This window comes from Mobula hypostoma, chromosome X1 (assembly GCF_963921235.1).
Source record: "Mobula hypostoma chromosome X1, sMobHyp1.1, whole genome shotgun sequence".
Lineage (NCBI taxonomy): Eukaryota > Metazoa > Chordata > Chondrichthyes > Myliobatiformes > Myliobatidae > Mobula > Mobula hypostoma.
The window spans coordinates 39289245-39405475 of record NC_086128.1 but is presented as its reverse complement, the minus strand read 5'-3'; the positions used below and the strand labels follow the sequence as shown (position 1 = coordinate 39405475).

The window sequence follows — 116231 nt, the reverse complement described above, 5'->3', positions numbered from 1 at the left end:
TAATCTGTTTTCCTACTTTTGCCACCAAAGTGGATAACTTCACATTTATCCACATTAAATTGCATCTGCCATGAATTTGCCTACTCACCCAACCTATCCAAGTCACCCTGCATCCTCTTAGCATCCTCCTCACAGCTAACACTGCCACCCAGCTTTGTGTCATCCACAAACTTGGAGATGCTGCATTTAATTCCCTCATCCAAATCATTAATATATATTGTAAACAACTGGGGTCCCAGCACTGAGCCTTGCGGTACCCCACTAGTCACCGCCTGCCATTCTGAAAAGGTCCCGTTTATTCCCACTCTTTGCTTCCTGTCTGCTAACCAATTCTCCACCCACACCAATACCTTACCCCCAATACCGTGTGCTTTTAGTTTGCACACTAATCTCCTGTGTGGGACCTTGTCAAAAGCCTTTTGAAAATCCAAATATACCACATCCACTGGTTCTCCCCTATCCACTCTACTAGTTACATCCTCAAAAAATTCTATGAGATTCGTCAGACATGATTTTCCTTTCACAAATCCATGCTGACTTTGTCCGATCATTTCACCGCTTTCCAAATATGCTGTTATCACATCCTTGATAACTGACTCCAGCAGTTTCCCCACCACCGACGTTAGGCTAACCGGTCTATAATTCCCCGGTTTCTCTCTCCCTCCTTTTTTAAAAAGTGGAGTTACATTAGCCACCCTCCAATCCTCAGGAACTAGTCCAGAATCTAACGAGTTTTGAAAAATTATCACTAATGCATCCGCTATTTCTTGGGCTACTTCCTTAAGCACTCTAGGATGCAGACCATCTGGCCCTGGGAATTTATCTGCCTTCAATCCCTTCAATTTACCTAACACCACTTCCCTACTAACATGTATTTCGCCCAGTTCCTCCATCTCACTGGACCCTCTGTCCCTTACTATTTCCAGAAGATTATTTATGTCCTCCTTAGTGAAGACAGAACCAAAGTAATTATTCAATTGGTCTGCCATGTCCTTGCTCCCCATAATCAATTCACCTGTTTCTGTCTGCAGGGGACCTACATTTGTCTTTACCAGTCTTTTCCTTTTTACATATCTATAAAAGCTTTTACAGTCCGTTTTTATGTTCCCTGCTAGTTTTCTCTCATAATCTTTTTTCCCCTTCCTAATTAAGCCCTTTGTCCTCCTCTGCTGAACTCTGAATTTCTCCCAGTCCTCAGGTGAGCCACTTTCTCTGGCTAATTTGTATGCTTCTTCTTTGGAATTGATACTATCCCTAATTTCTCTTGTCAGCCACGGGTGCACTACCTTCCTTGATTTATTCTTTTGCCAAACTGGAATGAACAATTGTTGTCGTTCATCCATGCAACCTTTAAATGCTTGCCATTGCATATCCACCGTCAATCCTTTAAGTGTCATTTGCCAGTCTATCTTAGCTAATTCACGTCTCATACCTTCAAAGTTACCCCTCTTTAAGTTCAGAACCTTTGTTTCTGAATTAACTATGTCACTCTCCATCCTAATGAAGAATTCCATCATATTATGGTCACTCTTACCCAAGGGGCCTCTCACAACAAGATTGCTAATTAACCCTTCCTCATTGCTCAAAACCCAGTCCAGAATAGCCTGCTCTCTAGTTGGTTCCTCGACATGTTGGTTCAAAAAACCATCCCGCATACATTCCAAGAAATCCTCTTCCTCAGCACCTTTACCAATTTGGTTCACCCAATCTAAGAATAAGGATCGATGAACCGGAATGCGGATTTCATGGACCAGACCATGACAGTATCCCCACCCCCCCCCCCACCCCATGGGAGCCTCCTGGCGACTGAACAGGCGCTCCAGGACTAAGGACGACCCGGGCAGGTGGGGGGGGGGGTATTTAACAGGAGGGAACTCAGGATGGCGAGAGTTAAACAACAGTGTCTGTGTTGCTTGGTCCATGTATGACTGGGCTGTTCTGTCATAAGGGGGCATTGGGAGCGGACCCAAATGCAAGACACAGACACTGAAGTACGAGGAACAGGACAAGGTTTATCAAGAAAGCAAGGGGAGTCAGGAAGAAACGACGCTGGACATGGATACAGGCCCTGGATGAGACAAGGACACCAGGCCTGGGCTAGGACTAAGACTAGGAAAGCAGGACCAGGACAAGGAACTTGGAACTAGGAGCCTGGGCTAGGACTCTGAGCCAGAGACTGGACAGTGATCCGGAGCCCAGGTCTTGACTCGGGCTCAGACCCCGGAGCTAGGTGAGGACAAGATGTGGCTACAGGACTGGACGTAGCTAGGTGACAGGACTGGACGTGGAGCTCCTGCACAGGATGAGGCACATGGACAGGACGAGGACACAAAGCCGTGGCTTGGACTAGACGAGGTTCCTGGACGTGGCTTGGACTAGGGACTCTAGCACAGAACGAGGAAACTCCAGCACAGGACGAGGGAACTCCAGCACAGGGCTGGGCTCTTGGACTAGGCTAGGCTCGGTTCTTGGACTCAGCTCAGTTAGTCCCTTGGATACGGAGCTGGGACTCCTTCTTGCAGCGCAGGGCCGGGACCCTTTCTTGGACGCGGGGCCAGGATGCCTGCCAAGGTAAACTGTCAGGGATTCAAATGGGGAGGGGAAGGGAACAGTTCAGCAGGGAATCCTTGATTTGCAGAGGTATTTATGTGACAGCTCACAACGAAAATCAGGTGCCTCAATTAAGGCACCCAATGGAACAAGGGAAAACAGGAAAACCCGGAATAAGGATTGATGATCTGTAATGCGGATTTCACGGACTGGACCATGACACCCAGCTTGGGAATCCTTGCTCTAATGTTACGTGCCTGTGATGTGCACAGGCACATAGCATTAGAGTCACTAACAAAGTTTTTCATTGCACCTTTGCATACATATACACAAGAGATACTGCAGATTTCAAGATTCAACATTCAAGATTGATTCATGTCATTTCCAATACACAAGTGTAAAAGAGAATGAAGTAATTGTTATTCCAGATCCACTACAGCACAAAAAAAACTCAATAGGATAAAGAACACAATAATAAATAAATAAATAAATATATAAGATAGCTTATATACATAGTTTGTATGTCCATAAAGTGAGACTAGGCACAGGAATATCTGTACATAAGGTGACCAGACATCCCACCTCTCCCGGAAGTTCCAGGAGTCTCCCGCATATTAATAGTGGCTCCCTGATGCCCGCAAATTCTATACAATATCATGGAAATCAATTTTTTTGAGAGCGAGTGAGAGAGAGAGAGAGCAAGAGAGAGCACGAGAGCGACCACGAGAGAGAGCGCGCGAGAGAGAGAGAGCGAGAGAGAAAGCAAGCGAGAGCGCGCGAGCGAGTGAGAGGGAGAGAGAGCGAGTGAGAGGGAGAGAGAGCGAGTGCGAGCGCTTGAGAGCGCGCGAGCGACCACAAGAGAGAGAGAGAGCGAGAACGAGCGAGAGCGCGCCATGGCAGAGTGTTCCAAAAAAAGAAAATATAAAACGTACGTCACCCCAGACTACACTAAAGTGTAGTGTACCGCTGCCTAATAGGGGTCAAAATAATGACAGTGTCGCTCGCTGCACTGTTTGCAACAGTGACTTTTCTATAGCCCATGGTGGGTTAAGACTATAAAAGACATGTTGAGGTGAGTTTAACAGGTGTCATTCATTTATTAGCATAGCTAACGTTATTTAAACTAACTGGCTAGCTGCTAAGGAGCTACTCTATTTCAGACATCTCACCTCTCCCGGAAGTCTCCCGCAAATTGATGGTGCTACCTCCCTGAAATGAGTTTTTGCAGGATGGGATGTCTGGGTGACTCTAACAGGAAATGATAAAATAGTGGTGGTGGTGGGTGGAGGCATTAATCAGCCTTAAGGATTGGCGAAAGTAACTGTTTTTGAGTCTGGTGGTCCTGGTATGAATGCTATGTAGCCTACTCTGTGATGGAAGTGGGGCAAACAGTCCATGAGCAAGGTGTGTGGGATCCTTCATGATGTTGCTGGCCTTTTTCTGGCACCTTTCTGTATACATGTCCTTGATGGTGGGGAGGCTAGTGCCCATGATGCATTGGGCAGTTTTGACTACCCATTCTAGAGCCTTCCTGTCCACTGCAGAGCAGTTTCCATACCATGCAGTGATGCAGTATGTTAGGATGCTCTCGACTGTGCATCTGTAGAATGACACTGATCCAGAGATCAGCTTAATCAACTAGATGCTGGAAATCTAGAATCATCATCATCATCATCATCATCAGGAGCCGTGCCCAGTTTGAGCTTTGACTGCCATGGCCCACACACTCCTGTTTCAGGTCAAGTGGATCAATTCATTGGTATTCATTTCCAGTTCTCTGGCTGCTGTCTCCATCATCATTTGTCTTTGTCTTCCTCTTGCTTTCTTCCCTTCAATCTTTCCCATAGTTACTGTGCATTCTAGCTCCTCTTTCCTAATCACATGTCCAGTGAAGTTACGTTGCCTTTTCATGATCTCATACATTATTTCCCTTTTTGTGTTTACTCTGTTCATGATATTTGTTTTGTCCATGATATTCTTTGCATCCTCCTCAAAAACCACATCTCTGCTGCATCAATTTGTTTCCTCATGTTACTAGATATTGTCCAACATTCTGAGCCATAAAACATAATTGGATAAACGTAACATTTCAGTTCTCTGAGGCAGGTTGTCATGCCTAGTTTAGTATTGGTCAGTATACTCTTCATTCTCATAAAGGTGTCTTTTGCCATCCCTATTCTTCTTTTGATGTCCAAGTTGCACCTGCCATCTGATGTCACCCAGCTTCCTAAGTAGCAAATATTCTGTACTTGTTTTATGTCTTTCCCATTTATTTTCAGCCTACAGATAGGTTTCTCCTTCTTTTTGGATAACACCATACATTCTGTTTTTCTGCGGTTGATAGATAGACCCATTTTTGCACTTTCTTCAACAATTATATCGATTAATTTTTGTAGTTCTTCCTCCGTACTTGAATAGCAGACACATAATGCTGGAGAACCTCAGCTGGTCAGGCAACATCTATGGAGAGAAATGAATTGAATTGACTTTATTACTTACATCCTTCATATACATGAGGAGTAAAAATCTTTACGTTACATCTCCATCTATATGTGCAATGTACAATTTATAGTAATTTATAATAAATAGTACGTATAACAGGACTGTCAATATAACATAGAAATACAGTTGTGTCAGCATGAATTAATCAGTCTGATGGCCTGGTGGAAGAAGCTGTCCCGGAGCCTGTTGGTCCTGGCGCTTATGCTACGGTACTGTTTCCTGGATGGCAGCAGCTGGAGCAATTTGTGGTTGGGGCGACTTGGGTCCCCAATGACCCTTGGGGCCTTTTTACACACCTGTCGCTGTAAATGTCCTGAATAGTGGGATGCACTGGGCTGTCCACACCACTCTCTGCAGAGTCCTGCAGTTGAGGGAAGTACAACTCCCATATGAGGAAGTGATGCAGCCAGTCAGGATGCTCTCAATTGTGCACCTGTAGAAAGTTTTTAGGTCTTGCAGGCCCATACCAAACTTCTTCAACCATCTAAGGTGAAAGAGGTACTGTTGTTTCTTTTTCATCACACAGCCGGTATGTACAGACATACTGGCTGTGTGTATGCTGAGATCCTCGGTGATGTGTATGCCAAGGAACTTAAAGCTGTTCACCCTCTCAACCCCAAATTCAATGATGTCAGTAGGGGTTAGCATACCTCCATCTCTCCTGTAGTCCACAACCAGCTCCTTTGTTTTTGCGACATTGAGGGAGAGGTTGTTTTCTTGACACCACTGTGTCAGGGTATTGACTTCTTCTCTGTAGGCTGCCTTGTTATTTTTTGAGATTAGGTCAATCAATGTTTGAGTCCTGATAAAGAGTCTTGACCTGAAACATTCTCTCCATATATGCTGGCTGAACTGCTGAGCTCCTCCAGTATTTCAAGTGTGTTACTTTGCATTCATATACTTGTGCATATGGCAATTAACTCAACTTTGACTATGCATTTGACTTTGAAAAAGAATGACAGAACAATAGTTAGGGATTCAGTAGTGAGGTAAACAGGTGCTTCTACAGTCAGTGATGTGACCCCTGAATGATATTACCTCTCTGTTACTGAGTCAAGGATTTCATTGAAAGGCCAGGAAACATGCAAAATCAGAAACTGAGATCTATATTGGTACCTCAAGTAAAGCTAAAAGGATGTGTGCAAAACTGATTTTAGTATGCCAGGAAAGCAGTTAAAAGCATCAGGACTGGTGCAAGGTTTCGACGTGAAACTCGACAATCCTTTGACAGATGCTGCTCGCCCCTCTGAGTTCTTCCTGCAGATTATTTGTTGACAGCAAATGAACATAGAGCTGGACAGATGGTGCAGGAGGGAGAGCTTTAGATTTTTGACATTCTTGAATCATTTCTGAAGCAGCTGGGACCTGTACGTGCCAGATATTTTACACTTTGACACGGCTGAAACAGACGTCTTCACTGGAGCATTCACTAGTTCTTTTGAGGAGCGCTTGGCTCAGCTTGGCAGAAACAGAAGAACATGAGAGGATATCAAGACAGAGAGAAACAAAGCTGAAATATATAATAGTCAAAATAAGTAGTGGATAGAAAAGAAAACTGAAAGTGTGATTAGAATACAGAAAAAATGTTAAAAGACCAAATTTAAAGACTTTATCTCTAAATGCAAAGCGCAGCACAAATAGGCGGGATAGTCAAATTCCCATAATAGACCTATGCTCAGGGTTACCAAAGCCAGCGACTAAATATTCTGAAGTATTCAACACTTAAAACATAGGCAGCGCTGCTGGTAAGGGAAGAGCTTTGATTCAGAAAGTCACTCAGTTTTAGATGGATCTAAGAAGGAAAAAACATTGGTGCAGTTTGCCTATATAAATCACCCAACATAAAAGTGATACAGGGCACAGTTTAAATGTGGAAAGCAGAGGTGCATCTAGAATAATCATGAGGAATTCAATCTGCAATTAGATTGGGAAATTCGAAAGGATAAACTCCTGGAACAGATCAAGGATGGGTATCTAGATCAGTAAGTTAACAAACCAACAAGGTCCCTGATGGAGTAGATGGGTGTGTAGTTTTTTAGATGGTGCACTCTTACTGCCATTACATGGGTTTTTGTGTGGAGCTGATATTCAACATTGTGTGGGTGTCCAAAATCCTCATTCTTCATTAATGTTGTGTTATTTTCATCAAAAAGGCTAAAGAAAAATATTAACTGGAGTAAATATTAACTCTTTCCCTTAGAGGTAGAGATGGAAATATATATAATAAAGAATATGGAAATAGCAGCAGAATTAACCAATCAAATTTCATGGAAGGTTATATTTGTTTAGTCATTAATGTGACCCCTGAATTGTTTGTTACTTCCCCCTTACCAAGTCAGGTCACCTCTCAGAAATACAGGGAGGTCCAGTGCACATAGGGAAGTAAAATAAATTAATAATATAATCATAGGGCGATAAAATGAATACTTTATTCAATAGAATCTCTGCTGCCTAAGTGCCATCACAAAGAAGGCATGACAGCACCTTTACTTCCTTAGAAGTTTGTGTAGGTTTGGCATGTCATTTAAATTTTGACAAACCTCTGTAGATGCACAGTGGAGAGTATCCTAATTGGTTGTATCATGGCCTGGCATGTAATCAGCAATGCCCAGGAACAGAAAAGCCTTCAGAGTGTAGTGGATACAGACCAGACCATTACCCTCCCAACCATTGAGCATATTTACATGGAGCACTGTGACAAGAAAGCAGCATTCAATCATCAAGGACCCTGTTAAGTTCTGTAACTCCAAAACATTAAACACATTAAAAGAAAGACACGGGACAGGGGATGCAAGTCTAACTTAATTTTTTTACCTTAAGCGAGGTGCACATGTATCACATGGAGGTGTGAGGATGTATGCAATTCACGTATTTTTACAGTGCCCACAAAAATATGTAACCAAAAACAAAATACATATATTACTCAAATATTACCGAAATATTAAACTATAGAAGCATCTCAACTAGAAACATGGTGTATGATATAATACACTTCTATACAGACATCCACAGCAGAGTAAATTTTAAGTTCTCCTATGTAGATCTAGATTTAATTGCTCAGGAGGCTTTCTTATTCTTGTGGGACAACATTGGTCCTGACAAGTGGGATCACTCTGCTTGTATTATAGGACTTGTGGCTGTGAAACAATCTCAGGTTCTGGACCTCCTCTGTGGTGGTTGTAGAAGTTGAGCAAGACTGCAGAAAGTGGTTCTGACAGATCTGGATAGCTTTCTTCTGGACGTGTTGGCATCCTGAACAGTGCATGGCAAGCTCCATTAGACGATATAGATCAGAATATGTGAATACAGTGTCTGATGTCACTATTTCCTTTACCTTCTGGAAAGCCACATCACACTGCTTTGTCCATTGCCACTTCTTCCCGATCTATACTAACGAGTTTCAAGGGGTAGAATACAGTAGCCGGCTTTGGCAGGAACCTGTCATAGTAAATGACAAATCCTAAAAAAGATCGCAACTGTGACACATCTTTGACCTTTGGCCACCACTGCTTGGATTTTCTTAGCACCCTTGTGTGATATTTGTGCATCAATCATGTGACCCCAGTAAGTGATACTTGGTTTATAGAATTCACAGTTCTTGCATTCTATTCTGAGCACATAATCTTCTAATCTATTTAACACTGTCTTGAGATTTTAGAGATGTTCCTTGTCATCCTTACCAGTAACAATGACGTCATCCAGGTAACACTGAGTGCCTGAGCAGCCTTGCAGCACCTGGTCCATATGTTTCTGCCAGAGTCCAGGTGCAGATACTACTCCAAAAGTAAGCCTCTTAATAGCAATAAACCCCTTTGTGAGTATTTATGGTGAGAACACTTTGGACTCCTCTTCCATTACCATCTGTAGGTAGGCCTCAGCTAAGTCCAATTTGCTGGAAGTGTTTCCCTCCAAAAGGGTTTGCGCAGATGTCCCCTATCTTGGGCAGAGGATATTGATCAACTGTCACTGCTGGGTTAATGGTGACCGTAAAATCACCATGGATCCTGACAGACCCATTCCTCTTGGCTAGTGGGACCACTGGCATTGCCCAGGGGCTTCACTAAATTCCTTCAGCCTCCATGCGATCTAACTCACTGGCTACTTTATCACAGATGGTATAAGGAATCAGACATGCTTTGCAATACTTGGGTGCAACATTTTCATTTAACACTATTTTACCCTTGATATGTTTGAAATTTCCAATGCCATCCTTGAACCCTACTGTGGCATCATCCAGTACCTTTCTTAATTTGTTTTGTTGGCATTATTGCCGGGGATCTGACATGCAAATGGTGGATGGACCTCCAATCAAGTTGTAGTTGCCTCAATAAATCACGTCCTCACAATGCTGGCTGTCCTGTTTTAAGCACGCACCAGCACAATGTGGTTTTTTGATTGATGTATTTCACTAGTGTGGTTGTGTAGTAGGTAGCACTTGTCGCTCTCACTTTCAGCTTCCACCACTGGCTAGCAGCTCTGCAAAAAGGAGAGCTGAATGTGCAAGTCTCTCCCTGCCGGTACATAGCCTCTCCAACAGCAAACCTCATGTAGTGCCTCCTCGCTGGCGACACACAGAAACTGAACTCTTTTTGTACGCAGGCTGAACTACAGAGGACAGAGAGGAGGTCTGGCCCCTGCACACATAGCACACAGGCCCACCGGTATGTGGATGCCCTGGTGCTCGTCAACCAAATCCCCAGCTATGGGTCAATAGCCTCACTGCCTTGTGGGCAGCCTCGGGAGAGACAAAGGCTATGGGAGTAAACCCAGACAGCAAATCCGGAGTAGAGTCCCTAAGGCGGCTGGAAGACATCAAACATCCTTCTGGCAGCTCCTGCAGCGAAGCTGGTGCCAAACATATTGCTTAATAAGCTTTCCTTTTGACCACACTGGTGAGGCCGAGAGGGAGATCTTGATGACAGGGTATCTCAGGATCTCCATACCTTCTGCCCAGGCTTGCGATGATGATCACTCATTGTCCTGCGAGACAGACGGATGCTAACCTCGATTTCACTGTTACAAATGTCATTCCCACAGGAGTTACCTTTTTTCCAGTACAAGTTCTTAGTTGGATATCTGCAGGCTTCAGTTCAGTGCCATAAGACCATAAGATATAGGAGCAGAATTAGGTCATTTGACCCAATGAGTCTACTCTGCCATTTCATCGTGGCTGATCCATTTTCCCTCTGCCTTTAATATACATAAAGATTTAGCCTCCACAGCTACCTGTGGCAATGAATTCCACAGATTCACCACTCCCTGGCTAAAGAAATTCCTCCTTATCTCCATTCTAAAGGACGCCTCTCGATTCTGAGGATTTGTCTTCCGGTCTTGGACTCTGCCACCATAGGAAATATCCTCTCCACATCCACTCAATCAAGGCCTTTCACCATTTGATAGGTTTCAATGAGGTCACCCTTCATTCTTCTGAATTCCAGTGAATGCAGGCCCAGAGCCATCAAACACTCTTCATATGACAAGCTGTTCAATCCTGGAATCATTTTTATACATACATAATATATCTCTAATATTTCTGAATTATTAAATACATAACAGACCCTGCCATTCAGGTCATGCTGTCTTCACACTACGGCCATTGGGCAGAAAGTACAGGTGCTTTATGTTCCACACCACTAGGTTCAGGAACAATTATTAGCATGTAACCATAAGGCTCCCGAACTGGTGTGAATGACGTCAGTCACCTCAATGCTGAACTGATTCCACAACCTATGGACTCACTTTGAAGGACTCTACAGCTCGTATAACAGTATTATTTATTTTATTTGCACAATTTGTCTTTTGTACATTGGTTGTTTGTCAGTCTTTGTTTATGTATAATTTTTTATACATACTATTGTATTTCTTATTTTCCTGTGAATGCCTGCAAAAAATGAATCTCATGTCAGTATATGGTGACATATACATACTTTAACTTTTGATTTTGTCCATTAATCCCCCATTTTACTCTAATCCCACCACACTCCATTTTATACTCACCATATCCCCATCAATTTCTCTCAATATTCTACTACTCACCTACACACTAGGGTCTATTTACAGTGACCAAGTAACCTAGCAAACAAGGATTTTTCTGGGTGGCGTGATAGTGTTGTAGTTAGAGTAACACATGACAGTCCTATTCATCAGAAGTTGCTGCTCCTCTCCACACCTTGTAGTGCAACCTTGCCATTTCTTTCTCATTTGTCTGTTTTTTAGAGGCTGAGTTGCTAGCTTGACGCTCAACCCAGTACGGATGGAACGCGTGCAAGGAGCCAGCCAGATTCAATACCAGGACCACTCACCTTGAAGTCTGGTGCGGATGACACTACACCAGTGGCCGGCACATTGATTGGAAGATCAGAGTTCAATTCCTGCTGTTGTCTGTAAGGAGTTTGTACACAAGACCATAAAACATGGAACAGAATTAGGCCATTCAGCCTATCGACTGTCATTCCATTGCGGCTGATTTATTATCCCTCTCAACTCCATTCTCACTCCTTGTCCTAATAACCTTTGACCCCATGACTAATCAAGAACCTATCAACCTCCGCTTTAAATATATCCAATGACTTGGCCTCACAGCCATCTGTGGCAATGAATTCCACAGGTTCACCACCCTCTGGTTAAAGAAATTCCTTCTCATTTCTGTTCTAAAGAATGTCCTTATATTGAAGCGGTGCACTCTGGTCCTAGATTCCCCAATGATATGAAATATCCACTCCACAACCACCATCGCAGCCTTTCAATATTCAATAGGTTTCAATGAGATCCCCTTCATTCTTTTAAACTCCAGTGTGTATAGGCCCAGAGCCATCAAATGCTCTTCATACATTAATCTTTTCATTCCCAGAATCATACTCATGAACCTCCTCTGGAGCCTCTCCAATGCCAGCACATTTTTTCTTCTATGGGGCCCAAAAGTGCTCACTGTACTCCAAGTGCAGTCTGACCAATGCCTCAGCATTGTATCCTTGCATTTATATTTTTGTACGAGGACTCCCAAGTCCCTTTGTACCTCCGAGTTTTGATTTTTTTCTGTTTAGAAAATAGTCTACACATTTACTCCTTCTACAAAGTGCATGATCATACACTTCCCTATTCTATGTTCCATCTGCAACTTCTTTGCCCATTCTCCAAATCTGTCCAAGTCCTTTTGTAGACTCCCTGCTTCCTCAACACTACCTGCTCCTCCACCCATCTTCATATCGTCCGCAAACTTGGCCACAAAGCCATCAATTCCATCAAATAAATTATTGATGTAGAACATGAAAAATAGTCCCAACACTGACCCCTGCAGAACACCATAAGTCACTGGCAGCCAAACAGAAAAGACCCCATTTATTCTCATTCTTTGCCTCTTAACAGTCAGTCAATCTTCTGTCCATGCTAATATCTTTCCTGTCATTCTATGGGCTCTTATCTTGTTAAGCAGCCTCATGTATGGCACCTTGTGAATGGCCTTCTGAAAGTCCAAATATACAACATCCACTGACTCTCCTTTGTCTGTCCTGCTTCTTATTTCCTCAAAAAATTCCAAAAGATTTGTCAGGCAACATTTCCCCTTAAGCTAACTACAACCTATTTCATCATGTGCCTCCAAGTACTGTACACCGAAACCTCATCCTTAACAGTGGACTCAATTATCTTCCCAACCACTGGAGTCAGACTGTCTGGCCTACAATTTTCTTTATTCTGCCTTCCTCCCTTCTTAGAGTACAGTAACAGCAAGTCTGTAGTCCTCCAGAACCATTCCAGAATCTAGTGATTCTTGAATGATCATGACCAATTCCTGTATGATCTCTTCAGCCACCTCTTTCAGAACCCCTGGGTGCAATGCATCTGGTGCAGGTGACTTCTTTACCTTCAGATCTTTCAGCTTCCTGAGCACCTTCTCCTTAGCAGTAGCAACTACACTCACTAATGCCCCCTGCCACTCAAATTTCTGGCATACTGTTACAGTATGTCTTCCATAGTGAAGACTGTAGAATACCCAAGTTCATCTGTTATTTCTTTGTCCCCCATTACTACCACTCCAGTGGTATTTTCCAGCAGTCCAATATCCACTTTTGCCTTTCTTACTTTACATATGAAAAAAACTTGGTATCCTCTTATACTATTGGCTAACTTACCTTCATATTTCATCTTTTTTCTCCTTATAGCTTTTTTAATTGCCTTCTGTTGGTTTTGAAATGATTCCCACTAATCTTATCATATATTATATGCCCTCTCTTTGGCTTTTCTGCTGTCTTTGACTTCCATTATCAGCCACGGTTACGTAGTCCTCCCTTTAAAATACTTCTATATCTTTGGAATGCATCTATCCTGCACCTTCCAAATTGCTCCCAGAAACTCCAGTCATTGCTGTTCTGTTGTCATCTCTCCTCATGTCTCTTTCTGATCAACTTTGGCCATCTCCTCTCTCATGAGCTCAGGGCATAGATCAACACCTGGAATTATGATATTGTAGCCATTAGTGAGACATGATTGCAGAAGGAGCAGGTCTGGGAGCTCAATATTCTGGTGTTCCATTGTTTTAGACATGACAGAATGGGAGGGATTAGAGGAGTGGTGGTGTTACTAGTCAGGGAAAATATCACAGCAGTGCTCTATCAGGACAGACTGAAGAATTCGTCCAGCGAGGCTTTATGGGTAGAACTGAGAAATAAGATAGATATGACCATGTTAATGGAGCTATATCACAGACCACCCAACAGTCCTAGGGATTTAGGAGAACAAATTTGTAAAAAGATACCAGACTGTTGTAAGAAACATTAGGTGGCTTTAACTTTGCACATATTGACTGGGACTCTCATACTGTAAAAAGACTAGATGGGATAGAGATTATCAAATGCGTTCAGGGAAGTTTCCTTCATCAATACATAGATATCCAAATGAGAGAGCATGCGATTCTGGATCTGCTATAGGGAATGATGAATGAGACAGGGCGGGTGACAGAAGCTTGTGTGGAGGAATACTTTGAAACTAATGGCATTGTGGTCACTAGATTCAAAGTAAATAAGCAAAAAAGATAGGTCTGGTCCTCGGGTTGAGATTCTAAATTGGAAAAAAGGCCAATTTTGCTGGTGTCAGAAAGGATCTGGCAAGTGTAGATTGGGACAGGCTGTTTTCTGGCAAAAGTATAAGTGCCTTCAAAAGTGAAATTTTGAGAGTGCAAAGCTTGTATGTGCCTGTCAGAATAAAAGGTAAAGAATGAAAGTGTAGGGAATCTTGGTTTTCAAGAGATATTGAGGCCCTGGTTAAGAGAAAAAAGGAAATGCATTGCAGGTATCAGCAGGTAGGAACAAACGAGATGCTTATGGAGTACGAGAAATGTAAGAGAACTCTTAAAAAAGAAATCAGGAGGGCTAAAAGAAGGCATGAAGTTGCTCTAGCGGACAATGTGAAAGAGAATCCCAATGGATTTTACAGATATGATAAGAGCAAAAGGATTGCAAGGGTCAAGATTGGTCCTCTGGAAGACCAGAATGCTAATCCATACATGGAGCCAAAACAGATGGGGCAGATCTTAAGTTTTTTTTTGCATCTGTATTTACTTGGGAGATGGACACAGAGTCTATAGAAGTGTGGCAAAGCAGCACCAAATCCTGTACAGATTACAAAGGTGGTGTTTGCTGCCCTAATGCCAATCAGGGTGGATAAATCACCAGGGCCTAACAAGGTGTTATCTCGGACCCTATGGGACGCAGGTACAGAAATTGCCGGGGCCATAACAGAGACATTTAAATCATCCTTAATGACAGCAGAGGTACCAGAGGATTGGAGGCTAGCCAATGTTGTTCCACTGTTTCAGAAAGGCTCTAAACACAAACCAGGTCGGTGAGATTGACATCAGTAGTGAGAAATTTTATTAGAAGGTATTCTAAGGGACCAGATATAAAAGTACTGAATAGACATAGACTGACTAAGGATAGTTAGCATGGCTTTGTGTGTGGTAGGACATATCCAACTAATCATATAGAATTTTGAGGAAGTTACCAGGAAAGTGGATGAAGGCAAGGCAGTGAATGTTGTCTACATGGACTTTAGTAAGGCATTTGACAAAGTCCTGCTTGGGAGGTTGGCCAAGAAGTTTTAGTGGTTCAACATTGAAGATGTGGTACTCAATTTATTAGACATTGGCTTTGTCGGAGAAGCCAGAGGGTGGTAGTGGATGGTTGTCTCCCTGACTGGTGTCCTGTGACTAGTAGTGTGCCGTAGGGATCGATGCTGGGTCCTTTGTTGTTTATCATCTATATCAATGACCTGGATGATAATGTGGTCAACTGGATCAGCAAATTTGTGGATGACACCAAGATTGGGGATGTAGTGGATAGCAAGGAAGGCCATCATCACTTGCAGAGGGATCTGCATCAAAATGGGCTGAAAAATGACAGATGGAATTTAATGCAGACAAGTGCGAGGTTTTGCACTTTGGTAGGACCAACTAGGGTAGGTCTTACACAGTGCATGGTAGGGCACTGAGGGGTGTGGTAGAACAAAGGAATTTTAGAATACAGGTCCAAAATTTATTGAAAATGCCATCACACATTGACAGGGCCATAAAGAAAACTTTTGGCACATTGAATTTCATAAATCAATATCTTGAGTTCAGGAGACCAAGTATTACTTCCGGTAATACCTCCCCCCCCCGACCCCCTTAACCATTACCCATCCCCTTTTCCCCCTTCTCACCTTATTCCCTTGTCCGCCCGTCACTTCCCTATGGTGCTCCTCCCCCCTTTTCTTTCTTCCATGGCCTTCTGTTCTCTTCTATCAGACTCCCTCTTCTCCAGCCCTGCATCTCTTTCACCAATCAACTTCCCAGCTCTTTACTTTATCCCTCCCCTTCAGGTTTCACCTATCACCTTGTGTTTCTCTCACCACTTCCCCCACCACCTTTTAAATCTACTCCTCAGCTTTTTTTCTCCAGTCCTGCCAAAGGATCTCAGCCCGAAACATCGATTGTACTCTTTTCCACAGATGTTGCCTGGCCTGCTGAACTCCTCCATCATTTTGTGTATGTTGATTTATTGAGTTCAGGAGATGGGATGTTACGTTGAAGTTGTACAAGACATTGGCGAGGCCTAGTTGGAGTATTGTGTGGCATGTTGGTCACCTACCTACAGGAAAGATGTAAACAAGGTTGAAAGAATACAGAGAAAATTTACAAGGGTGTTGCCAGCTTTGGAGAACGCAAGTTATAAGGAAGATTGAATAGATTATCGCTGTATTCCTTAGAATGTAGAAGATTGAGATGAGATTTGATAGAGGCATACAAAATTATGAAGGGTATAGATAAGGTAAATGCAAGCAGGCTTTTTCCACTGAGGTTGGGTGGGATGAAAACCAGAGGTCATGGGTTAAGGGTGGAAGGTGAAAAGTTTCAGGGGAAATTTCTCCAATCAGAGGGTTGTGAGAGTGTGCAATGAGCTGCATGTGAGCCTGATTTCAACGTTTAAAAGAAGTTTGAATAAGTACATGTATGGTAGGGGTATGGAGAGCCATGGTCCCAGTGCAGGATGATGGAAGTAGGCAGTTTAAATGGAATCAGCATGGACTAGATGGGCTGAAGGGCCTGTTTCTGTGTTGTACTTCTCTACACCTCTGGAATTCTGTTTACTCCCTTGTAATACTGATACATCTGATTTTAGCTTCTCTCTCTCAAACTGCAGGATGAATGCGATCATATTATGATCACTGCCTCACTAAGATCCCTAATCAAATATGGTTCATTACCCAATGTGGAATTTTCCCAAGTGGGCTCAACCACAAGCCGCTCTAAAAAGCCATCTTGTAGGCATTCCACAAATTCCCTCTTGGGATCCAGCGCCAACCTAGTTTTCCCATTCTACGTGCATATTGAAATTTTTAGATGCCTTTTCTATCTCCAATTGTAATTTGTAGCCCACATCCTGACTACTGTTTGGAGACCTGTATAAAACTCCTATCAGGGTCTTTTTACCTTTGAGGTTTCTTAATCCTACACACAAGGACTCTACATCTTCTGATTTTATGACACCCCTTTCTAAGATTTGATTTCATTTTACCATCAGAGACACCCTGCCCCCTCAGCGTACCTGCCTGTCCTTTTGATACAGTGTGTGTTCTTGGATGTTAAGCTCCCAACTATGACCTTCTTTCAGCTACAACTCAGTGATGCCCACAATGTCACACCTTCCAATCTCTGTTATACAAAATAATCTGTCTAATTCCATATACTGTGTGCATTCAAATATTACACCTTCAGTCCTGTATTCATCCCTTTTCAATTTTGCTCCCATGTAACATTTCAACTAATACCATTGACTGCAATTTTGCCCTATCATCTGCCTGTCTCAGTCTCACTGCATCAGCTTGTATACCAACTGTCCCATCCTGAGCCCCATCACTCTGGTTCCCATCTCTGCCAAATTAGTTTAAACTATCCCCAGTAGCTCCAGGGAGCCTGCCCACAAGGATACTGGTCCCCATCAAGATCAGGTGTAACTTGTCCATATCACACCTTCCCCAGAATAGATCCCAATGATCCAGAAATCTGAACCCCTATCCCCCGCAACAATTGCTCAGCCACACATTCATCTGTCAAATCATCCCATTCCTACCTCACTGGCATGTGGCACAAAACTGCCATTCAGAGATTATTACCCTGGAGGTTTAGCTTTTCAGCTTTCTTCCAAACTCCTCTTTAGGACCTCCTCACTTTTTCTACCTATGCCATTGGTACCAATATGTACCACAACTATCAGTTGCTCACTCTCCCCCTTTAGAATGCTGTGGACCTGATCCAAGATATCTCTGACCCTGTCACCTGGGAGGAGACACACCATCCATGTGTCTCTTTCACATCCACAGAATCTCCCGTCTGCTCCTCTAACTATGGAGTCCCCTATCACTACTGCACTCTTTTCCCCACTTCCCTTCTGAGCCACAGCGCCAAACTCAGTGCCAGAGACTTGACTGCTATGGCTTTCCTCTGCTAAGTCATACACACCACCCCCACCCCCTCCCCCACCCCCCCAGCAGTATCCAAAGTAGTATACCACTTTCAGGGGAATGTCCATACTTGTTTCAAGGTTGTTCAAAATATTTTTCAGATCTGTAAGGAGTTCAGGATTTACATTAAGACTTTTGTTAGTCTAATCACAAACAAGAGAAAATCTTCAGATGCTCGAAATCAAAGCAACACACACAAAATGCTGGAGGAACTCAGCAGCATCTATGAAAAAGAGTTCAGTCGATATTTTAGGCTAAGATCCTTCGGCAGGATTGGGAGTTCCTCCAACATTTTGTGCGTGTTGCCAACATTTTTGGTAGAACAGGCTATTGAATTAACAAAGCATAATTATGTAGAAAAATGCATTTTGGGGTTAAAATAAGTTGCTTTATGACTCTACTTACTCCAGCCATATTAGTTGCTTCTCCATACAGGAAGATTAATGTTGAGGAAAAGGTGTAAAGAATTGCTGCAGAACAGCTTGTTCCAATGGCTAACAGCAGAAAAAAAATGGCATGAACTCTCATCTGTGGATTCAGAAAGTTAACATGTCTGTTAGAGGTCAGCTATATTTCTGGGAATTGGACCCACATCTGAGCCAAATCAGGCAAGAATGGTAGGTTTCCATTTCTAAAGCAATCCAGAATTCTAGACGATTTGTTTCAAATCTTGGATTTAATTTAAATTTCAGGGTTTATTTAATTAGCTGATTTAATCTTCTGATTCTTTCAGGATTGACTTGCTAGTCCACTCATTTAATTAGTTTGTTGCCATATCTATCATTAAAAGGTAAAATTTAAAGGTAATTTCCTGAAAATTTTCCTGTAATCAAATTATATACATGTTGAGTACTTAATATCTGAGTAATATTGTAAATGTATTGTTTGATTAAGCATTCCTTGTTGTTTACACAATTCGTTATGGATTATATGTAAAAGTATGTGAATGGTATATGTCATCACACACCATGTCATAAGTGTGCACCTCACTAAAGTAAAAAAAAGAAGACACATTCTCCTGGGCTCCCATGTTTTTCTTTCAATTAGTTATATGTATTAGAGTTACAAAACATCAGTGGTGATGAGGAAATTTTAAACTAATCCAAGTTGACCTCCTACCTGAAGAGCAGCAAGAAAATTGAGTGGGGTAGGGGGACAGCATTCAAAAACAGATCCTAAATGAAGCACAATTTAGATTTAAAAGATCAGTTGAAATTGCTGTATCAATGGAAACAACAGCCAGAGACTCAATTGAGCTGCAGTCAGGGATGAAAGTGAGTGTTAAAAAATGCAGCATTTAGACTAGGGGTTCCAACCTGGGGTCCACAGAACCCTCAGTTAATGTTAGGGGTCCATGGCATAAATATGGCTGGGAACCCCTGGTCTAGATGGAGGCCTGCTTGGCCAAACAAATTGTGTTACCTCTGTGACAGGGGCTCCAATACACCATATAAATGCAGATTTACAGGTGAAACTTGCAGAAAATGCAACAAAGTAGGGTACTTATAAAGAGCATATCCAGCAGACAAAACTGAATGGACTACACAGGAAAGAGAAAAATATAAAATGTTAAGATGCAATATTAAAAAGAGCACTATTCTGCATTGTGTTAATGAAAAATCTGATAATGATGAGAGTGATACAGGACTTGGCAGCCTTGAGATTTACAATGTGAAGACTATCAAGAGACAAGCAATATGGCTTACACCAGAAGTGAACAGTAAATCAATTAAAATGGAGTTGGACACGGGCTCAGCTGTTTCAGTCATTTCACAAAATGAGTTTGAATGACATTTCAAAGATACTGAACTGAAGCCTGCAGATACCCAACTAAGAACTTACACTGGAGAAAAGATTACTCCTGTGGGAATGACATCCATAACAGTGAAATACAAAACCAACAAGCCACATTAGGCTTATATATGGTAAAAACAGGAGCACCAGCATTGTGGGCCATGAGTCGTTGAGACAACTACAACTTGATTGGAGATCCATCCACCACTGGCATGCCACATCCCCTGCAATAGAGTCAACTGAAAGCAAATTAGGAAAGGTACTGGATGATGCCACAGCAGTGTTCAAGGATGGCATTGGAAAAGTCAAACATATCTTGAGGAAATTAGTGTAAATTGAAAATGCCTCAAAGTTTTACAAAGCCCATTCAGTTCCTTATACTATTCATGATCAAGTAGACAGTGAGCTAGATCACATGGACACTGAAGGAATTCTTTCAGATCAATACCCTCTGCCCAGGCTAGAGGATATGTTTTCAGGCATTTATGGAGGAAAACACCTCACCTCACCTGAGACCTACCTGCAGATGAAAATGGAAGAGCTGTTGTGTTCACTCACCTATACCTACTGATGAGACCCAAAGCTAGACAACAGAACAATGTGGAATTTGAAACACTTCAACTAGTACCTGTATGGGAAAGAGTTTACCCTCATTACTGATCATCAACCATAGTGTCCATTTTCAGTGCACTAAAGGGTGTTTCACTAACAGCAGCAGCACAAATGCAGAGATGGGCTCTGTTTCTTGGTGGACACAATTACAACATCGAATTCAAGAGGACAACTAACCATAGACGTGCTGAAGGATTGTCCCATTTACCCTTGGAAGAGGAAATACCTGACAAATTTATAAAAGAGGACACTCCTCTTGACATACTCTTCCTAATGCAATTCAAAACTCTCCCTATTACGGCAGAGATGATCCAAAGGGAAACTAGAAAAAACCCCACACCGTCTCAGGTCTACATGGCAACACAAAATAGCTGGAATGTGCCACAGAAGCTCCAGTTTCCCCACTTTTACCAGCACCAAGATGAACTTGCTCTTAACAGGGGTTACGTATGTGGAGATTGAGAGTTGTACCATTCAAACTGAGAGCTATAGTGTTGGAGGAGCTAACTGCTGGTCATCTAGGAGTGGTCAAAATAAAAGTCTTGGCTTGAAGCTTTATCTGGTGGTCTGGGATAGATCAGCAGATTGAGCAGCTTGCCATGCACTGTTCAGGATGCCAACATGTTCAGACGATGCCAAGAGCAAGTCAAATCAAGTTTAATTATCATTTAAACCATACATATACACAGCTGAATGAGACAGAGTTCCTCTGGGGCCAAGGTACAAAACATTCAAAATAGCGAGTAATGTTCAAAATAGCAAGTAACATAATTCAAAAGAGTGAGCAAGGAAGCACATACACTCAAAAAAACATATATGTAGTTCAAGACCGTGAGCGACAATGTCTGGCAATCGATGATACAGTATCCCGGCGGTGTGCAGATGCAGCCTATTATTCCACTGCTTCAACACGGGAGGGCAGCCGATGGGAAAAGCCAGGCCCCATCCGAGCACGGAGACCACGCTGTAAAACTTCCCTGTCTCCTAACTTGGTCTATAGCAGCAGGCAAGCCCGAGACCTGAGGCCTAGACCTTGTTACAACAGAGGCTGCACAGCTGCCATATCATCTGTCCCTCTACCAGACAAGGGTAAAAGCAACTTACACTATCACTGTCCAACATCGCCTTGTGATTGCAAATGAAATGTCAACGACAATCTCCCATGGTTATACTGCAGTGCCTCTCCATCCCTGGGAGTGGCATGCATTGCCCTGGCAGAGGATTCATGTAGATTTTGCCAGATCATTCCTGGGTACAAATTTCTTGGTAGCAGTGGATGCAGCTACAAAGTGACCAGAAGTGCTCCCAATAGCCTCCACCACAAGCCTCGCACACTGTTGATGTGTTGAGAAGCCTTTTCTCAAGGACTGTTTTACAAGAACACTAAGTGACAATGGACCAGTTTCAGTCATTCCTGAAAATAAATGGAATAAGACTATTACACCTGCACCATACCACCTAGCTACAAATGGCTTGGCGGAAAGATTTGTTCAGAGTCTAAAGAATGCACTGCAAGCAATGTTAGGAGAACACAGTACAGTGACATTGAATCAGAAGCTTGCTAATTTCCTCCTGACATATCACAATGCAGCACACTCCACGACCAACAATTCACCAGCTGTGCCGTTCTTGGGTCGTCCCTTGCGTTCATGCTTGGTCTCCTCAAACCCAATCTCAGATGGAGTATGCAGGACAAACAGCTGAGGCAAATTGAGGGCTCCTCAAACAAGGAGGTTCAGATACATTCCAAATTCAGTTGGAGTTTATGGCTAAGAAGGAAGGAGTGTTGGTTATTTAATATTTCAGTATTTTAGGTCCGGGGATACCAGTCGCTACACGATCCAGGCGTGAACTCTGGAAAGCCATTAAGGGTGCCAAGAGGCAATATCGAGCCAAGTTGGAAGCCCAGGCTAACCAGAGGGATGCCAGACGACTATGGCAGGGTCTAAATGAGATCATTGGGCGCAAAGAAAAGGCTGGGAATATCAATAACTGTGGCGCTTCTGTTCCTGACGAACTTAACGTGTTCTACACAAGATTCGAACAGAAGAGGAGCATCCCTCTCCTTCCAGATGAACCGGACCTGGTGGTATCGAGATTCATCGTCACCGAGGAGGACGTTAGAAGGGCCTTCCTGAAGATAAATCCAAGGAAGGCGACGGGCCCAGATGGCATCCTGAGAGGGGTTCTCCGGTCCTGTGCAAGCGAGCTAGCTGGAGTGTTTGCTGACATCTTCAGCTGCTCCTTGCTTCAGTCTAAGATCCCCTTGTGTTTTAAGAAGGCAACGATAATCCCAGTGCCGAAGAAGAGCAAGGAGGCATGCCTGAATGACTATCGACCTGTGGCTCTGACATCAATTGCTATGAAGTGCTTCGAGAGATTGGTTATGGCAGACATCAACCACAGCCTACCGGTCAACCTCGACGCTTTGCAATTCGCCGACAGGAGCAACAGGTCAACAGCAGATGCCATCTCTCTGGCCCTACATTCCTCCTTAGAATACCTGGAAAATAAAGACGCATACGTAAGGCTCCTTTTCAATATCGCTATGATGATTGTACGTTCTAGTATCAATTGTTTGGCGACAATAAAGTATAAAGTAAAGTAAAGTAAAATACTTCTCAGCACAACTTATTTGCCCTAATGATCAAAAGATCAATGCACTGCCTGAGATGCTGCTGAATGCATTAGATTATGCAGAACCCGGATTCAATAATTCCTGCCTTCTGCTCTAAAATTTCTGAATAAAGATGAAATTGACCTTGATTATGATGCTTTCTTGTGGTCAAGAAGCCTCTGATTCTAACCATCTGAAGCAGCAGATGAGGAGTAGCATATTAAAGCAAAAATAAATTCAATGGCCACTTTATTAGGCACACCTGTACACCTGCTAATTCATGAAAATATGTCATCAGCCAATCATGTGGCAGCAACTCAACGCATAAAAGCATGTAAACATGATCAAGAGGTTCAGACGTTGTTCAGACTAAACATCAGAATGCGGAAGAAATCTGTCCTACTTATGATGCTATTGGGTTTGCTGACCACGAAGTTCTAAAGTCAAATGAAGATCTTAAGCCCCATCGGATACAAATAGCCAAGAGTACTCTCACTGAAGGGAGATTATACTGTAACTACCCAATCTTCAAAGACTAGTTTGCTTCCCTGTTTATTCTCCATGGCAAATTTAGCTGCCAATATCCACTATTTGAGCAGTGGGTACCCTCTTCCTGCCAAGGGGAAGATATTACCAGCTAACAAAGTGATTTAAAACATATTTCACTTATTTTCAGTGATACACATTTAAACCTATACAACACTGTTAAAATACATTTAAAACTCACAGAGGATTTCTACCTTAAACATATCCAAATTACAAACCATTTCTAAACACAAACAACAAAACATTACCAAAACACAAGTACGATTCCCCTAAACTAAAAAGACATACTAATGATGATGATGAACAAGTCATCTGTCTCAGAAACCGCAGCCAGAGGGATGGATTCTAATTCACCCTGTGTTTCTTCCACGTTTCTTGACTTCACACACCTGTGATATTTCCGCAGATATCCTTTCTACACAAATGTTCTAAAAACCTTTTGGAGACACAGTTGCTAGCTAGTTATAATTAATGCCATAAAGCTAACTTTCTTGATTACATAAACCTTCCAACTATAAACAAAATGGTTATTTGATATGCAACGTGATATTATCCATTTGGTCTGCAAGCTTCTTTGAACTAAGCAACTAAGTCAGCTTGTTTGTTTTGAAGCAAGCCAAATTAAGTAACCCATTGTCTTAAACAGCACCTCTTTGAGCCACATGGTATAAGCCAGCCAGTCTGAGCTATAAGCAGAACTTGTTTGAAAAGCTGTGTTTTAAGATCAAGCTGATTACTGCTTTCCATTTACATTTTAAGAATTGAAGACGGATTCCCTTTTAAGATCAGAAGTTAAAAAGGCATACTTAAGGCATCCGTTAGTCTTGCGAGACCATGGGTCTGCGCCTGGAAAGTCTTCACTCTCCAGGGCGCAGGCCTGGGCAAGGTTGTATGGAAGACCAGCAGTTGCCCATGCTGCAAGTCTCCCCTCTCCATGACACCAGTGTTGTCCAAGGGAAGTGCATTAGGACCCATACAGCTTGGCACCAGTGTCGTCGCAGAGCAATGTGTGATTAAGTGCTTTGCTCAAGGACACAACACGTTCCCTCGGCTGGGGCTCGAACTCACGACCTTCAGGTCGCTAGTCCAATGCCTTAAACACTTGGCCACGTGCCCACGAAAAAAAAACATATTGGCTGGAAGCTTACTTACAACTGTGATCTTACAAGTGGCAGCTGCTGTGTTTGGAAAGCGAGTTTAGCAAACATGACGAGAGGCCTAGGAAGCGAATTTCAATCACATACTGTGGGATGATTATTGGTGCCAGACTGAGACACTTTCTGAAGTTTGAGTATCTCAGAAACTGCTGATCTCCTGGGATTTTCATGCACATCAGTTTCTAGAGTTTACGGAGAATGGGGCGTAAAGCAAAATAAAGCATCCAGTGAGTAGCAGTTCTGTGTGCAAAAGTGCCCTATTAATGAGAGAGGTCAGAGGAGAATGGCCAGACTGGTTCCAGCTGACAGAAAGGAGAGAGTAACTCAAATACAGTGGTGGTGTGCAGAAGAGCAACTCTCAATGCATAACACGTTGAACTTTCAAGTGGATGTGCGACACCAGCAGAAGACCACAAACGTACACTCAGTAGCCACTTTATTAGATACAGGAGGTACCTGATAAAGTTGCCACTGAGTGTTTGTTTGATGTTTGCACAAGCCCATGGACCTAAGCTTATTTCCATTTCTATATTTTTATGTGAAGTGACAGGGCGAAACAGACTAGAAGTCTGTAAACAGAATGCTTATGCTCCTTATGTAGAGATTAACATAGCTAAGTACTTAAATTTTATCAGAAAAACATTTGGAGACATACATTATCCAGGAAAACATTCCCACCTCAATCCTAGAAATACTCGTACACACATACACAGGTGTTCATTCACAGCACCTTAAACTCTAAAAGCAGATGGGCTTAACACAAATTTCCCCATGGGTGAAAGAGACTAATCAGTAATGCTTATCAAGTCAAAGTATATATTAGTAGGTGAAAAAACAAAGTAACTGTAGTCTCATTTCTTTGAAGTACATCACACTGGGACTCAGTCTAATCAACAGGTACAGTACATCTACACTCCACACTATTATTCTGTGCCTCTTATAGGGTTACTGTACATCTGCTTTCAAATGTAGAAATGCTGATATTGCTAATGTAGTATTTGTAAACCGTTCAAATTCGGTTTTGTAAATAACAATTAATTGCATACATTATTTTATTGAAAGGTAACAATAACATTTGAGTAAGCATTAGCTGTAATTATCACCTTTGTCAATTTTACTGTAAAATAAATTATGGTTGTTATCTATTTTTACAGCTCCACTGTCTGTAAAAGCACAGTGGAATGAGGTAACTCAAGGGGGTCACTTTTCACTGGTATGCTCTAGAGTATTTGAAGCCACTTGTCTAAAGAACAAAGCTGTGACAGACAATTTGGTGTGCATTTCCTTTGTGCAGTTTGTAAGTTAAAAATCGTTATCTCCTGACGATGCCTATCATTGTTCTTAACACTACCAGAAAACAGAATCATGACTACCCATGATAGTTAAATTGGAAGATGAACTTTGAAAAATTGTGGCTGAATTGCGGCCACAATGGACAAAATTGCAAAATCATTGCCCTGCTGTTTATATCAATAACTTGCAAATGTCAGTGGAAATATTTACTTTTGGGAGGGAAAGCAATTCAATTTACATGATACTTGTTAACAACCCTTTATTGGAGATTGAGGTTGTCCCTGATGGGCTAGGATGGGAGGGTGTAGGGTTGGTAATTTTAAACAAGGATGCCTGAATCTTTTTGAATATCAATGTCACACAATCTCTCACTATTTAAAAAAAACACTTTGCTTTTCCATTATTGTGCGTTAAAGTCAAAAGCTTCACAATATATTCTACCTGTCATTATTTATTTATTTATTTATTTCTTGAGGTACAGTGTGTAGTAATCCCTTCCAGCCCTTCGACCACCCCCGATTTAACCCTAGCCTTGCCTCAGGACAATTTACAATGACCATTTAACCTGTCAACTGACTTGGGCTGTGGGGTGAACCCCACGTGGTAATGGGAGGAACGTACAAACTCCTTACAGATATGCCTACCCACTCAGCTTATTCATATTTCCCTGAAGTCACCATAGAATCACTCCCCTATCCAAAATGTTTTGCACCCTTGGCGAATTTGTAAATATGACTATTGCTTCCTCTCAATCAAACAACTGATGTGAATTGTGAACAGAAAGGACCCAAGAACAAATACCTGTGCTGCCCCACACGTCAGAACCTGCCAGGCTCTGTCTCTGGAGTCAGCATATCTCACTGATATCTACTATAAACCTACGGACACTCACAGTTACCTGGACTACACCTCTTCCCACCCTGTTACTTGTAAAAACGCCATTCCCTTCCCTCAATTCTTCTGTCTCCACCACATCTGCTCTCAGGATGAGGCTTTTCATTCCAGAATGAAGATGTCCTCCTTTTTCAAAGTAAGGGACTTCCCTTCCTCCACCATCAACTCTGCCCTCAACCGCAGCTCTTCCATTTCATGCATGTCCTTCCTCACCTCACCTTCCCACCACTCTACCAGGGATAGGGTTCCTCTCGTCGTCACCTACCACCCCACCAGCCTCCGCGTCCAGCACATGATTCTTTGTAACTTCTGCCATCTCCAACAGGATCCCACCATCAAGTACATCTTTCCCTACCCCACCCCCCACAACTTTCTGCTTTCCACAGGGATCTCTACTTATGTGACTCCCTTGTCCATTCTCCCTCCCCACTGATCTTCCTCCTGATACTTACCCTTGCAAGCGAAACAAGTGCTACACTTGCCCCTACACCTCTTCCATCACTACTATTCAGGGCCCCAAACAGTTCTTCCAGGCGAGGCAACACTTCACCTGTGAATATGTTAGGGTCATATATTGTGTTCGATGCTCCCGGTGTGGCCTCCTGTATATTGGTAAGACCTGACATAGATTGGGAAAATGCTTCAACGGGCACCTACACTCCATCCACCAGAAGAAGCAGGATTTCCCAGTGGCCACTCATTTTAATTCCACTTCCCATTCCCATTCCAACATGTCAATCCATGGCCTCCTCTACAGTTGCGATGAGGCCACACTCAGGTTGGAGGAACAACACCTTATATTCCATCTGGGTAGCCTCCAACCTGATGGCATGAACACCGATTTCTCAAACTACTGGTTATGCACCCCCCTCCACCTCCTTCAGCATTCCCCATCCCCTTTTCCTTCTCTCACCTTATCTCCTTGCCTGCCCATTGCCTTCCTCTGGTGCTCCTCCCCCTTTTCTTTCTTCCATGGTCTTCTGTCCTCTTCTATTAGATTCCCCCTTCTCCAGCCATGTATCTCTTTCACTAATCAACTTCCCAACTCTTTACTTCATCCCTCCCCCTCCCGGTTTCACCTATCACCTTGTGTTTCTCCCTCCGCTCTCCCACCTTTTAAATCTACTCCTCATCGTTTTTTTTCTCCAGTCCTGCTGAAGGGTTTGGGCCCAAAATGTACTCTTTTCCATAGATGCTGCCTGGCCTAATGAGTTCCTCCAGCATTTTGTGTGTGTTGCTTCGATTTCCAGCATCTAGAGATTTTCTCTTGTTTGAAGCTGAGAAAATTATTCTCCCTCTTTGGTTTATGCCTAATAACCAATTCTCACTCAAAGTCAGTATACTTCCACCAATTCCACGTGCTCTAATCTTGACCAACCTTCTTTGTCGGATCTTACTGAAATCCTTGCTGAAAATTCAAATATATCACATCCACTGGTTTCTTCCTAACTACTCTACTGGTAAAATCCTCAGAAGAACTCCAGTCATTTACTCAACCAAATTTTTCCTTTCACAAGTTCATGCTGACGTCTGCCCTCTCTGTCCACTTACCCTTACCCTGGCTGGTCTTTTTCTTTTACATACCCATAGATGTGCCTACATTCTGCTTTAAGTTTTTTGCCAGAGAAACAAGTGAAGAAAAAGAAATCAACACTTGGATCAAGTTCAGCTTTCTTGCTCACTTAGAACACAGTTGTAAATTAAATATTTAAAAAAAGTCTTTAAGTTGAAACCAAATAGGGGAAAGAGCTGTTCCTTTCCAGCAGTTGGGTTACTCATAAAAGGTTTCATTGTCTCTACCTGGAAAATAATCCAAAAGGATCTCTCAATAAGAGAATCTGGAAGAATTCAGCATGTCAAGCAGTATCTGTGGAGGCAAAAGGTATAAATTGGTGTTTCAGGCCAGGACCCTGCATTAAGACAGAGAGAGAAGAAGAAAATTGCCAACCTTCAGGAAGATCTCTCATCCATCTTTTGTCAAACAAAGTCAGTTTTAAGTCCAGTGGAATAAAATTTGGAAAGGACCTTAAATAAATCTTATTTCTGAAAGGAGTTTAGAAATAGTTCTGAAAAGCTTATACCGATTTGAAATTTAAATCTTTTCATAACCTGGAATACAGAATTTTAAATGTAGATCATATTGGGTTTCGTATTTGCCTTCGGACAGTTTTAGTTTTGAGACATCTAAATGAATGCCATTGTTACACGGAGTTTGTAATACGGGCATGAAAAGTTAAGATGAGAAAATAAGGTAAATCAAGAAGCAGTGGATGAAGAGATAGAAAGTCAGGTTTATAAAACATACAGGAGTTATTAAAGAAATATTCAGAATTTCATTACAGAATAAAATGAATTCAGGAATAGTTGCATAAGCTATAATCATAAAATTATGGTAATGACAAAGGATGAATTAAATTAATTCCTGCTTTACATGATGTTAGTATTTGATGGATGAATACCAAGAGAGTGCTACTTTAGACAGATTAGTAGCAAGAGGATTTTGTAGAGTCGTTTGAAATGTCACTGATAGATGTATCATTTCACAAAAATAAATGAGATTTGAGGTTGTTACATTACTTTATACATTATAATGAACCCAATCAAGGAACATCATGAAAAAGTTATTTTGTTAATATTCATGATTCTATGTCTAATTAAGCTGCAAGTAAGATATAAATAACTGTTAATGTTCAGCAGGTCAAGCAGCATCTGTGGTGAGAGTAACAGGGCTAATGTTACAGTTCAGAGTGAAAGGCCATTAGATCATGCTAAACCTGGTCCCCCAGTTGAACACACTGCCAAACTGCCAAGTCCAGATACAAAGGTCTGGTGAGACTGAGATTCTGAGGCATATCACAGAGCAGAGCCAGCTCTGCACTGTAAACAGATCTCATGTGCAGATACTGACATCTTTCCTCTGCAATGCCATAATATCCATTGAAAGATCATCACTGCCAATGCATTTTGAACTATTTTAACTGTCTCTAAAATATGTTCAAATTTACTACAATTCTTAATATAAAAGAAAATAAAAGATATTGCATTTATTGAATCACCTGAAAGTGACAATAAATATTTAAAACATCTAATAAAGTAAAATTCAGTACATAAACTACTTTCAGGTGTAAAGGGCCACTGTCATTATGTAAACCCTCCTTGATATGTAGCTGACATAAAGTGCATTAGTATGTTAGTGCTCAACTGCTAGAGTCGGAGGTGGTCCAGCAGAGAGCACCGTGGGAAGAGCGCTGGTCAGACATGTAGGAATTTAAGCTTCATCTTGTCTCAGACTTCTGAATTTAGCCAAGACATGCCGGTATGAGGCCAGCAGATTGTTGACAATTGTCTATAGATCCACATGTGAAGGGTTAGCCTGATTTGAGCCATTAACTCTGCTTTTCTCTCTCCACAGATATTTTTTGATCTGCTGAATGTTTCCAGCATTTTCTATTCAGATTTACAACATTTTGGGTTATTTTGTTTTGTTAATTAAACTTTCACTTGAAATTTTAAACATATACACTCTATTAATTTTTATTAATTTTCCAATTCCCCTTGAATCCAAAATTAAGACCATGGAATTTCATGTGATGCTGATTGTGATTGGCTGCTTTCTACAAGGGAGTCAGGGACTTAAGATTGCTGCATTTAATATCCAGAGATTTGGTCAGTCAAAACTTGATGATCCCGTATCTCATGACATTCTTATCCAGGTAAGCACAATTCAAAAACACATTTTGTGGCAGAAGCATATTGAGTAAGCACTTAATTTAGTTCTTTATTAGATTTTACAAAGGTATGATCTCATCACCATTGAAGAAATCATGCATTCTGATAACAACGCAATTACAAGTCTAGTGGAAGACTTGAATCGGTAAGTAACAAGAAACTTTAATTACAGTTTCAACGCAGTAGCGGAATATGCAGGATGAGGTTTAGGTGAATAATAAGCTGTCCTGATATTAACTGTGTGAAATCTGAAGATTTCAACTGCTAGGCTACATCACCATAATACATCATGAGTCTCCTACTTAAAGCTAGTGGGAGAGATGACTGACAGGTGGGGCTGCATTTCTGGGAATCAATCCTGAGAACTGAAAACTAGGACATTGAAATGTTGGTAGACTTTCTGAAAAATGTATGTGAGTGATGCCATTTTCTTATGTATTATACAACCAAAAATTCATCTTTTCTGGAGTGAACAACCACTTCCAGGCCGCATGGTGCCTCACTGGAAATCCGACCCAGAGCTTTCAGGTATGAGTTACCTTGTGCTCTTGACATAATCTTCTTATCAAGGGTATACAGGACGCTACTGTTTTCTGTGCAGTGCTCCATTTAAAGTATTGCAGACAAATTTAGATCATTCTGACACACATATTCTTCCAAAAGGACCGATAGACTAGAATACCTGTCAACAGAGTCAATTGATCCTTTCTCACTCCCCTCCTGCCATAAGATTGTGCTAAACTCACTATCGCTGCTCAGTCTCCATGCTGACATGAAACTATGATGCCTTGCTTTGCAGACATCAATCTCCTGAACTGCTAGTCTCACTGATTATCATCACAAGACACCAATCTCCCGACTTGCCAACCCATCCCAACCATTCATAACAGCCAGGACCCCATGCACTCCCCCACTGCACTGGCGAGAGCTCAGGCCAAATTGGCCGGTGCCATCAGCCACTCTGATCCTCCAGTCCCGCCTTAGACTGCTGTGGTGGTTGGCATATTTGGGAATTAACTCAGAACTGTATTATGAAGCCAATCAGTTGTGTTGCTTCAGCTGTGCTTGAGATCCAAAGTTCACTGTTGCATTCCACTGTATTGCCCACCTAGAAGGACGTTTTAGGTGCAGGAGAATCTGAAGGCCATTATGGAAAGAACTTGCAGTGGTGCCAAAGTGAGAACACTATTAATCAATAAGTGATTGATGAATGTAGAGCAGTAGATGTTGTCTACATGAACTTTTGTAAGACATTTGACAAGTTCCCTCACGGTAAAAGATTAAGATGCATGGAATCTACAGTGACTTGGTTGTTTGAATTCAGAATTGGCTTGCCCATAAACGAGAGAGAATAATGGCCGACAGATCTTACTCTGATCAAAGATCCTTGGCTAGCATTGTTCTGCAGGGATCCATACAGTAACTCCTATTGTTTGTAATTTCTTTGGCACAGCAGAGGCTGAGGGGAAATCTACAGAGGTTTATAAGATCAAGAGACATAGTCAGAGCAGATAGCAATATCCAAGTCCAGAGCACCCTGAAAGTCGCTACGTGGGTGGAGAAGGTGATAAAGAAGGCGTATGCTATGCTTAACCTTATTATTTAAAGAAACTGAATTCAAGAGCTGGGATATTATGTTGGAGCTTTATAAAACTCTAGTTAGACTGCATTTAGAGTATTGCATTCAGTTCTGGTCATCTCAATGGATTTAAAGAAGGCCTTTTAAGGACAATAAAGTTAGATATCTATTTCATCATAGGCCAAAAATGACAAATAGTATCAACAGTTCCAGAATGTGCTTGGATTAAAGGGTAGGTGCTATTAGGAGAGGTTGGACAAACTAGGGTTGTTTTTTTCTGGAACAGCAGAGGCTGAGAGGACACCTGATGGAAGATTGTAAAATTATGAGAAGAGAGGCATAGATAAACAAGACAGCCTGTATCTTTCTTCCAAGTAGAAATGTGTAATGTTACTATTTTGATCAAAGGTAATCTGATTAACCATTACTCTCCTCTCTCTAATGAGGCTTTCATGCTGCACAATTGAATAAGTTTTGATTGGAAATGGAAAATAACTACTGAAGATGGAATTCAAGATTGAAGCCAAAGTTTGGATCTGACAGATATTGCCTCCCACTTTTAAAATGGTTTATTTTTTCATCTTGAGCATAACTTGAAGATATTGCATACTTTTCCACTTGGAAATTTGCGTGAATTATTTTAAGACAACAAAAAAATGTTTTTTTTTCAGTGCAACCCATCTAAACTACAACTTCATCATCTCTGACCGCCTTGGACGCAGTTCCTATAAAGAAAAATATGCATTTGTGTACAAGTATGTCATCTATTTTAGTTCAGATATTTTATCCTACATTACACTGATGGAATTTTGGGTTAAGGCAGATGAGTTATGTTGTCTGGATTCATTTACTTGTTCTGCTAAAATTGTCCTATTTTCTTAACTGAGTAAGTTCCCCCATCCCATGATCTCCCTGGATTCATGAATTGAAAGGAGGAAAAGCCATGGATCTATATATAAGTATTCTTTCAGAATCCCTAAAAAGACACGAAACATAAAATATGATGGAAAAACTGCAAATCTGAAAATTGACTGGACAACGATGGAAATAGCTGGTTAGAAGTTCAGAGATTTAGAAAAAGCAGACATTTCTCCACTTCTTGCCATCCAGTTGAACAGCACACTCACCTTATTCCCCACCACCGCCCTGGAATGATCGTGGATCCTGTTTCTTTGTGACAATCTAATTTACTTGTATTAAAGCTTGAGTTACTCAAAATTTAGCTGTTTCCTTTCATTTCCAATCCTATGAGTGCTTTCTCCATAGTGTCAGCACCTGCTCATATGAGTGCTCTCCTCTATCACCATTGTAACTGGGATCAATATATGATCAGTGGACAATTTAATATTTTTAAAAATATATATTATCCATTGATTTAAAGAATTAGATGGATGTAGGCCAAATACAAGTTAATGGGACTAGCTCAAGTGGGCATTTTGGTCGGCATGGTCTGTTTGGGCCAAAAAGGCCTGTTTCTTGTGCATGACGGGTTCTGTAGCTATTGAACAGCAAATATAATACAAATGTGACAAATATTCACAAAGAGGAACCAATGAAACAGGGAACAAAAATAGGAGTGAAATTTAGATTTTGCTTCTTGAAATGCTATTGAGAAACATGTCTTCAGACTATATTTTAAGCTCATACTGCTTATAAAATTATTATATAATTACAATGTTCAATGGCTTTTCAATTTTATGAGTTTCATTCTCTGGGGTCTACTTTTGACAGAGAAAAAATTCTCAAGCCCATGGGATGGTACCACTTCGATGATGGGTGTGAAAAATGTGGGACTGACACTTTCATACGTGAACCTTTTATAGTGCACTTTCACTCTCTCACCACAAGTAAGGATTAGTCATCTGGTTATTAAGCATTTCTTTTAATTTTTTTGAGAAAAATTTGGCTAACTGAAACCGTAATTTATTCTGGTGAACCCGATAAAAATAAATCTATTTTAATTGCTATGATTATCCATCTTCTAATCTTGAAGTACAAATAATCTACTACTCTATGATTCCAGATTCAAGGTTTTTCGTGACATTGCAAGGTTTTTAATTAATTCATTAAAATTCTACAGTATCTTTTCCACCTTATAGAAAGTTATTTGAACGATAGAAGGATGGCAGGCTGGTTTTGGTTTTCACATGATTTCTCTTTAGCATGATGTTGTGAGGCTTTCAGTAATCCACAAGCTGATCTTTCTTCTCTGTAATTCAGGCAACTTACAAGTTATTAGAGATCACAAATTCATCACGTTCAAGACTGGAGCACAACTGTGCATCCTACCAACCTAGAGGTCAAATCTTAAATCTCCAACACATTACTCTATCTTATACTGAGAATGCCTGTTACTACTGCTGGCATCTCCAGTGAAAATTGCACAAAATCAGCCAAATTAGGGAATATCAAGAGCAAGCTATATAGAGACCACCATCTGTTACACTGTTGGAACCAAACCCATCTACAAAGCCAGCCAATAAGCATAGCATGAATTCACCAATTGCCCCCTCCTTCCTGGCCATCAGCTAGGCCTTTAAAGTTAATCTGTTTTTACTAAGGCACAAAGGCATGTATTTACATATTTAAAAATATTTTACTCCTGTCTTTTGTTTGAGAAACTGGTTATGTATCTGGTAACATCTCTCATGGGTGTAACAAAATAAACAGCTTTCACAAACCTCTTCCTAATAACATGTGGTGCAATTTGTATTGACAGTTGTGAAGGACTTTGTTCTGGCAGCCATCCACACCAGTCCGAGTTATGCTGTCAGAGAGATTGATGCCCTGTATGACGTTTGGGCTGATGCAAGAAAACACTTCAATACAGAGGTATTGTTGACAAAGCCAATTGGCAAATCTGCATTCAACATTATTGCATTAAACATCCATCTGCTCAATGGACTATTTTGTGAACAATCTTTTTACCTCAGCTTTGTTTTTACTCTCCACTTTTTTGTCTTCTTTCCTCCCAGTAACCTGTTGTTCTCCAGTAAGTTCCTGTTAATTTGGTTACAGTCCATTTTTGTCTGAGTCTCTGCCAGCTTCCTCCTCACCCACACCTTTGTTTGACAATAGCAGGGCAATTCTGGCATAATGTAGGCTTTGAGGTTCTTGTATCCTGTGTGAGCACACTATGTCCTGCCGCTCATCTCTTTTGATATAGAACCAAGAACAGAATTTTGACAGTTGATGAACCTTAGGTGCAAACCTACATCACGTTCCTCTGATCCATGGAATGGCAGCCATTTATATTTACGTAACAAATACTATAAAACTCTAAAACATAGGAGCAGAATTAATTAGTCTGTTCAGCCCATTGAGTCTGCTCTGCCATTTCATCATAGCTAATTTATTATCCCTCTCAATCTCATTCTCCTGCCTTCTCCCCATAACCTTCGACGCACTTACTAATCAAGAACCTGTCAACCTCGGCTTTATATAGACCCGATGATTAGGCCTCCACAACCATCTGTGGGAAAGAATTCCATAGATTCACCGCCTCCTAGCTATTGAAATTGCTCCTCACCTGTGTTCTAAAGGGATGTCCTTCTATTTTGAGGCTATGCCCTCTGGTCCTAGCCTATCCCACTATAGGAATCATCCTTTCCACACCATGAACTGGATATAAATACAGCAGAGGACATAACTTGGTGGCACAAAGCATGGAACAAGCTCAAGGAGCTTTGGATTCATTCTGTAGTCCTCATTATGTATAGGCATCTAAATTGCACAATAACCAGGGGACTATTAAAATTGCCCATCTCGGTGTATTTGGGACAGAGAATGAGCAGTAAGTCTGGTGATCAACCCCAATTCCACTCAACATCAAAGGTTCAATTAAAATTATACATTTAGATTCATCTTCTTCACTCATGGAACAAATATTGTTGTACCAAAAGCAGACCAAAAGTTAGATTGTATAGTAGAATATATTTGTTTCATTGAAAGATAGTGATATTAACACATTTGATTTATCCTAGTTAGCACAATAGATCGAGCAACTGATTAATAATGCTCTGGTTCCTTTTATCACGGCATAGCTGATGTTTCATCTATTGCTAATGTCAGATAAGGCGAATTAAATAGGCAAAACAAAGTGAAGCACAGTAAAACCAGAGGTGCTGAAATGTGGGATGAAGACAGAAAATGCCAGCAACATTCAGCAGGTCAGGTAGCATCTGTGGAAGGAGAAATACATTAATTATATTTTCTTTCCACAGGTGCTTCCTGATGTGCTGAGTGTTTTCAGAATTTTGTTTTATTGCAAAGTGAAATTCCCTCTGCTGAACTTTTATTTTAAATAGTATACTCCTAAAAGCTTGTTTCTATTTTTATTTGTATTTAGTTATATAAAATAACATTTTAGCTATTTTGAAAGACGTACCAATGTTCAGTACTTTTTGATCATGTAATCTATGCTCCCAAATAACAGCTTTCTCACTCATTGCGGTAGAACACATCAAATTTAACTCACTTTGTTGTCTCTTGGTTTATTACACAGAACATTCTGATACTTGGAGATTACAATGCAGCTTGTAGTTATGTAAAGGAGGAGGATTGGTCCAAAATACGATTGCGTAAATATGAGAAATTCCATTGGTTGATTGGTGATAATGTAGATACAACTGTTAGTACACACACACACTGTGCCTATGACAGGTATTGTTCAGAGCACATTGATTCAAGTATTTTTACTGCATGTATTTTCTATTTCAAAATTTGCTTCAGTCCATCTGCATTCTCATCCTGACATGACTTTGTTTTTGTTCTTTAGGTTTGTTGTAACCACAGATGGACTGCTTGACACCATAGTTTCTGGCTCAGTGAAGGTCTTCAACTTCCAGAAAGCCTATCACCTCTCATACCAAACGGTAAAAATTAATTTGGAATGGAATTTCCTCACAATGTTAGAAAAATGCAAAATATTTGCCAACATAATACTAAAGACCCAGATTGCAGCGGTTGATTTGGGTATATCAGTGTAAGCTCCCTAAGAGACTGTAGCCTTGTGTCCAAGGTAGTACTTTCAAATGCTGGAGGCAGTGTCTGCTGTGCCCATATAGCAATGGTGAGCCCTGTTGGGTCTGGTGTACCTGAAGGTAGATTAAATTGGGTTGGTGTCCTGCTTACTCTTCATGAGGGTTGTTTTATCCTCTGCATAAGACCATAAGACCACAGGACAAAGGAGCAGAATTAGGCCATTCAGCCCATCGAGTCTGATCCACTATTCCATCATGGCTGATCCCTGATCCCTCTCAACCCCACACACCTGCCTTCTCACCATATCCTTTGATGCCCTGACTAATCAGGAAACTATCAATTTCTGCCGTAAATATACCCACAGACTTGGCCTCCACCAGAATCTGTGGCAGAGCATTCCACAGATTCACTACTCTCTGGCTAAAAGAATTCCTCCTTACCTCTGTTCTGAAAGGTCACCCCTCAACTTTGAGGCTGTGTCCTCTAGTTCTGGATACCCCTACCATAGGAAACATCCTCTCCACATCCATCCTATCTAGTCCTTTCAACATTCAGTAGGTTTCAATGAGATCCCCCTGTATTCTTCTAAATTCCAGTGAGTACAGGCCCAAAGCTGCCAAACGCTCCTCATATGTTAACCCCTTCATTCCCGGAATCATCCTCGTGAACCTCCTCTGGACTCTCTCCAATGACAACACACCCTTTCTGAGATACAGGGCCCAAAACTGTTGACAATACTTAAAGTGTGGCCTGACTTATGTCTTATAAAGGCCCAGCATTATCTCCTTGTTTTAATATTCTATTCCCCTTGAAATAAATGCCAACATTGCATTTGTCTTCTTTACCACAGACTCAATCTGTAAATTAACCCTCTGGGAGTCTCGCAGAAGGACTCCTAAGTCCCTCTGCACCTCTGATGTTTGAACCTCCTCCCTATTTAGATAATAGTCTGCACTATTGATCCTTTTACCAAATGCATTATCATACATTTCCCAACACTGTATTCCATCTGCCACATTTTTACCCATCCTTCCAATTTGTCTAAGTCCTGCTGCAATCACGTTGCTTCCTCAGCACTACCTACCCCTTCACCTATCTTTGTATCATCCACAAACTTTGCCACAAGAACATCAATTCCGTTATCTAAATCATTGACAAACAATGTGAAAAGTAGTGGTCCCAATACTGACCCCTGAGGAACACCACTAGTCACTGGTAGCCAGCCAGAAAAGGCCCCTTTTATTCCCACTCACTGCATCCTGCCTGTCAGCCATTCCTCTATCCATCCCAGTATTTTTCCAGTAACGCCATAGGACTTTGTCTTGTTAAGCAACCTCATGTGTGCCACCTTATCAAACGCCTTCTGAAAATACAAGTAAATGACATCTACTACCTCTCCTTTGTCTACCCTGCTTGTTTCTTCCTCGAAGAACTCTAATAGATTTGTCAGGCAAGACTTCCTTTCCAGAAACCATGCTGACTTTGACTTCTTTTATCATTAGTCTCCAAATATCCTGAAACCTCATCCTTAATAATGGACTCCAACACTTTCCTAACCACTTAGGTTAGGCTAATTGGCCTATAATTTCCTTTCTTAAAGAGTGGAGCGGCATTTGCAATCTTCCAGTCCTCTGGGACCATGCCAGATTCAACTGATTCTTGAACAATCATAACCAATGCATGTGCTATCTCTTCAGCAACCCCTTTCAGAACTCTGGGATGTAGTCCATCTGGTCCAGGTGTGACTTAATCTACCTTAAGACCTTTGAGTTTGCTTAGGACTTTTTCCTTTGTAATAGCAATGACACTCACTCCTGCTCCCTGACATTCACGGGCCTCTGGCACACTGCCAATGTCTTCCGTCTTCCACAGTGAAGACAGATGCAAAGTACTCAATAAGTTCATCTGCCATTTTTTGTCCCCCATTACTACTTTACCAGCATCATTTTCCAGTGGTCCAATATCAACTCTCACCTCCCTTTTACTCTTCAAAGGTTTCAAAGGTACATTTAATGTCAGAGAAATGTATATAATATACATCCTGAAATGCTTTTTCTTCGCAACCATCCACGAAAACAGAGTGCCCCCAAAGAATGAACGACAGTTACAGTAAATGTTAGAACCCCAAAGTCCCTCCCAGCTCCCCTCCTGCCCCCGCATAAGCGGCAGCAAGTAATGATCCCCCCTCCCCCACCAGCAAAAAAATACTTTTGCTATCCTGCGTTACATTATTGGCTAGTTTGTCCTCATATTTTATCTTTTCCCTTCTTATAGGTTTTTTAGTTGTCTTTTGTTGGATTGTAAAAGCTTCCCAATCATCTAACATTCCACTCACTTTTGCTACCTTATATGCCCTTTCCTTGGCTTTTATTCCTTGGCTCTTCCCTTGTCAGCCACGGTAGCCTACCCCTGCCATTTGAGAACTTCTTCTTCTGTAGGACATATCTATCCTGCAGCTTGTGAACTATTCCCAGAAACTTTAGCCACCTCTACTCTGTCGTCATCCCCGCCAGTATCCTCATCCAATCCACCTGGGAAAGTTCTTCTCTCATACTATTGTGATACTGATATATGTTGGTTATGCTTCTCCCTTTGAAATTGCAGTATGAATTCAATCATATTATAATCACTGTCTCCTAAGGGTTCCTTCACATTAAGCTCCCTAATAAGATCTGGGTTATTACACAACACCCAACCTAAGATAGTCTTTCCCCAAGTAGGCTTAAGCACAGGTTGCTCTAAAAAGCCATTCTGTAGGCATCCAACAAATTCTCTCTCCTGTGATCCGACACCAACCTGATTTTCCCAATCCCCTTGCATATTGAAGTCCCCCATTACAATTGTGTCATTACCCTTATTACATGCCTTTTCCAGCTCCATTTGCAATCTCATGAAGTATTTGCTTGAAGCGTTTGCTTCCCTTTTCTTCGGGAAACCTTGGCAAAGTTTGTCATTCCATTACCTGCAATACTAAGCAGCTGCCTCCTGGTTAGGACCATAAGACCATAAGGCATAGGAGTGTGAAATTTAAAGTTCAAAGTAACTTTATTATCAAAGTATGTATGTGTCATTATATACTACCTTGAGATTCACTTTTTTGCAGAGATTCACTATAGAACAAAGAAATACAAAGGAGTCAATGAAAAATTACACAAAAAGACTGACAAAACAGCCAATGTGCAAAAGACAAATCTTCCAAATACAAAACAAACAAAGAAACAAATAAACAAACAAATAAATAATACTGAGAACATGAGCTATAGAGTCCTTAAATGTGAATCCATAGGTTGTGAAATTAGTTTAGTGATGAATGAAGTTATCCATGCTGGTTCTGCAGCCTGATGGTTAAGGGGTATTAACTATTCCTAATTGATGGTGTGGGACCTAAGGTTTCTGTACATCCTTCCCAATGGCAGCAGAAAGAAGAGAGCATGGTCTGCATGGTGGGGGTCCTTGTGGTGGATGCTGCATTCTTGTGGCATTGCTCCAGTAGAATTAGGCCATTAAGTCCATCGAATTTCTTTTGCCATTGGATCCTGCTAATTTATTTTCTCCCTCCCAACCCCATTTTCCCTGTAATCTTTAATACCCTTACTCATCAAGAACTTCTCAACATCTGCTTTAAATCTACCAAATGACTTCTCCTCCACAATCTTCTGTGGCAATGAATTCCACAGATTCAAATAAGGGAAAATCTGCAGATGCTGGAAATCAGAGCAACACACGCACACAAAATGCTGGAGGAACTCAGCAGGCCAGGCAACATCTATGGAAAAGAGTACAGTTGATGTTTGAGGCCAAGGCTCTTCAGCAGAACTGGATGAAATGTTGACTGTACTCTTTTCCATTGATGCTACCTGGCCTGCTGAGCTCCTCCAGCATTTTGTGTGCATTTCACAGATTCACTACCCTCTGGCTGAAGAACTGCCTCTTTATCCCTGTTCTGAAGGGACATCTTTTTACTCTGAGGCTGTGCCCTCTGATCCTAGATTCTCCCACTACTGGAATTGCCCTCTCCATGTCCATTTCATCCAGGAGTCCAATATTCAGTAGGTTTCAATAAGATTCCCCTCATCCTTCTAAACTCCAGTGAGCATGGGCCCAGAGCCATCAAACACTCCGCATATGTTAACCTTTTTGTCCTCGGGATCATTCCTGTAAACCTCCTCTTGAGCCTCGCCAACATCCTTCCTTAGATATGGACCCCCCTTCAGATATCTTTGAAGTGCAGATGAATGCACCCAAATGCTTTTTACTCTGAATCTAGTTCTCAAAAGAGAACATTTTCAGTTGTATTCCCATTGATCATCTGGTGAATATGTCCAAATTACTGAATGTGTTTTTATCTGAGCAGTCTATATATGATAGGGTCCACATGTAATCTAAGATATCAGAATTCGTGATTCTGCCTTCTAACATATGTTCAGAATGCATCAAAGGCAACATTTAGTATGATTAAATATGAAAAATACAGACCTAGGTATTTTTAATCAATATACATAGGCTTTACATTTAATTCACTTTACAGGCCAGAGACGTCTCAGATCATTATCCCATTGAACTTGAAATGGAAGATGATCGTAAGTAAATAAATATTACTTCTTATTGACCGATGATAGATCAAAATAATAGGCTACAATTTAAAACAAAAAAGGAGATGGTTATTAACTTCTGGAGATCTTGCACCACACACCCCTCTTTACATTGACAACAAAGCAGTTTCAAACCCCTGGGAGTGCACATTCCGCACATCCCCTTGTGGCCCCAGAACATTTTCTACACAATCCGGAAAGCTCACCAATGCCTCTGCTTTCTGAGGATGCTGTAAAGAGCTGGACTATGCACATCTATATTCGTGTCAGTCTACAGATGTGCAGTGGAGAGCATCCTAACAAGCTGTATCACTGCACAGTACAGAAACTGCTCTGTGGCAGACGGGAAGGCTCTAAATGGATAGTCAAAACTGCCCAACACATCACCAGCACCAGCCTACCTGCCATCAAGAAAGGTGCCAGAAAAGGGCCTGGAACATCATGAAGGATCCCACCCACTCTGCTCATGGACTGTTGGTCTCACTCCCATCAGGGAAGAGGCTATGTAGCATCCACACAGGACCACCAGACTCACAAACAGTTACTTTCCCCAAGCAGTAAGACTGATCAACACCTCCACCCACTAACCCACCCCACCCCACAACCACTACTTTATCATTTCCTTAGAGTCACCTTATATTTGCTGTGTTTTTTTATTATTATTGTATTCTTTATTTTATTGTGGGTTTTTTTGCGCTGTATCAGATCCAGAGGAACAATCATTTCCTTCTCCGTTACACTTGTGTACAGGAAATGACAGTGAATCTTAAAAGGAAATATTTGGAAAACTCAGCAGGTCAGGTAGTTTCTTTGGAGTTAATGTTTCATGCCAAAGACTGTAAAACCATCAGAACAGAGTGAAGCAAAATAATTTGGTTTTAAATTACAAAGAGGTTGGAGGTGGGATGCAAAAAACAAAAGGAATATTTCTGATATGGTGAGGCCAGGTTGCCATGGGATAACCTGTAAATGAGGTCATGCTATTGTTAAGTTAATAGCGACATGTTAGGGAGTGAGTATACAAACAAAAGAACATACAAGTTTTAAAATGCAGATCGGAAGAACATGACAAGCAAGTCAGGCTGTGCTGAAAGGGAAGGAAACTGAGAAAATATCACAGATTGACTGACCAGTTCTGCTACAAATGTCACAGATTGACTGTTCAGTTTTGCTACAAAGCGAACTCTCTAAAACCATAGAAATTGATACTGAGTTCAAAAGTCTGCAGCTTGCTGAGATTGAAGATGAAATATTAACTCTGCTTCTCTTTCCAAAGATGCTGCCTGACCTTTTGTATTTATATCAGATATCCAACATTTGAAATTTTCTGATTCTTTTGCTCTTGCTTAAACATGATTATTTTGGCAGGATTTGATTTTCTATCAGTAAAGAAAAAACAACATATTGGGAACTATTACAAGCTAACATAAAATTACATGCAAAGGCTAAAATGATTTGGTATATGTTTTGTAGCAAAATTATTTTTCAAACACGGTAGTTGTAGAGGAACAAACTGAAGATGCTGGAAATCTGAAACAAAAACTGCAAAGTACTCTAAATTGTCAGCAGGTCAGGCAGCATCCATGACAAGAAATTTGACATTTCTGATCAATGAAATTAAAAAACAAAGCAAAAAAACCTCAGATGCTGGAAATATGAAATATGTTGCAAACACTCAGAAGATCAGGCAACATTTGTAGGAAGAGAAACAGAGTCAACATTTCATGTTGAAGGCCCATGTTAGTGAAAACCTTTTCCTCCCAGCAATTTATTCGCCAACACTTTTTAGGATATAAAAAAAAGCACCCAAAGATATAACTAACACCCACATGGCAATCAGAGGATGCAGCCTGATAATATTGAGCCAATGTTTTTCATGCATAAGAGTGCAATGACCATAATCATGATAATTTTCAAATGACAGGAAAAGCTATTAAATAAACTGTCAAGAATTGACAAGAACTGTCATCTTATGGGAGGTATGATCACAGCATAAACTATGCAAGTTTTTCTTCTATTTTGATTAAGCATGCCCCCTTCCTGTAGGTTGAAGAGAAGGAGGAAAAGTTAGAAGTTTCTTTTCTTACAAGTGATTGGAACATTCAATGCTGTGTAACAGGGGAAAATTAAAGCAAATTTCCAGATCTATAACATGGCTTATATCATCATTATTTTTGGGGGAAATTTAGATAACTCCCTCCAATGATTTCTGCCCTTTGTGAATAATCATTTGAAACAAAGGAAGCATGAGTTTAATTCTAAGACTAAGTACACAGGAATTTGGAGCAGGAGAAGGTCGCTCTTCATACTGAGAAGGAGGTTCTCATCTAAAGTGTGGCTCAAGGATCTATATTGGAGAAATGGGTTTGAATTGATAGGTCACCGGCACAAATACAGGGTAAAGAAGAAAGTATTCCATTGGGACAAGCTTCACTTGAATGAGGCTAGGATCAATATGCTGTAGATAAGGGTGGGGAGGAGAGTAACGGCGAGGGGAAAGTTAGACAGTTAAATTGAAAGTTCAGGGGTGAGTTCAGGGTATTGAAATGGACATTAGTTACCAGAATCTGTCAGAAAGGGAAAGAACGAGCAAAAAAGTATATACCTTTTAATTGCAATGAAAGCAGAGAAAAATAAAGAGTCTTCAACTAAATAATCCAGGATTTATAACAAGATAAATAAATTAACGGCATACATAGAAATAAGTGGTTACAAACTAATAACCATGACATGATAGCAGTGTTGCAGAGTGGCCATGGTTAGGAGTTAAATATTCTGGGATTTTTATCCATTAGAAGAGGAAGACAAAATGTAAATGGTTACTGTTGTTGGTGATAGAACTAATAATAAAGTGTAAGATACAGACAGTAGAGGTAAAGAATTTCAGCTCAGAAAATGCGTAACTAGAATCAGCTTGAGTGAAACTAAGAAATAACAAAGGGTAGAAAACATTGGAGGGAGTTATCTAAATTTCCCCAAATAATAGGGATGATAAAAGCTACGTTATAGATCTGGAAATTAGAGGTGCATACAATAAGAGCAGTGGATTAAATGTGGGGATCTTTAACCTTCATATAGACTGAGCAAACCAAATTAGCAGTAGTAATGTGGAAAATAAATCAATTCATCTGAAGGACGATGAAGCATAAGGATAGTTTTCTAGATTAGTATGTTGAGGAACCAATGAACAAACAGACTATTTTAGACCTAGTTTGGAACTATGAGAAAGGGTCTCTTCATAATCAGAGAGTTATGGAACATTTAGGAGACAATGATAAAAACATGACAAAATCTTATATAAAGTTTGAAAGTTTGGGAAACTTATAGGACTGGAAGATTATTTACACTTCTACTTTCTGCATATACTAAGTGGAGTGCAACCAAAGTTGACCAGTTCAACTCCCAGGATGGTGAGTTTGTTTTACAAGGAGAGGTATAGCAGATCGGATCAATAATCTTAGGATTCAGAAGAATCTTACTGAAACTTACAAAATCCTGATGCGTCATAACATTAACACCTGATACCCATTGGGTTTAAATCAGTATCTAAAAGGCCCTCAGGAGCAGATTTGAAAAAGGAAGCCCACCTCTTAATGACAACCGACGATTGGTTTTAATGGATTTAAGGCAGGGAAAGGACCATAGGACACATGTGATTTGTTGAACCCATCTGAGGAATCTGCAAGCTTCTAGTTTTTACCCTTGAAGGTTGTATTTCACAACTAGACAGCATGGGCCGAATCTGATAAAAGCAAGTTTCCAGCATTGTTTTGTGGCCAAATGAAGCAGGGATGTCTTCTTCAGGCCTGGCAAGCAGACAACAAACCTACTCAGCCCCATCTCTCCCAGACATGATCACCGCACCGATGCCATCCCTGCCCTCCCTTGAGCACTAGCAAACCACATGTTCAAAGTTCAAAGTTCAGAGTAAGTACTTTCTATGTCACCATATACAATTCTGAGATTCATTTTTTTTATGGGCATACACAGTAAACACAAGAAACACCATAGAATCAATGGAAGACCACACCCTCCAGGACAGACAAACGACCAATGTGCAAAAGACAACAAACAATGCAAATACAAAAATATTAATAATAATAAATAATAAATAAATAAGCAATAAATATTGAGAACATGATACGTTCTTTGGAAGCGAGACCATAGGTTGTGGGAACAGCTTAGTGACAGGGCGAGTGAAGTTGAGTAAAATTATCCCCTATATTTAAGAGCCCGATGGTTAAGGGGTAAGAACTGTTCCTGAACCTGAGATTTATTCTCACGTAAATCATTCACCCTTCTTATGATCTCTACCAATATTCACAACACATATCTGTTGTTGCCTTCTCTGGAGTGGTAGGCACAGAACCTCAGCAATCTGCTTGGGTTCTGCATGGGGGTGAGGGGAGAAAACAAAATGCACATTCAGTGGAGCTAAACCATCATGGCATTCCCTAACCATTCCATCTCTTATTATAAGTAAATAACAAGCACTTCATAACATTGCCACTTGATCTGCTAAGATGAATACCTTTCAATATCTTTTTAAGATATTTCTTGTGTTTATTAATATCTTTTCAATATCTTTTGATTTTATACAGATGACGTTAAATATAGCATTAGAGAAGGTTGCATCTCAAAAACAACACGATCAGTTTGAGTTTATGTAAAACTGAAATGTGATAAAATGTCCTCTAAGGAGCAATGTTAGAATTAGAATCAGAATCAGGTTTATTATCACCTGCGTATGTCGAGAAATTTGTTAACTTAGCAGCAGCAGTTCAATGCAATACATAATATAGAAGAAGAAAAAAATAATAATAAATCAATCAATCAATCAATTACAGTATGAGTATAATGAATAGATTAAAAATCATGCAAAAAGAGAAATAATATATATTTAAAAAGTGAGGTAGTGTCCAAGGGTTCAATGTCCATTTAGGAATCAGATGGCAGAGGGGAAGAAGCTGTTTCTGAATCACTGAGTGTGTGCCTGCAGGCTTCTGTACTTCCTGCCTGATGGTAACAGTGACAAAAGGGCATGTCCTGGGTGCTGGGGGTCTTTAATAATGGACGCTGCTTTTCTGAGACACCGCTCAGAAAAGTATGTGCTCCTTTGTCTTACCCTTCCTGAAGTTCACAATCAGCAATTTTGTCTTACTGACGTTGAGTGCCAGGTTGTTGCTGTGACACCACTCCACTAGTTGGTATATCTCACTCCTGTACGTCCTTACGTCACACCTGAGATTCTACCAACAATGGTTGTATTGTCTGCAAGTTTATAGATGGTATTTGAGCTATGTCTAGCTACACAGTCATGTGTATACAGAGAGTAGAGCAGTGGGCTAAGCATTTATTATCACTGACAAATGTCATGAATTTTTTTGTTTTGTGGCAGCAGTGTAGTATAATATATAAAGAACAATAAGAAAAAAATATATAAAATAAACAGTGCAAAGAGAGCAAACATTAGTGAGATAGTGTTCAAGGGTTGGATCATTTTAGAAATATGATGGTGGAGGATTTCAGGTAGATGGAGCTCGTCAGCCTGGGAAGGCAGTCCATCTAAGAGAGGGAAACTCTGATTTCAAACCTCCACTGCCTTGTGGCCGTACCCACTCATGGGAAAGGCTTCGGGAGTAAACCCTGAGGACAAATCCGGAGCTGGAGTCCCTAAGGCAGTCCGACGTTGCCTTCAACTTCGTTCTGGCAACTCCTGCGATGACACTGGTGCCAAGCTGTATCGGCCCTTGCCCTTCCCTTGGACAACATCGGTGTCGTAGAGAGGGGAGACTTACAGCATGTCTTCCATACAACCTTGCCCAGGCCTGTGCCCTGGAGAGGACACTCCAATGTCGCCTCACCGCGACAGCACAACACGGAAAGCAGCAGTCTACCGGTTATAAGCCTGCACTCGACTGGCGTAGAGCAAGGCGCCAGGGGTTGCTTTCGACGGAGGGAGAGACCATCGCGTCTCACTGGACAGCTACCGTCCGCCTCAAGCTGGGCAGCCCCCCGACAATTAGGTGCTGTCCCACCACAGGCCGCCCGCTCCACTGGGTGTGTGGGGCTTAGGGATACAAGTAGCCTGAACTGCGGACTGTAAACGCTGCACCAAGCACAACTAGAAGACAAAAAAGAAGCCAGCACTCAGACTAGGATGCTGGAAAACAGCCGAGACTGTCACTCCCGTGTGGGCCTCTACAGCCACAACAGACGCTGCTCTGACACAGACTGAAGCGAGACTTTCCAGGCGCAGATCCATGGTCTCGCGAGACTAACGGATGCCACCACCAAGGTGGAGGATGGAGAGGAAGAAGCTGTTCCTAAGACATTGAGTGTGTGTCTTTAGGCTCCTGTACCTCTTCTTTGATGATAATAATGAGAAGAGAACACGTCCGGGGTCCTTAATGATGGATGCTGCCTTATGAAGAAAGGATAAGGTTTATGGGGGGAGTCCCAGGGCTTTTGGCCTCGGCAATTGATTGTCTAACTGATAATGGTTGTGCTTTTAATCAAGCTGAGGTAAGATTAAAGAAGAATTTATATTTTAGGAGTTTGTATGGTATGAAGGGATGATGTCATGAAGGGATTCAGAAACAAGTATAAGCATTTTCAAAATTGTCTGTTGTTTAAGTGAGAACCAATGTATGCCATGGTTGAATTGAACTGACTTTATTACTTACATCCTTCACATACATGAGGAGTAACAATCTTTACCTACATCTAAATGTGCAATGTGCAATTTATAGGAATTTGTAATAAATAGTATGTACAACAGGACAGTCAATATAACATAGAAATACAATTATATCAGCATGAATTAATCTGATGGCCTGGTGGAAGAAGCTGTCCCGGAGCCTGTTGGTCCTGGCTATTATGCTGCGGTACCGTTTCCCGGATGGTAGCAGCTGGAACAGTTTGTGGTTGGGATGACTTGGGTTGCCAGTGATCCTTCAGGCCCTTTTTACACCCCTGTTTCTGTGAATGTGGATGAATTGGACTCTGAATGAGTTAGGACAATAATAGCAAGAACTCGTTTAATGCTGATCCATCACTATAAATTGTCCTACCTAACACTGATTTTGGTCTAAATATATTACCTTTTGTACTTGTGAAATAATAAACGCTTGCTGATTTAACTTAAATTGGACCTTTAGAAATGTGTAAGCTCATATGCTACCCAGTGAAAGTTCTCCAGTTCCTAACTATGTGATATATATATTTGGTATTCAGCAAACCCATGTGCAATGCATCAGTAATCTGTATTAGGGTTAGGATTAATTATCTATTTACATATATTTGTGGATATATCCACTTCAATTGAAAGAATTGTTTGGTACTATTAAATGCAATTGTCAGCTATTGGGAAATTGCTGAAGTAATTTGAAGTCATTTAAGCAAACACATTAGTTTGTACCAAGTTCGAGAGAGGTCAATGTTGAGTTAGAGGCTGGTCTGACGGAGTGTGGGCTGCTGCTGGAAGCTGGCTGTGTTTTGCTTGATGCGTGAGTGTGTTTTGGAACCTGTTGAGGGAAAGAGAGTGGGGAAGGAATGGAAATTGCTGGGAGGGGGTCGTGTGGGTCCAGTAATGGTGGACAAGATAAGAGGTGGGGTTGAGGGAAAGAAAGTGGAGAAGGAGAGGGATAGAGACTTGGGACCAGAGGTAGGCAGCTGGGGAGAGGTGGATTATTGTGAAGGGAGAAATAAAGGGAATGAGGAGGTAGTGAGGGGTTGGATGAATAAAAACCAAGACAAAGGGAATAAAAGAATAAGAAATGATGGTGGAGAAAGCTCTGAAAGTGAGGAAGATGAACAAGCTCAGAGAGGAGGTGTTGTCATAATTAGGTTTAATGAGAAGGCTCAGGGACATATGAAGAAAATTAACCTGTTTGTGCTAACAACAACTCTGACAAATAAGATAGGGGAAATAGTATTTGCAAAAGTCCTTAATGATGGCAACTTATTGGTAAGATGTGCGAATGAGGAACAACTTGAGAAAGCACTCAAGCTAAAAGAGATAGGAAAATGCAAGGTGGAATACACTGGGAGGGTGGGAGCACAAAACAGTGGTTGTAAAGGAGTGATCACGGGGATACCAATGAGTATAAATATGGAGGAGTTAAAGAGGAATATCAAAGGAGGGAAAGTAATGAATGTTCAAAGACTGAAAACAACAAAGGAGGGAGTGAAAAAGGAAAGTGAATCTGTATTGATTGAATTTGAAGAAGAAAGAGTGCCAAGGAAGGTGTTCCTGGGTTTCATGAGTTACCCAGTAAGGGTGTATGTGCCAAAGCCATTGAGGTGCTATAATTGTCAAAGGTTTGGACACATAGCTAAAAACTGTAAAAGACAGAGGAGATGTGCTAGATGTGGGGGTGATCATGAATATGGAAAGTGCGGAACAGGACTTCAACCAAAATGCTGCAATTGTGGAGGAGCTCATAATGTTGCATATAGTGGGTGTGAGGTTGTGAGACGGGAGACTAAAATTCAAGAAATAAGAGTGAAAAGAAAGATCACTTATGCAGAAGCTGTAACAATGTCAAGAGAACAGAATAATGCTCCTAATGAACAGGGAGCAACAGGGATACGAGAGATGCAACAAGGAACAAATGACAGGATTTATGTAGACAAAAAGGCTCTAGTAACATTCATTGTAGGAGTGATTAATAGTACTGCTGAGGTAAAGTCAAAAAGTGACAAAATTCAGCTGGTGGTAAAAGCAACAGTAAACCATTTAGGGTTAGTAGGACTGACATGGGAGGAAGTGAGGGAGAACCTCAGTAATCAGTCAAACCAGGAAGTGTCATGTGTTGGTTAATACTAATTATGGTGATTCTTTTACAATGGAATGCAAGGAGCTTACTGGCCAATAGCCAGGAATTCAAGCACTTTATTAAAGAAATGGTTGTAAAACCGGATGTAGTGTGTATTCAGGAAACTTGGTTGAAACCAACTTTAGACTTTGTGGTATATGGGTATATAATGATAAGGAAAGATAGAAATCTAGGGGGAGGAGGGGGTTGTGCTATGTTAATCAAGCAAGGTATACCATATAGGGTACTGGAGAAAGGAGATGATCAGGAATACATAGTGGTGGAAGTGTGGGAGAGAGGGGAGGGAGTGGTTATAATTAACTACTACAATCCATGTAAAAGGTTGGATTTGGACAGCCTATTAAAGATACAAGGACAAAACAGACATAAAGTAGTGTGGTGTGCAGATTTCAATGCTCATAGCACAATATGGGGAGATCAGATTACAGATCCAAATGGAAAGGTAATTGAAGATTTGATGGAAGAAAGGGATTTGGTGTGTATGAATGATGGTAGCGGCACAAGGATAGATATAACAACAGGAACTGAGTCAGTGTTAGATATTACGTTAGTGTCTAATACCTTGGCTGGCATTAGTAACTGGGGAGTTTGGACTGCTTCAACAGTAGGCAGTGATCACTACCCAGTTTTGTGTTCAGTGGGTGAAAGAGTTGAAGTAAGACCAGGTGGCGGAACCCCAAAGTGGGTGTTTGAAAAAGCTGATTGGGGTAAGTTCCAGAAGTTGAGTGAAGAAGGGTTGACAAAGATTGATATTTCTGGAAATGTAGATGAATTAAACAGTCAGGTGACTTCAGCAATTATCATGGCAGCAGAAGGGTCTATACCTAGAAGTAAAAATAGGATGATTAGAAAACTGGTACCATGGTGGACAGAGGAATGTTGTCAGGCTGTAAAAAACAGAAATAGAGCATTCAGGCTAGTTAAAAGAACCCATAATATGCAGCATTTGGTTCAATATAAGAAAGCACAGGCAGTGGTGAGAAGAACTATACGTCAAGCTAAAAGGGCAAGTTGGAGGAGTTTTTGCGACAAGGTAGGAAGAACAACACCTGTGGGAGAGATATGGGGAATGATTAAGAGGATGGGAGGAGATAGAACGGAATGGGAATATCCAGTAATGATATCTGAGGAGGAAACTGCAGTCTCCAGTAGGGATAAGGCTGAGGTCATGGCCAAGTCATTTGTACTGATACACAGTTCAGAAAATTTGTCTGAAGAAGGGAGAAGAAGAAGGGAAAGAATAATGAGCCAACACCCAGGTGTGTTAAGCGGGAGGGAAGGAACAGATGATATAATTGATGATCCATTTACATTAGCGGAAATGGTGAGAGCAATAAAGAGATCGAGACCAACCTCCCCAGGGAAAGATCTGATATGCTCTGTGATGCTAAAAAATCTAGGAGAAGGAGCGCTCTTGAAGTTGCTGCATTTTTATAACAGAGTGTGGGAGGAGGGAAGATTACCAAGTGCATGGAAAGAAGCAGTAGTAATTTCAATAAGGAAGCCTGGCAAGGATCTGTCAAAACCCACTAGCTACAGACCAATTGCATTAACATCAAGTATATGTAAGATAATGGAAGGGATGATAACAGAAATGTTATCATATGAGCTTGAGAAAAGGGGAATGCTGGCAAGTTATCAGAGTGGTTTTAGAAAGGGAAGGAATTCCATGGACTCAGTGATTATGTTAGAGACTGAAATAAGGAAGGCCCAGGCAAATAGAGAGTCAGTAGTGGCAGTGTTCTTTGACATTGAAAAAGCCTATGATATGATGTGGAAGGAAGGATTATTAATTAAACTGCACAAGATGGGGGTTGGTGGGAGAGTTTTTAATTGGATTAAAGATTTTTTGTTTGGTAGAAAAATTCAAGTTCGGATTGGATCAGAATTATCAAAACAGTACATAGTGGAAAATGGCACACCTCAAGGTAGTGTGATTAGCCCATTACTTTTCATGATTATGATCAATGATGTCTTCACAAAGGTACCAGTGGATATAGGTAGGTCACTGTTTGCGGATGATGGGGCCTTGTGGAAAAGAGGCAGGAACATGGACTATATAATCAGGAAACTACAAGAAGCAATTGATGAAGTGGTGGAGTGGGGTTATGATTGGGGATGTAGATTTTCAGTAGATAAAACTCAAACTGTATTTTTTTACCAGGAAATGGGTTGAGGTAGGGAAGAAGTTAAGGATGTATGGGGTTGAATTAGAAAGGGTTGCATCATTTAAATTTCTGGGAGTTATATTTGATTCACGATTAACATGGGCAGACCATATCAGGAAAGTTGAGGAGAAATGTAAAAAAGTAATAAATGTGATGAGATGTTTGACTGGTAGGGAATGGGGAGCAAGTTGTTCAGCTTTGAAGAGAATATATGTGGCTTTAGTAAGATCTGTATTGGATTATGGAAATATAGTATATGGATCAGCAGCTAGGTCTCTTATAAGGAAACTGGATGTGATTCAGGCTCAGGCCTTGAGAGTGTGCAGTGGGGCTTTTAAAACGTCACCAGTGTCAGCCCTACAGGTAGAAATGGGAATAATGCCTTTGGAACTAAGAAGGATGCAACTGATGGCAAACTACTGGGCTAACTTGCAGGGGCACAATGATTCTCACCCTACTAAAGGAGTGTTGCAGGAGTGCTGGGAAAATGGGAGGTTTCAGAGGGATACCTTTAGTCGGGTAGGGAATGATATCGCGAAAGAATGTGGAGTGTTTGATCTGAGGATAAGTCCTTCAGTAGTTTATCCGGTTGTAGCTCCATGGAAACTTGTATGGCCTGACATAGACTGGCATTTGTTAGAGGTAAAAAGGAAAGAAAGATATAAAACAGATTTGGTAAATGCATTTAACTGTCATGTGATGGAAAAGTATAGTGATTATACTCACATTTATACAGATGGTGCGAAGGAACCTGAAACAGGAGTGACAGGGTTTGGGGTGGTAATACCAGCAAAAGAAATTGGAATCAGCAGAAGAACATCTAATAAGTTAGGGGTGTTTACAGTGGAGATGCTGGCAGTGTTGGTTGCGTTGCAATGGGTGCAGAAAGCCAGACCATCCAAAGCATTGATATGTTCAGATTCATCCTCAGTTCTAGCAAGTTTAAGGTCTTTTCACACAAACAGTCGGCAAGATGTACTTTATGAAGTCCTTCAGTTAGTTACAAGAATTGCAAATCAGGGAGGTCAGGTAAAATTTCTATGGGTTCCAGCACATGTAGGGGTGAAGGGGAATGAGAGGGTGGATGAGTTGGCAAAGAGGGCGTTAAAGAAAGAAAATGTGGAAATGCACATTAGTATCAGTAAAGCAGAGGTTAAGTGTGTAATCTGGGAAAAAGTCAACCGAATGTGGCAAGAAAGATGGGACAGGGAGGAGAAAGGGAGGCATTTATATCAAATACAAAAGAGTGTTGCAGTTACTAGGGTAAGTAATGGAAACAGAAGAGAGGAGACTGTGTGGACTAGGTTAAGGCTGGGGCATTGTGCATTAAACAAAACATTGAAAATGATAGGGAAACACCAGACAGGATTGTGTGAGGAATGTCAGGAAGAGGAGTCAGTAGAACATGTAGTTCTGAGTTGCAGGAAGTATGGGATACAGAGAGAGATGATGAGAATTAAACTAAGGGAGTTGGGGATGCAGGAATTCACATTAAAAGGGTTGCTGGGCATGGGTGAGAGAGCACAAGACTGGGTATTTTTAGCGTTTTTAAGGGGTACAGGGGTTTTTTATAGAATATGACGAATAAACAGGAATAGGATACTAGGATGGTCAAAGATGGGAGGGTGAAGTGTAGGTGTGTGGGTGTGTGTGTGTGTGTGTGTGTGTGTGATTGGGTGAAGGGATTTAGAATGTATGTCTAGTGCACATTCTGGAGCAGAGGGTGGCGGTAATGCACCATTAAGCTGGATGCCAACTGCCGTAAAACAAGATACAGACAGACAGAGGTCAATGTTCAGCCCTGATAGTTTCTGATTCTGATATCAGTCTAAGATGGTAGCAGTATATTCCATCCTGCCACTGTTGGCTGCATCTCTGCACTGATAGACTCTGTAGAAGTCCAGTGTTCCACAGGCTTTTGTTCAGACTGGGAAATCTGTCTGCTGAGCCTGAACTGGGTTAAATCTTGTGCAAGGATAAATGAATGAGAGATATCAGCTGCAAGGGAAGAGGTAACAAGCTTTTTTAAAATGTTATTTTTTAAAGTTAGGTTCAATTCAATGCTAATTGCTAATTCTTAGAATGTGGATGTATGTTTTTCAGTGATCTAAATGTACAAAAAATATATAAACAAGTTCTAAGTATTGTCTACCTGTGAATGTTATAGATTGGCAGCTGTTGAGCCTGAGACAAAGCTATTTTGGATATAACAGGGTGTCTGCATGCTGGTGCAGCCCATATGTATTGGTTTAATGTCACATGTACTGAGATATAGTGAAAATCTTTGTTTCTATGCCTGTAAATAATTACATCAAGGCAGTGAAATGAAAACAGAATACAGGTTATAGTGCAGCATCTACAGTGCTGGGCTGTATTGTCAGTGCAAAAGTGCAAGATGAAAGAAGCAGGACAACCTGGATTTTTGGAAAAATGAGAAGATCATTATCAAAGTGTTTGCTAAATAATTCTTGCAAAGTGAAGATTCCTCAACTCCCATCCAGTTTTCTCCTTTTCTTGTAGCATATAAGTCCAAGTTTTACTATGAGACTGGGGAGGTAATCGGCATCAGCGGTGGAAAGTCTGGCGGTCCTTGTAGCTGTGAAGGGGTCAACTTCAATTCTTGCGCTGGCCGATGTGGTGCCTATTCAAGACGTTTTCCTTGCAGCTGTACATCAAGCTGCTCCAGCCACAACGACTGCTGTGCTGACTACGACAAGTATTGTTAAGGTTTGTAATGGCAGGGCCCATTTGCAAGGTATCCATCCAAAACCTGTTGTAACTCTTCTAAAAGTTTATGAGCTCTATTCATGCCTTTTGTGACAGTTGTCTATTTATAGAAGATAAAATAAAGTATGTGAGAGTTTCAATTAAAACATTTATCTACTACACACCTTTATTCTGCAAGTGGATCACAGTGCAGACCAGGAAAATAATTATTTGCAAGTAAAATAAAGCTAGCCAGTGAGTGGAATCAAAGGAGACAAATCTTCAAATGATTAATAGTGAAGATGAATATGATTAAGAATCTTGTATGACTCAAGGCTAAAAATACCAAACAGCTATAGTAAGTAAAACAAACCTAACATTGACTTATGCTTGTCAAAACATTAGAAATGGCATTAATCAAACTTTATCACACTTTGCTCATCTACATCTCAAATCCTTTAATCCCAAGAATTAAAAGCTGGATGCTGGATTCAACAAAGAAAAGAGCATGAACCACTATGAGGTGTACAGATGGAATGTACCGCTTCTAAAATCCTACACTTAAGTCAACACCTGACGTCTTATCAGTTATAAGTGTTTTCTAGTACCCTTACTTAAGAGAGGTTATACTGTATCAACTTAAAATTTCAATGACAAATACGCTTAACTAATTTAGTGTCTTTGTTGTTGCCTGGTTTTGTTCTGTTGTTGTTGCTGTTCATGTTGCTTTGCTGAATATTGTGGGCATGGCATGTTGGCACCTCTCTGCACAAATTTACTGAAAGTATGTTGGAGAATGTGTTGAAGGAGCTCAGTGAGGATACTGGGAATTCAGAAATGGTGCAGTGTGGAAGTAACGTTGCTCAAGGGTTAAATATCCTGCATTAATGTTTGGGTGGAACTGTAATCTGCAAATGCAGGCCACAATAATATTTTGCTTATTCTAATGGATGGAAGCATCCTTAAGATCATGTAACATTTTAGACAGGAAACTTTCCAGGCACTGAAATTCTCAAGTTAAATTCTATTGTTATCTTCCTTGTAAGTTGTCTGTACTTCAAAACTTCCCACACTTCAAAAATGGTTTGTTGGCTGTAAAGCTCATTGGAACATCCTGATGGGAGGTGTAAAAGGCAGGTACTGCTTTTAATATCATTCACATCTCTGTCAGTTCACCAGTGCTGTTCTGTTTCAGTCCAATCCTCATGGTAGTGCTGAGCTAAATAGTAAAATTTACATTGCCTTGTTTTTACGTGCTTTCAGCTGTAATGATAGAACCCAAGCTGTTTTGACAAGGGCCAAAATGAAAGGTAGAGGTGTTGGAAACTTGTGTCCAATTCTGTCACCTTCTATATAATTTCTTGCGAAATGGGAAGGCCAGTCACATTGCCTGCTCAGGGAGTTTACTATTGAGTTCATCGCTGCCATTTTACAATCTGCGCACCCCCCCCCCACCCCTGAGCTGTAACACCAAGGATGCATTGGGAGAGCTGTACAGTGCTATCAGCTCTCTACAAGACAAGCATCCAGATGGTCTCTTCATTACTGCAGGAGACTTCAACCATGTTATTTATTGTGTTCTTTATGCACATTACTTTTTTATGCTGCATCAGAGCCAAAGTAACAATCATTTCATTCTCCTTTGCACCTATGTACTGTAGAAATGGTAATAAACAACATTGAATCTTGAACCTTGAATTGCCCACAGCATTAACTTGATATGCTTTCATGAAACTGTCCCTCTCTTTACCTTTGAATTATTAATTATATCTTTTTCTTCCAGGTTCTGGATAACAGTGGTGAGAAAGTTGCCAGGGGGCATGAAGTAAAAAGGCATTATGGAATATAATAAAGCCTATGGCTGCATTATCAATGTGTTTTGGTATTACTAAACACACACATTTATCACCGGCAGGCTTGAAGCCAAAAAGACTATATAGACAAAATGTACCTCAAAAAAAGGAATAAATTCATTGTTTAAAAGCAGTGTCATGTGATGTTCAGTTTTTGAACACTTGGAAACCCTTTAGTCTCAAAAGCTGCCAGATGAACATTTTTTCAAAGTACTTGTTATAAAGAATTTTTCCTGTTTTCTTAAAGCAGCTGATAAACCATGAGATATACTGTATTTCACACATAGAAAAAAAAATCATTCAGTATGTTAGTTAGGTCGCCATTCTCAATATCCCATTCTAATCCAGTGAGAATTGGCAAACACTTATCTAAGTCCTCACCCTATCTCCTCGCAGGTACCTTCAATCAGAAACTCTTAGCAGCGAGAGGGGGAATTTCTGACTGACATATCCTTTCTATTGATAGGAAAATAAAACTAACTGTAAAACGCTAACCATACACCACATTGAGATTAATTAATTCAGTGCACAATAAAACACTGATAATTTGCTATCTGACAATTCTGATATCCCAGTGGTTTGAAATGTGGTTCACCGGTGACGTTTCCTGTGTTCCTCTAAAATATATTGTAGTTTGATTTCAATGCACCCTTTAAACATACTGGGTTCACTGGAAAATGCATTACCTCTTTTATTATTCAAATGTAACATCTAAAAAATACTGAATTTAAAGAGTGTTTGGGCGATAATAGGAATAATATTCAATAGTCTGCTAGTCCCGCACCACCAAAATCCCAAGTGACAGATTATCAGAGTTTTATATATTACTGCTTATCTTCAAACAATGCATAAAATATAGCAAAGAATTGTGATGCTTTCTACCTGAGTGTCAATGCTGAGAATTAAGAGTCCGAGCCAAAATGATGTGAAAGAATACATTGTCTTTGAATTATAATAAGAAAGCAAAACAGCATTAAATCATGCTGTATTGAAGGGTATCATTAACTCAAAGCATCCGTTCCAAAATTCTATCAACTTGTTAAGTTATTCTGCACATGCCTATGTTATAAAACTCAGAAGCCCAAGCCTCACACAAAATGCAAAGCACAATTAAATAAGACATGGAGCTGCTTCTTTGAAGTTGACCAACATATAGTATGTGTCCTGGATTCATTTTACTTGAGACATTGTTACAATTACATACTGCAGCCCTTCCCCATTTCTTTCCTTCTGTGGTCTGTGTATGACACTCTCACCATCATAGCTGCACACATGGGGGCTGACAGAGGATGCTAACTGCAAGTTTTGTGGTCTGCAGGGTTCACTGGCACACATAGTCAGGATGTAAAACAGCTTTAACACAAGGATGGCATAGATGGCATCACAAGGTCCTGCTGTTCCTTGCTGACACACTGGAGCAGGAGAGGTGCAGAAAGAGACCAGCTGGCAGAGAGGCTAACAGGGCAGTCATTTTCATCAAGAAGAGGGCCATGCCCGTCATATCAAAGAGGCCTAAATCCAATCTGCTACAAATTGCCAAATCCTGAGAGATGAGGGTCAATGTGGGGAGGAATCTGACCTCAAGTGCTTTGTGGAGTTTGAATGTTCTCCCTGTGACTATATGGGTTTTCTCTGGTGCTCTATTTTTTTCTCCTACATCCCAAGAGTAGGCAAGCTGATAGGTTAACTGGATAGTGTAAATTGCCATTAAAGTGTAAGATCTAGGGAGATTTGATGATACTGTAGAGAAAATAAAGAAAGGCATTAATGTAGGTTTAATATACACTCAGTGGCAACTTTATTGGTTATACCTATAGCCCTGCTCGTTAATGCAAATGTCTCATCAGCCAATCATGTGGCAGCAACTCAATGCATAAAAGCATGCAGACATGTTCAAGAGGTTCAGTTGTTGTTCATATCAAATGTCAGAATGGGGAAGAAATGTGATCTAGGTATTTTGACTGTGGAATTATTGTTGGTGCCAGTCAGGGTGGTTTGAGTATCGCAGAAACTGCTGATCTCCTGGGATATTCATGCACAACAGTCTCTAGAGTTTACAGAGAATGGTGCAAAAAACAAAAAAAAAATCTTGTGAGTGGCAGTTCTGTGGGTGAAAATGCCTTGTTAATGAGAGAGGTCAGAGGAGAATGGCCAGACTGGTTCAAGCTGACAGGAAGGCAACAGTAACTCAAATAACCTCTCGTTACAAGAGCATCTCTGAATGCACAACACGTTGAAACTTGAAGTGGATGGGCTACATGCAGCAGAAGACCATGAACATACATTCAGTGGTCACTTTATTAGGTACAGGAGGAATCTAATAAAGTGGCCTCTGAGTGCAAATGGGTGGTTGATGATCAGCACAGAGTCAGAGGGCCAATGGGCCTAGTTCTGTGCTGTGTCTTTCTCCATCAACTATGAGCTTCTTGAAGTGAAGGTGATCATAAGCAATTGTAATGAGCTGTAAAGTTATTCAACCATAAAATATAATTGACATAAAATTAAATTTTGGCAGAGTCTGGTTCCCTTCATTCAATACTGTGGGTTGAGAATGAGAGTATATATTATGAATATTAGACTACTACATATTTTTAGAAGGAGTTACTTTCAAGTATAAAATTAATCACAGCGTAGGCATTTTATGCCCAGTGAGGAAGGAAACAGTGCTAGATCTTGTTCTGAGTGATTGACATGGGGCAACTGAGAAATGTTTCATTCAAGGAGCATATAGGTCAAATACTCAGGAGTAGAATGTGGAAAAGGGTAAGTAATATTCACGCGTACTCTTAACTGAAGAAAGGCTGACCTTAATAAGCTAAGGAGGTTATGGCCACGGTTGACTGGAATCAAAAATTGGTAGGCAAAGCAGTATACCTAAAATGCAAGCAGTATATAGAATAGAAGAGAATTCGCACACAGAGTAGGCACATTATCACAAGGAGAGGGAAGATGTCTAATGTTGGAATTTCCCTGATCTCAGAAATTCTAGAGCATTTTAATGTGTGCACTGGTTGATTGTAACAGCAGCATGCCAATAAAGGTTTTCATCATGAGCCTACCATTGCAAATGGGCTTTATTTCCTGAGTATGCTTACAATGCTTTTAAATTATTCAGTTAAAATTTCCTTGTGTTCACTTAACTGATCTTCATAATGGTTGGCATTCTATTGTGAATGACGCAATCTGTTCAATAGCAATGGCAAGAAAGAAACATTTGGAAGTTGTGCTAATAAATACCATGGTAACAAAATCACAGGTTACTGTACAGGAGGTCACTCTGCCCACTATGTTCATACTGCCTCTGACTAAAATCAGTTCAGCTGGTCCCACTATCCCTTCTCCCATAAATCTGCATTTTTTTTTTATCTTTCAAGTACCTATCTACTTCCCTTTTTGAAGACCACAACTGCATCCATTACATTCCCCATTGATGCACTCAGATCCTACTTCATGATGCATTAAAAGATGTTTTCTGTTATGAGTTATTTGGGAGAAAATTAAAAGCCAAATTCTGTCAAGGGTTAATGGGAAAATCATTACTTTAGTTTCCAGTATAATACACTGAGCATTCTAAAGATAGCACAATAGAGAAGCCAATAATAATTGATCCCAGGTAGACTCTGTTCTCATCTTTTCCCATTATCATTCTTCTATCTTCCATTCCTTTCTCACTCCATTCCTTTAAAAAGTCTTACCAATGGAAAAAAAACTTATGTTCCACATCAAGTCAACCTATCTTCACATAGTCTTTAAATTACATCTCTCTCCTCCCCACAGCTCAACTTTGAAAACTGTAAACACGCCCCCCCCCCATCAACACACTTCCCTCAGTTTTGAACAAGGATCATTGACTCACAACTTTAACTTTCCTCATTCATTGATGCCTCTTGACTGACTGAATTGTCTTGTAATTTTCTATAATTTTCAGATTCTAGTATATGCAACTTTGTTTTCCATAACAACTGACTTAAGCTATCAAGCACATAACAAACAGCAAAGTAATATGATAGTGATTATATCCTAGGAATAAACCACCAAATAACAGCCTACATTTAATGTATCTTCATTTAATTAATTTAATTACTAGGTACTTGGAAAGTAATAACAAGTCTTCAATTTATTGCAGCAAAGGTTATGAATTCCATAATTATATTAACATTATCAGTTTGTTTACAACCATGAAGTTATATAATACAGGCCTTGTTATGTTTACACTTGTCATTCTTAAGCTTGGTTTGTAGGTATTCTATTGCTTTGCGTAACATACCTTGGCAATGAAAATAATAGTGTAATAGATATGGCATTGAGTAAGGAGGCTAATCAAATGAATATTATTGCAATATTAAATGACAATTCCTTCCCCACAGGAAAGCACAAAAGATTGCTCACATACTCTTCTAAATTACTGGGTATCTTTGCAGCAACAGGATACAGGGAAGTGAAACCAAATAAAAAAACAAAACTAAGCACTGGGTGTCATATTTGCATGGAATAACCAAGTGATTCATTGCAAGAGAATACAAACAAAAAGAGTGATAAATAAGGGTTCTGTTTCCACACTAAATTTCCAGTCCATCACAGGAAAAGCCCTCCCCACCATTGAGCACATCTATGAGGAGTACTGTCATAAGAAATCAGCATCCATCATCAGGGTCTGCCACTATCCAGGCCACTCTCTCTTCTCACTGCTGCCACGGGAAAGGAGCTGCAGGACCCTTAGGTTCCACACCACCTGGTTCTGGAACTGTAATTACTCTTCAACCTTCGGGCTCCTGAAACAACGTGGATAACTTTGTGCACCTCAACACCGAGCTGATTCCACAACCTATGGCCTCACTTTCAAGAATTCTACAAATCATGTTCTCAGTATTATTATTTTTTTATTTACACAATTTGGCTTTTGCACATTAGTTGATTGTCAGTCTTTGTGTGCAGTTTTTCATTGATTCCATTGTATTTCATTCATAAACTGTGAATGCCTGCAAGAAAATGAATCTCAGAGTGGTACATGGTAACATATATATACTTTGATAATAAATGTAGCTTGATATTGAACTTTGAAATCAAACCCAAAAAGCAAGTACTGAAAAAGCTTAAAACCAAAAATAATGCAGAAATTACAAAAAGCTTAAATTACTTAAAACATTCATTAGGATAGACATCATCCGTGAAAAAGGGCACAGAGTCGATAACCTTGCATCAGAACTATCTGATATTGGTGTTAACCTCTCGAAAGACATTACATGGCCTACTGAGTACTGCCAGTAACTTCATTGAAGATTGCTTAGATAAGTCATAGAGCCACAAGCACAGAACCAGGCCTTTCAGCCTAAATGGTCCATGCTGACCAAGATTCCCATCTAAGTTAGGCCCATTTGCCCACATTTGGTCCATAGCCCTCTAAACCTTTCTCATCCATGTGCTTGTTTGTGATGCCAGTATTTGTGTGTAGTTTTTCATTGATTCAATTGTATTTATTTGCTCTATTGTGAATGCCTGCAAGAAAATGAATCTCAGGGTAGTATATGGTGACATACACATACTTTGATAATAAATTTACTCTAAACTTTGAACTTTATCTATGTACTTGTCCAAGCACCTCTTAAATGTTGTTTAGGTATGCGCACATGACATTAAAAATATACTTGAAAAAAGTAACTTCCAAGTTACCTAAAGGATAAAAGAATAGAGCAGATTTATTGGTTTACAAATAAATTATTATCACAGTATGATAGAACAAAATAGACATTGGAGAGAGGAGAAGACAGATTGGCATCTTTCTCAGTATTTCTGTGTTGATTTATGATATCACTACACTGCGGGTGTCCAGAGAGAAGCTTGTGTTTGTGCTCTTTCAATAATTCTTTTCAGCTTCCTATCTGTTTGGAAAGCTTAACAAGGATTATTCTGGGTTCCTCACAACATACAGCGTCAGTCACTTTTTGCCCAGTTTTGGTTCATCATGAGTTAAATATTTTGTGCTGACGGCACCTGAATATATATCAGAAAATTGAAGTTATTTTAAAACAGTGCTTTCTTGATATGAAATAGAAAAGTGTCACCAATAAACTGGAAGATAAATAGAAAAATCATCTGAACTCACAACCATAACTTGTTTTAGTAGAGCACTAAGCAGAGTATGCTGGTGGTTAAACTTGACCTTGAAGATTTCGATTTTTAATATATTGAATAGCAACTTGGTCAAATTCAGAATTGATAACATTGCAGCAAGGGACACAGGCCATCTAGGACTGAACGAACAGGACCGCTCTGACCTGTCACAGTGAAGGAGAGTGAAATTACTGTGGAAAGTGTAAATTAGGGACAAAGAACGTATAGAGCATCGAACAGTAGAGCACAGAATTAGAACCTTCAGGGTATAAACTTTGTGCTGAGTATGATGCCAAATTAAATTACTCATTTCTGCCTGCACAGAGTCCATATCCCTCTATTCCCTACATAGTCATGTGTCTATCTAAAAGCCTCCTGAATGCCACTATCATACTTGCACAATGACAAATGACAGCATGTTCCGAGCACCTACCACATTCAGTGTAAACAACTTTCCCTTTAAACATGCCCTCTCTCACTTTAAAGCTAAGCCCTCTAGTATTCAACATTTCTACCCTTTGAGAAAGATTCTAGCTGCCTACTTACTATATGCAGGCCGCTCAAAATTTTATAAAGTTCTATTTGGCCTCCTCTCAGTCTTCAGGCCTCAAGAGAAAACAATCTCCAACCTCTCCTTACAGCTACTACTCTCTAATCCAGGAAGCATCCTGGTAAACCTCTTCTGCACCCTCACCAACATCTCCATATCCTTCCTGTAGTGGGGTGACCAGAACCGCATGCAATGCACCGTGTGGCCTATTCAAAGTTTTAGACAACTGCAGTGTGACTTGCAACAAGAAGGTGCTGTTTTCATCCTTTTTGAATTTCTTTCAACAGATTTTTTGCTGTAAATACATCAGCCAGTCCATGAGAACTGGTGTTACATTCTTCCTTGAACCAGCTCACTGTGGAGGTGTGGTCACACAGAGCTATATCACCCATGACCAGCGACAAAGTGTTTACATGTCAGAATTGTAAACAATTTGGAAAAGATTTTGCAGGTACTGTAGTAGCATCCCTATGGACCTGCTGCATTTGCCTTTCATGTGACAGAGATTGTGGGTTTTTAGAAATCTGATGGAAGAGCCTCGCCAAGATATTGCAGTGCATCTTATAAACTGCTGCAATGGTGTACCAGCTTAATTGATGATCTCACTCTGGAATACTTGAAAGTTGGAGAAATACTATGTGCATGTGTATATGTGCTCTTGTGTGTGAGGTTTCTTGTAAAAAATACTTGAAAACATAAAGCCACACTATAGATATGCTGACAAGGATATACTGTTGTCTGGATATTAGATTATAGGAGCATGTGATCATGTTAAAGGGATATAAACACAAGTTCATGTTCAATGTTGTAATTGGCTTACATACACGGGATATACTGTAAATGCCAGGAAAATTAGCCTTTTGTAGCAACACAGTACATTGATGACAAACATAGACTTCAGTTAGCATAAACTACATATACTTAAACATGTGTGAAATAGAAACATAGAAACATAGAAACATAGAAAATAGGTGCAGGAGTAGGCCATTCGGCCCTTCAAGCCTGCACCGCCATTTATTATGATCATGGCTGATCATCCAACTCAGAACCCCGCCCCAGCCTTCCCTCCATACCCCTTGACCCCTGTAGCCACAAGGGCCATATCTAACTCCCTCTTAAACATAGCCAATGAACTGGCCTCAACAGTTTCCTGTGGCATAGAATTCCACAGATTCACCACTCTCTGTGTGAAGAAGTTTTTCCTAATCTCGGTCCTAAAAGGCTTCCCCTCTATCCTCAAACTGTGACCCCTCGTTCTGGACTTCCCCAACATCGGGAACAATCTTCCTGCATCTAGCCTGTCCAATCCCTTTAGGATCTTATACGTTTCAATCAGATCCCCCCTCAATCTTCTAAATTCCAACGAGTACAAGCCCAGTTCATCCAGTCTTTCTTCATATGAAAGTCCTGCCATCCCAGGAATCAATCTGGTGAACCTTCTTTGTACTCCCTCTATGGCAAAGATGTCTTTCCTCAGATTAGGGGACTAAAACTGCACACAATACTCCAGGTGTGGTCTCACCAAGGCCTTGTACAACTGCAGTAGTACCTCCCTGCTCCTGTACTCGAATCCTCTCACTATAAATGCCAGCATACCATTCGCCTTTTTCACCGCCTGCTGTACCTGCATGCCCACTTTCAATGACTGGTGTATAATGACACCCAGGTCTCGTTGCACCTCCCCTTTTCCTAATCGGCCACCATTCAGATAATAATCTGTTTTCCTATTTTTGCCACCAAAGTGGATAACTTCACATTTATCCACATTAAATTGCATCTGCCATGAGTTTGCCCACTCACCCAACCTATCCAAGTCACCCTGCATCCTCTTAGCATCCTCCTCACTGCTAACACTGCCACCCAGCTTCGTGTCATCCGCAAACTTGGAGATGCTGCATTTAATTCCCTCATCCAAGTCATTAATATATATTGTAAACAACTGGGGTTCCAGCACTGAGCCTTGCGGTACCCCACTAGTCACCGCCTGCCATTCTGAAAAGGTCCCGTTTATTCCCACTCTTTGCTTCCTGTCTGCTAACCAATTCTCCACCCACACCAATACCTTACCCCCAATACCGTGTGCTTTAAGTTTGCACACTAATCTCCTGTGTGGGACCTTGTCAAAAGCCTTTTGAAAATCCAAATATACCACATCCACTGGTTCTCCCCTATCCACTCTACTAGTTACATCCTCAAAAAATTCTATGAGATTCGTCAGACATGATTTTCCTTTCACAAATCCATGCTGACTTTGTCCGATCATTTCACCGCTTTCCAAATGTGCTGTTATCACATCCTTGATAACTGACTCCAGCAGTTTCCCCACCACCGACATTAGGCTAACCGGTCTATAATTCCCCGGTTTCTCTCTCCCTCCTTTTTTAAAAAGTGGGGTTACATTAGCCACCCTCCAATCTTCAGGAACTAGTCCAGAATCTAACGAGTTTTGAAAAATTATCACTAATGCATCCACTATTTCTTGGGCTACTTCCTTAAGCACTCTAGGATGCGGACCATCTGGCCCTGGGGATTTATCTGCCTTCAATCCCTTCAATTTACCTAACACCACTTCCCTACTAACATGTATTTCACTCAGTTCCTCCATCTCACTGGACCCTCTGTCCCTTACTATTTCTGGAAGATTATTTATGTCCTCCTTAGTGAAGACAGAACCAAAGTAATTATTCAATTGGTCTGCCATGTCCTTGCTCCCCATAATCAATTCACCTGTTTCTGTCTGCAGGGGACCTACATTTGTCTTTACCAGTCTTTTCCTTTTTACATATCTATAAAAGCTTTTACAGTCCGTTTTTATGTTCCCTGCCAGTTTTCTCTCAATCTTTTTTCCCCTTCCTAATTAAGCCCTTTGTCCTCCTCTGCTGAACTCTGAATTTCTCCCAGTCCTCAGGTGAGCCACTTTTTCTGGCTAATTTGTATGCTACTTCTTTGGAATTGATACTATCCCTAATTTCTCTTGTCAGCCACGGGTGCACTACCTTCCTTGATTTATTCTTTTGCCAAACTGGGATGAACAATTGTTGTAGTTCATCCATGCAGCCTTTAAATGCTTGCCATTGCATATCCACCGTCAATCCTTTAAGTGTCATTTGCCAGTCTATCTTAGCTAATTCACGTCTCATACCTTCAAAGTTACCCCTCTTTAAGTTCAGAACCTTTGTTTCTGAATTAACTATCTCACTCTCCATATTAATGAAGAATTCCACATATTATGGTCACTCTTACCCAAGGGGCCTCTCACGACAAGATCGCTAATGAACCCTTCCTCATTGCTCAAAACCCAGTCCAGAATAGTCTGCTCTCTAGTTGGTTCCTCGACATGTTGGTTCAAAAAACCATCCCGCATACATTCCAAGAAATCCTCTTCCTCAGCACCTTTACCAATTTGGTTCACCCAGTCTACATGTAGATTGAAGTCACCCATTATAACTGCTATTCCTTTATTGCACACATTTCTAATTTCCTGTTTAATACCATCTCCGACCTCACTACTACTGTTAGGTGGCCTGTACACAACTCCCACCAGCGTCTTCTGCCCCTTAGTGTTACGCAGCTCTACCCATATCGATTCCACATCTTCCCGGCTTATGTTCTTCCTTTCTGTTGCGTTAATCTCTTCTTTAACCAGCAACGCCACCCCACCTCCCCTTCCTTCATGTCTATCCCTCCTGAATATTGAATATCCCTGAACGTTGAGCTCCCATCCCTGGTCACCCTGGAGCCATGTCTCTGTGATCCCAACTATATCATAATCATTAATAACAATCTGCACTTTCAATTCATCCACCTTATTACGAATGCTCCTTGCATTGACACATAAAGCCTTCAGGCGCTCTTTTACAACTCTCTTAGCCCTTATACAATTATGTTGAAAAGTGGCCCTTTTTAATGCTTGCCCTGGATTTGTCGGCCTGCCACTTTTACTTTTCTCCTTTGTACTTTTTGCTTCTACGCTCACTTTACACCCCTCTGTCTCTCTGCACTGGTTCCCATCCCTCTGTTGTGAACTAACCTCCTCACGCCTAGCCTCTTTAATTTTATTCCCACCCCCCAACCATTCTAGTTTAAAGTCACGTCAGTAGTCCCCGCTAATCTCCCTGCCAGGATATTGGTCCCCCTAGGATTCAAGTGTAACCCGTCCTTTTTGTACAGGTCACGCCTGCGCCAAAAGAGGTCCCAATGATCCAAAAACTTGAATCCCTGCCCCCTGATCCAATCTCTCAGCCACGCATTTATCCTCCACCTCATCGCATTCCTACTCTCACTGTCGCGTGGCACAGGCAGTAATCCCGAGATTACTACCTTTGCGGTCCTTTTTCTCAACTCCCTTCCTAGCTCCCTATATTCTCCTTTCAGGACCTCATCCCTTTTCCTACCTATGTCATTGGTACCTATATGTACCATGACCTCTGGCTCCTCACCCTCCCACTTCAGGATATCTTGGACACGATCAGAAATATTCCGGACCCTGGCACCAGGGAGGCAAACTACCATCCGGGTCTCTGGACCGCGTCCACAGAATCGCCTATCTGACCCCCTTACTATCGAGTCCCCTATCACAACTGCCCTCCTCTTCCTTGCCCTACCCTTCTGAGCTACAGGGCCAGACTCTGTGCCGGAGGCACGGCCACTGTTGCTTCCCCCAGGTAAGCTGTCCCCCCCAACAGTACTCAAACAGGAGTACCTGTTGTTAAGGGGCACAGCCACCCGGGTACTCCCCATCACCTGACTCTTCCCCTTTCCCCTCCTAACCGTGACTCACTTGTCTGCCTCCCGTGGCCCCGGCATGACCACCTGCCTTCCACTCCTCTCTATCACCTCCTCGCTCTCCCTGACCAGACGAAGGTCATCGAGCTGCAGCTCCAGTTCCGTAACACGGTCCCTTAGGAGCTGCATCTCGATGCACTTGGCGCAGATGTAGACGTCCGGGAGGCTTGGAGACTCCAGGGCCTCCCACATCCGACACCAAGAACAGCAAACTGCCCTCATAGTCATAATGCCCCTCTCCTCAAATAACAACAGAAAATGAATGTCAAACCTTCCTCGCCTCGCCCACTTCCGCCTAAGCCCGTTGAGCCGAAGCCCTTAAGTCTTCACTCTGCTCCCGGCTCACTCCGCCGCCCGCAAACTACGCTGCCCGTTCTATGAGGCTTTGTTCCTTTTAAATCTGCCGCACTGCACTGCCCGACGTCACACGCCTGCGCAGTCCCTCCTCTCAGAAAGCCGTTGGAGAAAAAAAATAACGAAAATTTCAAAAATGTCTTTCTCGGCACTCCCACTCAGACTCTCAGACTCCTTCTTCGAATCAAACCCGAAGCAGGATGTCTGCCCTTTTAAATCTGCCGCGCTGCACTGCCCGACGTCACACACCTGCGCAGTCCCGCCTCTCAGAAAGCCATTGGAGAAAAAAAAATAACGAAAATTTCAAAAATGTCTTTCTCGGCACTCCCACTCAGACTCTCAGACTCCTTCTTCGAATCAACAACAAAGTAAACATAATGAAGCTAGTGCAAAATTAAGAGAGAGGGAAAATATAAACCATAGATGTTTGTTAATTGAAATGATTTCCAGAAAGTATAATCAACCTCCTTGTAAGTAATTAACCCATTCCCCTGTGATTCATGATTAATAATCTGGCAATCAAACTTTGAAATAATCAATTACATGTACAATAAAGTACTGAACGCATCATCCACTAGAGGGGGACATGGCATTGGTTACACTGACACAATTAAATGTTTTATTGAGAAATTTAGACTTTTATACATGAAGGTATAAAAAAGATTTTACAACACCAATATTTTCAATGTAAAAATTCTAGAGCAAAAGAGATTAAAGGACAAATCATTCAGTTTAAGATTAAGGCCTAATGGCTTGGGTCAATACACTTAAAACCATATTCTACTCTAGAAGGTCTAATAATATCATTGTCTAACATATACTTAATTTCTTGTTCGGCAAGTGTACATTTTTCCGCATTCATTCGGTATGGATGTTGCTTTATAGGTTTGACGTTTCCAACGTCTACATCATGTCAGGCTATTGTGGTTCTTCTGGGAACGTGTGGAAATAAATCCCTATTTTTCAAAATTAACTGCTTCATCTGCTGCCTCTGCTGTGGCTGTAGATGAGCCAATTTCTCATCAATATTTTCCAAAATTGTCGAATTTGTTAGTCTGGCAGAAATAATGTTCGGTTTAAAATAAGCCTCAGATGGATCAGCTACCAAGTTCCCAGGGAGGTCAGACTCATTGTCACTGACAACAATAGTCATAGCGACAGATTGTTTCCTATAATAAGGCTTTATCATATTTACATGACAAAGTTGCGTTGGCCTTCGTCGATCTGGTGTTTTTACCACATAGTCCACATTATTAACTTTAGATATAATCTCGTAAGGACCATGAAATATAGCTTGTAAATGGTTCATTTGCACAGGGAAAGAACCAACACCTTATCTCCTGGCTTAAGTACCCTCATTCTAGCTTCCTTGTCATACCAAGTTTTCATTCTTTCCTGAGCAAATTTAAAATTTTCCTTTACTAAACTGCAAGCTTTATGCAATCTCTCCTTAAATTTTAAGACATAATCCAGCAAATTAGTATGTACTTCTTTATTAACTGTTCTTTTAATAATACCAAAGGTCCTCGGACACTGTGCCCAAACACAAGTTCAAACGGACTAAAGCCTATGGACTCCTACACTGACTCCCGTACTGCAAACAAAAGCAAATGAACTCCCTCATCCCAACCTTCCTCATTTTCAACACAAAACATCCTAATCATAGTTTTAAGGACAGAATGGAACCTTTTTAAGGCCCCTTGTGATTCGGGATGATATGCAGACAATGTAATCTGTTTGGCTCCCAGTTTACAAACTATCTGCTGGAACAATCCAGACATAAAATTACTTCCTTGATCAGAATGGATTTCTTTAGGTAAACCAAATAAAGTAAAGAACTTTATGAGAGCCTTTGTCACAGTTTTGGCTTTTATATTCCTAAGAGGTATCGCTTCTGGAAACCTAGATGCGGTACACATGATAGTCAGCAAATATTGGTGGCCAGCTTTAGTTTTTGGCAATGGGCCAACACAATCTACAATAACTTTAGAAAACAGCTCACCAAATGCAGGAATAGGTTGTAATGGGGCCACTGGGGTGACTTGATTAGGTTTACCCACAACCTAACAAGTGTGACAAGTTCGGCAAGATGTCGTCACATCTTTCCTCAACCCAGGCCAATAAAAATGTTTAAAAACTTTGCTCACAGTTTTCCTCACACCAAAATGTCCACCCAAGGGTATATTATGAGCCAAAGTTAAAATTTCATTCCGGTAAACTTTAGGAACCACTAGCTGGTGAAAAACTGCCCAATCCTCGCTTGCAGAAATCTTAAGTGGTCTCCACTTCCTCATTAATACTCCACTCTTGGAATAATACCTTACTGGCACCCTCGTAATCTCATTATCTGGGAGAGCTTGTTTTCTTAAGGTGGCAATCTCAGGGTCTCTGCCTTGCTCCACTATAATCTCCTTCCTAGACAAGGACAAGTCTTTAAGGGCAGAACTATTACAAGGATCCTGATCAAATAATGAAGGTAGAAAAGTTACTGACAAATCATCAAAATCTGAATCCTGATTTGAATTGTCATGGGTAACAGACTCATGCTGTACAGAACCCTCTGCCTCAGCAGATTTTTTGGCCATAGCTCGGGTTATTGCACAGGAGGTATATATGTGAGAATCCATCTTTGGATCATCAACGATTGGCTTAGTTGTCATCTGCACTGCAGGAACAACTTTTTCTCCTGCTAGGTCATTCCCTAACAGTAAAGAAACACCGTCCACCGGAAAACTGTGTCGCATTCCTACTTTAACAGTTCCTGAAACTAACCCTGACTTTAAAACTATTTTGTGCAGAGGTACAGACATAAGGTTGCCCTCAATCCCTCGTATAAGATTTACCTCACCAATGTCAGTCTTATCATTAAACTCTAGAACACTGTCTAACATTAGTGACTGGGAAGCCCCAGTATCCCGAAGAATTTTTATTGGTACTTGAGTGGTCCTTGCATTCACTGAAACACATCCCTCTGACGTAAAAGGATCATATCCCTTCTTAACCTGGTCAGACCTTGACAGAGCTTCCTTTGAATGTCCCAAACCCTGTGGATTTCTGGGCATTTCAAAGTGTTGCACACAGGCATCTGGAACTGCCTCCTTTTCCCTCTTCTTCAGACGGAAACAGTTATCCATAACATGACCATGTTTCTTACAATAGTGACAAATAAGACCAAACTGTTTTTCCTTCACTTGCTTCCCTTCATTCTTACCTTTATCACTAGCTTCCGATTTAATCTCTGGTTTATCCTGACTATCCAGGCTACTCTTTTGGAAAGCTTTACTCGGAGTAAACTTACTCTTCTGGGTTAGAGCATACTCATCTGCTAAATTGCACACTCTGGCAACGTGGCAGGATCCTTTTCATTCAAATATTCCTTTATGCCATCAGGGACGCAACTTTTAAATTCCTCAATCAAAATCAGCTCCTTTAAGGTGTTATAATCCTCATTCACATTTTCAGAGGTACACAAGCGCTCAAAACACACAGATTTGTCATAGGCAAATTCCACATAAGTCTGGTTCACATGTTTCTTCAGACTTCTAAATCTCTGTCTATAAGCTTCCGGAATCAATTCATAAGCTTTAGGTATAGCCTGCTTCACTGTATCATAATCAGCTGCCTGCGCACTGGTTAAAGCAGTATAAACTTGTCGTGCTTTACCTTTAAATACACTTTGTAACAGGAGAAGCCAGCGCTCTTTTGGCCACAGTGCACTCGAAGCAACCTTCTCAAAGTGCTTGAAGTAACTATCAACATCTGCCCCATTAAATGGAGGAACCAATTTAACTTCCTGACTCCCAATTGCCCACCATTGAGAACATCTACCATAAATGCTGCCTGGGCAGAGCAAAAAGCATTATCAAGGGTGCATCTCACCCTAACCATGAACTTTTTACTCTCCTCCCATCCAGTAGATGCTACAGGAGCCTCTGCTTTCACACCAGCAGGCACAGGAAGAGCTTCTTCCCTGAGGCTGTGACCCTGCTGAACCTCACATCACAGTGCTAAGCAGTATTGAACCCATATTGTACTGCCTCAGTACTTTTATATTTGTCTGCTGTAGCACTTTTTATTCGCAGTTATTTTATAAATAGCACTATTCTTTGCATTTCTGGTCAGATGTTAACTGCATTTCATTGGCTTTGTATTTGTACTTGGCACAATGACAATAAAGTTGAATCTAATCTAATCTAATAAACGGTATAACTGGTTCCCTAAAACCAGCTGGTTTCTCAAGCTTTAACTTCTCCATCTCTAGTTTAACTTCCCTCTCTTTATTTGCTTCTTCCCTCTGTTTATCTGCTTCTCTGGCTTCAAACTGCCTCTGTCTTTCTTTATCCTCTAACCTCATTTGTTCCAGTCGTAACTGGATCTCCTCTTTACTCACAGGAAACTTCTCAAACACTTTCACAGCTACATAATAATCAGCTATTTTTCTCTGAATCTGACTTTCTCGTAGCCGTAGTTATCCCTGCAAGCTTCAGTTTCCTGCACCACACCCTTTTTCACAGACACTAATGCCGCAGGGGTTGGTGATTCCAAAAAGTTCCCAACCACCATTGCTGCTGATTACCACACACAAACCAATCAAACAAAAAGGATTTTTCCTTTTCCAATCAGATCGATAATTAAACAACCAATTAAGCTCTAAATGTGTTCAATCCTGGATGAGCCCCCACATATGTTATAAACCAGCAGCAACAGAGATGAATTTGAGTCGAGTTTTTATAAAATAAACAATGACATTTATTAACCTCTACTCAAATAAACATGGAACAGTAAACAAAGAATTGACTTAAACCGGATGTTAACAGTGGTATGCTTCTATAGTTATCAAACAGTCAAACTTAAAGAAATTTCTTAACAGATCTTATTTAAACACAGTCTTAAGATGGTAATTTAATAATTCCAAATGATTCCTGAAATATTCGAGAGGAGAGACTTCCCAAACCAGCTTTGGACCAGTCCGCAAAGTAAAGACGTCACTGCTGACGCAGCTCCCAGCCAAAGTGCCTTGTCCGAAATTATGACACAGAATACAATTTCTCAAAGTAACTGACTTTTTGGCAAAGTGATCATCACACAACCCAAATCGTGCCAGGGTTAACAAAACGTGTGTGCCACGTACGGATGGTTCCAAGTGTCAGTCACACCCGTAATGCGCCGGATGCCACTGGTTAACCCAAATCCTTTTGGGGTTTGTTCAGAGCTGGGGATTCTTCACTATCACTCTTTCTTCTCCTCCGATGGCATAACTACCAATGGTGGCCTCCCAACAAATCGAACTACACAACAACTGCGGCTTCCTCTTATATACCAGTTGGAATATGCCATCACGTGACATCACGTTACCCCACTATCATAAGGCAATTACATTATTCCAATGGCACGAGACCATTACATCATTCCAGTAGCATAAGACAATTACATCACATTCACGAGGTACTCACAGGACAGGTAACAGTATAAACTTGAATGAAGAGGCAAGCAGGAGTTAAAAATATTAATATCAGCTCTTCTTTGCATCCAACAATAGGGTTATGCTCACATGTTAATATGTGTTTACTCTAAAATCATCCAAATATTAATATATCATTGTCCTGTAGGGGTGTGGCTTATTCTGATTATAGAATATCACTTCCATCATGATTGGTTAGTTTAGAAACTGCAGCTGCTTTTCCCATTGGTTAGCTGCCTAGTGTCTAGTTTCAAATACCCTGGGTATATACTGAGCACATATGGGTGGTTCTTTCTCTCTTCCTTTGTTTAAGGCAAGCGGTGCACATAGCCATTGGGAAGGTATGCTCTGTGTGCGCTTTTATCTAAGTATGCTTGTTGAATGTACCTATGTTTGTGATATATTCAGCTTTGTAGTTTCTGTAACTTGGGGAACATGAACGTTTGGTTGAATTTTTACTCTTTGTAAATAAATGATTAATATACTTATTCACAGTCACTGTTTTCTGTCTCACTGCCAGACCCATGAACCTGATTCAACATTATATTTTGGTGCCGTGAGTAGGGTTTGGGTTTTTGTGCAAAATGCATTTCTTTAAAAGGTTATTTAAAAGAGTGGGCCCTCAGTATGAAAGACGCAGAGGCCCAGGGTGGATAGATAATAGTGAGGGCTTTGGAAATCTTCTAACTTACTAATGGGTTACGGGATGCTGGTAGATTGGTCAGACCAGTTAGATTTCGCCAGGGTTGAAATGGGACATCTCATTGTTTCTATACTTAAATCATTGGGTTTTCCCAAGAAAAAGAATAGCCGGTGACATGCTCTCTGGCTGTTTGCAGCAATTGTAAGGCATCAGTTTAAAACGATAGTGAATCTTAAGAATGAATTGGAAAATCTAAGTCAACGCTGTAATATTCTGAGAGAATCACTATTGATGGATCAGGGTGGGGCTGCAAAGTTGGAGGATAAGAATATAGAGATAGCTTGTCAGCTAAAGAAACTACAGTATTCAGACGCTGCAGGCTGAGCTGGTTAACAGCCCAATCCTATTAAGGTAAAGCCACGATGAGGCGGAGCGTTGATCCTACTGTGGGGCTAGGACATGAGGATGTCTGGTTGGATGATGAAAATAAGGGAGGTAGGGTAGTGTGGACCCTCTGGTTTATTCCTCGCCTTCCCTTTGCATGTCTGAAACAGTTCAGGCCAGGCCAGTGATCACACCTTCCCACGACTGCTGAGGGGGGCATCTAAGGAGGGGCAGGAGGAGGGGAAGGTGGAGGGGAAGAGGATCTGGAATATGTGGGGCGTGGTACAATGGACATCTTTGAGACAACAGAGCTCAAAGAGTTCTCCACTGAGGAATTTAGGGGATAGGTACAGACAAAAGGCTGGGGATTCTTTGACCACTTTATTTTACTTACTTTACTTTATTGTCACCAAACAATTGATACTAGAGCGTACAATCATCACAGCGATATTTGATTCTGCGCTTCGTGCTCTCTGGATTACAAATCGATAGTAAATATTAAAAATTTAAATTATAAATCATAAATAGAAAATAGAAAAGGGAAAGTAAGGTCACCCTTTCCTCCTCTGATACCTCAATGAAGACTGGTGTATATTTTGCAGACTTTGCCTTCCTGAAGTCCACAATCAGTCCCATGGTACTTCTGATATCTTCTGACAATTTCTAGTTTCTCCACTCCTAGTGAGCCATTTTCACATGGACCTTTCACAACCCCATCCCACAGCAGAATTACATTCACTTGTACATTGAATAGGGGACCCATCTTCACTTGGCTGAACCTTTTCTCACACTGAAAACCAAACCATTTTCCTCCATAGATGCTGCCTGCCCACTAAATTCCTCCAGCATTTCGTGTGTTGCTCTAGATGTCCTGCATCTGCAGTACCCTCCCCCCCACTTCACATTGAAAACTATCCATTTAACTCTGCACTGCCAAATCAAAAGGAAGAAACAACTTGGAAACACATAGGTCCCCCTACATCAGCCCTGATTCAGTCATATTCAAGGTCCTATCCTACTTGTATACATATGATCCAGATTCTTCCCAGAGAAGGACACTGCTTTAATCACCTTTGTCGATAACACACTGCTTACTTTCACCTGGCCCACCTCAGACTCTTCTTTTCCCTTTGTGAACATTGTCTCCATCTTAGGGTATAGGTTAGTGTCGAGAAACCATTACAAGAACAGACTCCCACAACCATCTCAGTAATATTTTCACCCATCCTCGTTCCTGCAAAGACCTCAAGCAATGCTGACAATTTTGCTAGCTCCAGGTCATCTACTCCAGTAACACTTTCTACAAAACGGATTTCAAAGTTTTTTCCATTTTATTAACTATGCTTTTCTTCTAATCAGTGACAGGGCACTCAACTGCCTGTTCCGTTTGCTGCACTCTGACCACCCCTTTTTCTCTTCAACTCAATGCAGGGATGCAGTCCACATTGGTGACACCACCATCCAAACTGACTTCCCCTTCCCTTTCAGCATTTTAAGAGGAACCATTTCATCCACATTACAAGGTACACACTTCCATCTCCAAGACCCACTCCCCTTCACAAGGCATCCTCCACACAGGCACAGGAGATGCAACACCTTCCCTCTATCCCTTCCTTAACACTACTGTACATCTAGGTGAAGTAATGACCATATTGAACATCTTTTTATTTTGCCATTCAGTACTAGTATGGTCCAAGTACATCAGTGAGTCAAAATTCAAATTGGGTGAACATTTTGCAGCATACCCCTGTACAGTCCAGAAGAGCAACCTTGGGCCTCCAGATATCTGTCACTAATTTTCCACCTTCACCCTGCTCTGGTTTCTATTTGGCTGCTTACACTGTTCCAACAAAGCGTAATCATCTCCAATTTATATTCAACAATTGCTGATAACCAGCCCCCCCCCCCAGTTTGTATCAGAGTTCTGATGATCTTATCAACTATCAACTAGTGTAAAATAGGAGACTAGTCCTCATCGTTCACTTGTCTTCAATTGACTGGGAGTCCTGGAAAACCAAAGGCTGCTTTCCAGTCCCGAAGAAGGGTCTTTTCCCGAAATGTTGACAGCCAACTCATTTCCATGGATGCTGCCTGACCTGCTGAGTTCCTCCAGCATTTTGTCTGGGTTGCCATAACACTGTCTGGTTTAATAATAAAACCACAGCTCACATTTCAGACTATTAGAGAAAATGCAGAGAACAAAAACCTAGTAGGCAATGTGGCATACAATACACTTCCTCGTGAACTGGCCGTTGTCAAGCAACAGTTCAAAAGAATTCCTAGCATCCTGCAGCTATGATGTAATCAAACTGGCTAAACAACCAAGTTATTAAACCAGAAGTCAGAAAAACATTTTTAATGTTCTGTTAAATGCTGTTAAATAAAGACTAAAAGGTAGAAGCCAACATTTTAAAATACATGTTATTTTAGAAAATATTTGGGAAAATTACAGGTACATTCTTCATGCAATAAACTTAAATATATCTGGAATTTTCATCATTTGATTTGATTTCCTGTATTGAAGCTGTAAAATAGCAAGACAGCAGTGGCTTTACTCCACAAGTGATTTCTGTTTTTGGAAAGGCATAGGTTACAGATTGAAATCTTAAACAAGACAGATCGATCACATGAGAAATGCATTTAATAATGCTGGCATTCAGAGAAGTGAATAAGCCTCTTAACACATGGGAACTAAAATTATGTGATTAAGAACCATTGTTTCATTTGGTGCTTTTATTTACAAAGACTCTGCCCTGAGATATAACCCTCAAAAGTGACAATGCAGCTCATGAACACATCCACCAGTCAGAACAAATTATTCAAATTGTCATCCTAATGGGTCTTTACCCAAAAGATCACTGGTGCTAAAAATATTGCAAAATTTACTGCTTATTAAACTATCAAAATTACTCCATGGTATGGTGAATATTCATTTTAAAACTAAGACAAACACACAATAAGTGCCTTGCTGTTTAGAACATTGTAATGCAAGTCCAAGCAATCTATTCAAAATGGCTTGGAGACTCAGTTTGGGTCCAGTTCAGGAGGGGTTGACAGTCGGCTGCCACAAACCAATATTATGCAATGATTAAGAATTAAGCTAATAAGTTCCATCCGAAGAGTTTTAACAATAAAAGGGAATAAACTAGGATTAATATGGAAAGCGATTAAATTGGCACATTGCTAAATTTTCCTATAAGAAGCTCCACTGTTTAGGATACTGAGGCTGCATTAGAGCCTAAAGAACATCACAGCTATGATCCCAGCTCATGGCAGGCTAGTTCATGTTAGTAAAGCAGCAACAATGCCCACCAGTTCTGATCCGAAATGTTTCTTCTACCACAGATGCTGCCTGAACTGATGAGTTTTTCCCCAAGCATTCTCTGCTTTTGTCACAACAAAACTAGACATGGTTGGTGAAGATAATTGAGACAAGGGACAGCCAGACCTCACTAACTATCTTTCCTATTTTCATGCAGACCCAAACAAAAGACACCAAATGTCAAATTCCAAGCTTATGGAATGAATGAAAGATTGGCTATTCACAGGCTCTTGGAGATCTTTACCAATGCTTTACAAAGAGCCAACACTTACACCAAACAAGGAAAGACAAAGACAGGAGGAACAAAATTCATTATTACTTCAGTTTTGAGAAAACAGTTTAATATTATAAAAGACACCAAAAAACAGCATTTGAAAATGAAACAGCAGGTAAATTGCTATTTATTATTGCTCACACTTACAATGGAAGGTTTCACAGAACTATCAACATTTCCCAATTTAGAACACAGTTTCTAAATACTGTTAACTCACAAATCCAGCAAGTGGTAGATCATTTGGAAAAACATAATAAATAGATTACACTTCATATACAAATTGTGCAAACAGTTTAAAATACAAATGAAACTAGTCTTGAAAAGTACTGGGAATTTCAGAGTGATTATGAACCACTCACAGTAGATCTGTTTTCATATGGAGCAATTTACAGCTTAATCTAATGTTGCTTTCACCCTCTCTACCTATGAATGTGCTTTCAATTAAAATACTGTAAATAGACCAATGTAAAACTCAGTAAGACCATGCACAAAATGAAGCTCACAATATTACTTGAAATAAGCCAAGTCATCAACACAGCCCTTACAAGAGTATTTTTATGATAATTATTAACCTTAGTAATAAGTGATTATACAATTAATCTGCATTAATTAGTGACACCATAGATCATTATTGCACAAGACCACAACTTTAGAGTGAGGTACCCTTGCAGTGTTTAAGTAGAAGGGCAGAGGGACACATCCAATTGTCATGGTCCCAAGATAAGCCTCTAACCATGATTTGATCAAATCAAAAATTCCTTACTTATCAAAAGCATAATCTATTCCTCCTAATCATGCAACAAGAAAAAGTCAGGAGGACAAATAATCTAGAGTGCCCTCACATCAGGCTAGCAGACAAACATGGCACTACACACAGTTATTCTGGTCCCAAGAGAAGCATCATGAGGAAGAAAACGTAATAGAAATGTATTAAATTGCAGGAACCTACAATGTTGATTCCCGCAACTTTGAGGCAATTGTCATAGCCATCAAGTTTTTTTACTGTGTATAGATCAAAATGAATTACATCCTTGAAATCCTCAAAATTACTTAAAATTACATATTAAGGCCAGAAAGTCAAGTTAAGTGGCCAGAAACACAATGTGAAAGTCTCTCAGATGAAGATTATAACAAAAACGTGAATGAATTCATTAAGGCACGAACTGTCTCCTTAGTGTTCCAGACCCAAGCTGGTAGCAGCTTTCTGTGCTTACAGGCAGAGCTGAATTGACACTTAAAATACTGTTGACAGTATGGCATTAAGACATGGGTCATTACAGATTATTTTATAATAAGGAACAGTAGCCACCACATGCTCCATCCTGATTGGAGGCAAAGTCTGAAAGCTTCACAGTTTTAACATTCTTGGCTTCCCAGAGTCCAGGGGTTTGGATTATTTTTTCTACCACTTCCTCAAAAGCACACACAACTCCATCGCAGGTTTTAGCGCTGGTCTCTGTGCACCAAAGCAAAAAAAAAAGTTAGGAGACTTGAAGGAGAGCATTAATTCAAAAGCCTGAACTGATATTCCCAAGAGACTGGCTCAAACCCCACCACAGCAGTTGAGAAATTTGAACTGTTAATTAAACAAACTGGAATAAAAAGTTAGTATCAATATTTTATGTGCTGTGTGTGATATATGTATTTTGGGTGCACTGTAGTCAGGAGGAATACTGTATTGTTTATTTGGTTGTTTCTGTGCACTCAGATGACAAATGAATCTCGGGTAGTATATAGTGACATATATGCACTTGGATAATGAATCTACTTTGAACTTTGAAAGAGAACCCAAACCAAATCCAGGAATCAATGGCATAAAAATTCATCCTCAGCCAGTTGTAGCCCCCCCCCCCCCAGCTTTAGTTACAATGCCTTTAATGGAACACATTTCAAATTTCAGTACCAACATATAATATGCATTTGCTATTATTGTATCAATTTAACGGTTGTAACCAGAAATAATGTCATCCCCTGTGCCTTTGGGCTATTGGAGAAAATTATGCCACTGGCAAAAACAGAACACAACAAAGAAACTGCCAATAGATGAGGCACTTACCTATAAAAAGCATTGAATGCTTTCTGGCAAACCGAAGTCCTTCATTCCGGTCAACTTCATGATTTACCTATGAAAATACAAGCTTTAAAATAATTTTTAAAGCTACATATATTATAGATGCGTTACATGGCTTTATTAAAATGTTTCATATCATCCTTGACCCTAAGAGAATGCTTAGGAAGAAAATATTGCTAAATGCATGCAAGATTCATTGGACATAATGAACTACAATATAGAAATAGAAAGGCCTACCCCCTCGCCCCACACTAAGCATGTTGATTTTTTAAAAAAAACTTTTTACTTTCCAGGACTTGAGGAGCCGAGTTATAGTGAGAGCTTGGGCAGGCTAGGTCTTTAATGCTTGGAATGGAGGAGACTGAAGAGTGACCTTAAGGGTGTATAGACAGGGTGAATGCACACAGTCTTTTTGCCCCCAAGGAAAGGGAACTGAGAACTGGAGGGCATAGGTTTAATGACAGGTGAAATATTTAAAAGAGTCCCTTAGTGTATATGGAATGAGCTGCTGGAGGAAGTGGTTAAAGCAGGTAAAATAGCAACTTTTAAATAACACGCCTCTACATCAGCGGTACAGCACTGGAAACTCGCGAGTGCAAATCTTGCACAACCTCTCATGGCCCCAGAACACATACTAGAGCCAAGAAAAGCTCACCAATGCCTCTACTTTCTGAGGAGGTTGAAAAGAGCTGGACTATGCACATTAATACTCACGTCTTTCTGCAGGTGTGCAGTTGTAAGCATCCTAACATGCTGCATCACTGCATGGTACAGAATCTGCTCTGTGGTGGCCAGGAACACCCTACAATGGGTAGTCAAAACTGTCTAATGCATCACCAGAACAGACTACCCACCATCAGGGACATATATACAGAAAGGTGCCAGAAAAAGGCCCAGTAACATCATGAAGGATCGCTCATGGACTGTTTGTCCCATTCCCATCAGGGAGAAGGCTATGTAGCATCCACGCCAGGACCACCAGACTCAAAAACAGTTACTTTCACCAAGCAGTAAAGCTGATCAACACCTCCACCCACTAGCTCACCCCTCCACCACTATTTTATAATTTCCTGTCTGAGGCAACTTACATATACACTCCTGTGCCTAGCTTCCCTTGGCTATATGGACATACAGTCAATGTATAAGGTAGCTTATGTATTTATATTTAATGTGTTTTTTTATTATTGCGATCTTTATCTTATTGGGGATTTTTTGTGCTGCATTGGAACTGGAGTAACATTTGGATGTGTGTTACATCATCCTTTACACTTGTGTACTGGAAATCAGAATCAGGTTTATTATCCCAGGCATGTGACGTGAAATTTGTTAACTAAGCAGCAGCAGTTCAATGCAATACATAATCTAGCAGAGAGGAAAAATATATAAATAAATAATAAATAAAATAAAAATAATAATAAACAAATAAATCAATTACATATATTGAATAGTTTATTTTAAAAACATGCAAAAACAGACATACTGCATATTAAAAAAAGCGAGGTAGTGTCCAAGGATTCAATGTCCATTTAGGAATCAGATGGCAGAGGGGAAGAAGTTGTTCCTGAATCGCTGAGTGTGCGCCTTCAGGTTTCTGTACCTTCTACTTGATGGTAACAGTGAGAAAAGGGCATGCCCTGGGTGCTGGAGGTCCTTAATAATGGATGCTGCCTTTCTGAGACACCGCTCACTAAAGATGTCCTGCTTCCCTAAAGATTGTTTAATGACATTAAACAATCTTGAAATTGGCTCGAAATTGAAAGACATTTAGATAAGTACATCGATAGCTGGTGTTTAGAGTGCTTTGGGCTAAATGGGGCTGGATAAGGTCGTCATGGACACGTTGGGCAGAAGGGTCTCTTGCCCTGCTACATTACTCAGCATCAGGAAAATAACCAGATCAAGAATTCAAATATAAATTCTGACTTGCTTTCTATTGTTCTGATTGTGCCTGGATACAAATTCCTTCTCAATTAATCCTTAAAACATCCGATCTCCTTTCTGATCGTCTCAGAGTGAAATTAAGTCATTATCCTTATATCTTCAACTCAAATTCAGTTCTTACCAGGAAAAAGCTTTACACAGATAAAACCCCAAACCATTTACAAATCCAAAATGGTAAAATACCAAGCCAAAATATTATATTTACCTTGTCAATTTTATTCCCAACCAACATCTTTACAATACCATGTTTTGTGCTGTAGGTATCCAATTCATTCAGCCAATTCTCAAGCTTTACAAAGGACTCCCTTCTTGCGACATCATACACTGTAAATGAGTAATTAGAAAATAAACCTTCAGATAAATAACCAAATCTGATGGTCTGAACAGCTCTACTTAAATTCACTTAGCTAGAGTGCTTTATGATTATTTTCCAGATCTCTGGAAAATTAAAAAGCTCCATTATGAAGAAAGCAAAAAAATGTGGTAGACAATTTCAATAATTTGTTTTGGTGTACATTAAAGGTCAAGGCTAATACAGTCTTTTACAGCTTTTCTGCAGTAGGTTAAATTAAAAATAAATTGATGAATCGCAGTACTGCAATAAAAACAGAAAATACTGGAAATGTCAGACTTCTAAGAAAAGAAACATTTCAGGTCAAAGATCCATCATCATAAAAAGGAGGGACACAAGGAGAGACAAGCAGCACATTAAGCTGCAGGAAGAGATGGGATGTGCTACAAACAAAGGTTATTTGGCTAATGAGTGAATGGGAACAGTTATGAGTGAGAACAAAAACATTAATGTAGGAACTGCAGAACAGTGCAGGAAAACCTGTCCGGCAGGTCAGGCTGGGTGTGCCCTCTTACTCCCACGGGGGGAAAAAAAGAGGGAATAAAGTAATATACTGAGCAACTATCACAGATGGACAGCAGATAGAAGACTGAAAAATCAAGTTAGCTTCTGAGCTGTACATTGTAGAATTCAATATACAGTCCAGAAGGCTGTAATATTCCTGGACAGTAGATGAGGTGCTGACATTTAAGCTTGGGTTTGGCCTCACTGGCCACAGACTGGTCAAGGGACTCCTATGCCACCAGGACTCTGTGAATTTACACAAATCCTACCTATCAAACAAGGAAACTGCTTATAATGGGCCAGATTAACTCAGCTCAAGTACAGGTTGCCTCCTGAAAATGGGCACGAGAAAGCAGGCAAGGAATACTTTTCATTCTGATGATGGCTCATTGAGTCGAAATTTTGCTTTGCACAGATGCTACCTGAATTGCTGATTTCCAAAGTAACACACACAAAATGCTGAGGAACTCAGCAGGTTAGACAGCATCTTGGGAAATAAATAAGGAGTCAACATTTCAGACTGAGACTCATCATCGAGACTTGGCCGAAAACATTGACTTTTTGCTCTTTTCCAGAGGTGCTGCCTGACCTGCTGAGTTCCTCCAGCATTGTGAGTGTGTTATTTTGGATTTCCAGCATCTGCAAACTTTCTTGTGTTTATGATTTGCTGACTTCCAGCAGTTTTGGTTTTTATTTTAAACTTCCAGCAACCGTAGTTTCTTTTAAGTAGTTCAAACGTTTTCTTTTGTTCACGTTCAGCATGTTTGTCAGCAATTTTAAAAGAAGTTTTTAATTCACCAGTTTTAGTGGCACCCCAGTAATTGTGAAGGATTTTCACAAGCTATTACAGGTGTCCCCTGCTTTTCAAACGTTTGCTTTATGATACCTCACTGTTACGGAAGACCTACATTAGTACCCTGTTTTCGCTTTCAGAAGGTGTTTTCACTGTTACGAAGAAAGGCAGCGCGCACCCCGAGCAGCCACTCTCCCCCGAATTCGGAATGGCATTGCTTAAGCACGTGCCTGTGAGCAGCCGTTTGCAAGACGAGTTCTAAGGTGTCGGAAAAGCCTGAAAGAGCCCGTAAGGATGTTACACTTAGCGTAAAACTAGACATAATTAAGCGTTTTGATCGTGGTGAACGAAGTAAGGACAAAGTGAGTTTGGCTTGTGGAAGTTGACGAAGATGATGTTGAAGAGGTTTTGGCATCCCATGACCAAGAACCGATAGATGAAGAGCTGATGCAATTGGAAGAGGAAAGGATAACAATCGAAACCAAATGAGTAATGATAAAGTACGATTTTAATTTTGAAAGGGTACGTAGGTTTAGGGGATATTTGCAAGATGGTTTGAGTGCTTACAAAGAACTGTGTGATAGAAAAATGCGTGAGGCTCAGCTGTCAAGCCAGTCTTCCACTTCAGCCACAGCAGACGATGAACCTCGACCTTCGACACCGAGGCAGGCAGTCATAGGAGAAGATGAGCTGCCTGCCCTGATCGACGATGAGATGGCACCCCCGTGTCCCACCACCCCAACCCCCGGGCCCTGGACAGATACTGTACTGATTCGCAGAGAATGCAGCGGTAGCTGGGAGGCACACAGCACATCTTTAAGAAAAAAGCTGAAATAAACATGTTAATTAATTAGGTGCCGCCTAGCACGTAATTGTTGGCCCAGATCAGAGGTGATGCAATTGGCAATCAGCACTGATCTGGGCCGACAATTACGTGCCAGGCAGTACCTAATTAATTAGCATGTTTATTTCGGCTTTTTTCTTAAAGATGTGCTGGGTGCCTCCCGGCTACCGCCGCGTTCTTCGCGGCAATGTATCGGGTCGGCGGTCAGGAGGGTGGAGGCCACTGCACCACCCCAACCTGCAACGACTCAGTCTAACACACCATCAACAGTGCGCTCAGCGCTGTTTTCCCAATTCCGGTAAGTGATACTACACTGTACATACATTATTTTTACTTTATATAGGCTGTGTATTTTTACCAGTTATTTGGTAGGTTTGGCAGCTTCATAGTTTAAAGGTTACTGGAGAGCGCGTTTATGCCAACAGCGCTTGCGTGAGATTTTCTGCCGAGAGCGCTTGCATGAGATTTTCGCTACGGAGATCTGTGCAGGCAATCGTTGTAGATAAGTATTTCTACTTTATATAGGCTGTGTATTTATCATATCATTCCTGCTTTTACTATGTGTTACTGTTATTTTAGGCTTTATGTGTTGTTGGCATGATTTGGTAGGTCATTTTTGGGTCTGCGAACGCTCACAAAATTTTCCCATACAAATAAATGGTAATTGCTTCTTCACTTTACGACATTCCGGCTTACGAACCGTTTCATAGGAACGCTGTACCTTCGGATGGCGGGGGAAACCTGTACTTTTAACAGCACTTTTGGCAATTGGTAAGCGTACAAGGGGTTGGCCGGTGTGGGGGAAGAGAGGCAGGGGAAAGGGCACTGTGACATGAAGGGGGGAAAAATGGCTCAAACAAACAGAACTTGGGTAGAAGGCAACCTAGCTCAGTCCACTTAACCCATCAAGTCCACAGCAGAGCGATCCAATTTGTCTCATTCCCTTTTCCCCTGTAGTCTTTCAGCTTTTCACTCTCAAATCTCTTTTGCACTCTTTCTAGGACTACCCCATACTTTCTATAGTGTGCACACTGTTCCAAGCGTTTGGAAAAATGAAGACATAATCAATTACAATGCATTGACACTTGGATAGGGTCATGGACAGAAAAGGTTGAGAGAGGTGTGGGCAAATGTAGACAAATGTCACTGGCTCAGACAGGCATGTTGTCTCAGCTGGCATGGACAAGTTGGGCCGAAGGGCCTGTTTCTGTACTGTTAACTATGAGCTTATGAAATTGCTTTGGGATCTTTTGCCACTTAGTTACATTGAGGCCATTTGAAGGAGTGGCCAATTAACATCTTTGGGATAAGAAACAATGAAAGCACTGGGGAAGCTGCATGATCATAGGGTGAACGTGGACACTCCACACAAACAGCACCCTCAGGCACCTGGACTGTACGTTCATTGTGATGCTTCATGCAGCGCAGTTCTCTTCCTAGTTCTGGTCAACCAGCTGGAATAAGGTGATCTTTCCAGATGACTTGTGGGCAATTTTCAAATGGAAACTTATACAGGACATTCCTGCTCTCAGATTCAGCATGCTCCCACTGTGCACTTTAACTCATTCTTACATCTCCACCAACACACATTCCCCTTCTTATGACAAAGTCGAACACAATACCTGCCCTTTTAGTCTTTCCTTCCAATCACCAACATGCTCAAATACTAATTCCAGGCGAAGCAGCAATTCATATATATTTAGCATAATGCCGTTGATACTTACAATGATGGCACTTAACACTAGGAAAACTAAATGCAAGTTGGGTGACTACTTGCCAACATTGCACCTCCCTCTCTTGTCTACATTTCCTCCAGACAGATCAACCTTCACTACTCTTATTTGTTCTCTGAATTCTCCAACTTTTTCTGCAAAAATAATATTTCATTTTTAATTTTCCCTCAGTTGTGCAGAGAGGTCATCAACCTGAAACACTGGCTCTCCACAGATGCTGCCTGACCTGCCGATTACTTCCAAAGTTTTGCGTTTTACTGCAAGTTTGTACAAGGTCATGTGGCTGGCTACAGAGATTTGTGCACTGGAAATCAGAGATACCTTGAGGTGCAATGTAAAAGCAGTTTCCAACCTGCAGATTTTACTGAAGTACAAATAACTGCATGTCACAAAACTTTTCTAAACTATACACCGATTTTTTCTCAAAATTAAATTGGAAATTGCACCAAGCTTTATTCAGTGACCACACAAGTGAAATTTTTTTTAAAAATTACAGGTGCTGGAAATCAGAAATAAAAACAGAAAATGCTGGAAATGCTTAACAGGCCAGGTATCATCTGGAAAATTTTAACTCTTTCTTTCCCCGGTGCAACCTAACCTACCAAATGTTTTAGCATTTCCTGTCTATCTTTAAAAATTTACAGATGAGTAGTTCAATTAGAAGATATGTGGTTTAGGTCACTTTTTCACTCCCCCCATATTAGCATCAGGAATATGGTCTGCCTAAAACTTTCTTCCTTACAGGAAGGACAAGACAAAAACTGATGATAATACACAACATGCAAGAACATCACACAAAAAATTGATTGATCTCCACTCACCTAAAATAACACCTTGAGCACCTCTGTAATAGCTGGGTGTTAATGTCCGAAATCGCTCCTGCCCAGCTGTGTCCTGTCAATTCAGAAAATCTACAATGAGGGCTGAAGGCACTTGCAAACATGAGAGGTATGAATATAGTGAAAGATAGGGTATATTTGTTATTGGCAAGCTGTCAAAGGTTATCCGAATGGTCCAGCATTGCCTAACACAGGGCTCCTTACTCACAGTTCCCTCAATTTCATGGATGGGCTTGCCAGCCAGTGGAAGCCTCTGGCATGGCCCATCCTTTAAGTTCTAAAACAGGCAGGTGAAGCAGGAGGTTAACTGAACGCCAAGTACAAGTAGCATGTCAGATAGAGCACAAGTATGAGAACGATGGGACATTTAACCAAATAAAATGAGAAAAAAAGATGCAATATTGGAAAAAGCATAAACTCCCAGAGAGTTGTTTCCATTGCATTATCAGGACAACAGACTTAGCAACATCTCTCATATGCAGATCTTTCTCACTGCCACCTTTCCTGAAACAAGTTAAAAAGTGTACTGTTAAACTCATTCCCAATCAGTTACAATGTTTGGATTGATTGAACACTGTGGCCACTTTATTAGGCACACCTGTTAACCTGCTCATTAACGCCATCCAATCATGCGACAGCAACTCAATGCATAAAAGCACGCAGACATGGTCAAGAGGTTCAGTTAACACAAAATACTTTGCAGATTCTGGGGTCAAAGCAACACGTACAACACGCTGGAGGAACTCAGCAGGTCAGGCAGCATCCGTGGAAAAGATCAGTCGACGTTTCGGGCTGGAACCCTTCGTCAGGACTGTAGGGGGAAGGGGCAGAGCCCCTATAAAGAAGGTGGGGGGAGGGTGGGAAGGAGAAGCCTAGTGGGTCCAGGTGAAAAACCAGTAAGGGGAAAGATAAAGGGGTGGGGGAGGGGAAGCAGGGAGGGGATAGGCAGGAAAGGTGAAGAAGGAATAGGGGAAAACACAATGGGTAGTAGGAGGAGGCGGAACCATGAGGGAGGTGATAGGCAGCTGGCGGAGGGGGCAGAGTGACATAGGGATAGGGGAAGGGAGGGGGAGGGAATTACCGGGAATTGGAGAATTCAATGTTCATGGCCAGGGGCTGGAGACTACCCAGACGGTATATGAGGTGTTGCTCCTCCAACCTGAGATTGGCCTCATCATGGCAGTAGAGGAGGCCATGTATGGACATATCCAAAGAGGTTTAATTGTTGTTTAGACTAAACATCGGAATAGAGCAGAAATATGATCCAAGTGACCTTGACTGTGAAAGCTGGTTGGTGTCAGACAGGGTGATTTGAGTATCTCAGAAACTGCTGATCTCCTGAGATTTTCATGCACGACAGTCTCTAGAGTTTACAGAGAATGGTACAAAAACATCTAGTGAATGCCAGTTCTGTGGGTGAAAGTGCTTTGTTAATGAGAGAGGTCACACGTTCAAGCTGTCAGGAAGATGACAATAACTCAAATATCCAAGAATTACAGCAGTGGTGTGCAGAAGAGCATCTCTGAACTAACAGCTCATCAAACCTTGAAGTAGCTGGGCTACAGCAGAAGACCAAAACCATACACCTAGTTGTCACTTTATTAGGAACAGGAGGTACCTAATAAAGTGGCCATTGAGTGAATATTCTTGTGAAGTAATTCAGATCCCAAATTTCTGGAGACTGTCTAATGCACAAATAGTCTTTAAAACTGGACATGTATTTTAAAATTATTCAACCAACTTACCCATATTGCAAGCTTTACATTGTTTCCATCAAATCTCATTGTTTTCACTTTGAAGTCAACCCCTAAAAAGAAAAACACTTTAAATAAAAGAAGTGAACTTCCACATTATCAAACTATCTTTATGCATCTTCTAAAATGGGAGTGTATATTAAGAAAAAGATGAATTCTCACCAATAGTTGAGCCAATTTCAGAGTCAAATATGCCATCTGTGAACCTTAGCAGAAGGCTATAATAAAAGAAATATGCATAAGTATTTATACAAAGATATGATACTACAATATTACATTTTGAGCTGTATGTCCGCAACATTAACTTAAGATTTTCAAGTCAAGTTTTATAGTATTTACAATCAGTACTAGGATCACATTCTCTCTCTAAAAACAGGAACATTTCAAAAAATTAAAGTTCAGTCTCAGAGTATCACCTGCAAGTCTTCTAGGACAGAATGACAGAAAAATTGTATCATTCATATAGAACCCCATCTGACTTGTAGTAGTGATGAAAAAAAGCTTGAATAGCAATGAGGTAGCATTGATATTCAACTTTGCTTGAAAATCAAAATCAAAAATATAAGGGAACCAAATTACATGTTTACATGGCCAAGTTCATACATAGAAAAAGGAATAAACTGAAAGGGGACAAATGCTGAACTTGCATGGAAATTACGTTGCTAAGACACACAGTAAACTCCAAATAAGTTCTGTTTTAGTTGGATCTATGACTTCAAAGCAGCAAAGTCCATAGAACAACAACAACAAACTTGTCAGTGCTGAGAAACAGCAAGGAGCTAGGAGGCAAGAGCAGATTACTGTTAATCCCATAGAATTAAAATATAAAGTCAACTACTAAATGTGGGAATGTTTGACACCCAAAGTCTATCTTCTGCATGTGCACCGTCTAATAACTCTGAAATAAACCTCAAACTTTAGAGTCATTAACAAGCACCAAGACAAGCAAAGATTAGTTCACAGCAAGTAGCCAAGAACCTAAAAAGCAGCAGTGAAATCCACAAGAATTGTTGACAAAACCTGAGATCTTTCTCCACATACTGGGGTAGAAACTTGTAACAATAAGATAAAAACTGCAGTGTATTGTATTGCTAAGAGCTGATAATGCCCAGTGCCATTGACAATATAGCAGGAAGAGGTTACAGGTGAGATGGACAAGCAACTGAGAAGAATATAACGCTGAATCAAAACTATCAAATGGCAGACTGACGACTACAAAAGACATACACCTCAAATGTTTTGGTAGCCAAGGGTTATCCTTTCTCACCACTGATCCACTTGGCAAATTGCAAACTATAGTGTTGAAAGATTGTCATCTCAAGTTAGCCTGATCTTCAATTGCAGAGTGTCACCTCAGGTAAATAAAATCTATCACATGGTCTGTTTGGAACAAGCCTTATCTAAAAAAAAAACAACAACAGGAAACCTTCCTTACTTAATCTGCCAAAACCAAAGTTTTCTGACAGTCAGAAACATTCAGACGACACTCAAATCAAACTTTAACATTCAAAATTTTGAATGAAGAACTGTGGAATTGCTGCCAGATTGGCCTGCTGAAGAATAGGATGGAGGTGATTTAGAAGTGGGGAAGGAAGAGGAGCAAAGAGTGGGTTGAATCATGTGACACCCTGTCCAATATGCTTAACTGTGAACGTTACAAACTTCTCAGAGATTATTTTTATAGCAAGAGATGGCATGACCAGAAGCAAATATCCTGATAACAACTGTCTGGAGATTCCAGCACTGCTAGGATTAATTTGATGAGACAAAATTTTGTCAAGTCATCCAAAGGTCCATTACAGTATGCCAAGTTGAAAATTATCTTTCAATCCTTGCTTTTATTTAAAGTAGGTCATGTTCAAAGTTGTTAGTCAAATCTTTAGACTTAGTGTGCCTGTTCACAAAATATACTCTTGGTTATTTTTGTTTGAATGTGCCCTGAATCTTGATCTGTTAACTAAGAATGGTTGGCTGTCAGTTACATTCTAATTAAGCTGAATCTAGGACGACACATACTGTGCATGTTCAGATACATACTATGCAGACCAATGTACAAATGGAAATTTATTTAGGAATATAACATTAGGAACTCTTAGGATGCAGGTCAAAATGCAACTCAATGCGTTAAGTACACTCCAGCCTAAATGAAATGTTCTTACCCTTTTCCTGTCACTTGCAAAACTACGTTTGTAGTTGGATGACTTCAATGCAAAGCAACTGTAGCTTCTGAGAAGTCCCCAATGCCTACACTTGCTTTTAATGAAATTTTCATCCGGGAGTCCGGCAACGAAACTTTTTCCCCTCCCTCTCAATGTGCTTTAGGATGTGGATAGTACTAAAAAGACAGATGCAGTAATGAATTCTCTAACTTCATGCAAGTCATTTTTATTCTGTCTGCATCAGAAATGGCCATTTCCATCTGACATTACTTTGGCTCACAGCCTAGTCTGCTACACGTTCCACAGCTTTGCTATTAGCAACACACTTCACAAATAAACACCATCCATCCCTAATGATGATATTTACTCTATTGATCTCAACTCCTTTTGCTCTGTCCATCCCTCCCTCCCAATCTCCCATTCACTCTAAATAGACAGCATTTATTATTGGGCTCATAGCAACTCTATAGAATGGGAATGGCAATGGAAATGAATATCGGTCACACTGGGCAAGGGTAGCGCTTGCCCTCCACTGAAGGACATCTGTGAAGCACGAAAAAGTTAAGTAACAAAACAGGAACATATGGTTATTTTACTTTGTTAGAAATATATCAATTCACAATGTATAACACTATAGGAACAGAACCTTTTATTTCAGTGCTTTAGTCCAGCACCATATGTACCAGAACATCAAATCCCTACTTAGGACAATGGAAGGCATGAACTGAGTAATCCAGAGAATGCGAAGCACAGAATCAAATATCTCTGTGATGATTGTACACTCTAGTATCAATTGTTTGGCGACAATAAAGGAAAATAAATCAACTTCATGGCACAAGGAGTGGATTGATCCCCTTTCCTCCAGCCACACCATAACTCAAAGCTCAATAGGGGGAATGCTAGATCAAGGTTGTTGAGGTGGACAACCCACATGCTGGATGAAAATACACCATGCTTTAAAAAAAAATTGTAGGATGTAGTCAGCAGGTCAGGCTGCATCTGTGTATGGTAGAAGGCTCCCAACCTTTGTTATGCTGTCATTAACCGAGGGGTCCATGGACCCCAGGTTGGGAACCCCTGGTGTGAAGAAATAATGTTTCAGATCAAAGACACTTCATTCTGACAAAGGATCTTCGACATGTAACACAACACCTTTCCACAGAAGCAATTGACCCTTTTGAACATTTCCAGCATTTTCTGGTTTTATTTCAGATTTCCAATATTTCCATTTTTTGATTTTCAGTACACCAAATGTCAGTTGGATTTAACACCAAAAAAATTAATTTCTTGAAAAGGACATTTTGAATCTATTGTGAAAAAACTGATCAGAACTTGCCTTTTTCTCACTGCCTAACTGGAGATTTCTGAATTGTAACAAATTTCTACAGATGTACTGTGGACTGGTTGCACCACCGTCTGATATGGAGGGAGCCTCTGCACAGGATCAGGAAAAGCTGCAGAGGTTGTAAACTCAGCCAGCTCCAACATGGCCACTAGCCTCCCATCATGGAGAACATCTTCAAAAGGTGATACTTCAAGAATCTCTACCGAGCTTCTGACACTGCCTGACTGACCAAATTCCCCAGCATTCTTTGGAACTTCTGTCGGCATTTCTGTAGCACTGGGTTTTTAACAGGATCAGCTTGCTAGCCCCATGCCCATCCCTCTTTTCACCGACAGGCTTGGGACTGTCCATGGCGGAGCTGATCTTCCAACGTGAGAGGAGTTTATTAAGTGGTAAAAAAAACAGTTAAAGCCTTGCTGGAGCAATCGAATGCAAGGTCCTGGAAATCTCTGGCACACAACTTTTTAAAGTTGAGAAGGATCATACAAGATGATATTGAGAACTCCGAGGCCATACATTAGACACAGATAAAAGCCCAGTACACCTCAGTACATCTCCTGCCCTGTCTGCTTCAGAACTGTCAAAACTCGAGTGGAAGTTAGTCAGCATCAACAGACAGACTGTCCAAGAGCACATAACACCCAAGTTAGACTATACCTGGTGTAATCTTCTTGTAGAAAAATATATGCCCCCTTGCTATTCTAGTACTCCCGGTCGTCTTTAACTTCTAAAAAAGTTTCTGAGTAATTGTTATGGACAAGGTACTGGGGGCGGGGGGGGGTGAAGGGTCAGAAATATGATATTGACGTTGGGCAATTCCATGCTTTACTCGGACCTTTAGTTCAATTATTCTGAATTTACACATTCCTGACTAGAACTCCATCATGAGATTATTCCTCTTTGAACGGAGTACTTTAGTCATGTAGAAATTAATTCAATTAATTGGTTACTCTCATTTCTTAATTAGTACAAGGTCTAAAGCAAGGCAGCCAACACCCAAACAAATATACTTCTCATCAAATCCCTATTCTGCTGGATAATCCGGGAAAGGTGAAGACAGCTTCCCTCCCCAAGCGTAATGATGAATTGAAGATTCAGCTCCAGGCTTTAACCCAGCAGACATGCGCCAATTTCACGGAAGATGCCTGAAATTAACACTTCATTTGCGGCTTCTTACCTCGATTTGCCCACTCCGCTCTCCCCGATTAAGAGAATCTTCAAAGTCGCAAAATGCTCCTCGTCCATTGTCTGCAACAATATATCAAAATTCCCGAGACCAGCTCAAAGACGCCACTTCCGGCAACCGGACCACTCTTATCTTTTCCTCCTTGTATGCATTCCGTGGCATAGCACTGACGTCAACCCTCTGGTTTGCAACTTCTTTACACGTGTCTTTAACCCTTGTCACAGCAAAATTCTTTCTGAAGGCGAACTCCGACCTGGGGGTGAACCCACTTCACTAAGCAGAATTGTAAAAAAATGACGGTGACTTTTCCCCATCCATATTTTCTATTTATGAAGATAAAACTCATCACATTATAATTATACAGTGAAATAAACATCTAAAACCCTCTGTCGCCACTTTAGCAGTTTAGTAGCTGTTCACGTGAACCTAATTTATCAGATTTTGGTGTTCAGAAGTTAATTTAATTGACGATGCACTAGCTTCGTATTTCAAGTTTCCCAAGCAAATATCTGGTTTATTTAAAAATATACCAACAATTTGAAATAACAAGTCTAACCATATCTAAATTTCCAATCCTAATTTATGTTTGCTCTTTTCTCTGGTTGCGTTCATTTTGGTGTTATTTGTCATTCAATCGTCTTAAATTGCAATGTTTGCTCTCATTCTCTGCTTATTCCTTATACTGTATTAGCACCAGCTTCCGTATTTAGCACCAATCAGGAAGCCTTCGGCTTATCTTTTTAATACAAATATTATTTTTCATTGTAATCCATAATTGTTCAGGAATCAATTTTAAGTATCATAAAAGATAACTTAATATACTCAGCAGCCTGGGAGACTATTGAAAGTGTACATTCCCAAGCCGCGTAAATGCAACGATTTTACAAACTGCCATATTTTGCGTTCAAATTTAAAAAAAAGGACTTAATGACGTAAACCGCATGTGACCGGAAAGGATGTCTTCTCTGGGTCAAAGTTTCCAGTTCGTTAGGATCATTTCCTGAGTATTTTGTATTGGGATACCATTTCCTTGTGAACATTTCTCTCGCATTTTGTGTGTGTTGCATATCCTTGTGAATATATTTTGTGGTATTAGTTTACTGTCCGTTAGTAACAGTACATTAATAAATCGATTTACTAGTCCAAATGTAGACTTTAGATCAATCTCAACGAGAAAAGTAAGAGAAATCATAAGTTTAGCATCTGAAAATGCCCGTTTCTTTCATTGGCAAACATTTTGAGATAACATGGGAAATGTGATTTGGAAAAAAAACACCTGCAATTTTTGTAACAAAAAGCTTGCTAGCAGAAGCCTTCAACAAGTTTCCATTTCTGTCATTGAACATTTCAAGGCACTTAAGTGATGCGTTGTTAAATAAGAAATTTTGCAGAGCCATTTAAGGAAAAGTTCATGCAGATTGCCAAAAGTTTGGTTGAACTAGGTAGTTTGACTAACCAGATAATCAAGCCCAGTTCATCCATATAGTTTAAACGGGAAACCATGTGTTTCCCCCCCCCCCCAACCCGCCTTGTATTAAGAGCGGGGATTTTGGAATAATTCAGAATCAGGTTTATTATCACTGACATATGTCAAGAAATTTGTTGTTTTGTGGCAGCAGTACAGTGGAATACATAAAAAATACCAAAGAAGTAGTGCAAATGATGAATAACGAGTTTGTGTTCATGTAACGTTTGGAAATCTGTTTAAAACATTGACTGTGGGTCTTCAGACTCCGGTACCTCCTCCTGCATAGGAACGCGAGGGCCTGTCCTGGATAGTGATGAATGCCGTTTTCTTGAGGCATCATCTCGTGATGGCGAGAGGATTATGTCTATGATGGAGCTAGTTGAGTCTCCAGCTCCCTGAAGCCTCTTGTGAGCCTGTGTGTTTCAGCCTCTGTACCAGGTTGTGATGCAACAAGTTAAAATGCTCTCCAGTGTACATTGTTTCAGTTTACAGGAATATGGCTCAATTGGCATACTCCCTGCCTCCAAGTAAAAAGACTGTGGCTTCAAGCCCAGCTCAGAATATAAATATGTGAATTTAATCTTTGATCAAAGCAAAGTGCTTGGATCTAATTATCCTTTGGCCTTTAGTGAACACAGGCAAATGCAAACCAAAGTAGGGAATGGGTTATTTATCTCATTTACTTTTTGAGAACAGGAATTTACAAGGATTTATATTTCACTGTTCTTGGGGAAACACTTTAACCTGATTCATACAGATATAGACAAATTGTTGATAGGTTTAGTGATATCTGGGGAGTCTTTGTCTCTCCAACCCCATGCGCAAATTCTAAATTATAGAAACTCCTGTGCATAAATTAACCACTAATTTTTACCTACATAATCAAATTGAATTTCCGAGTCATTTTAATGCAAAATGTTTTAGGCTTTGCCAAGGACATGATAAGAATTTGAATTGTCCTCTCCAATCAGATTTCATCTTGTTCAGGTTTAGCCTCTTTCATCTATTACCAACTAGCTTCTCTTTAGTCCACCCATTCCCTCTTTACTTGTCTACCTACCTTTCTCTCTCACCTGGAATCACCAATCACCTGCCAGCATGTGCTCCTCTCCTTCCACCCCCCACTATCCTTTTGTTCTGGCACCAGTCCTCTATCTTTCCAGACCTGATAAATGGTCTTGGCCCGAAACATTGACTGCTCATTTCCCTCCACAGAAGCTGCCTGACCTGCTGAGTCTTTTGTGTGTTGTTCCAGATTTCCAGCGTCTGCAGAATCTCTTGTGCCTCCATTTTTTAAGGGAACAGCAACTCATTTATGAAAACTTTTGAAATATCAAACTGAAATGTCAAAAAAGTTGACAGATCTAGCAAAATCTGCATGGTGAATGAGTGATGGGGAAATTGACTTGGCAGAGGTTGGACTTTTGGTGGGGCAGAAGTACTGAAGTGGAGATGCAAAAGAGAATGCCAAGTGATCTGCTGGACGAATTCGGCAGGTTGAGCAGCATGTGTGAGGAGAAAGAGATTGTCCACATCGCAGGTCAAAGCCTGATCCACATTCTAGCATCGGTAGTTTCTTATGTCAATGTAAAAGAGAATCTTTGGGTAAGAGGCAAAATTGTGCAACTGATTTGGGGAGTACAAAGAGTATTTGAGTTATTAGATGCATCAAAGCATCGTCTCAAGGGATGGCAGTACGTCTTGAATCTCAACAGCCAGCTTAACACTGCAGGCCACTAGAGCAACTTTGAAAGAAAGTGCCTCTTTTTAAGAACTCTGCTAATGTTAAAAAAAATCCAACACTACCAAGAAGTTACCTTTAGATTCTTTGATATGAAATGTTATCAGTCTATTTTGTATTTAATATTCACATTTGCCAAACTCACAGTGCTGTCACATTCAAGGTGCAAAGTTCAAATGAAAACAACCTTTACTTGCACCTTCCAGTGCCTCACATATCAAAGCATCAAACTGCCGTGGGGTTGCACAATTCACGGTCATGTAGTTTGGGTTAATTTATCACAAGGCATTTCACTTGCAGTACCTGAATGCAACTTTTCAGCACAATAGGGTGGTAAAATATTCGAAGGATTTTGTCTCAGTCAGAATGAATCAGAGTCACAGTGTCTTGCTTCCCTCAGCTTGTATATCCGGAAAGACTGTGGCATATAGAAAGTGAAGCTCTTTCTGAAACGTTGATGTATTACCTTTAGTCCGATACTTTCAATCATGTACACAAGCATACAAGCCTTAGCAAATACCATCAACAACATAAGCTTTGGCATCTTGAAGAGTAGCCTATTAGTTTTTTCTACAGCCCATAAATCTTTGCATTTGCTGTTACAAAAGACCAATACATCATATCAGGAAAACATGCAATTAGTGAGCCCGACTAATTAGCAGTAGTTGTGGCAACGTAGTGGTAAAGTGAGAGCTGAAAACTGCTGCTCAGATATATCTACTATCCTGCCACTCCATCACACCTCTGCACTTTATCATTCTAAACCTTCTTCATCACAGAATAAAGGAATTTCTTTTGAAAACAAATATATCACTTGCCTGATGCATTATGGCCAACTAGTTTACTGCTTTGACATTTGTCTGGGTTGATGTTTTGAAGAAGGATTTGCAGGATAAACTAGAGACCTAAAAACCATGGAAAATGTAATCCGTAGATTAGTTTGAAAGAGCTAAGGAAGACTCTCTTATGAATTTGGGTAGCACTCCCAAAAAGGATTGTCTGTAATTTTGAGTACTGGAATGGGCGAGTGTACACAAGACACATGAAGAAATAATCATACCTGCCTTTTTAGAAGTTGCCATGGACTGACAACTTTGAACAGTTGAACATCCAAAGCAATTCAGCCTTAACCCTTTTGCTTAATGCAGCTGAAGTAAGGTTTCTGAATGGAAAAAAAAATGGTGAACAGAAGTATTGTATTGCTCATAAAACAAATCAATCCTGAATAGTGACAGAAAGCACTACATCAGTGAATGTTCGGGTAAAGCAAGTTAGCAAGTCTAATTTAAACTAACTTTTGGGATAGCGCTTGGATGACAGGAATTCACGGTTTATGCACCTGTCTTAACATATAGAACGTAGAACATTATAGCACAGTACAGGCCCTTTGGCACACGTTGTTGGGCCGACTTTTTAACCTACTCTAAGATTGATCAAACCCATCCTTTCTGCATAACCTTCCATTTATCTATCATCCATGTGCCTATCTAAGAGTTTCTTAAATGCCCCTAATGTATCTGCCTCTACCAACCCCAGCAGAGCATTCCTCTCTCCGTGCAAAGAACATACCTCTGACATCACCCCTATACTTTCCTCCACTTACCTTAAAATTATGCCCCCTTGCATTAGCCAGCAAATCTCTGAAGACTTCATTTGCTTGGTTACTAGTAACTTTAAGAATACCTTATTGAATAGATGTCCACAATGTTTTATTTTCTCCACAATGTTTAAAGCAGCAAAATAGAGGAGCTGAATTCACCCATTTTTAGTGCTTTGTCTAGCTCATCACCTAATTGGGAGACCCAGAATAAATATTACTAAATTTGTGAAATTTACAAAAATAATCACAAAGGTTGTAAAAAGCCTTTTTCAACATTACCTGTGGGTTTCCCAACATTAGCAGAATGCAGAGCTTATACCTATTGCAATATGCCCAAGCTGGGAAGAAAGTGAGAACCTTAAAGTATCACAGACATCCCACCTCTCCCGGAAGTTCCGGGAGTCTCCCGCATATGTATAGTGGCTCCCTGATGCCCGCAAATTATATACAATATCACGGAAATCAATTTTTTTGAGAGAGAGCGCGCGAGAGAAAGCAAGCGAGAGCGCGAGAGAGAAAGCAAGCGAGAGAGAGCGCGCGAGAGAAAGCAAGCGAGAGTGTAAGAGCATGCGAGCGACCACGAGAGAGAGAGCGCGCGCGAGAGAGAGAGCGAGAGCGCGCCATGGCAGAGTGTTCAACAAAAAAAGAAAATATAAAACGTACGTCACCCCAGACTACACTAAAGTGTACCACTGCCGAATAGGGGTCAAAAATAATGACAGCGTTGCTCGCTGCACTGTTTGCAACAGTGACTTTTCTATTGCCCATGGTGGGTTAAGACTGTAAAAGACATGTTGAGGTGAGTTTAACAGGTGTCATTCGTTCATTAGCATAGCTAACGTTATTTAAACTAGTTGGCCAGCTGCTAAGGAGCTACTCTATTGCAGACATCCCATCTCTCCCAGAAATCTCCCACAAATTGATGGTGCTACCTCCCTGAAATGAGTTTTTGCAGGGTGGGATGTCTCGTACCTTGTTCACAGAACACTAGTACAATAATACAAGAATACCATGAAGTTGAGAGAAAACAGCTGCTGGGGTAAGAAAGTAAATAATGTTTTGCCATGGGACTCGATTCAGCTTTGGACCAAATGTTGCTTTTGCCAAGGTGGCGAGTGACAGTGAGGCACTGAATTAGGATGTGATCACTGCAGCTTTCTACATGTTGTTTGAGTGGTGTCACAACAACAACCGTGCACTCAACATCAGTAAGACCAAGGAACTTCTGCCTCCAGCGCTCCCAAGAAAACAATCAAAGTTTGCCTAATCTCTGTTTATAGCTAATATCTTCTAATCAATCAGCATCCTAGTGGACCTCTTCTGTACCTTCTCCAAAGCCTTCACATCCTTCCTGCAATGGAGAACCAGAATTGTCCAGCTTTTTGCAGTAGATGGTACTACTGCTAAAAATATGCCCAAATCTATGAACATACAAAGATTCAAAGTACAGGCATTCTCAAAGAATGTATAAATTATACAACCTTGATATTTGTCTGCTTGCAGGCAGCCACAAAGCAAGAAACCCGAATAACCCAATTAAAACAAAACAAAGACCAACACCCAATGTGCAGAGAAAGAGGGAGAAAAACACAAACCATGCAAACAATAGAAGTGAGCAACAGCGTTCTGAACCAAATTGTGTTCTTAGATCCGAATCCGCGGAGCAGTCTGGAGTAGTCCCAAGCCTCGGTCTCAGTTCATCATATTAGTGGGACAAGTCGCCGCGAAGCTCGCAGACACGGAGCACAGCAGCCGGAGCAGTCTCGCAGCCACTGCGCAATGGAGAGAGGAGTGAATATTGCGGGAGAGCGAGCGAACTTGGCCCGACACCCTGCCTTTCCAGTCTATCTAGGCTGGCGTTTAAATTGTCCAAACAGCGGATCGTGCCTCACATTAGGACCCGGGCCCAGCTGCAGTGAAACTCTACTGGCCTAGACCATGCCGCCCAGCGATTCGCTCTGGGCCTAGACCTCGCTGTCCGGCCCGAAGCCGTTCTCGACCTCTCCAAATTGGCTCAGTGCTTAGGGCGATTCAACCTCGCACCCAGGTTAGTTGGACAGACATCAGACTCTTCTGCCTCAGCTGCTCCTCTCTGAATTGCTCACTCCAACTCCATCTGTGTGGATTTTGCAACGCACTAGCACAGCTCATCCCTCAAATTTGATTCGCTTTCACTCACCTCTTTATTGTTTGCAGTGATAGTTTACCACAATTTACTTCAGAAACGATGTTATTAATAATGTTTTTAATCAAATTTCTTGCCTTTCAAGCTACCAGTAAAGCTGTCACTCACCTTCAGTAGTGCCATCTTAAACCAACATGGATGCAAGATAGATTTTAGGAGTTATTTGTACATTAAGAAAATTACGCTATGAACTCCAAATTCTTTGCAGGTGCATTTTGAACCAGATTCTACCATATCTTTTTTTCTGTACAAATGGAATCCATGCTGTTTGCTGTGTTTTACAAACTTGCCTTTCCTATATTTCACTCATAGCTCCCAAACATTGGTATATAGAGTACTGTGCAAAAGTCTTAGGCACATATTATATAACCACGGTGCTAAGGCTTTTGCACAGTACTGTAGTAATTTTATGTATTGCACTGTACTGCTGCCGGGAAAAAAAATCATGACATATAAGACTATAAGATATAGGAGCAGAATTAGGCCATTTGGCCCATCGGGTCTGCTCATCAAGGCTGATCCAATTTTCCTCTCAGCCCCAATCTCCTGCCTTCTCCCCGTATCCCTTCATGCCCTGACCAATCAAGAATCTATCAATATCTGCCTTAAATCTACATAAAGACTTGGCCTCCACAGCCGCCTGAGGCAAAGAATTTCATAGATTCAGCACTCTTTGCCTAAAGAAATTCCTCCTCATCTCCATTCTAAAAGGATACCCTCTATTTTGGGGCTGAGTCCTCAGGTCTTAGACTCTCCCACCATAGGAAACATATGTGAGTGATGATAAATCTTATTCTAATATAGGTCTCTATCGTGGACTGAGAGTGGGAAAGGGACAGGCAGAGGGGAATCATGGTTGGAAAAAGGGAAAGGGAGAGGGGAGAGGGGAGGGAGTGGGAAGCACCAGAGAGACATTCTGTAATGGTCAATAAACCAATTCGTTTGGAGTCAAATGGCCTTGCCTGGTGTCTCAGGGCTGGGTGTGTCTGTACCCGTGCCACTCCCCGCCCCTGGCACTCCCTCTCTGCCACCTGGCCCCACACCCCTCCTGCGGTGCTCCACCCTCGCCATTCCCAACACTCTTTGCTCCCGCCAGATTTACAAACTCGTTCTCTGCTCCATGTTGGGTTACTGTGTGTATTTCACGGATGTTAGTGACTCATCTGGCTACTGTGCAGATCAATTGAGCAGCTTGCATTCCTTCAGCACAGAAACCTGGCACACCAAAGTTACACAGACTATTGGCAAGTCATTCTGGCACCCGTTTCAAGATTATCGACAGGACTCACAATTACATCACACGTTGTTATTACATTATCTGACCAAAAGCAGTGTATTAATGATGTTCTTTTGCAAACGAGGTGTAATAGTCACATATCACTTGCAATGGTCATCTTGTGGAAGAAATGCACTTATAATTTCATAGTCATTGCAGGGATGGTTTACTTATTACTTGAGAATATTCTAATGCTCATTCACATGTATTTATCATTGTCATTACGGTGTTTAAAATAAGATCATTATAACTCAGGAACGGAAAAAAAATCACAAAACTGTGAACTATTATTTAGAGCACTTAATGAATGGCATAGGTCAGTGTAAGGTTCATACACTAGACTGCTGATGGGATTTTGTTAACTTGAATAATTTTTGTTTTTTTTGAGTAGAAAATTTTATTTTTGCTATCTTCTTACTGACTGGCACAAAGACCTTAAAGCATTGTTCACAAAAAAACTTTGACAAATTAGCAGAAAATTTAAAAGTAAAAACATTGTCTATTCCTAAGACATTATAAAATTTATCATTAAGTCATGCAGGATGAAAACAGGCCCTTTGGCCAAGCTGGTCCATTTAATCAAGGTTTCCACCTAAACTAGTCCTTGCTAACCATGACAACAAACAACAGGAATTCTGCAGATGCTGGAAATTCAAGCAACATACATCAAAGTTACTGGTGAACGCAGCAGGCCAGGCAGCATCTATAGGAAGAGGTGCAGTCAACGTTTCAGGCCGAGACCCTTCGTCAGGACTAACTTCGTTAGTCCTGACGAAGGGTCTCGGCCTGAAACGTCGACTTGCTAACCATGAGGTCCCTTTAAGGTAGTTCATTTGCCTAAATTCAGTCTTATCTCTCCAAACTGTTTCTGTCTATGTATCTGCCCAAGTACTTTTTAAATGTTGTTAATATACCTGCCTCTAGAACATCATTCCATATACTGACTACTTTCTGAGAAAGTTGTCCCTTGGGTTCCTATTAAATCTCTCACCCGCCCTGGGAAAAAGACTGTGCACATCCACCCTATCTGTGCCCCTCATAATGTTATTCACAACAAAGTAAATATACACATTATTTTAATTTTACACATAACCTTGTGACTGGATATAAGTTTATTATGGGAGAGTAAGGCAACACAGCAAAGAAGAATTCTTTGAGAATAGATAGTTAAGATTGACCATTGGACTTGGTCAATGATGAATGCCAAAAAGCTGCTACATGAATCCGGACCTAAAATCCTGAAAAATAATGATTTTCTGAACTTGATCTTTTAAATTCATTCACAGTATGTGGATTATGCTGGCAACCTTGGTATTGTCCATCTCCAATCAATCTGAATTGAGAAAGCTGCTAAAGGACAATCACATCGATGGGGCTTGAGTTATAAATGGCAAGAACGTCTTTCCCTATGGAGCATTAAGTGAATGATAACTCTATTACAATCTGTTAGTTTCATAGTTACCATTTCTAAGACAAACATTTTTTACTGATTCATTAAGAAACCTTAATCATATCTAAAACATGCAACAGCCAATGGAGTTAACCTAAGTTTGCAAGAAACATGTTTATCTAGTTGAAGATGGAAACATGATTTGCAGTAATTTTATTCATGTTAATGTATCAGAAAGAAATCCTTAAAACTATCCCATATACTTAATTGTATGCAATCTATTTTATGAACATTTGATTGGATTTATTTTCAAAGGCATGTTTCCTGGTGCCAATTCTGACTTTAAGAATTTTAAAAGTGTACAATTTGACATTGATCTATCTACTTAATGAATCTTGACTTTATAGTATCTGTTCTATTCAAAGTTCAAAGTAAATTTATTATCAAATTACATGTATGTCACCATATACAACCCGGAGATTCATTTTCTTGTGGGCAATCACAGTAAGTACAAGGAACACAATAGAATTAATGAAAGACCACACCCAACAGGATGGACAAACAACCAGTGTGCAAAACAAAAATAACAAACGGTGCAGATACAAAAAGAAAGAGAAGAAGAAAAATAAATAAATAAATAAATAAACAAAAAGTATCAAGAACATGAGATGAAGAGTCCTTGGAAGTGAATCTATATGTTGTGGGAACAGTTCAGTGATGGGGCGAGTGAAGTTGAATGGAATTATCCCCACTGGTTCAAGAGCCTGATGATTGAGGGGTAATAACTGTTTCTGAACCTGGTGGTGTGAGTCCTGAGGCTTCTTAACCTTCTTCCTGATGGCAGCAGTGAAAAGAGAGTATAAACTTGAAGGTGGGGTTTCTCAATGATGGCTTTTCTGTAACAGCACACCATATGCTCAATAGTGTGGAAGGCTTTACATGTGATGGACTGGGGCATATCCACTACTTTTTGTTGGCTTTTCTGTACAAGGGCATTGGTGTTTCCATACCAGGCAAATGAAGAGTAGAATGAATAATATAGAATTATTGTGATTGTCTATCTAAAGTCAATGAACTTTATACTTATTCTACATCTGGAATTTGCCTGGTAAACTGTATGGTTGTATGTTTAATAAATATACCGTTATCTTATTGATAACATGTTATGGCAATATCTATAGTGCAGTGCGTCTTTAGGGCTGCACTGTGAATGATCTCAATAACTCTCGCCTTTTGGAACATAGTGCCTCAATAAATATGACCTTTGAAACTGCCAACCCTCCAAGCATTTCATCAGCAGTTGACAGACTATTACAGTATAGCCCAGAATCTTGATAACTGTTCTTTGTATTCCTCACCTGCAATATTTTGTTAATAATAAACTCAATAGCCAAAGTCTCATCGAAGTATTAGTCATCTGTCTGAGAATCAGTCATTTAGCCATTCATTCTATTGGACGTGCTCGATCTTTGCTAATGGTCCTGATTTAAACTGAAAGGCACACATTATTTGCTATTTATCCTTCCTTGGCCTGGTTCTGAACAGAAGAATACTATGCATTTGAAATCGGTTTAATTCATTGTGCAAAATTTGAACTATTTCCAGTTCTGTTAGTGCCAGGAGGGACTTACGAGGAGTGATTGATAAGTTTGTGGACTAAGGTAGAAGGAGTCAATTTTAGAAAAACTAGCACATTTATTTTTCAACATAGTCCCCTCCTACATGTACACACTTAGTCCAATGCTTGTGGAGCATACGGATCCCTTCTTTGTAGAAGTGGTCCACAGCAGGGGTGATTGATAAGTTCATGGCCTAAGGTAGACGGGGATGAGTAATACAGCTCTTGTTACATGCACGTGCAGTTCAACTCTTTGAGTGAAAATGCAGAAAGTTTGAAGTTAATAACTCACCTCCTTCTACCTTAGGCCATGAACTTATCAATCACCCCTGCTGTGGACCACTTTCTGGAGGTCCAAGACGCCGACTTCTACAAAGAAGGGATCCATATGCTCCACGACCGCTGGACTAAGTGTGTAAATGTAGGAAAAGTAAATGTGCTAGGTTTTCTAAAATTGACTCCTTCTACCTTAGGCCACAAACTTATCAATCACCCTTTGTACATTTAGAACTTTCATTCGCACTCAAAATATAGACCTGACACTGCAATGATGTTAACGATAGTGGAATCTTCTTTGAGTCTTTGATTGCTATTTACAATTTCATCTGCCTAAAATCTTAGAATCTGTAGAACCTCTTATGTCTAAAATCTTAGTTCTTGTAATACTTGTAGAGCAAAGAGCTTTTACTAATACTGTTTACCTGGATCCATGCTTCTCAAAAGACCAGTCCTATTCAAAGTATGATCTTTGCCAGGCTGCTCCACAGCAGTGTTCAGCCTTATTGGTTACACTACACATTGCTCAAGCCCTCTTTGATACCCCCAACTGCAGTTCTGAACTCAATAGACTACTAGCCTGTTGGAAATAATAGCTTGGGTTGGGTTGAGTTATTCTCCGATCTTGGCAATTTACTTGCAAACGTTTTGTCACCATGCGAGGAGACATTGTCAGTGCACTGCTGATTGTGTTGTGTCCTCCAAATGCTTGGCCTTTATATACTTTTCAATCAGCTGATTCAACATCAATCAGCGACAAGATTTCCTCCCCATGTCACAATTTAGTTTCTGAAATGACAGCAATGGGTTCATGTAGGAAGATGAATGGGAGGACTTTGTAAACCAAGACCTTATCCACTCTTGTCTGAGTAGCAATGTCGATGCCAATTAGACTCCACCAAAACACTCCTCCCTGAGATCTATTTTACAGCCACCTCGTAAATCTAAATAGATTGCCTCACAGTCATCAATGCTCTCAACTTCCCAGCTTCAAGATAATTGAAAATCCAACAGATCATGGTTTATGACACATAGTGTTATTAGGAAGACTATCAAAACTCTTTACTGAAGGACAGAGGGTTAGTCTACTTTTCCTGCAGTCCAGATGATAGAACAGAGCAGACACAGGGATGTGGTAACAATGCAGGTGTCCCTAATCTACAGGCACTCAGAAACTACGCGGACTCCAGTAGAGATCCCCTGAACAGCCAATAATGCTTGGCTGCTCCACTGAAAGATCTTTCTGGCCTTCCGACACAGTTATGTCTCCAGCAGGTTAGCAATTCCATCAGCATCAGTCTTTTTCAGTGAATAGAGTCATAGAAAAATACAGCACAGAAGCAAGCCGTTCAGCCCATCTAGTCCATGCCAAACCATTTAAACTGCCTACACCCATTGACCTGCAACCGGACCATAGTTGTCCATATCCCCGTGCCATCCATGTACTTACCCAAACTTCTTTTAAATGTTGAAATCGAAATTGCATGCACTACTTGCACTGGCAGCTCATTCCACACTCTCACATCTCTGAAGGAAGAAGTTTCCCCTCATGTTCCCCTTAAACTTTTCATCTTTCATCCTTAACCTATGACTTTCAGTTGTATTCCCATTCAACCTCACTGAAAAAAGCCTGTTAGCATTTACCCTATCTATAGCCCTCATATTTTTGTATACCTTTATCAGATCTCATCTCAGCCTTCTACATTCCAAGGAATAAAGTCCTAACCTATTCAATCTTTCTTTATAACTCATGTCCCAGCAACATCTTTGTAAATTTTTCTCTGTACTCTTTCAACCTTATTTACATCTTTCCTGTAGTAGGTGACCAAAACTGCACATTATACTCCAAATTAGGCCTCACTAATGTCTTCTACAACTTCAACATCTCATCTCTTGTACTCAATACTTTGATTTATGAAGGCTAATGTTCCAAAAGTTTTCTTTATGACCCTATCTACCTGTGCCGCCAATTTCAATGAATTATAGATCTGTATTCACAGATCCCTCTGTTCTACCACACTACTCAGTGCCCTACCCTTCACTGTGTAAGACCTTCCCTGGTTAGTCCTACCAAAGTACAACAACTCGCACTTGTCTCCATTAAATTGCATCTGCCATTTTTTTCAGCTGGTCCAGATCCCATTAATAGTCCTCCTCATTATCCACTACACCCCCAATCTTGGTGTCGTCTGCAAAATTGCTGGATCCAGTTAACCACTCAATCATCCAGATCGTTGATATAGATGACAAACAACAATGGACCCAGCACCATTCTCTGTGGCACTCTACTAGTCACGAGACTCCAGGCAACTATCTACTACCACTCTCTAGCTTCTCTTACAAAGCCAATGCCTAATCTAATTTACTACCTCATCTTGAATGTTATGCAATTGAACCTTTTTAATCAACCTCCCATGTGGGATCTTGTCAAGTGCCTTACTAAAGTCTATGTAGATCACATCCACTGCCTTGTCTTCATCAACTTTCCTGGTAACTTCCTCGAAAAACACTGTAGGATTGGTTAGACACAACCTTCCATGCACGAAGCCATGCTGAGTATCTGTAATCAGTCCATGTCTATATTAATACTCATATTAATATAGACCGTGGACAATTCTGATTTGATGGAGACAGACGTGAAAGCACAGAGGAACATCTGGAAATTTCTGAAATGCCGGTTCGCTGCCGCTGTTACTGTGCGATCGAGAATCTCCGGAGGGAAGGCCAAAAAAATCCCCGGCTTTGCCTGCTGCTGGCAACTGAGGCTGAGGTCGAAGCGTTCGGATAGAGATGGTGCTCGGTACTCGGTGTCGGAGGGCTGATCGGAGGCTCAAAGTTTTCGGACGACTCAGAGTCGGACTGTGGTCGGGCATGGCAGGGAGAGTTTTCTTCCTTCTCCCGTCTACGTGAAATGTGGGACACTTGAGAGACTTTGAACTTTTTTACTGTGCAATGGCCTGTTCTTCATCAAGTTATGGTATTGTTGCACTGTTGTAACTATATGTTATAATTATGTGGTTTTTGTTAGTTTTTCAGTCTTGGTCTGTCCTGTGTTTCTGTGATATCACACCAGAGGAATGTTGTATCATTTCTTAATGCATGCATTACTAAATGACAATAAAAGAGGACTGCATGTCCTCAATAATCTCATCTAATCTAATCTAATCTGGCCCCTTAGAACACCTTCCAATAACTTTACCACTACTGATGTCAGGCTCACCAGCCTATAATTTCCTGGTTTATTTTTAGAGCCTTTCTTAAACAGCATTGGCTATCCTCCAATCCTCCAGTACCTCACCTGTTGCTAAGAATGATTTAGATTTCTGCACTTGCTTCCCATAGGGTCCGAGGGACCACCATGTTAGGTCCTGGGGATTTCCATCCTAATTTGCTTCAGGACAGCAAACATCTCCTCATCTGTAATCTGTAGAGTCCATGAAGTTGATGCCGCTTTGCCTCACTTCTATAGACTGTGTCTGTCTCCTGAGTAAAAACAGATGCAAAAAATCCATTTAAGCTCTTTGCTATCTCTTTTAGCTCCACACGTGGATTACTATTCTGATCTTCCAGAGGACCAATTTTATCCCTTGCAATTCTTTTGCTCTTAGCATACTGGTAATATCCCTCAGGACTCTCCTTTACCTTGTCTGCTAAGGCAACCTCATGCCTTATTTTAGCCTTCCTGATACTTTTCTTAAGTGCTCTCTTAAATCTCTTGTACTCCATAAGCACCTCATTTGCCCCTACCTGCCTATAGCTGCTATGCACCTGCTTTTTCCTTTTATCCAGCGCCTCAATATCTCTTGAAAGCCAAGGTCCCCTACACCTGTTATATTTATCTTTTATTCCGACAGGCAAATGCAAACATTATGCTCTCAAAATTTCATTTTTGAAGGCTTCCCATTTACCAAGTACACCTTTGCCAGAAAACAACCTGTCCCAATCTGGATTTGCCAGATCGTTTCTGATACCACCAAAATTGGCCTTTCTCCAATTTAGAATCTCAACCTGCAGATCAGACCTATCTTTTTGCATATTTACTTTGAAACTTATGGCACTGTGATCACCAGATGCAAGGTGTTCCCCTACACAAACTTTTGTTACCTGCCCTGCCTCTTTCCCTAATAGCAGATGAAGTATCACACATGGTCTCATTGGGACTTCTATGTACTGCTTAAGGAAACCTTCCTGAACACATTTGACAAACTCTATCCCATCTAGTCCTTTTACAGTATGGGTGTCCCAGTCAATATGTGGAACGTTAAAATCACCTACTATAACAACTTTATGTTTCTTGTAACAGTCTGTAACCTCTCTACAAATTTGTTCTGCTATGTCTCGCGGACTGTTAGGTGGTCTGTAATATAGCCCCATTAACGTGGTCATACCTTTCTTACTTCTCAGTTCCACCCATAATGTTTCACTAATTGAGTTCTCCAGTCTGTCCTGACTGAGCACTCCCGTAACATTTTTCTGACTAGTCGCGCCACCCTTCCTCCTTTAATCCCTCCACTCTGTCACATCTAAAACAACAGAACCCCGGGATATTGAGTTGACGGCCCTTCCCCTCCTGTAACCAAGCCTTACTAATGGCTACGATATCAGAATTCCATGTGTTGATAATGCCCTGAGCTCATCTGCATTTCCTACAATACTTCTTGCATTGAAATATTCGCAGCTCTGAACACTAGTCGCACCATGCTCAGCCTTTTGGTTCCTGACTTTGTCTGAGGTCTTAACATCATCTGTCTCCACAACCTCTCCACTAACTGTTCTGGTACTCCCGTTCCCATCCCCCTGTAACTCTAGTTTAAACCCCCTTGTTCCCCCCCCCCCACCCCATGCAGCACTAGCAAACCTTCCTGCAAGGATATTAGTTCAGGTGCAAACTGCCTCTTCTGTACTGCCTTCTCTGGAAGAGAGCCCAATGACGCAAAAAATCTGGAACCCTCCCTCCTACACCAACTCCTTAGCCATGTGTTAAACTGTATGAACTTCCTACTTCTGGCCTCACTGGCACTTGGCACGGATAGCAATCCTGAGATCACAACCCTGGAAGTCCTGTCATTTACCTTAGTGCCTAACTCCCTGAACTCACTTTGCAGAACCTCATCACTTTTCCTACCCATGTAATTGGTACCTACATGGGCCACGACATCTGGTTGCTCACCCTCCGACTTATGAATGCTGAGCACTCGATCTGAGATATTCCAGATCCCGGCACCCAGAAGGCAACATCCCATCTGGGAGTCTCATTCTCGTCCGCAGAACCTCCTTTCTGTTCTCCTAACTAATGAATCCCTTATCACCACAGCTCACCTCTTCTTCCCCCCTTCCCTTCTGAGTCACAGAACCAGACGCGGTGACTTCCTCTGCTAGGTCACCTCCTCCACCCAACAGTACCCAAAGTGACATACCTGTTGTTGAAGGGGATGGCGACAGGGGTATTCTGTACTGGCTGATTAACCCCTTTCCCCTTCCTGACTGTCACCCAGTTTCTTGTGTCCTGCACCTTGGATAGTTACCTCTCTATATGTCCTATCTATTAGCCCCTCAGCTTCCCGAATGATACGGAGTTCTTCCAGTTCCAGCTCCAGCTCCTCAACATGGAGCATTAGAAGTTGCAGCTAGACGCACTTCTCACAGTTGTAGTCGTCAGGGACACGGGAGGTCCCCCTGCCTTCCCACATCCCACAAGAGGAGCATTGAACTATCCTGTCTGGCATCCCTATTGTTCTAACTGTGCAAATATAAAGCAACAATAAATAAACTGGATTAAAAAAATCTACTTGCTGTTTTTTCACCTTCTCTCACTCAAGCTTCACCTCACTGAAGCCTCAAATAACACACTAACACTGTCCACTCCAGTGAAGGCCACTCTGCTTGTCCCTACCTTATTTTAATTTGTTCTTGCCAATCAATTCTGATTGCATATTGGCCACTGCTCAAAAAACCATACTGCCATGAAGGAGCTGAGGAGGATGATGACGTCTAACAGCAACTCCTTTGCTCGCACCTTCGGAAACAGCTCTATTTCTACCTTTAATATCTCCTTTTTTCCTTTTTAGGGTTCTTTTGAAGACCCTGACCTGGAGTTACATGCAGACTTCTGTTCTTTGCGGGAATAGGACCTGCTCTCAGGGTCTCACAACTATTCGATATGCCAAGGACACAGCCCAGAAGACTACTGCACCTTCAGGGTGCCAGTTTTTTGTGGCTCTGGAGGTAGGCGACTCAAGGTTGGTGCTGCCGTCTGATGTGTCGTGGGAGACAGAAGATCAAAAGCAGCAAGCTGGCTGCTGGCTGTGTGCCCAGAGACCCGGGTTCTTTGGGCACAGAGTTCGGAAGAAGTGATGCAACAGACTTTTAACACTATAAGTCAGCGAGTTGTTTGTTATGTCTCCCCTCTTGCTGTGAAACGGGTACACCTCTTTTTCCCTTATTAGGGAGAGAGAGAGTCTGTGGTCTGTTGAATTACTGGGTGAAGGAGTAGCCTTTGGGGTACTGCAAGTCTGTGTCTGTATTAATGGTTTGCTGCACACTTGAGTGCTTGGTGGAGGGCGCCGATGCTTTTTTGCTGGTGGAGTGGGGGGGGGTCATTGCCTAGCTGCTGCTTGTGCATGTGGGGGGACTTTGGTGTTCTAACATTTCACTGTCATTCATTCTTTGGGAAACTCCTCTGTTTTTTTTGAGGATGTTTGTGAAGAAAAAGAATTTCAGGATGTATATTGTATACATTTCTCTGACATTAAATGTACCTATCAAAACCTGTTGAATCGATGCCTCATGTACTCAGTTGGCAAACCTGAGTGAGCTATGTCTTCACTTCCTATCGCTGATTGGCCGCTGCTCAAAAACAATAGAGCATCTTATAGAATCTTAGTGCATAGTCCTTCCCTTCTCCTAACACCATTTTAGCCATCCTTCTCATAGCGTCGTTCTGTAAATTGCACCAACTGTGCTTCTATATTATGTTCCCCTTTTCAGACTGTGTTCAGTAACTGCAGCTGCCCAGTAAGTGCCAGGAGACGTGTGCTATCGTATTATGTCAATTTATTTTCATATGTTGAATTGGGGGAACATGCTGCCACCACATTATTAAGTGCAATAGTGCTGTTTAATGAGCATCAGATTAGAATGTTGTGATCACTCCAGCTCATTTGAAAACACGTTCCAACCTTATATACCTTGTTCAACCCTATCTTAATCTTAACAACTTTCCAAATTTCAGCCAGTAGAGGTTTTGAAAATCAGAACAGCACAATTCCACAGATTAGTGTAATTGGTGTTTAATCCAGGATCAACATATACATTTGTGAAATGTTTCTTCCTTTGAGAAGAACAGAACAAAGCAACAATTCTATTGGGACTTAAGTTACCTTTTGGTTTGGATTACTGGATGTGTGCTTATTTAAATAAACAGCAAGTTAGTAGCAAAGAATGGATGACAAGGAAGCTTTGAAATGGTCCACTGTCAATGAGAGTATATTTTCTGTTCTGCTATCTGAACAGGTTGCATGATTCAAAAAATTTGCATTCGCAGTGAGGAGCAATCTCACATTAATATTGCCTTGCCTCCAATTCCTTCCTAAGGATTTGTGTAATAATTTATTCTAAAATTTGGAATTGCAGAAACATTTACTTCACATCTCCTTAATTCTTAAATTGGCCAATTTGTAGCTATTGGTTTCATCTATGATATCCTCCATGTTCCAAAACCAGTCGACATCTGCCAATGAGGTAGATGTATGACATGCAACACACACAAAATGCTGGACGAACTCAGCAGGCCAGGCAGCATCTATGGAAAAGAGTACAGTTGACGAGTCCTGGTTCTTGGCTCGAAACAGTAGAGGCCACGGGGTTACATACTGTGTCCGGTGCTCCTGGTATGACCTCCTGTATATTGACGAGACCCGATGTAGATTGGGAGACAATTTCCCATTCCCATTCCGGTATGCTCATCCATAGCCTCCTCTACTGTCGCGATGAGGCCACACTCAGGTTGGAGGAACAACTCCTTATATTCCATCTGGGTAGCCTCCAACCTGATAGCATGAATGTCGATTTCTTGAAATTCCAGTAATGGCCCCTGCCTTTCACCATTCCCCATCCCCTTTGCCTCTCTCACCTTATCTCCTTGCCTGCCCATTGCATATCTCTGGAGCTCCTCCCTCCTTTTCTTTCTTCCATGGTCTTCTATCCCCTCCCATCAGATTTCCCCCCTTCTCTAGCCCTGTATCTCTTTCACCAATCAACCTCCCAACTCTTTACTTCATCCCTCCCCCTTCCAGTTTCACTTATCACCTTGAGTTTCTCTCTCCCCTCCTCCACCTGCGAAATCTACTCATCTTTTTTTCACCAGTCCTGCCAAAGGGTCTCAGTCTAAAACGTTGACTGTACTATTTTTTTTCCATAGATGCTGCCTGGCCTGCTGAGTTCCTCCAGCATTTTGTGTGTGTTGCTTGGATTTCCAGCATCTGTAGATTTTCTCTTGTTTGTGAGATGTATGACATGACTATTTGGATAACGTCTAGGATGATGATTGGAGCTCAGGGGATCACAATCAAAGATAAGGAAAAAGCAGATAAAACACAAAAAATAATGCATGAAAGAAACAAGAGCTATAATTTCAAACAATAGATTTTGTTATAATGACATTTTGTCAAAAATCATAACTATTATACCACAGGAGACTATTCAGCCTATTGGGTTAATGTCATCTCCCATCACAGCCATCCTTTCTCCCTTCTTGTTTCCCTATATCCCTGCAATCCATTTCCTTTCATACACTCCCAAGATCTTCTTTGATCATTTTCTCAGTTGCAGGGGGTTAGGCAGCATCTTTGGAGACAAAATGACGACTAACATTTTAGGTAGACATCCTGCATCAGCTCTGATAGTTTTGATTTCTGAAAGGACACTGAGGGTAAAACTTAGTTCTTAGTTCAAGGTACAGTCTTTGGAGCACCCTCAGGTTTCCACAGAGGTTGTCAAAGATTCAAAGTACATTTATTATCAAAGATTGTATAAATTATACAACCTTGAAATTTGCTAGCTTACAGGTAGCCACGAAGCAAGAAACCTGAAAGAACCCAATTAAAAAAGACCAGCACCCAATGCGCAGAGAAAGAGAAAAATACACAAATCATGCAAATTATAGGAGTGAGCAACAGCATTCAAAACAAAATTGAGTCCTTAGATCCGAATCCCCAGAGCATCTCAGGGTAGGCCCAAGCCTTGGTCTCAGTTCATCATATTAGAGGGGCAAATCTCAACAAAGCTCACAGACACAAAGAACAGCAGTCAAGGTTACCTAAAGGCTATTGTCCAACAGTTGTTAAACAGTTGCATTAATTTGTCTGGAACTCAGTGCCTGAAAGGGAAGTAAAGGCAGAAACTCTCCTCACATTTAAAATGTACTTGCATGTGTTCATGACGATCTGTGAATATAAGGCTGGAAGGTATGATTAGACAGGTTATCTCTCTTTAGATAGACATGGATAACAGGCCTCATGTGTCGCAATTTTTCTGTGAATTTTTCTTTGATTTTCATAATCCTAATGATTGGGAAATACAAGTTCAAATCCCACCATGCAGGTTACAGAATTTAAATTCTCAAAAAAAAAATTGGCAATAGTGACAGATATTGTATAAAGCCAATCAATGAGTTTTGAAAAAGGAAACTCCCAATCTTACTTTGCCTGGCCTTTATGTAATAGCAGAGATATTACTGCTTTTTAAAATGTTTTAGGAAGCAACTCGTTTCAGGAACATTAAACAATGCAGAATAAAAGATCATCTTGCCAAAGGCACTCATATCCCAAGAATATATAAATAAACTTAACTTTACGATGCATGATT

The 116231-nt window shown here is 40.9% G+C and overlaps 2 protein-coding genes across 2 annotated transcripts; one reads left to right on the top strand and one right to left on the bottom strand.

Moving 5' to 3' along the window:
• The first annotated feature begins 30533 nt into the window (after positions 1 to 30533).
• LOC134340516 (deoxyribonuclease-1-like) lies at positions 30534 to 57384 on the top strand. The gene is made up of 10 exons (XM_063037830.1): positions 30534 to 30671; positions 30744 to 30832; positions 32938 to 33021; positions 33998 to 34113; positions 34986 to 35098; positions 36771 to 36928; positions 37044 to 37140; positions 41778 to 41829; positions 55370 to 55565; positions 57339 to 57384. The coding sequence occupies exons 1-10, from the start codon at positions 30534 to 30536 to the stop codon at positions 57382 to 57384; spliced, it is 1089 nt and encodes a 362-aa protein (XP_062893900.1).
• Positions 57385 to 79149: 21765 nt separating this feature from the next.
• On the bottom strand, positions 79150 to 95700 carry LOC134340591 (ras-related protein Rab-18-like). Its single transcript, XM_063038012.1, has 8 exons — positions 95370 to 95700; positions 94805 to 95086; positions 90286 to 90341; positions 90115 to 90176; positions 88352 to 88424; positions 83510 to 83628; positions 81349 to 81415; positions 79150 to 80748 (listed from the first exon to the last, which is right to left on the bottom strand). Exons 2-8 carry the CDS (start codon positions 94870 to 94872, stop codon positions 80579 to 80581), a joined length of 615 nt encoding a protein of 204 aa, XP_062894082.1. The 5' UTR covers positions 94873 to 95086; positions 95370 to 95700; the 3' UTR covers positions 79150 to 80578.
• Between the last annotated feature and the right edge of the window lie 20531 nt (positions 95701 to 116231).

Bases quoted from the DNA above. Each gene is read 5' to 3' on its own strand.
- LOC134340516 (XM_063037830.1), top strand. From the start codon at position 30,534: ATGGAATTTCATGTGATGCTGATTGTGATTGGCTGCTTTCTACAAGGG. The intron at 34,114-34,985 runs GTAAGGATTAGT...TTGTATTGACAG, and splicing joins CTTTCACTCTCTCACCACAA to TTGTGAAGGACTTTGTTCTG. The intron at 41,830-55,369 runs GTAAGTAAATAA...CTTTTCTTGTAG, and splicing joins ACTTGAAATGGAAGATGATC to CATATAAGTCCAAGTTTTAC.
- LOC134340591 (XM_063038012.1), bottom strand. From the start codon at position 94,872: ATGGACGAGGAGCATTTTGCGACTTTGAAGATTCTCTTAATCGGGGAG. The intron at 90,177-90,285 runs GTGAGAATTCAT...TTTTCTTTTTAG, and splicing joins TGAAATTGGCTCAACTATTG to GGGTTGACTTCAAAGTGAAA. The intron at 80,749-81,348 runs GTAAGTGCCTCA...TTTGGTGCACAG, and splicing joins GCATTCAATGCTTTTTATAG to AGACCAGCGCTAAAACCTGC.